The sequence below is a fragment of the Chroicocephalus ridibundus genome, chromosome 4, assembly GCF_963924245.1.
Source record: "Chroicocephalus ridibundus chromosome 4, bChrRid1.1, whole genome shotgun sequence".
In the NCBI taxonomy this organism is placed as follows: domain Eukaryota; kingdom Metazoa; phylum Chordata; class Aves; order Charadriiformes; family Laridae; genus Chroicocephalus; species Chroicocephalus ridibundus.
Window position 1 is genome coordinate 13,210,238 of NC_086287.1, and position 143,343 is coordinate 13,353,580.

The window sequence follows — 143,343 nt, forward strand, 5'->3', positions numbered from 1 at the left end:
TTTCAAACCTTACTGACAGGAAGGGACATGAAGAAAATCTTGTGAAAGCTAAAAAGAGTTTTCTTCCTTCCCAGGAAAGAGCAATCCGGCTCACCAGAAACAGCACAGTGAAGCTTTCTTCTCGAGAGGCACAAACCGGCTCCAAACACCTAAAAACCTAACCGTAAAAACCAAATGAGGTTTTCCCCTTTCCCCCAAAGCCCACTGCCGTTCCATCGCCCCGCCCCAGAGCCGCCCAGCGCGGCCCAACCGTCCCGGCCGCCCGCCGAGGGACTCCCACCTTCCGTTCTCACCCGTAAGGCCGCACCTCACACCGCTACCGAGGTAAAACGGACCCACAAACGGATTTTATCCTGCCCCCCACAGGCACCACCGGCCTTTATTTCCCGGCGGGGACGAGGAGGCCACCACACACGGCGCTGAGAGACACCCTACACCGCATTTACCCCTATTGAGCGTATTACACGCTACCGTATATACCCATACGGCGAGCAGCGCGTGAGTGACGTTCCGCTCCCCGAAAGGAGGCGTTACCGTATTTACCCGCCACTGACGCACCACCACATTTCGGGGCGCCAAGCCCAACACGTGCTCCCGTATATCACGGCGCAGAAGCGCAAAGACTCTCATACAAGCGGCGGCGCATGCGCTGTTGGGCGATGGGGGCGTGGAGCCGTGACCCGGTGGGGTGAGGAGGAGCGGCCGCGGTCCCGCCTTACTTCCCGCCGCTTTCGGTACCGGCGGAGGCCTTGCCCGGGGATCCGGTTTTGCCGGCCGGCCGGTGGGGAAGCATGGCGCAGCGGAGGGCGGCGGAGCGCGGGCCTTGCCACGGGGCGGCGGAGAGCGCCAGGCACCAGCGGCAGCTTCTAGAAGGTGCTGGGGGCGGGGGGGCGGCTGGGGCGGCGGGAGCGCGCGACCTCGCGACCTCGTCCTGCCAACGGCCGACCGTCAATCGCCCGCCCAACCGCCCGCGGGGGCCGGGGACGTTGCCCTCTGCGCCGCGGCGCAGAGGGCAACGTCCCCGGCCCCCGCGGGCGGTTGGGTGGGCGAACGGTCGCCTGAGGGGAGTCGGTGTCTGTGAGGGGGGCGAGGCGGGCTCCCGCCGCGGAGCCTGTCAGCCGCTACCCGCGGCAGGGCCCGGGGGGGTGGGGGCAGATATAGGGCAGCAACCCGCCCCACACGCACGGTAATGAGGGAACACGCGTGTCTGTGTGTGTCTGTGTGTTATTATTCCACTACCTGCGGTGCAAAAAGTGGCAGCGTCAGAAAGTGCTGTCAGAAAGTGTCAGTTTGCTGTATTGTTGTCCGCGAAGTTGTGGGGTGTTTTCTTATTTTTTTTTTTTCCCCCTCTGGAGAAGATGTCATTAACCGTGGGTGAGATACTCGTGTGTAAACTGCTACATGGACGCTGCCTTCGGCCTTAGCAGAGCCAGAGCACACCTGTGGGATCGCGCTGACCTTAAAGCGAGTAAAAATTGCCAGCTTGTCCAGCCAGCTTTGTTTTCAGTCTGTGGGTTTCATCATCCTTTTGCTGTGTTTCACAACAGTGAGGTGGCAGGGCAACCCGCTTGAAGGTTACGCGTTGGCATTGTAGTCATGCCACTGACATCTACGAATGAAAATACAGCCTTGGCCTTTTTTGTGTTCTTCAGGTGAACAAAACTGATGCTCCCTGCAAAGTTGTGCTGGCCTAGCAGTGTCTGAGGAGAGAGAGTGTTTTAATACATCCACGCATACACACCCTAGTGTGGATGCAGAGAGTTCTTAGTGTTTGTTTCTCTGTTTAAAATTCTTTGTGCTTATAGCTGTGTTTGTGCTAATCGGTGTATTCCTTATATATGACCATATTCCTTATATATGGTAAGAATCTAAAGTATGGAAGAGGCCTAAAATGCAATTGTGCCACTTACTGTACTCCCACTACTTCCTTTACACAAGAATTTAAAGGCTAATAAACCCACATAGATATATCCAAGAGAACTCTCTTATATGAGTGTAAAATATGTGTAATTCACAACTGTAATCCTTACATCCCAGGCTGGTGTGTATATTTACATATGTTTTCTCCTGATGAGTGTTTCTCACCTAACTGGCCAGTGGTTGTGCGTGGTGTTCTTTCATAGGAGGGAAAAAAAAAAATAATCTGTGAATGAGCCTGTCCAAAGTTGCATTGTACATACTGAAGATTTAACTTCAAGTTAAATCTCTAGTTAACTAGAGTGGCAGAAGATATCATAGGATGGTTTAGGTTGGTGGGGACCTTAAAGATCATCTAGTTCTGACCCCCCTTCCATGGGCAGGGACACCTCCCACTAGACCAGGTTGCTCAAAGCCAGGCAAAAAGGAAAAAATATTTATGGCTTACTGTGTTTTGCTCTGTTTTTTTCTTTACAAATGTATTTATTAATTGAGGCTTAAATTATTACAGGTCATAGAAGTTGACTTCTATGGGATGTTTGTCAGTGTAAGAACTTCAAATTTGTTTGAAAGCTCTCAGGAAATGCGAGCAATGTGTTGCATATGTTATAGAAGCATTAGTGGGAAGATTATGTCCACAGAGAGCTTACATTAACATTTTCTGAAAGTATAAGTTTGAAATCTGTTGTAAGATGTGAGAATTTTCTTTATGTTATTGTTGTTTTGGTTTGTTTTTTTTTTTAAACTTTTGTTTTTGTTCAATTTCAGGGAAAGCTCAGGCAGAAGGTGGATCAGCTCGGACATCGCTTCTTATTTTAGTGTCTATCTTCTTATCAGCTGCTTTCCTTATGTTCCTGGTATATAAAAATTTCCCACAACTTAGTGAGTAAGTATGTCAGGAAAGATTAATTTATTTGCTTTTCATTCAGTATCAAGTTTTAGAGGAGCCTACATGGGGTTAAGTGATTTTTTTAAACTGACGTAAGTTAATTATAGATATAACCTTATTTTTTTTAAAGGGAATTTGAGTTTATAACCTAGAATGTCAGGATACAAAGCTTATATATTGAAACACGAACTGTTAGGATCTGTCTAAACAGGGTTGTACTTGGCCTAGGGTTTCTGTTGCGCAGTTGAGATATCATGCTTTGAAAAGTTACCCCCTGTCACATTAGCAATGGTAACTTGCTATGTTATTAGCCCTCTGTAGTTAAGAGCCAAGATGTGCTTGGTTAGGGCTAGGTTTATTTTAAAATTTCTTGTGCGCTGATATAACATATAACTGGAGGCTGTCATTGGAAGGGGACATCTTTCTTCCTTCATATCTAAGCTTCATGTTCTCTTTCTCCTTTTTGTTGCATTTAGTGCTCATATTGGGAAGGTAGATAGCTTGACAAGATGGAAGCCTGCTTGCTGACAACTTTCTTTTTTTCTTTTAGTAGTTAATTTTCTGTCTGATTAACTTGCTCAACAAGTTCAGTTTGCAACAGTCCAATCACTAAGTCTGATACAGAGGAGGAGAGGACACTCAACTGTGCTGCCCAGGGTTGCACCAGATTAAGGTGTGACATGAGATTTTGCTCTTAAAGCTTTGTTTGTTTGTGAGGTAAAGCTCTGCTGCTCTTGCTGCACTTCAAATGTTATGACCCTAGTGATGAGGCAGTTACAGTTGGTTTTGGCTGAAATGTGGACTGCTGTTCAGTTGCCAAGGTTTGGTTTGAGTAATTCTTTCTTTTTGATCAGTAGTTGGTAAGAAAAAAAAACAACAAAAACAACTTAGAAATGAAGCAGATTATTGTCATGACATAAAAAAATGATTTCTCCATCTAAAATGGAGAATTTTCTCATGCAGAAAATGCTGTAAATATCAAGTGTTCCTGTGAGAACAGTATCACAACAATAATTGTAGTTTGTTTGCTGAGGTTGTAGTTTAGTGATGTAGTGTGTCTAATTATTTATATATTCAGTAAGTAATTTTACTATACTGTTGGATTATATTTACTACTATTCCTGCTTTTTTTTTTTTTTCCAGAGAAGAAAGAGAATGTATAAAGGTTCCTAGAGATATGGATGATGCAAAGGCCTTGGGAAAAGTCTTGTCCAAATACAAGGACACATATTACGTTCAAGTGTTAGTGGCTTATTTTACCACATATGTTTTGTATCCTTTTCATGATATAAAAGGCAGCTTTGATGTAGTCGTGTTTCTCTGTAAAAGAAATGACAAGTACAAACTTATAAATTCTTGATTATGGATGAAGAAGGCTAACGTTCCTATGTTTGTTTATAAATAGACACAAATATTCCAAAATCTTTGAAATTAAAAACATTTCTTGTGTGTTTCAGTATGCTTTTTGGACCAAAAGAAAGGATTGAGTTGAAGGAAATTGCTGCATGCATGTATAGTAGTAAATGCTGTTGGGATTTCTGTGCAGTTTCATCTTGGCTGTGTCTGTTATGGACAATATTTTTAGCTTTGATACTAGACTTTGTCTCATTTTGGTGTTATGCTGAATTTTTTTATTGCAAACTGAATTACCAGTTAGAAATTACTGTTGATTCTGAAGGAAAGCTGAGACTATTGCACTTTTCTTCCTTGAGACATTCAAAAGCGTCACATAAGGGTAATTTACAGCGTTTTTGAAGGAAAGCGTTTTGAGCCTTTTTTCATTTGTGCAGTGCCCACATTCAAAAAATGGATTTCTATTTCCTTTTAGAGAGAGCTAAACTTCTGAGGTACTTTCTGCCTAGGGAGATACAAAGGCTACCTGTGTTCTGTGTTAACTTCTTTTTCCTGAGTGCTGAATATATTAAGTAATCATTAAACACACTCTTAACTGGAACACTTAACTAAAGGTTAATAACTTTCAAAAGCTGTGTAAGTCTTTTTCATAGTTTAATGCAGGATGCTTTTGTAACTCAGAAAAATTGATGTTGAATGTGCCATTAGCATTTATTCTCTAGCTCATTCTTTTTAAGTGTAGTTCACAAATAATAGATTTATGAAGAAAATTATAATGTTTATATATTAACAAGAAGTAGAACGGAATTGACTGTTTATTGAACTACTATAGTAGCTGAAGTGACGACATTTATTGTCTCAGCAATAGACTGTGATCAGTTGACAAGCACGCTACAGTTATCTTGGAACCTTGACACTTGCTTAGAAAAGCTGTACTGGTTGTAATGGACTTTAATATTAAGGAAGATTATTTGTCATTTTGAAATTTTAGTCAATTCAGCTCAGATAAAATAGTGTGCAAATTTTGTTTCATAAGATTTCTATCCGAAGTGGGCAATACATCATAGTCTCAAGTATGCCTAGTGTCCTGGTTTGAGGTAAAACAGAACCAGTTTTCTGATTTGTAATTTAACTTTTTAGCTGGGCCTCTTCTAACTGACTAAAGTCTGAAATTAACAGCATATTGTTCAGAAACCGTTCACTCTCAGGGCGATAAGACCTGATTATACCAATGAATGGTATGCACAGAGGCTCTTGCTTATACTTATTGCTATAACAACCAAGGTCAGCTAACTTCGTTATTTGCCCCATCGGAGGGTCGGAAGCAGAGAAGCGTAGAGGGGTCCCACGTGCAGGGAGGAGCAGATGGGACAGGTGACCCAAAACTGACCGACAGGGTATTCCATCCCATGTGCATCACCCTCAGTGTAAAAGCTGAGGGATCAAAGGGGCAATGCTGCTCTGGCTCGCTCTTTCTTCAGTGGCCGACATCTGAGGAGGACCCTGTCTGTTTGTCTGCCTTTGATCCTGATCCGAGCATTCCTGACTCTAGTTCTGGAATTCAGCTCCTGTCCGTCACTGACTCCAGTCTGGGACTTTCCCTGTGTCTGCTGGTGACACAACTGTCATCCTGGGAGCTGGATACGGTTTTGTATGCATTGTATGCTTTTTTCCTTTAATTTTTATTATTCTATTATTATTTACTATTTTCTTATTTATTATTATTTTCATTAAAGTAGTTTAGTTCTTTTTCTAAACTCGTGAATCTCCTTGTCTCTTCCTCTCCTCTCTGAGGAGAGAGGGGGGGAGGGCCATCTGTCGTTCTGATTGGCCAGTCTGGCCAAAACCACAGCACCTAGAAAGGCTTAAGCTCAACAGCCTATTCACTTATGCTGTAGAAACTTAATTTTTGCCTTTTTTAAAAATTCTGACTGAAGTTAGTGATCATGTGTCCTAGTTACCTAGTGATTGCACCATGCCTGTTTGTAAGAAGGTAGTAGTTGCCTTCATGCGTGTCAGTCTCATGAAACTTGTAGTAGTTATGGGCTCGGACAGGAGTAGAGAATATCTGAAATCTATGTATTTTTAGTCAACAATATAAAATCAGAAGTATGTGTTTCCTGTAATGCCGCAATAAATCCCCGGTGTCAGTCATAGCACAGATAAAGAGAAAAATGTAGTGCAGCTTTTATTATTTAGTGACTTATTTTTGTACGTGTAATGATGAATCTACCCCTTGTTTCTCTATGCTTGGGCTTGTGCTACTCTGCAAATGTATTTTGAAGTAAAGAGGCTATGCCTATTTATATTTATGCTTTTTCAAATTGTAATGTGTATCCTGAATGCTTAGAAAATTAAGAATTGGGTAGCTTTTTTAAAATGTGTGGGTTTTTTTGGTTTTGGATCCTTAACAAAGATGCATCCAGCTTGCAAACATTTGCTATCCCTGGGTCTATATTTCTCAGTATCCTGTCAGGGTTTCTTTATCCCTTTCCGCTAGCCTTATTCCTTGTTTGTCTGGTAAGTATGGAAAATAGTTTGCAAGGGCATATATTTCTATCTATTTGGAATACAACCAAGCATCTAAATGGTTTCCTGTTTGAAATTATCAGGGTCTGAGTGAAATAGGGGTATCAATCAGTTCTCATTCAGCTCTGTTGTGAGCATGGCATTACCCACAAAATTCACTGTAGCATTGGGTGATGATCCAAAAAACTAAACTGTTTCTCCAAGTTTTCTTAATAATGGAGGCACCTGGGTGTGAATCAGCCAGAGTTTCCTTTACTTTAAATTTGTTTACACTCCACCAGAACATGATTCTAATTTCAGAACGTGATTACTGTGTTTTTGTTATCATACTGCAAAACATATCTGTTTTTAAATGGCTTAAATACCCAAGAAGCTTAATTTAAGGTAAGAAATGTGTGCTATTGGCAAGCTTCAAAAAATGTCATGTGCAAAAGATGCAGTCATAATGAGCCTAAGTACTTAAGAATGAGACAATTGAGTAGGCATGGAGGACCAAGTTGATGAATTTTGAAGTCTGAATCTCTTTAATGCCATTGTGCCCCTTAACTTGCAAAGATTTCATTGTTCAAAATCTTAAAACAAAACTGCAGAAGCACTCAATAGTAACTGATAAGTAATCAACGTTGTCTGCTTTGAATGTTAAGATTGCTCTAAATGCCTTGGGAATAAAGGAACTGTGTTGGGTCAGCAGTATTCTTAGGGAGTGTGTGTATACTGCCAAAGGAGAGCCCTTCAGCCTCAATGGGGGTCTGCATAGAAGCAGGCTTTATCCAGCCAGTGAGCCAGTGTAGTTAATAGGAATATAAGGATAAGATTAATTAGAATTTCTGCTCATTTGTTCTTTCTTTTTTTTTTTTCTTCCCCCCCCAGTGCTCAGGACTTGGAGCTTCATTCTGCTATATGCTTTCATACCTGGTGGGACGTCCTGTTGTATACAGATATTTAACAGAAAAAGCAGTAAAATGGTCAGAACAGGTAAAATTTCTAGAGATGCTGAAACTTATGATAGAAAATGTATGTTGGAATAGCATGGAAAACTAGGGTGTCTTGTGCTCATGTATCTAGTTACAAAGAAAGGATTCTGACTCTTTTCTGACACTATAGTTACTTTCTCTGAGTGTTTTTAAACAGTGGGGAGTATTCCTTGTTTTATGGTTTTCCTGTGAGGAAGCTGTTTTTACTTAGGAAGTGTTTGCAACTGATAACCCCCCTGGTCTAGCTAATGTCAATAGGAAACCTCCAGTTTCAATTGAAAGTAATAGCTCTCTAAGAATTGGAACTAATGAAAGCTAAGTTTATGTCTTTTATAGGGCAAGAAAACCCATAGCTGTATGTCTGATTGCAAAACCTGAATTTGAAGAGGTTATTGTGGTTGGAGCATTTAGAAACTTTCTCTTACAGTATTTGGTAACATTAGTTTCGGCAAGTATTAATACTTGATGATCAATACTTGATGAAGTTAAAGATTTTGCAATACAAAATCATAGTGTGATTAGTATTTTACCTCATGTCTCTTGCTTTGATACTCTGAAATGTTCAAACAGAATTTTTTTGCAAGTATGAAGCATAACTTACTACTGTACCCTGTTCAAGATTTTTGAATCATGTAAAAATATTTTAAACTTGTTCTTCATTAAGTAAGATGTGGAGTTGTCCTGCACAATTGACCTTATTAAATAATATAGTAGTGTTTTGACTCTTGACACAAGTAAATCTTAATATTGCAGTATAATCTTGGGGCTGTTCTTTGAGTGGCAATGGTAGAACTGGGTATGTGATTTAAAATTATGTAATTACACGTGCTGCTCATACTGCACTGTTTCCAGGTTAATTGGACTATACCATGCGTGCATTTTGAGGGCTAAGACATTTTATATGTAGGATTAATCAATGTTTAAATATTCGTCCTTTGCTAAGATTAAAAAAACCTACAGTGCTATTGCTGAACAATAGCAGGGCTACTGACTTCAGTTTTGTAGTTAAAGCTAAAGTTGGGGGGGGAAACCAGGGTTGTGACTGGTGTGAGTTGCTATGCGAGATGTCAGATGAAATTGCAATTAGACCAGGCTTGGTTTCAACTGTTTCGGGCCAAATGACCATGTGTAGGCTTAGGCTTAGTGACGGTCTGCCAGGATCCGACAGAAGTGATGGATGCTTTGCTATCCTTATAACTTGGTTTGAGGTTACAGTTCTTGTTTAAAAAGGATGATGTGCTAAAGCCAGGCTGGAAGGAGAAGAGGCTTTGGTGTAGTACTACTGTAGGGAGCTCGGCCAGACTTGAGAATATAATTAAGGCTGTAAATAAAGTTGGGGCTATTGTGGTTGTTTCTGGGTAACTGTTAATGCTAGATAGGTCTTGCAACTGTGTTGGCAGCAGCCACCTGAGGAACTTCAGAGCCATGACCTGGGTAAGTTTCCAAGTGAGGAATACAGCTGTGTTCCAAGTTTGATCGTGAGTTAGGGCAGAATGGGTTGAGGAACAAACTTCATTGCTAGTTCCTGCAACAGCTTTAGGAATAGGATGACAAACTGGCCATGTTGATTGGGCTGCTGTTAGACAGGCAGAGATTGCTGCGCTAAAGTTAGGGTTAGGCCTGCTGCTGCGATGAGTTACTTGTTTGCTGTTTAAGTTGGCTGATTCAGACACATCATCATCGTGCTCTACCACAGACTGGTATTTCCAGACTAACTTCAGTACTATTTAACAGGTGATTCACTGATGACTCTTCCTTGAGTCACTCATTGTTTAACTGATTTTTATGTTTCCAACTTGTACATTTCTACAAAAGATATGCAAAAAAACTACAAAACCCTAACAAACCTCTAGTAGTAAAATCATTGTGTATTTTCAAGGCACTGAAATGTACTGATTTTTTGTTTTTGTTTTGGCAGGTTGAAAGACACAGAGAACACCTCATTAACTACATAATATTTTTGAGAATAACACCTTTTCTTCCCAATTGGTTTATCAATATAACATCTCCTGTAATTAATGTGCCATTGAAAGTATTTTTCATTGGCACTTTTCTAGGTAAGAATGCTGGCTAATGATCTGCAGTTTGGTGGTAGCCATAAGAAGGGATATGATTTGCTCTCTGCATGCGTTGTTCAGCAGAGATCACCACCTACTGGACAGTTGAAAGACTGCTCAAGAATATTGTTTTGATGTGTGGAGTTTATAGCATCGAAAGATTTTAGTACTCAGGACTATTCTGATATACTGCATCAGAGGTAATGAGCCCAGGCTAATTACTTGCTTAAGGAAACATACATTATATGAACGCTTTATTAGTGACTTTTTGTTCCATAACTTTTGTTCCATTAACTTTTTGTTCTATAAGCTCCTGTTTTGAGCTCAGCATAATTGTGGGAGGATGTATGTGACTTCGATCTGAAGGAGTGTTTCTCCCCTTCTCACTCCATTTTGTTTATTGTAATATAACTTCCTAGGAGTGAATTAATAATTTAACTAAGGTATTGCTGAACACTTTAGCTTTGTAATTGGCATATTTTTGCAAATACTTTTTAATCTGGTTAGGAACAATCCATATTTTTCCTTTACGAACTTAAATAAAGTTCTTAAATAAATAAATCTGTTTGTAGAGAGACAGCTTGAAATCTGCCGAGTCTCTAGAGAGCCGAGATTATTTTCTTAGTCCTCTGTGTTTGAGTTGGTGTTAAAAAATATTAAAAATAGCATAAACCCAGTTCTTATGATAAGAGTTTTTTGTCTTTAAATTTTGTATTTACACCTTCTTTAGAAAAAAAAAAAGCACAAGGTAACAAAGTCTGAAATTTTTGGTGTTAAAAAGTTGGATGACTAATTTATGATACTCACCCTAATAATCTGTTTTTTCTTCCTTTGCCCTCCTACGCTTCTAATTCCCCGCTCCAGGTGTGGCACCACCGTCTTTTGTAGCCATTAAGGCAGGAACAACGCTGTACCAACTTACAACAGCAGGGGAAGCTGTTTCCTGGAACTCTGTTTTTGTTCTCATGATTCTAGCCATCCTCTCCATCCTACCAGCTGTCTTCCAGAAGAAACTGAAACAGAAGTTTGAATAAGGATCAAACTGGACCAGAATTTCTCATACTTCATCTCAGGATCAGCAACTTCTGATATTTGTATATTTGCTTTTCTAATGGATCTTAAGCAATTAAAGGGGAGGCTTGCAATTGATAAGAATGTCTTTAAATGAACACGTGGCCTAAAATTGAAAGAACTCTGTTCAGAAATGTACTGCATATAGTTTTGTACCCAAATCATCAGTGTTTTACTTTGGGAAGGTGGATGTGTGACCCTCAGGATGAGGGAAGCGAAAACACAGATGTAACATTTTGCTCTGATTACATGCAGAGCAAAAATTGTAATGTAGACATAAACTACAGATAATGCTTTCTACAACTTGCAGGAAAAAATCCTTAATTATTCAGTCCAATTTTGTAACATTCTCTGTAGGCTTGCATGTGATCTGGTCTGAGTACATTTCTCCTCAACAATATTTCTCTTCTCTTTTTGCCTTTGGGAGTTCCAAAATAATATCATAATATAATAACGGTGCTCACTCAGAAACAAAGGTTTTTTTGCAGTACGTTAACTACAGCGATATTCTCATCCTGATTGTTTACTTCTATTTATTAGTGCTGTGTGCATTTAAATACTTGAACCTACATCTGCTTTACTACCTGGATTAACAAAAGCAAAGTTTCACATCATTCCCGTTTGTCCTCTGTAAAATTTTATTCTGGGAGAGGATATAGGTAGGGAGAGAGCAGATTAGAATTTTTATCATGGGTGGCTGATGATTTTGAAGTTATATTTTTTTTAATGTTGATTGTTTTGCCAATATTTCACTTGTATAGATTTATCCTGCCAACTTAAGAAAATGATCATATGATTATATAAAACTTTCAGTTCTCACGTGATTTAAAAATGTTTTAAGCAGTGTAATATTACCATTTCTCAAGCAAGATGTAAAGTATAAAATTTTCCATTGTAGCTCAATTTGCTAGAAATGTCAGGTACACAAATTGGTGCAGCTCTTATTAAAGAGATGATTCTGAGTAACATTCAAAGCATCACGTAATGGAAGTCTTTTATGTCAGTGTATATACAATTGAATGGATGATTCCATTGTCTCATAAGTCAGTAATTGGCAATGGGCAGCCAGCTATGATTCACCTTTAAGTAGAATTATATATATTCACTTAATAAGGTATATGATACTTCCCCTTGTATGCTTACAGCTGTTGTTGTTTGTTGTATTGTCAGTGGAATCCCATAAAATGAGGCCCTGATCAGCAAGGAACTGGGGTGTGCATTTAAGTTTTATCCTACTGAAACCAGCGCTGCTCATATGCTTTAAATTGGTGCCCCTGAAGTATCTTGCTGAAATGGGAGTTGACACATTAGCATATGCTCCAATTCAAAGGTTTATTTGTCTGTATCCTCATGTTAACTCATCTTATAATAATAGATCATTGAGATGTAAGAAAACAGTTACATAAATGTGATAATGTGAAAGGTACTGGTACCTTTAAAGAGTTTTGTTCTTTTTGTAACATAATGTTAATGACTCCTTCATTTCATCACAGTATTACATGTAAATATATAGTAAATATTATTGATACACTATTTGTCTTTTATTTAAATCCGGGCTGCACAGTAAATGGTATTTTTTACATAGATAGATAAAGGAATTCATGTCACTTCTGTTTGCAAGTTTATTGTAAGATCATTTAGCTTCAGCAATTGTTTTATTTGTAACTTCTTCTAAAAGTGTACTTTATTGGCATTTAAAACTGAACAGTGATTATTTTTATTGCTGCAGCTCTCGTCTCTGAGGTCATCTACCCAGGGGATTTATTCCGTAGTAAACTTGAGTGTGAATTTAGCTGTTGTGAGCAAGGGTCCCCTGGACTATTGAGTGTGAAGTTGCTGTAGATTTACAGCCTCCTTTTTTGCATAGTTAACTTTTCATGCAGATGAACTCTCAGAATAAATTACCTACTACTTATTGTCTAGTGCTTTTCTCAAAATTTGTCTCAATTTCAGGTCAGTGACAGATGCTGTTGTAAAATCCCTTCTATATAAAATCTCTGTAAAAGCCAATATTTTGGTAGAACCTTGACACTAAAGAAGGAACTGAGCTATGTTTTAATTTAATGTGAATCGTGCTATCACTTGACATTTTCACTGAGTTACGTTTCACTGTGTACATGGGATCAGGCTGTTACTGAAAAACCTGTTTCAGCTTAGACTAGGTTCCATCACAGTGAGTAAAAGCCTTAAGACCTTAAAAAGGTTGAAAATAAGGTTCTTTCCTTTTGCAAAACCTTAAGGTTTGGTTTGTTTTTTTTTTTAACCTGTCCGTTCTGTGTTTATCTTCAGCTGCTAACGGCCTCAGTTTCCTACCCTATGAGGACTACTTCTGAGGGTTGGGAAGAGCAAGGAAGGCCTTGTGAAAAAGGCAAAAAAGCACTGGGCTGTGGAATACTGCACTAGCTTACATTTTCCTTTAGTGATCCCGCAAGTGATCCAAGAGACAGCCATAACATTTTGAAAGGAAAACTAGCTACCATGAAACAAACAGGGAAATCGGGAAGATGTAGCTTTGTTTTTTAATTGCAAGGAGTTTTGAGCTGTTAGGCTACCTGTTTATCTTCTGGATTTTTTTTGTGATACCTGCATGACATCATTACTAAATGTCTCTTGCCATTTGATAATAAAGCTATTATATAAAACATGAAACGTTGTATTTCTGAGTGCAATGAAGCATGCTGAACTTCCCACTAAACTTTATTTTTTATTAGCCTGTTTAAAAGGGATGCGTTCTTCTTAAATGGTATTTTTAATGACTGAGTAAAAATTAAACAGCTGATCACATCTGTAGATGAGATTCATTCTGTTTCTACCTTTATTTCAGCACATGTAGGTAAACTTGACTTCCTTTTCTGTCTGAAATTAATTTATTGCAAACAGTAATTTTGCAAAGTTTTTATATTTTTGCACTGGAATGCAATTTGTTTAATCTCAAATAGAACCATTTGCATAATTTGATCTTTTTTTTGCATGAATTCCTGATGGAAGGTTCATGTGCTAAAGTTGTAATAGCTTCGTTCACCTTCCCTTAATGTTCTGTTATGTCCAGTTTATGGAATTCTTTTTTTGCCTTGTATAGAAAACTGATGGTGAAAGCTTGCTGGCTGAAGGGTTGAGACAAAAGAAGTAACACTTAAAAAATGAGAAGTCTTTTGTCAAAATGCTGGTGAGCCTTGCTATTATGCAAAGTCAAAACATGGTTTTTGTTGCCAAGTAGCTTTGAAGATTTGTGTGTGTTGTTCCTGAGAGTATTCATCATCTGTAGTTTCTGTGATAACCTAGTTTTATGTCGGTAACTAAAATGCGGTGTGGATTGCGCTGCTTTGCGTTAGAACTGGAGTGTGCTGCCTGCCTCATGCCATGCAGTTTACTCTGGATTAAGCTGAACGACCATCAGGATCCACTCAGCCAGGTAGCTGAATAGGACCGAAACACCCAGCAGCTACTGCAGGTACAATTTTACAAAGCTGAGGACTAACTGAATTCGATGCCTCTGAGAACCGTTGCTACAGAAATGAAATTTATAGCTCTAGTGTTTTACACTAGAAATATATTAAAAAGGAACAAAACAGGAAGTGCATTTCCTCCTGTTTCTTAGTCATATATTTTTTTCTTTCTTTCTTGTATGTAATAACAGTGGAGTAATAACTCTGGGAGTTCTGTGGGAGCTAAAACACTAAGAATCATACCTCTAGTCAAATCCCTCCATTCAAAATTGGGTTCAGCACAGTGAAAAAATCCTGTCCCAGAAGTGCCTTGAGAGTGCCTGCGTGTTCCTTAGCACTCACTACCGTGCCAGTGCCAGAAAGGGAAGTCTAACTATCCCTCAAATATTTAATGAACTATTTTTCACAATGTGAGACAATCTCTTTTACAAAATAGGGGGATTTTTTCTTCCAGAAGGCTGGAAAGAATACAGGTGAAATCATAGAAAACTTTCCTTCTGTCATAAACAGTGTGAGGTTTGTGAACAATGTATTTTAGTATGACAGTGTTAAAAGGAAACAAAAGAAGTCTTGAGAGGAAAGCAGGATCCAGAGCGAGCTTTTCAAATTTCCCTTAAAGAAAAGTGAGTTATTCTGATTATTTTTATGACTAATTGGTGTCTTGCACTGACACACATTTCTATCCAACTCTCAGCTGGTGGCTTTATAGATCCAGGTCACCCAAACTGAAAGAAGTTATGGCCTTTTGATAATGGCAATTAATATGAATAAGAGCATAATATGTTTACTAACATACGATAAATCCCCTTCCTGTTCTTAAAAATATTCCACCTAGTGTAATAATTCACGTTTCATTGTTTTATAATACACAAGGAAGAATCTGTGTCTGGATTATGAGAGCTAAGATCAATGACTGGTGCGAGAGGTCTCATAAAAGCTCCTTTCCATAGATAATCTTCAAAACACAGAGAATTCTCCTTCTGCGCATCTTTAGGACTTCAATGATATCCTCATAGTCTTCAAAGGTTAGTAGACAAAAAGTTAGTAGGCTCTGGAGAGGAGTGGGATTGCCACAACGGGAATAGCTTTTAAAGTTCTGTATCGTAATTAAGATCTAATGTCATGGTCATAACTCCTGACTTTTTATTTTACAACCTAGCCCTTGAGCAGTTGTATCCAATAATCTGGAATTTACAATGTTTACTGTACTTGGAAGAATTCTATGCCATGAAAAAGTGTTTTGAGCAGATCACTAAATCATTCTTAGATTTCATCATAGAATCACAGAATGGTTCGGGTTGGAAGGGACCTTAAAGATCATCTAGTTCTGACCCCCTGCCATGGGCAGGGACACCTCCCACCAGACCAGGCTGCTCAAAGCCCCATCCAGCCTGGCCTTGAACACCTCCAGGGATGGGGCATCCACAACTTCTCTGGGCAACCTGTGCCAGCGTCTCACCAGCCTCATAGTAAAGAATTTCTTGCTAGTATCTAACTTAAATATCCCGTCTTTCAGTTTAAAACCGTTACCCCTCATCCTATCACTACTCTCCCTGATAAAGAGTCCTACTGCTTATTAAATAAACTCTTCCAATAATCATGACTGTGATTGTTGGCAAAATAAGCCTGAATTTAATAGTATGAGGCATAATCAAGATATGTTCACATTAAGTTATGTCTTCACTATTTTTAAAAGACTTTATTCTCTTTAAGGCTTGAGCTTGGAAATCCCAGTCGTTGCCACTGAAACAGCAGCTGAATCAACAGTGATAGTCTTGCCAAAGACAATGAATCTTTTAAATCACTTCCTATTTACAAATACAGCTTTATGATTCTCTGGCTAAGCAGTCGTAGTTTCCACCAATTTCACAATTCCACAGATTTTCTCAATGTCATAAAGAATACTTTAAAGAATTCATGATGTAGTTTAGAGTGTTGTTGCCTTACTCAAGTACATCTAAGCAATTTGCCAAGTTTACTGACAAAATTGCCATGTTTTAGGTGTTTTCTGTAATGGGAACATTGCTGAAGAAGACTAACAGATTAAAGCTCCTGGCCTTTGAATTAGACATCACAGATGTTGTTTGTGGCCACTATGCAAGAGTATTTCAGAAATGAAATAACGGGGGGGGAAGGGGTGGAAAGGGGAAAGATACAATGGAAAAGGGACAGTCATTGACAAGATGGGAGGGAGAAAGCTGTAGCTGGATGCCTAGATTTAAGAGAGGCCGGGCTGTAAACTGGCAGGGAAAGCAGTGAATTTGACAAAGCAGGAATGGGTTTTCACAGCAAAAATTGTGGTGACTCTTACCTTTCTGTATTAATTAACCTTTTGTTGATTCTAGTTCATGGAGTTCTTCCCTTCTTGTTCCTTTCTTGTAACAATTCAAAGTAAATCGAAGCCTGAGACTCTCCTTTTAACAAAAAATATTTCTTCTCCCTTACCCTGTTGCATAGCAAGGTGTGTGTGCACTTAAATATTGCTGCTCAACAGTATTTCTGGTAATCCTTTGCTTACTTACTGGCCCATCTAACTTTATTTGCTAAATCTTCTAAATACATGGTTATTGCCATAACAGTTAAAATGCAAGTAAGAACAATTTTTATTTCCCCATTTTATTCTTTATTTGACACCCACTGCCTGCCAGTGTCTGTGCTGTTTCCCTAGACTTTCTTGCAAGTCCTTCTGACTTTTGTTTATAAGGGTTAAACTACCGTTCAGGCTTACTCAAAAGAACTTTACCATGTGCTGAATACATTGTTCTTTGCCGCACTGAAAGCAGACTGAGAAGCAAAATGTGCAAAAAATGGCTAGAGAACGTAGCAGAATAAGAACAACCAGATTTAGCTAGTTCTGTTCTCTTGCCGTCTTCTCCAAAACGCCAGGCAGGCTCCACATAATCTAAATGTATGTGCTCACTGTAGAGTTAACTTGAAGACTTTCACTCTAATATTGCTCCTAATTATCCTGTGATCTTTATTGAAATCTCTCCCTCAGGTTCACTAGTGGTTTACAATTGAACTGTCAGAACTGTCAATCAAGCCTAAGCAATACTTTTATTCATTGATAACCCAGCTCTGGCCCATACAGTCTTAATCAAGTGATTACTAATAGCACCAATGCTTTTTCCTGTTTCCCAGAAAGATGGAAAAGCTCTTACACCATTTTGCTCACTGGGCAAAATGACGTAAGAGCTTAGTTATTGCACTGCAAAAAGCTGTAGACCATTGACAGCGAAGTCTTACACATGCTGCTGTCTCTAGTGCCTGCAAAGAACTCAGTATGTCTTGGCAACGTGAACTCAAATAGCTTCATGTGCTCGATAGCATGTTAAGTTAGATTGGTGTCTGATTAATTCAGCATTATCGATGCAAACTTAACTACTTGGGCAGACCTAGGTAATAGTCTGAGAAGCGCTAATTTCTCCTCTTATAAGCCCTACAAGATAGGGAAGAATTCTGATGCGAGAGCCACAAATAGAGAACTGAGTGCAGAGAGGAAGGGGAACTGCTTACAGAGCTAATTTTAGTCTAGTGAGGCTATCCCAGGTCCCTCTACGGCCGGTGGAAAGAAGCGCTCTCAATGCAGAGCATGGGTTTGCGTTACTGGTCCCTCAGTAACTTGGTTTGAGTCATTCTCGTTCTTCTTCCCCTTTTCCCCAGGGGTTCTTTTGCTTTCCATGCTGGGCCAGAGGAGTGGATTTCACTAAGCTGTGCAAGCCCAACTGTTAACAGAGTTGTCTGTGATGTTAATATAACAGAAAAACCAAACCTAAACACAATCAATGCCAAAAACACTTCCCCTGCACCCACTCTTCTCTCTGCCATGACCCGGGCTGGTTTCAGGGTATGGCTGCTCCACAAAGCTGTGAAATCACAACCACCATTGGAGCAGCCGCCTTCAGGGAGTGGGGATGAGAAGCCGTGGGTGCCAGGGGAAGACTTAAACCCATCACCAACACTAAACCGTGCTTTGAGCGAGTAGCCCCTGGCAGAGCCTCCTTGTCTGCTCTAACTGCAGAGCGGGGGCAAAGCCTCTCCCTGGCCGACCAGAGCCCCTGCGGGGAGCCCCTCAGCCACCGACCCCCCGAAGCTGAGGCCGGTGCTGTAACCACGCTCCCCTGGCCCGGAGGCACAGAGCAAGAGCTCCCGCTCTGCCCGCACCCCGCCACGGCCGCCGGCCCGCCTCACCGTCCCCTCACAGAGCGGAGGCGCCGCGGCCAACCGCGGCGCGCGCGACCACCCCCCACCAACGGCTCCTGCGCGCTCCCCGCCCCCCCGCAGCGGCTGGACCAGCAGCATCACGTCATCCCGCGGGCCCAGAGCGCAGGCGCAGCATTGCGGTTCCCGGGCCCCGGCCGCCCGCCCCCCCCGCGGGAACAGCTGGGGGCTGTACCCACAATGCCGTGCGGCGCTGCCCGCTCCGCTCCATCATGGAGGCGGCCGCCGCAGCTGGCGCAGCTGGCGCAGCCCTGCCGCCCGCCGCCGCCCGGCCTCGCACCCCCTGAGCCCCGCGCACCCCTCGGGCTCCAGCATGAGCGGCGGCAGCGGGGGCGGCTCCTCGGCACCCGGCCGCTTCGCCGACTACTTCGTGATCTGCGGGCTGGACACCGAGACAGGGCTGGAGCCGGACGAGCTCTCCGGTGAGTGGCCGCGGGGTCGGGCGAGGGGGCGGTGGCCGTTGGCGGTCGGCGGCCGTTGACGGTCAGCTCTGTGGTGGCGGCGGCGGGACGGGCAGCGCCGCAGGCGGGGTTCGGCCTCGCCGCCTCCCCGCTCGGCGGACCCCGGGCGGCTCCGGGGCGCCGTGGGGGGCCCCGGGGGGAACGGTCGGCCGCCCCCCGCCAGCCCCCACCCTTGGCAGCGGCGCTTGTGACCCGCTCCGCTGGCGCTTCGGGGTCTGCGGGGCTGCCCCGAGGGCTTAACGTGCAGAAATGCCCGGCTGTGCACTAACGGGTGTTTGTGGAAGTGCTCCTAACTTCTTAAACAACCCCAGCGAAGTACCTCGTTTAAACGGCCTCTTCAAAGTGAAGGTTGTGCGGTGGCGGTGGTATTATTTTAGACCGTCTCTGTCTTAACAGCGATCTGCTGCACTCTTTTTGGAGCTTGGTTGTATTTATCAACTTCTAGTCAGGCTCCTGGACGTTTGAAACACACAGGTAATCTTAGTGAATCAGATTTTGGAGAGAAAGCAAAGACTTTTTGCTTGTTCTGTAATATGTTTTGTTGTAGCATAGGATAAGAATTCTCTTCTATCAGTATCTGAAAAAAAAAATCGGGTTAGGAAGTAATTACTCTGCTATATGAGAATGTTCACACCAAATACAGCTAAACTGTATCCCATCACACTATGTCACATCTGTGTTTTTAAGGTTACAAATCTGTTCTTTGTTTTAACAGCACCTTGTTTCAGCTTTAGTTTCACTCTACTGGCTTCAGTTAAATTAGATTGCTGTTTAGCATCTTTAACTGTTCAGAAGGATATAGGAATGCAGTGGTGAAAACCTGACCTAAAATCAGTACTTATTTTGTGTACTTGACCTCAGAACTTGACCAATGTTATATTCTTTGGTGGCTGGTTGGTTTTTTTGTGTTTGGGTTTTTTTTTTTTTTGTTAAATTAGCTTGGTTTTATAAGATGTCGTGTGGGGTTTTTTTTTACATCATTGTATTTAAACCTCTCCCCCTTGGCCCCCCCCCCAATAAACACTTGTTTCTTGTAGGGTGAAACTTGTGCTATTGTAACTGACTTCTTACGTTGAACTCTTCTAAACTTTGGCTATGATGGAAACTTTCTTTTTTTCCTTTTCTTTTAATGACTTCAAACAAAATTTCTCAGCTGTCCCTCATGCTGAATGGTACCTTACCCTAAAAGAAGTCATGTTGGTCTAATGTTAAAATAACTGTAGACTGCAATTTGAGACTTGAAGAGTGAATACACCATAATGGTCTGCTCTATAATGGCACTTTAAATTACAGCATTGATTTAATTTAAGAAATCCAAGAGAACAAAATGCAATACCATTTCATTGAAGGATACATGAGGTTCCACAGATTTTTCTTGATTAAATCACAAGCGCACAAAGTTTCTAGGTTGAAACCAGTTTCTAATGTTAATTCATTTACTATGTGTATTCATTTACTATTTGTGTAACACAGTGCAAGGCACACTCAGTAATACTCCCTGATCTTGATAGAAACAGGAATAACTCTCCTCTCATAATTAAATTTAAAACCAGCAGTGTATTACTTTGAGTTAGATATCTAATAGTAAGCTGGAAGACATCAGCGCCTTTTTTAAAATATACTGTCTGAGTGCGCAAGTCTGAAAGCTGTAGCATGATGTTCTTTCTGTATTTGCTTTCCCTGTCAAGGACTGCATCTATAGTATGTAAAACTGTGGTGTGCAGTATGTCTTGTTCTCTGGTATTCCACCATGATACTGTAATGGTCTTGCTTGTGACAAGATGTGGGGATTGGGGGCAGAATAGGTTTTAGTATTTATGGGGGAAACTGATTTTTGTGTGATTTCAGGAAAGGGTTTAAAAAAAGAGGGGAGGAAACAAGGGGGAGGAGGATAAATTTATGATAATGTCACAGCATATGAGCTAGCTGGAATTCCAGTGCATGTTCTTGAGTTTGTTGTGTTATTAATAATGCATGATAGTGTGACTGATAATGCTTTCAAATTGTGTCTTAGGTTATAGCCTTCTGCAGTGTCCACTGATATAAACGGAAAGGGTCTCTATTGATTTCAGTGGGTTTTGGATAAAGATTTGAAACACTTTGCACTTCCTGGAAGGCTTTCTTGTTTGAATGAAAGGATTATTGTGCACTGTTTCCATCCCCACTCCCCCCCCCCCGCCCCCTTTCTTATTTCTGTGCTGAAAAATAGATTCTGAATCCTTGTACTGTTGAAACAATTTGCTTCATAAGTGCTCATTGTTGGAAGAGAGGCACTGGCACTTCAGCTGGTGGGTGCAGGAGTGGGGAGCGGGATGGTTCCCCAGCAGGGTGAAGCTGGGCACAGCGGGTCTCTCCAGGGCTTTCCTGCATCAGGGCTGCCGGAGCTCAACCGGGCATGATGTCATCGCCGCCCCACCGCTGCAGGGAACCGGCGGGCGCTGCCAGGGCCCCCGGGGATGCTGTCGGCAGACTTTGTTCTCACCAGGCTAATGAAATCGTGTATTGCAGGTATTCAACCTTAGTGTTGATGATACAGCATTTTCTGCAGACTTATAAATGAAGCATAAGATCATGAATTGATGCTCAGTCTAGTTACTTTGCAGGAAGAGACACCTCTAATAGCGTTTTTCCTTTGTATGTTGGAAGCTTAGTAAATAGCACAGCTGTAACACTTTTTCCTGAAAAAGTTGGCTGACTGATTGAAAATGCACTCTCTCTATATATATGTATGATTTTCTTTTAATATAGTGAGAAATACTGTATGTAGGGCTTTGTAGTTAGCACGGGTGAAAGACAGCATGTTCTCTATTGCTAGGGCTTTTTAATCCCCAAATTCAAGTGATCTGGTTATCTGACATCCTTTCTTATTTTGATAATTGTGTTCCCACTGAGTGACCTGTTAAAGCAGATAGGAAAAAAAATTACTAAGTGGTAGTAAAACAAAACAAACAACAAAAACCCCTGACAATTTGATCTTATTTAAACTTCATCCAGTGGTGGTTGCTGAGCTGGTCAAGAGAGGAGATGAGGCTTATTTACCCATTTCCAGGTAGTATTGATGTGCCAGAAGGAATGACAGAAATCTCTTAAGTACACTGCAAGGTCTGTAACAGATATATTTATTTCATAGAGAAAAATCGCAGAATGGTTGAGGTTGGAAGGGGCCTCTGGAGGGTGTTGGGTCCAACCCCCCTTGCGGAATCAGGGCCACCTAGAGCCAGTTGCCCAGGACTGTCTCCAGATAGTTTTTGAATATCTCCAAGGATGGAGACTCCAGAGCCTCTCTGGGCAAGCCATGCCAGTGCTCAGTCACCTTCACAGTGAAAAAGTGTTTCCTGATGTTCACATGGAACCTCCTGTGTTTCAGTTTGCGCCCATTGCCTCTGATCTTGTTACTGGGCGCCACTGAAAAGAGCCTGTCTCCGTCCTCTTTTCACCCTCCCTTCAAGTATTTATATACATTGATAAAATTCCTCCCTGAGCCTTCTCTTCTCCAGGCTGAACAGTCCCAGCTCTCTTAGCCTTTCCTTATATGAGAGATGCTCCAGTCACTTAAATCATCTTTGTGCTTGGACTCTCTGCTGTGTCCATGTCTGTCTGGAAGACAGAGGAGGAGCGCGGATCTGGGCACAGCACACCAGGTGTGGCCTCACCAGTGCTCAGTAGAGGGGAAGGATCACCTCCCTCGACCTGCTGGCAATGCTTTGACTAACACAGCCCAGGATGCCATTTGCCTTCTTTGCAGCAAAGGCACATTGCTGGCTCACGGTCGACTTAGTGTCCACCAGGAAATAATCATCAACTACCAAAAATCTTCTGTGTGTAATATAACTTACGTAATGCTGCAACATTATGATAGGGTTTCTTAATTTAGGTTGTATGACTGTACCCTGGAAAGGTAATGAGAATGAAGTCGTGCCTCATCTCATCTTTCAGCTGATAACATCTTTCCCCTATCTGTTGAATTAGTTAGATGTGATCTGAATGATGGTGGAAATACTTGCACTATATGGAGCTGTTGGAGTTTTTGTTCTATGTTCTTTTTTCACTAAAGATTTTCTTTTCCTGCTCTGAGATGTGTTAGTTTTTAGCAATCATTTGTCAGTAGAGTTTGTTTATTATGGAGTGGCAAAGCAAAGGATCAACTTGCCATTGCATTACACTTACATGTAATTGTAGTCTGGGAGTTGCTATTACAAAATACGTAACTCAGACCCAAATATCTGGACATCATATTCTAATCTTAGATTTTCTGTTGCATGTGCCTTAATAGTCTTGAGTGTCATGTCATGAAGATGATAACAGTTATTTCAGAAATAACAGTGTTACAAAGGAGAAATAGCGTTTAAAAAAAAAAAAAAAGAAAATGCTCGTAATTTGTGAAGAAAAGATTGATGATTAATAATAGGATTGTCTTTAAAAAAATCTTATTTTGGAAGACTAAGGCCAGTGACTAGTCTGTCATCCCTATTTCTTTCTGCCGTTCTTCCCAGTCTGAGCTGGTCTTTTAAGGTTTGGTCCAAAAATTAGTTTATTCAGTAGATGGGCTTGTGTTCCTTTTACCAAGGTCCTTATCGTGGTGCTATGAGTTGTCCGTCTGATCGAAAGCTTCATCCTTAAAGGAGGATGAAAATGAGTGTTAGGTGAAGCGTGTGTGTCCAGGAAATATCCTTCCTGTAAATACCCTTCGTGTGCTTTTTCAGAATCCGTATTATATCTCCTTTCACTGTAGTGTATGATGGTGTAATACGATTTTAGTTACTCTTCGTCTCTAATACCTTTTTTTTGTGTTTTGTTTTTAATGATGTTGAGGCAAGATCTGTGTGTGTGTAGATTATGTAGCATAACAGGACTGATAACATAACAGTAGCCACTTCGTTAGTGCTGGTGTGTGAAATTCTAAGGGAAGATGGTAAATGGTATATAGTATTCACCTAGCTCCACTCAAAATTAATGTGAGCAACTGGTATTAGAGCACGTGTTTCTCCTCACCGGTAAAATGGAAATGTTGTCTCACCTCACGCCTCTGTCTGTAATTGAACTGTCAGTATTTTTCTATTTTGTTGGCTTCAGATTTAAAATGACAACTTATCTTCATATGTTTCCTGTTGATAGGCTTTATTTTAACAGCATTCGTATCGATATAAACTTAAAAAAATATGGATGTGGTGAAATGATGGAAGGCATTTGTCACATAATAAATTGCTTAGTATTTCAGAATTGGGGTGGTAGTTTCCTTTGTGGTGGTCCATGTAGTAATGTTGTTACCAGCGCCTGTGTTAGTTTCCAGGTTCAACAGACTTAAATAGTTTTTATTTTGCCTCAAAGGTATTTGTAAGGTGTAGCTAAAGGGAAAGAGGATGAAGAAGAGCGGCAAGCTTAATTTAAATTAGCAGATATCCTTTTCTGACTGACATCTGACCCGTTCCATATTTTCTTCTTTTGGGCATTTTTATCTTGGAATTAAGACATGGCATTTGAAGTTGGAGCCAGCTGTGATTCTTGCAGTGAAGCTGTTCTGCAATACTGTTTATTCCTTGGGTAAATAGTGTGTGAGTAAATTTGTCTATTTTTGCTATGGTAGTAATACCAACACTTGCTGCAGAAGTAATTTGCATTGGTGGGAGCCATTGCTTGATTTTCCAAAGGCTGAAGTGTGTCTTTGGGGTTTTGGTGTTTTGTTTGTGGGTTTTTTTTTTGTTTTGTTTTTTTTTTGTTTGGTTCCCCCCCCCCCCACCTTCTTCCTCTCTTTGTCCATAGTATGGATAGTATTGGTGCAAGCTTCCCACAGTTCCCTAATGGTGTGCCTCTTCCCTTGCGGATTCACTCTGAGACTGAAAAGGAGGTTTTTCAGTTTCTTTGCTTCTCCGAGATTGATAACCAAGGTGTTGCCTCTGTGGGAGGCCTCTCCAGTAGCACCAAGGCTGAGACCACACACTGTTTTCACATAGGTCACTGTGGACGAGCAGTAGATAGCAACAACTTTTGGCTGGACTTACACTGGCACATGTGAAACGTTTTAATCCGGATAATAGTTTATTCCACTCCTCCCTGCCCCCTCTATCTTTTCTCAAGAAGCTGGAGCTGTTTGCTGTGTTTGAGTGCCAAAAAGATCTTTTGTCTCTTTGGGAACTGAGGCAGACGTGCTAGGGTAGCTGATATATAGAATAAAGAATGGGAGAGCTGATGTAAGGGGGAAGCAGCTGTACTTTACTGAACTACGTTTGAAGCCACTGTTTATTAGGTGATGTTTCTATAACGCCAATCTTGTGATTATTGTATTTGTATTTTAGGTTAAACTGAGCCGCGTGCTTTACAGAATCATCCCCTCAAAACTCTTCATTTTTCCACCCTTCAGTATTCAATTACAAATTCGACTTATTTGGAAGGCTCTTAGGTGAGGTGTGGGGGAGGAGGAAGGTTACAGGTTCTTGAGTTGAGAATAGACCAAAGATGCTGAAACAGTGTCTAAAGGATTAAAGTTTACAAGTCTAACTTTTGAAGCCCTTAAAAAAAAAAAAAAAAGCCATAGGAATTCCACCTTATTAAAGCAAGGGATACAAAGATGGGTTGATTTGTCATTTTGTTCCTTTAGGGTTTTTTGTGTTGTTTTGTTTTCTTTGCAATTTCTTCTGCAAGAGAGAAACTACACAAAGAGAACATCTTGAATGGATTGCATGGGAAATACTGCCATTTGCAAATAAAAAAAAGTGTTTAATTCTTTTCTCCTAAATCGTCAAATTATTTATCCTGTAGTTACAAAATACTACAACTGTTTTTCTCTGCAGTTTGACTTAGTGATGTCCTACTTGAGTGTTGTTGGTAATACTTCTCATACTTATCTTTTTGAATTCCCTCTAACCTGTGGGGCTCATGTAGCAGAAATAATGCACATGAAGTGACAATGTCAGAAGCAATTACTTACTGATGTATGTTGTGCAGTAGTTATTCTCTCTGAATTTCTTGACAACCCTTTCAGATTTGTGGTTTGTAGTCAAGTTTGCAGCAAACTGGAATGTTAACCATGGGTGGCTTAAATATTATTGCATAGAGAAATTACCAAGCACTCCAGCACAAACTGATGAATGATGAAGAATTTACTTGGAGTGCTTCTGCTCAAGGCTTGTTTTGTAGTCTTTCCAAGAAAATGCTACTTTGCTTATGGTTTGATGGGCAAGAGACCTTTAGCTTCAAACTCCTGTGTAGAAGTGTAAAGTATTGCCTTTTATATTTAGTTTTTTATTTTTTACTGGTTGTATGATCAACGACAATGAGGTACAGTATGTATTTTTGTATTGAGTCATTTATGTATCGATACTGAAGCATCTTGAGAAAGAAGCTATTGCATTGTGTGGGTAAGTGATCAACAGACAGATAACATAGCAGTCATAAGTAAAGATAACATGGCAGTCATAAGCAACATTTTTCAGATATAGCAACATTTCAGTGTTTGAGTGAGGAAAAAAGGTTGGTTTTACTGAAACAGATATTCTTCCAGCATGACTTCAGGTGAGTTTGGAAAAGTTTTTTTTAAATCGTAGTTGCTGCTGCTGGTGTCTACAGTTGCACTGTGTTGCAGAAATATGTGGTCAGAGATCTGGAGGCTGCTGCAGTCTACTGATCTTTGCATTGCTTCCATCTTCTACAAGCATAATTTTTTATGAGCTATTCTACTATTTGCATATATTACTTATTCCTCCTTAACTTGCTACTTTCAGCAAGCTCCCTGATTTTGCTCCCCAAGGCCAGCACTGTCCTACTGAACCGTTACCAGAATTACGTTGGGGAAGAGAAGTTTACAAGGTTAAGTTTACAAGGTCAGTGCGAGCTCTGACTAGCATAAGACTGTGGTATCCTTTTCTGGCTTTTTTATATGTGTGGTCTGGGAGCCTGAACTGTGAAATAACTCATTCAGAAGTTTTGCTGAAGGCTGGTAAAACTTCTATTTATCAGCATCTCAGTCACTTCTGAGAATGAATCTGTCAGAGATTTTATGTCAGCCCAGGCCAACCTAACTACAGGTTGTCGTGGTCTGCCTTTCCCCGTCCTTACTGCAGTCGTGTGCTCCTGTCTCCTTCCTTTGTATGAGATCTAGCACAGTCCCATTGGACGTGGTTCAGTGCAGCAGGTTCTGAGGAGCACCAGGCCTTGGTGTGAGGAGAGAGGCTGGTAACGCATAGCCATTCATTAAATTGGCATAGGTGCCCTGAAGCACAGCTCCATTGGGGGCCATATTCAAAAACATCTTTAGACTTCCATTTAGAAATCCATGTCAATGATTTGCAGAACACTGACCTGACTTCTGAGGGGTTTGTGGTCCAGAGGCTGCAAGTTACTTATGATCTGTGAGGTTGCTTTAGTGCTACAGGTAGTAAGCGTTGGATTGATGTCCCAGTGATCGTGTCGCCCCTGAAACTGTGCTCAGGATCTGTGAACTAACCTTCCCCACACAGAGATCTGCCCTTGCGTGTGTTAGTAGCCTTGAGAATGGCTACCATTTCACAGGGGAGGCCTAATCTTGGCTTGGAAAATGAAGGAATCTGGATGTATCCACTGAATGAGGTGAACTGATGGTTCTTTTGGTGGTTCATTCCGTGAATAGTCCTGAGTGTATTATGCGTGGGTGACAAAGTGGGCTCTGGGAAATACTTGTGTGGTGTGTATGTGTGTGTGGCGTATTTGGTGTTTTTTATTTGTGCATCTCTTTTTCCCTTTATTTCATATAAAGTCTTCCATGGTTAAAACTACATATAACGCAATATTTTGTTTTCATCAAGCTTGACCAGGGAAGGTATTTAACTCATAATCTTGGTTCTGTGGAACCACAAGCCACCATCTTGGTTTATGAATTTGAACAAAGAGGTGATATGCAGTTGTAAGTGGTTAACTTGGAGCTGTGGCTTGTGTTTTCAGGACTGAATAAAAGTACTGGACTTTGTTCTTCCTGTTCTAATCAGATTTTCATATTTGAAACACTTTTTTTTTTTTTTTTTTTTTACCTGACATGAATCAAGCCTTGTGAAGCAGAAAGGTGAGCTAGATATGGTACACATAAAAAGGAAGAAAACTCAGGAGAGGTGGTTGGTGAGATGATAAGGAAGGATATAGTCAGCTAAGATAAACTTCAGAGTTTGTCATATCCATTGACCAAACTGTCAGCACATCTGACTAATTTTCTGGTATTAGAAATAACTTCTATTTTAAAAATAATAAAAAAATAAAAATCAAGCAACTTGATGACTTTTCTTACAGGGCATTTTTTTTTGGGGGGGGTCAGTCTTTTTTCAGGCAGGTTACTGCAAAACACTATTTTTAAAGTATTTAGATAACAAAGTGAAACATACTGGACAGGACTCGTGTACTGAGATGGTTGTATAGCTGTATTTTGGTGATCTCTTGCTTGAAAGGCTTCACGTGCATTTTAAAATATGGCTTTCCTCTTCAATGCAAAACCTCTAGTATCCCAGAAGAATAGAAATAACTTGGTTAAAGGACTGGACGTTCAATAACATTTGGTCCTTGTGCTTTTACACAGATGTGTTTCCGTCAGTCCTCAGAGCTGGAGTTGTAGGGCAATGGGAGCACAAGAAGTAGGGACATTTAACTGGATGGGACATGTCACTGTAAAAGGAGATCCACAGCGGCCCAGGAGGGTTGCCTGAGCTGGTCCGTGCTTCTGTTTGCTCAGGCTTCCCTGGAGCAGCCTCACCGGGTCTGCCAATCTTAGGTGGGCGTGAGGAGAACAGCTGATTTCTATATTAAATATACTTAAAATATGCTTCTCTCCACTTCTGTTTTATATTTCTAGTACACGTAAAAGAATTGTGTTCTATTCTGAACATAAGCCACCCTTTTCCTTTCTTAGTGTCTTCTCTTGCATGTATTTCAGATCTGTTGTGTAATGGAAGTGGCGCACCCTCCTTCCCCAGCCCCCGTGGCTGAGAACACGCCTGTCATTGTAATTTTGAGTGCTGCTTCTGTTGTTTAGTTGGAAACAGACATAAATATCTTTCTGTAAGTCTTTTTGCTGTGGCTAAAGCAGAAAAGTAGTTTAGTAAAACAGTTCTGTTTTTAAGAACGCTTCCTTGAAAATTTCTGCCAGCCAGTCTTGATTAAAATACATTGTGTCCATCTGCCTTCCTGTGTTACATGCAAAGTAGTTAAAAAAAAAAACACAACAACCCAACCCCCCCCCCAAAAAAAAAACCCCAAAACAACAACCCAAAATGCTTAGGATGCTTTCAAAGATGAAAGCTGAGGACTTTCTGGGGAGTTTTCTTGCTTTGTTTTTAAAAAGCTGCCTTAGATTCTTGGTAGTTTCCTCTGCCACTTCCCTGTCCCACCTCTTCCCGCCTTCATTGAAACAGTACCAGGAAAACAAAAACAAAAGCTTTCTGTTTCCTGACCTTACAATCACAGAATGCAGATGTCCTCAGCTGTTTTTCTGTGCTTTAAATTCATTGTTGCAGCATTTGAAACTATTCCAGAGCGTGTGTGGCAATATGTTTTGTTATCAGCTTGATGAATGCTGAAACTTAGATGATGAATGGATATCTATTAATTCCTAAATTTTCATTTGCCATAGAGGGCTTGGAAGAATTTATGCCACCAAAGCATAAGATGGTCAAGAGATTATTTGTATCCAGTGGAGATAATACAAAATACCCAGTTAGTGAACTCTTTTTTTTATTTCAGTTCACAGTGAGGCGCTTCATGTTACAATTCTTGAAACATTGCAATTCTTGAATTCTGGAATGCAAAAGAAAACAGGAAAGCAACAGGATCTCTTACAGTTGACAAATCAGGGTTAACTTGTCTCTTTGTCCTTCTCATCTTTTTAGTGACCGGGGTAGGAAGAATTGTGTTGTCCATTGAACATTCAAATGTATGTTGTACGCTGAAAGGAATGTGCTCCTATGGGATTGGGATAAGGGATTGTTACAAGAAAGTTTGGGTTCCCTCGATGACAAAAAGGTTGAAAAATTTAGAGCCTTTCATCACTCTCATTATTTTCTTCTTCTCTCTACTTCCTCTAAAGAAAGTCCTTTAATGTTTACAGATCAAAAACGGCACCTCACCCAACATATATTTCTGTTGCACTTAAGACAGATACTTAAATAGAGGGCAGGGTGTCCATAAAGCATATTTGCACCTTTGATTCAGAAAGGCAGATGGTGGACTTCTTTGCCTTTGAGCTCTTTTGTCAGGGAAAGTGGAAGAGCAACTTGCATAAAGAAATCTTTAGAGGAAGTCCCTGATGTGAAAATTATAGCTTGTAAATCTGTTACAAATCCAGTGGAATGACAGCTGCTAGAGACAGTGATTGAAACCCCCGATTCATTTGAGACTATGAATGAAACCCCAGATTCTAGTTGCTTAAAAAGCAGTGCTACAAAAAAGTGAAGGTGATCCGTAAGACTTTCTCATACAGATAAACTGATCCATTTTAAAAACTGTTAAAGGCCCAATTCCAGTAACAAATTCACTGGTCTAACCGCCACTTCAGCTTGTGCTGTGCCAGGTGGTCTTGCCAACAGGGGGAAGGGGGGATAGAAGTGCAGGACAGAGGGTTTATGTGTTTCACGATAAAAGGGAAGGATTCTTTTTTGTGTATATCCGTGGAAGAGGTATGCTGGGGAGGGGAGTCCCCTCTAATGAGAAATACGTGCAGTTCTGCTTAAGGAAGAACTGGAAGGAAGGAAACAAGTCATAATCTGAAGGCATTTGTCCTTTGATGGAGTGTCTGTTTGCTTACAGATTTGGCAGCTGCAGCTTTTCTTGAATAACGGTTTTTATTACAAGAATTCTTGTTTAATAAATTTCTAACCTTAGTCTGCCAAACTTTGAATGTTTATTTCCTACATTATAGAGGTTGTTGTTTTTTTTTCAGTTATGTATGGTTTAATATTTATTAAGTATTAATAAATATTTAATTTATTAAATTAAATGGAATTGGAGAAACTTGGTGGTTTGTTTTGTTTTTAAAATAAACTTTGGCTTATTAGTAGTATATTAATAGCTCTCTAAGTATTTATTGAAAGGACTTTAATACTAGAATATGGGGTTCTGTGAAATGATTGGTCTCCAGAAGGCTAAGTCTGGGATTTTAGCTTTTTTTCTTCTTGTATGTTTTTTAAGGGCTAGAATGAACGAACAGATTGCCATCTCATTTCATATCTAATATAGTACAGGCCACATAATTTCAGTACTTGTTTGATTATCCCAATTTTGCTCGTAAGACTTGGAAATAGAATATTTAACTGTTTCCATTGGCAAGTGGAAATATGGCAAGTCTTATTTTTAGTGGAGCTCTTTTGCCTTTGATTTGAAGATACTGATTCTTGGCTTGACTGTCTTTTCATGCCTTCATGCATCTTAAGCACCTGTATGTGCTTTTACAGTGTAACTAGGTCAACTGTTGGTCATCTGTCAGTTTGACTAATCAAGAAGTCCTCAAATGTCTCAGTGTACATACCACCTCTTCCCCCCAGTGCTCCCCCCCCTGCCTAAAGTGCTCTTATTTGCTTGATACTTTCATCCTTTCTACAGCGTGGATTCCAGAAGTATGCACACTATCTGTTCTGCCAGACAACTATTTTTATTTAGACTTGGACCATAAATTTTAGACCTGGAGTAATTTTATGTTCTGTAAACATAATTATTTACCTTAATATCTATAGCCTTATTGTGTGTACTGAGAACGATTGCTGGCTGAACTGGGAGTCTTACTGCTATTTATAACATTAGCTGCTGGTTTTAGATTAACTTAATTCTAAACGTGTTGTGGACTGCTGCCGTTCTTGTATCTTTGGAAACAATTCAGACTTTTTTTTTCCGATGAGCTAGGCCCTTTGACAGGCATGTTGCTGCAGTTACTCCGTTTTCACCCAAAAACGAAGAATAAGAAAGATTGTTTTCAAAATGTCTTTTGAAGTCCTTTTTCACCTAAGTATGGCTTTGTGCTTTATTGTATTTTTTAACTGAAAGCTGGATAGAATTAGACTGTTCTCTGGACAGTGTTTATAGTTTATGCATTGTTCAAATCCCCTTGTTGACTGACTTCTGACTTACAGCCTGCACTTGAGAGAACCTTTACTCTGTCGTGGTCAGCCCCATCTCAAGCCCCCCACCCCTGCACAAGTTGGAATGACTCCCATCGTTGCAAGATTCTTTGAATCATGGTGTAGAAAGTGCGGATGTAGAGGGTGTGGTTATAGGGTTCTATAGGGTCTTCTGAATGCAAACTTCAGTTTCTCCAGCGTGCTGCATAGTTCAGGGAGGCTGCACTAAGTGTATGGCTCATAGTTTCTGTTGCTGGTATAGACTATCATTGTTCTTATTCATTTGTTTAATTACAGCAATATGGCTGTTTCATGTTGAAGCTGTTTTGTATTTACTTCATTAAAACATTCATTTTAGTGGCAGCAGGAATTGCATATACAGCCTTTGTATGCTAAAAGATTCCTGTAAGAGTGTCCTTATGAAGTTAAAGTTTTGATTGCATGTTGTCTAATATTTTTTTATTTGAAGATGTCTTGTATACAATAAAAATACACCCAAGACCAAATGAATTGAATTAGTAACAGGCTGTATCCCAAGAATTTAAGGAAAGAAGCTGCTTGGCAGGGTGAAAGCAACAAACCACTTAATCAGAACCAGTGGAGCTTTCTGGATGTCTTTTGTTTTGTAATTATTTTGAGCAGATCAGCAGACTCAGTGAACAAAAGAAGGTGGCAGTATTAATGATTCTTTAAAATCAGTGTTGCGTGACTGTTTAGTTCTGTTATCGGGCACTTTTTCTGGTAACTAGGGTAGCTTCTTCTGACTTGCTCTTTATTGTCATAGAGGGAAAACTAAGCTAGACTCTACCTCTGAAAAAGTAGCTCAAAGACTTTTTTTTCTAGCTAGTATGTAGGGAGAATTTCCTGTACAGTTCTTCATCTTGCATAATTTTTAGAGTTGCGCTTTCTAAGAACTAAAACCAAGTAGTGAATTGACACATGTACAAAAGGCTGTGATTCAGTTTTAAAAAGTTTTGCTTTGCAAAGTATCCCTGGCATTTTTTTGATCAAGTTTGCCCCTTCTGATTAAGGGCAACTTAAGCCACACGGTACTGTTCTGTACTAAACAGAACTTTATTACATGAATGGAAACTTTTCATGGCAGGGTGTGGGTTACAAAGAAGAATGATTAATGTATTGAAGAGAAAAAAAATAATCCAGGGTTAGAAGAATACTTGCAATAAACCAAACTACTCAGCAGGGAAAATCTAATTGTTACAATGGTGAAAGTTTTCTTGGGAATTTGCATTAGAAATTTGCAAGCAATCCATCTGGATATGTGTTGCTTCTGTTGCTATAAGCTACTTGAGAGGATGTATATGACTGGCAGGCATAGCTTGAATTTACAGTGAATGTGTTAAGACGTTTCAGTACAGGTCTAGCTTATTTCATGACTACACATGAAGGTTTGACAGGAAATATGTTACTACTTAGCATGGTTACATGCAGCTCATAATATTGATAGCAGCCATAAATGGCACTCTCCTGTAGTTCAGGTTGTAAACAGGACTGCAGATGGCATAGTCAAAAACCAGAAGGGAATGGAGTGAGAGGTGTGTGTGTCTGTGGTGGTAGGGTTTTTTAAGTCTGAATTTCCAGGCCTTTAAAAAGGTCTTGTATTCCTTTTTTGTTTTGTTGAGAATTCAAAATTTCATCTTTTTCATTTACAGTAAATCCACTTTTCAGTTGAAACTTGTAATTATTTATATATTAGTGGGGAGGTCATAAGTAATTCAAACTGCAAGTTGTACAACCTAACTGTTTTTCTTATTACTGTGTTGGGAAGACCTTCTTTCTTTCTTTTCTTTTTTTTCCTTTTTTTTCTTTTCCTGAAAATGAATATGGAAGGCAATGAATCAGATTTTTCTCTGGCTAAATCAGGAAACAGCTAAAATTAGACCTTCACAATTCACTCCTTTTATTTCCCCTCAAAGCTGAGGAAAGCTTGGTAGATAGCACTTTGCACGTTACTGAGTTGATGAATGCTGTTATTCATTCTAGTTTTTGTAACTTTTTTTGCTTTGTATAATCTTGTAGAAAAGTGTTGTACTACTATATTTATAATTCCATGCAGATACTTCCAAAGCAATGCTGTCCTGCACAGGTTGGAAGCTCCACGTAGTATCTCTGAGTTCGTAAGTCCTAATTCTCATCAGACCAAGACACAGACACAGCTGTCTTCTGCTCACAGGTTGAGCAGCAAGAAATGGGTAAGAGCAGGGAGGAGTATAAGAATGAGAGCCAGAGAAGTTGCCAGCATGCACTACAGATCTACATTGTGATACGGCTTACGGTCAGTATTAGGTGACTCAGTAAGATATCACCCAATAAAATGAGATGTAGTTGTTAGTTCAAATGCAGGATACTTGGAGCGTATGCATTAGCTGTCCTAATGTGCTTGTAATTAGGAAGTCCAAATACAGACACATAGGCCAGCATCATCTAAAGAGGTATAAATAAGCTGTGAAAAGGGGCTGGTTTTAACTGTGTGGTCCAACTAAATGTGTTTCAACTCTTTGGTCACCTTGAGCAGGTTTGTAGTTGCCTTTATGCATGCTATAGTCTATCAAGTTCAGTTTACTGAAGAGATGTGAGAGGGAGGAGTTGGAGAGTTACCTGCCTCTTATGTGAGACTTGGTCCAGTCGGTGCGGAGTGTACCTGGCTGCAGTGAGACTGCCGTGAGCTGAGCCCTGCCGACCGCAGGAGGAGCTGGGCTGAGCGGTCCATGTGCTGGACATTCCTCAGCCTTCGGAGGTTATACCTAGCTGGTGATGACCCTTTTGATAACAAGCTTACTCTAAGAACTTTGTCTTTTATGCATGTCTTTTTAAATTACATAGTAACAAATAAGGAGAAAGCAATATAGGGCGGTAATGAGGCTGACTGCCTACATAGCGTGACAGTGGGAATAGCTTGTTTTTGCCACAGTACAGATAAATAAAATCTTTGCAAATCACTGTAGCATCTTTGTTCCTTTTCCAACCGGCGGTGGAGTCTTAGAGGGTTGATGAAGTATGAAAGAAGGGAGAGGAAGGAAAGGGCGTAACCAAAGCCAGTTGGTGGTGTTGAAAAAAATCTATTGCCCAGGGTAGCAGAAGCCAGCAGGTGGGCAAGCTGGGCCTCAGGAGGAGGGGCAGCTTTAGGTGTTATTCAGTTACCCACGTGGGTTATTAAAACTCTACTATAGTCCCGTGTTTTCTTCAGTGCACTGGTTTAAGAACCTCTGGGTCTGTAGCTTACTCTTTGCTTCCTTCCTGTTTTGGGAGATCACTGTGAGCTAATTAAGGTGTGGACACGGGCTAAACTGGATTAGTGAACCATTAATCTTTGTTAACGCCTTCTTCATTCTCTATTTATTTTTATTTAAAATTGTTTTGCTGATCCTATTTTTAGGGGGATGCCACAGATAGCTTTTTTTTTTTTTTTTTTTTTTTTTTTTTTTCCAATGACAAAGAAATTCTGAGATCCTCTCCTTCACTGTTGTTCCTCTGCTGGGTGTAGCACCAGGTCTCATTCTAAACTGGTGTTTGTAGATTTGTACAGTGCCTAGTGAAATGACATTTCTCTATGCTTTTATGACATTGCTTATGTTACAAAATACAATGGGATTCTTGTTGTTTTGAAGGTTTGATGTTGAGAAGCATGTTGCCCTGAAACTTCCTGAAGTATTCCTTTTTTTTTTTTTCCTGGAATTTTGTATGTTTATGGATTTTATGTTGTATGACAGTTCCTGACAAATAATCTTACAGTTTTAGATATTTGATTACTGTTTCTGCTTTAAATCCAAGTTAGTTCCAAGTTTGTAGTCTTGTGGGGCATCTTCATTTTTGAAGAGCTTTTCTTATGCAATGACAAACAGCTGAGTGGTATTGTGTATGTGAGGACCATCAAGTGTGTTTGAAAGGCCTCCTTAGTCTTCAGTGGGTGACACCGTGTTCCATTTAAAAAAAATAAATAGAAGTCCCTTTTACATGGAACTTGCACAAAAGAAAGAAGCTTATTTTTAGAGAACTATTTATAGCTTCATGTTTGAAGACCTCTTTATTTTTACTCAGATCTAAGGAGAGTACTTTCTAGCCATCGCTTCTGCTAGAGGAGAGGAACCTTATGAAAAACATGATCTCCTGATAGCAGTTCTTTGATAGTCATTAAGTTTGAGAACTTATCCTCTGAAACTTGTGGGATACATCACATTTTTATCAGTTTATCTTCTCTTATGTCTTCATTTTTGTCCATTTTGCTGATGGTTTTGTCTCCTGCATTTGTTAAACCTGTTTTTGTCTTCAGTGTTTTGTAAAAACCATTTCAATTAGTACTGAATTAATCAGATGTTTAATTTATGCAGAGGCAGATCTTGAAACTGTGAGTTATTTTTGGCTGCTGGAGATGTGCTGCAATTGGTATTTTGCTGGAGCAGGGTGTTTGTGTTTGAGGCTTCTAACTGATCATAAATTTAGAAGTTTAGGGTTAATTGCTTTTTGATTCTGGGTATAAGCAAATATTGTTTGTGGATTATTTTCCCTCCCCCCTGTCTGTTGATGGCTGTCTAGGGACAACTACGAGCTGCTTAGTGACAGAAGCGTAGGGGGGAGCCTAGGCGATGGACTCGCTGGTGCTCAGGTTCTCATTAGTTGTAACGGCAAGAAAACAGGTTGGCCAGTGTTGGTGAGCTGTCTCTTGAGATTCCCTGCTCTGCCAGTATCTTTGGAAGTCAGCATTGTGCGATCTGAAGGTTCAGTGGTTTGCTGTATTACAACCATAAAGGTTCTTGCAAGAGATAGCTAAAGATGGAAGACTGTGGTGCTGTGAAAGAGAAAATGAGCATCACACTCAGGCGGAAGTCAACACAACAAATACGGTGTCAGAGCAGTATGGCTCTAGGAGAGAAGTGTAATATGGAGGCACCCTGGCAAGAGCAGTATCTGTGCAACAGCTGAATTGTTTGATGGAATTATAGGAGGGCATGTAAGTGTTGCCTTATGTTTCTGTCTGGATCAGGACTTTAAATAAATTTCAATACTTTCATTAAATTATAGACAGACTTCAGGTCTAAAAAATTTAAGTGTGTGTTGGAGATGTCTCTTGAGAGCAGATGGGGCAAGGCTTCTTAAAATATATAAGCATCCATCAGGTTGGTTTAGTGTACCTTTTTTTTTTTTTAATCAGAAGGGAAGAGCAGCATCATGTATTTTGCAATATTAATCATCAAAAAGTCACAGATGACACAAAAATCATCTCCAAGTCACAGATTTTCTTTTATTTCCCAAATATGCATGACCTTGCACATAGGTGAACCCAGTGATTGTGATGTATGGTTTCCAACTTCAGGAGAAAATTTGGCCTTCAGATATTTTCTCCCATACAGGTATGTGGAAGAAAAAAAAACAGGAACAGAACAGCTTAGTAAACGTCTGAGATTTTTCCTCAATTATCTAAAAGTTGACATTACATCATTTGCACAGATGTAAATATAGAAAATAGTAGGTGTGTTACATCTCCTGACTTATTTTTAAAACCTCTTTTATAGAGAACTCTCTTTACTTAAGTGTATATTTGTGTCAGTAAATAGAGATGTGACATTATGTCCATTTTTCTTTCTGGGAGATGGGAAGCTTCTTTAAATGCTTGTTTTCATCTTTTAAGATTGTTTTTAGCCTTTGTGGAAATGCTGTTATGTTTCTGTCATTGATTCTGCTCTTTCCCAAGAAGTTTATATTTCAGTTAAGTTGTGTTCTGTTTTTACATAACTATTCCTCTCTATACGCGTTTCAGATTTTCCCAAATACACGTTTTTTTTTTCTCTCTTAACAATGGTATTATTGAACAAAGTCGTAAATAATGTAGCTGAGTGGTTTTGTTGGTTTGAAAATCAGCTGAGCTGTTGTTTTTTCAGACAAACAATCCCTCCTTTAATTTCAGTGCTAAAACCCAGGGGATTAGCAAAATAGATGCAAGTATTTTCGGTGTTGAGACCTGTCCTAGGTCCTGATTCAGGGTAAGTTCCCTGTTTGAGGTAATATTTAAGACTTAGTTTAAACAAAATCCGGAGTTACATGACTTCTCAACTGTCCAAGGACTTTTTAAGCATTCCATGGAAATGAAGTTTTGTTTGGTGTAATGTGTTTGTTAGGTTCTTTATTGTCTATAGGCAGTGTTATAATTGTCTCTGTGTATTGCTACTTGTGGAAGTAAATGTTGTACAAATTAAAGATTTGAAGTTGGCTTAGAAATTGAACTTTAAATATTACTGTAAAAGTGCAGAACAAACCCAGCCAATTCTGAAATCAATTTCTATTGCCGTGTAATTGCTGCAAGTAAGAAAACAAGTGAGGAGTTGAACTGTGTTTTCTCTTTTGCAGGTGTTGCTGAACTAGTTTGATTTATTTAAAGCATATGATTTCATGCAATTGTGCCTGATTGTTAGTGCAGCTGTCAACAGCTGCATGCTCATTTAGCTAATTGCATTCTAGTAAGATAGCTAAGCTTATTTTAAGATACACAGTTGTGTGCGCTTTTTTTTTTTCATGCAACTACACACATTCAGAAGATTTACTGCAGAAAGCTCTGTGCTATCATAATGAACAATCATTACTCTAGAGGACATTTGAGAGCTTATAAACAAGAATATATCAGCCAGTCTAGTGCATGGATAGCGTCTGTGAAAAGCTGGACCGTGCCTGTTAAATTCATATAGTTCTAAAGGCCTTGAGGTGGTCTTATCATTGGGGTTAGTTTCATTGTCTGCTCTTTGCGGGTATTTTATAGTTTAACATGTAAAATTTTCATTTAACAAGAAACTTGATTTCTAGTGCTGCGTCAGCATTCTGGTTGTGTATGCAGGAACTAAGAGCTTCTGTTACATACTGATATAATCTTCAAGGAATGTGTAAGTGAAATGAGAAATTTGTATGAAATTGTATACATATAAAAAGCATGTTAGGAGAGTAGACTATATATTATGCATGTTAATTCTGTAGAAAATACTTGTATGTTTTTTACTGGTATGTGTTAGCTACGCTATTAGTCGACAGTATGAAATGGATAATGCAGTGTTGTTTTTATTTGTTATATAGCTTTATGCCAGTATATACAGGCCTCTAAAACCCGAGATGGTGCCAGCTGTTTCATTTCAAGTGCAACAGAAGGTAAAGGAAAAAGTGTGGGGAAAAAAAAGCACCATTTTTTGTTCATCTGATACCCTATCTCCCTGGGCATTTATGTGGTTCTTGATCTTTTAACATTCTAGAATCTCTTCACAGCTAACTTCTTGTAATAGATGGTGGATACCCTTTTTTCCTAAGTCTTGCAGAAGAAATTAAGTGATGCCACTTGTATGTCTATCTTAAACTTGCATCATCTTTGCATCTTGTCTATTTGTGCTTTTCTTCAGTAACAAAATTCCACTGAAATTGAAGCTTTAGCTATGCTTTAATAAGAATCTGAAATATCTGAAGAGAAGCTTAGAGAATTGCTGGCATGACCACGATCTTAAGACAGTGGCACTGAAGGAAAAGCACAGATACTTAACAACATAGAAATGTTACAATGCTAATCCTTGCTAATATCTGCAGTCTGATTTTATGCTAACTAACTGTCTTGTATTTTCTGTTTCTCTTAAGAGGAGTGTGTGCTTAATTCACTTATCCTCACATCTTCCTGCTGATGTTCTGCTTTTTGGCCTTGTTTGAGCTTAGAAAGAGAATGAAATACTTACTTCCATATTTTTCTTTCACCTGCAGGGGAAAACTTTGAACAGACGCCGTTAAGACGCACATTTAAATCCAAAGTTCTTGCTCGCTATCCTGAGAATGTTGAATGGAACCCTTTTGACCAGGATGCAGTGGGAATGGTCAGTATCACTTTAATGGCTTTAGGTTTTTGTCTTAAAAACAACCTTAACAATTGAAGGCATTAATCTGTGGGGTTTTTTGACAAAAAAATTGTGAAGTCTATTATGGATTAGAAATAATAACGAATTACTCTAAATTGTGCAGGCTCAAAAGAACCTTTCATTTAATTGGATATTTTTAAAGGAAATTAAGTTAAAACTTAGAAATGATAATTCCCTAGGAGAGTTTTATTTGTTCCTTTGCAACTTTTTTATTACATTCTAGGGAATTGGTAGAGAAATAAATTAGTCTTCAATTAATGAATCTTCTTTGTATGATTTTTCTGTTCAATGGAATGTGGTGTGGTTTCTTTATTTAGATAAAACAAAGTACTTTTCTCTGTCAGGTTTCTGGTGTTAGTGACCAAAATACTTTCGTTTATCTGAGTTTAAATTCTCTTATTTTGTTCCTGTTGAAGTTGGTAGCAAAATGCTTATGTGTTTCAATAGAAACTGCATGCAGCCCTTTTAATCTGTTACTTTAGTTTTCCTGTTTCTGTATTGTACAGAGATGTAACACTTAGCAGAATTTAAAGTGAAATGTGATGGCAGTCTGTGGATTCTAAATCCTATTTTCACCAATGCTTCTGGAGGCAGAGGGAGAGAAAAGTGTGTTTTAATTGATATTATCTCCCCTCCCTCCTTTTTTATAGCTGTGTATGCCTAAAGGGCTTGCTTTCAAGACACAAGCAGATTCCAGAGAACCTCAGTTCCACTCTTTTATTATTACTCGTGAAGATGGCTCACGGACATTTGGATTTTCTCTCACGTTTTTTGAGGAAGTTACTAGCAAACAGATCTGCAGTGCAATGCAGACGTTGTATCATATGCACAATGCTGAATATGACATTCTTCATACTCCACCCACAAATGACAAAGATAGCTGCAGCAGCACTGGAGACTGCAATGGCACTTCTGTTTCAAAGCTACAGCGTTTTAACTCCTATGACATCAGCAGAGACACACTCTATGTCTCAAAGTGCATTTGTCTGATTACTCCGATGTCTTTCATGAAAGCCTGTAAGAAAGTACTAGAACAACTTCACCAAGCAGTGACTTCACCTCAGCCGCCACCTCTACCTTTAGAAAGCTACATCTACAATATTCTCTATGAGGTTCCCCTTCCTCCAGCAGGAAGGTCATTAAAATTTTCAGGTGTTTATGGACCAATTATCTGCCAGAGGCCAAGCACCAGTGAACTACCATTGTTTGATTTTCCAGTTAAAGAAGTTTTTGAATTGCTTGGAGTAGAAAATGTGGTTCAACTGTTTACCTGTGCCCTCTTGGAATTTCAGATACTGCTTTATTCACAGCGTGAGTACTTGGTTTTTGTTTTCTTATCTTGTAGTTGTACTGGCACAAGGTCTTTTCATTTCTTGAATGTTAAAAAACACAGACAACAGAATAGCTGCATTAAAGTGGCATTAGCATGCTAATGCAGCCAGGCTGATCTATGTGCAGGTTTTAATGTAAATAAAAGAACTGAAGTTGTAAAGAGAGCGTTGCATTGGCTCTGGTTTTAGACACGTAAAAAAACTTTGGGCTTTGACATAATCTGCTCTATTCATGGACTGACTGTCCTCTTTATTGTTGTCTCTGGAAACGTTGTGCTGTTGGATAGAGTAGTATGCTGTCTCCCATGTTCCTCTCTAGCTGCTTAGCTGAATTCCCTTCTATTCTGCCAAACGATCCGTGTATTTTGAGAAGCTACATAGTTAATTATATATGGTTCTGAAGAAGAATTACTGGTGCAAATACAATTTTCTCTTTAACTAACCAAAGTCACATGTAAGTTGTTACTCTGAAGTAAAATTACTTGGAAAAAAGTTTTATGTGACTGAATTTAAATCCCGCATCTCTGTCGAGGCCTTGAAACAGTTATTGCTGAAATCATGTAGATGAAGCTTGCTTTGAAGAGGATAGGCAGCAACTAAGCTGAAGTAGCATCTGTTTATCAATTAATAAGTAATTTGGTATCTATTTTCTGTGTTAAAATTTGTGAATACTGGGTTTCTTACTCTGCAGCCTGTTACTCTAATACAGAGTATGTGGAGTTATGCCAAAAGATAATTTTTCTACTTCTAGTCGTCTTGAGCTGGCTAACATTAGTCCAGACCCACCCATCCATAATGGTGTGGTTTAAAGTAGACAGAATGCATTTTTAGCACTGGTTTGTAGTAATGGTAAAGAAGCCTGGAAGACCCCAAGACAAACCTAGGGATAATGCAGGGTATTACTGAAATCAGTTTTTGATATTTTTATTCCATTGAGCTGTCACTGAAATATGTAGAATACAAATGGTAACTATTTGTAAAATATATCCTGCAGTTATTAGCAACATTCTCCAAGCCTGAAGTACAGATGTTTGTGTGTTGAGAAGTGTGAGTAGACTAAAGCCGAAGATAGATTTTGTACGGATAGTCAAGGTGATTAAAAGTGTGTAAGAGCAGCTGGGTGATATGTTACAGTTGTTGCATTGTATAAATGCTGTTAACTATCAGAGAAAAAACATACAGTAATTTAAACACAACCAAAAAAATTTGCTGTACTCTCTCATAGTGGTTACTCTCTTGGACTTAAAAACCAAATTGCTTTGCTGCTTATTCACAGAAAATCTAGAAATAATTTCCTAGCAGACAAACTTCTTTTGTGGTTTCTCCAGAAATGGATTAGGCACTTATATGTTTTTGAGTTAGGGAGAGTTTGTTTATGTGGATATCTGTGTTATGTGGAAGATTCAACCATCAGCTCTTCCACCTGAAGAAGAATGCAGTCCAGTTGGCCTGTAGTTGTGCTTGAGACCTCCTGTGGCAGAAGGGCAAGTGCCTGGCCAGTTGGAAGCACCACAGGAAAAACAATGTGTGCGTTGCCATATCGGAACAGCGCTTCGTGGTCTCTTTTCAGGCCATCGTGTTATAAGTACTTTTTTCTCCTGGGCTGGAACTCAGCTCACTTCTGGACCAGTCTTGTGGGTTCTCTTTCCAAGTCATATTAATAGGTTTAGCTTTTTTCTTGGGTACTTTCCAAGTGTCTGATCAGTGGCTAATTAAAGAAGCTTAAAATAGCTCTGGAACACCTGAGTTTCTTGTTTGCACGCACAGACGTATGGAATTCAAAGGGATCCATGCAGCAGAAGGCCTGTGGGCCTGGATCTTTATGACCGTTTTTGACCACAGTTCCCCCGCCTCACTGTGAGCTTTGACCGAGTTGGGCTGTGTTGCACGTTATGGAAGTGTCTTGTCTCCCTCTATCAAGTTCTGACCTATAGTTTCTGGCTGAAAAGTCTTCTTTCAGTAGAAAAAGAATTTTAGTTATTTGTTTGCTGACTTCTGGCCCTCAGTTCTGATGGAACTAGTTGTGACAGTGCAGCCTTAGTAATAGTGAGGGCTTGCTCACATTGTTGCATGTGCAGTAATGTGAGGTCTACGTTGTCCTTCAGAATATAAATCTTAAAAATTTTTAATGTCCTTTGGGTTTGTTAAATCTCTTGGTGCTCAAACCTGTGATGGCTGAGGTGGTTGGGATTGTTTCTTGTTCTTCTAGGTCAGATGAGATCAAGGTACTCGTTGGGTGGATTTAGAGTTAGAACAGTGCACGTCAGAATCAGTGGGTTTGCTTTAAGACTTACTTATAAAAAAAAACAACAAACCAAAACCCCAAAAGTCTTGGAGGACTTCGCTGCCAGATGCAGTCCTTTTTGAAACAAATTATTTAGCATCTTAAGTTTCAGCCAGTCCTTGGAATAGGAGTAACTTCAGCTGGCAGTGAATGTATTTTGCTTTAAGATTCCTTTGCCATGTTTCTGACTTTATGCTTCTGGCAATTCTTCTTTTGTCCCACTGTATTGGCACAGCCTGTGTGGTTTTGATCAGTGTAAGCCAAATGTAGGGAATGATTTCCTTGATTCGACTGTCCTCTTGCGAGAGTTGTCTCCCATTTGGGAAGGTGTTAGAGGAGTGCGGGTGCTTTTAAGGCAGTGAAGAATCTGAAGCTGCTGCTAGTGCTGAGCCAGTGCCGAGGAACTCTGGCAAAGAGTCAGTGGTGCTGAAGGAGGCCTTCAGTGGTGCTGCTTTGCATTCCTGCAATTTATGTTGCCCTTGTATCTGTGAAATAGACTTACTCCTTATCTCCATACAGCACCTAGAGCTCTCTGAAAAGTGTTCACTGAGCTAAGACAGCTGTGAAATCTGCTTGGAGGAGATTTTCTGAACAGCTAAAAACAATAAAAGGAGAAATATAATGCACCACTGCCACAGACTGTGGAGCAGTTTTTATTTTCTGTGTGTTTGCTGTCTGCTGCCATTTTTAAGTACAAATAAAGGGGTTTTTTCTACTTTGTTTTGCTTTTGAATCACTTCTCTCTGTCTTTCTTTCATTTGCTTAAAATTATGTTCACTCTGGAGATTTAAAGTATTAGTTTTATTTCTTTGCAGTGTTAGTCCCGTGTTGTCCAACTCTAATCCTTTACATAGGACGCTTTCTTTTTATGCCTCCAGTGATTTAGGAAACTTGCTGCAGGCATCTTTAATCAGCCTGTCAGACACAGAAGTGAACACAAATAGGAAGTACTTTGACCCACTGCTTCTACTAACCACAATTCTCTCTTACTGCAGTTACAGGTTTTTTGAAGTAGAAGGCCCAATTAAAGAAATGTATGTTTTCTCTTAGGAGTTTGGCATACTGAATATGTGTGCTCAGAAAAATTTGTTGAAAAGTGTTTCTTTTACCACCATGCTTCCTGCTACGAACAGGCGTGCCTAAAGGGAATTCTCCAGGCAATGTCTTATTTCAGAGGCTCAACTGCATTGCATGCTACCTGTCTATAGGGATGACCTATATAATTTTTTCCCCTGCTGCTCTACTTCAGTTTAAAGAGAAGCTTGATCCTGGCAAGTAGCTCATCTTTTTCGTTTATCCATATACACTCTGAAGATCTCCAAACTCGTCTGTAGTAACGGGCCTCCACTGTATGGGCAACTCTCTGCCTTAAAGCAGCAATATGGGACTTGCATGTGGAATGGAAATTACTTGACAAATATAACAGTATTTCATTGGGATACATAAAGTAGAAAGATTAGAAGGAAAAAATACTCCAGAATGTGACCACGTAACAGTTTTAAATTTGACCAAGTCAGAGAATTTCTACAGGGACTTGATAGACTTCTCTCTGGTAGAGTATGAGAATGGAGGGGTGGAATAATGGTTATTACAGCTGCCACCATCTTCCCATCCTGCTCCTCTTTTTCCAGACCCAGGACCCCTCAATTCTTTTTTTTTCCTGGATTTACGTGCTTTTTACAAATCAACAAAAATTTCTACATATACTAGATACAGATAGATACTAGTGCAAATAACTTCTCACATGTACTTTAAGGGATAATGTATATTACCTACAGTAATTGGTTAGAAGAACAAATCAGCCTTTTTCTGTGTTCTTAAATGGCCATGTTAAAAAGTAGTGGATTTTGTTTTCCTTGCACAGTGAGAGTTAAATACTTATCAAACTAATAGCACACTAATGATATGCCATTTTTTCCCCTCCCAGTGCTCTTGTACAATACAAGGCCAAAAAACTCTGGTGTCATTTGCACCAGAATAAGCATATTCTGGCTTCAAAAACAAGAGCAAGACCACTTGAAATGCTACTTCCCTCTTTTAAAATTTTTGTAATTATTATTGTTATTTTTAAATCTCAGGCAATGCTTTGGTACTAGAAGCATACTGCTTCTTTTTTAAAGCAGAAGAAAAACTCCATACCCTCTCAGGATAGGTATAACTTCAACCAAAATAACTTAAATGTTTTCTTATATTTGCAGGCTTCTTTCCTTTGTCCTTGCCTCTTGCCAGCAGCTCCTGATGTGCATGAAGCCTGCGGAATGTAATCGTTCCTGCTTGCGAGCTGGCCAAATAGTTGGGAATGGCTTAAGCCATGTAGATGTCCAGGACCAGAGAGCTGCATTTGCAGATAACTCGGTTGCAGGAGGTAGCTGCTGAGTGGATAGGAATTCTGAATTATTGATGTTACTTTGTAATTAATTTGAAAGGCCAATACTAAAGTTAGCTTAATGACAGAGAGAGAAGTTGTATTTAAATTAGCCAGCAGGATCAGACAGGGGGGTTTTGTGTAGTAGGAAAACACTGTTTCTATTCTGAGACTTGTTCTTTCAAATAAACAAGCTGAATACCAACCAGCTGGAATGTTTGTGTATCTGTGGCTACATTTAAAGTTCCTTTTAAAGCTGAAGAAAATAGGGTATGGAATGGATTATTCTTCCCAAAGCTTATCATTAATTCATCACTTCTTTGCAGTCAGGCTGTGATTAAAGCTGCAAACCAGTAAGTAATTGTGTAGGCAGAAACTGGTGTCCAGGCAGACTAGGGGGGATGCTGCTGGTGATGTTCATTGATTCTTCCCTGATGTGTTTCAGTCCAAGTAAGCTTTTGGCAAAAACTTTAAACTGTTTAAGCTATTCCTGCTTGTTTTGATTGAAGGCTCCTTCAATCACAGTAGATCTACTGTGAGGCAGTGACAAGTAGCTTTGTGTAGGAACCTTTTTCACCAGCAGAGCTTGGTCTGAAAAGAAAAAGCAAAAGCCTAGATTGCAGAATTATGACTGATGTTAGCAAAACTTTTGCTGAGTTCCTCTTGGGTTGTAGGGCTCTTTGCAGACCCCAGAGTCGGCAACTTTGAGTTCACACAAAATTAATTGTGAATGCCAGGAACTGAGTTTCTTGGCCCATTGTCTTCTGCTATCTGAGGTCTGAGTGGAGGATAGTTAAAGGATAGAATTAAAGCCATAACCTTAGAAGTTAAGCTTAATTTTTCTCCAGAGTGCTTGTTTAGAACAAATGTTATTTTTGCAGTTTTCAGTGGCAGTGTGCAACAGCTTCAGAAACCTCAGCACCTGAACCTACGCGTTCAGGTGTCTCTTCCAATTTCACAGTGTCTGCAGTTTTATGAACATGCAGACGTGCATGAACATGCAGAGAAGACATGCATACCCCACACTCCAACACACATATGAAGGATACTCATTTTTTTTTTCCCTTCCTCCTACTGCCCCCAGCTTTCCTGGCTGGAATTGGATATTGTTGCTTGCTCATTATAGCTTGACCGAAGGTAGGATTTGTCGTAGTCTTGTGGACTTTTTTCATACTCTTTCCAGCCTGGCAACTTGAAGCATTCTGAATGTTTCAGCAGTTGTATTAGACCACATGTTCCGAGTTCATGTGGTGTTGCCACCTCCTTTACAGTGCATAGATATCAAAAACCATTAAGGATGATTCTGTAGTATAAAAGAGGAGGGCGAGCTTTTGGCCCAGCATACTGCACTGTTAACTAGTCTATGCACTGGCTGTGGAATAAAAATATTTTTTTGGAATGCATGTTGCATAGGTGCGTTTAGCACTGCTGTTAAATTCTAGGAGGAGATGAGGTGGTTTTACATTGAACTGAGACTTCAGTCATACATTGTAAAGGATAAACAAAGCTGATCCTTTTTATTTTCTACACAGTTATTTCAGTCGCACTGTTGAGTTGGCTACTATACAGCATGCTTTATAGACATTTAAACACTCTTATAAAAAATGTTTGTCTGAGAGATACCAGATGCCTTGGGTTTCATCCAAGGCTTCCATGGAAAGGCATAAGCACAGAGAAAAGAAATGATTTCCGATGTGTTCCTTAGCTGATTACAATACTGCTTCCGTACTCAAACTGGAGCTCCTGGTAACCCTGGTATAGGTAGCAGAGAGTGACTTAATGGATGCTAAGACTCAGTTTGCTCATTTCCATATGACTTGTAGAATGACCTACTTTGCGTTGAGCTCTCTTTGTTGTTTCAGCAAAATGTGCTTGGGTGTACAAGTCTGGGCTTTCATTTAGATGCTGCTCAGCTAGTACTGGGTTTTGTGGTTTCTCTTTTAAAGCAAGCTCTCATTTCTTTAACTTAGATGCATTTACTTAAAAATGTTTGTGAAAGAAATATATTTTTTTGTTTCTTGATCTTTTTCAGATTATCAGAGACTGATGACGGTAGCAGAGACCATCACAGCACTAATGTTTCCATTTCAGTGGCAGCATGTGTATGTTCCTATCCTTCCAGCATCCCTCCTTCATTTTCTAGATGCTCCTGTCCCTTACCTCATGGGCTTGCACTCTAATGGGCTGGATGACAGGTCTAAGCTGGAACTTCCTCAAGAGGTGAGAGGAGCTTGTCTCGATTGATTAAATATTGTACATGACTATAAGGGAAGTGAGAAATGAGCCAAAACACTAGTACTAACTGTAACAGCCATTTGAAGTTCTCGCTGGCTCTAGTTTGGGATAGCTCTTACTTTATTTTCTTGACATGCTGGAGAGAATCTGGTGAAATAGGTAAGTAGACCCCTCCTTTGGAAATTGTATGCTCTGATAAAATTATACTGTAATTTTACAGGTATTGATGCAGTGGGGTTACAGAAAGAACACTTTGGTGATGGAAAGCTTAGCCTTGTAGTGTAGGAAATGCAAGGAAGTGCAATGTGAATTCACCAGCTGTGGCCAAAAGACCATACAGCTGCTTCTGCGTGGTACCAAGTGACGAAAGCTGGACTGGCTTCAGCACTGTGCTGTGCTTGGGCTGGTTCCTGGGTTTCCCTGCACTGCATTTCTGATTTGGGGTTGGCTTACATGGACCCAGCCTGTCAGGTCTCTGCACCAAAAGTATTTAAAAATTTTTTTTCTAGAATGCATGCTTCAGTCGGCAGCAAAATGTCAGCATCTACTTAAGCAAACTGGTGCTAATTGGGATAGCGCTCAGAAGTCCTGCCTTGTAGTGAGTCTCTGTTAACACCAGCCACTGTATAAAGGAGAAGCAAATGGTCTGTAAGGGTCCTGCAACACATACACGGGGCTGGGACTATGTTCACACTGCGTAAAGGTTGCTTTTATTTACTTATCCCACCATGCACTTCACAAATACTCTTTTTAGAGATGTGCCAAGAGAGAGTTTAAGAGCTGGTTGTGAGGATCAGGGGACCAAGAGTAGTTGAACACTACCTGAGTTAGTAAAGGAAATGTCTGCAGGAGCCAGTAACCACCCATGGGAAGTATGTCAGGCGCCTCGCTGGCTTGTGCAGCAGTTCCATACGTCATCTGAATGACCGCTCTCATCGAGTGCCATTGAATGGTTTATTTACTCTTGTATGTAGAAAATGCTGGGTGTTACAATGTGGTCTGGCTGTTGTCAAGAAGCTGGACACCTCGATCAGGTAGCCCTGTGGAAAGCGAGTGCTCGTAGAGTTATTAGCTGTGGAACAACAGCTCTGGCCCCTGCCAGAGTCTGCTTACTTTGTAGGTGTAACTCTGCAGGGGTGGGACTAGGTAAACCATGGGAAACACCCTATTTACAGGCACTGGTAGGATTCTCTAATTTCTGCCATTTTTGCCATGTTTGTCCGTTTTCTTTTAGTATCATTTACATTACTGGGAAAGTAGAAGTATAGCAGGCAGAGGGTTTTGTGGTGGTGTTTTTTATTTTCATTATCAGGCAGTGCTGCAACATAGCTTGACACAAAAAAAACTTCTTAAAAAGCTGTGTGAAATTAAAGACAAGATATTTTTGTGAACCTCCAGTCTGGTCACCATGCCAACATTGCTCTTTTTCTCAAATCCATATGCTGATAGTTTTCATTTGTTTTTCCTGGCAAGTTCAAAGGAAAATTTCTCTTCAAACTGTTATTTTTTTTCTGTGAAAACTAAAGTATTTAATGTCTTGCTTTCTTTCTTTTTTCCCTCTCTTTTTTTTTTTTCCGCTGGCGTAATTAATAACAGAGTAATGTATGTTCTTGCCATGAAAACAGTCTATTGCTTCGGTTTACTACATATTTACAAAATTTTGGATGTACTGACAGGCCTAATTAATATGATTAGTATACATTTTAGAGAGCATAACTGGTGAAGTGAAATACATGTGTAGATATGCATGTCAATATGTGCCATGGATGGTTTCATTATTATAATAAGCTTCTAAAAGACTGCCCTCCTTTTGAAAAGAGTCTCCTTTTGAAGTCACTGTAATACTCCCAACTAAATAAACATATTTTAGTTTCAAAAAGATATTTCAATTATTTAAAATGTAAATGGTTTTGAAGAGCTTTATCACCTTACCTTGGAGGTTTAAAGTAAGGTAGTTGATCTATTTTTAGATGTTAAAAATATAATCTGGCACGTCAATTTACTTTTTGTTTTAAAACCAGCCTTTTATGAAGGTGGAGTGTTAGATTTTTGATAGTATCTTAGAGAGATCAGAATTGTCTGGGAGGGCGGGGAGGGGAGGACGCACAGGACTGAGATATCAGCGGCAACGTGCCCATGTGATGGAAGTTACTGCAGGACTTCAACTTGTCCTTCCGAAGCTTCAGCTTTTCTCTCTCTTATTTGAAGAGTGAGCTCCTTAAGGTTTGTACACAATGAGTATGTCTTAGTCTGAGAAATCCTCTTGGTAGTCACTGCTGAGTAAGGTTTCTTGTGAACTGTTGGAGTCCTCAGTACTGCAGGCTGTGAATGTTGCTATGGCATAGAAAGGACTTCAACATGTGCTGGAGACTTCAAAGATGACTAGGAAAATATCCTATACCAATGGATTTGCTTACCTGAGAGGCAAAGTAGACTGGGAAGAACAGGAGCTCACCATTGTTGAGATTTTCATTGAAGAATGGTTTACTTCCAATAAAAACTCCACCCAACAGCCCCACCACCACCACCCTGCAGCTGCCGTTGCAACAAGAAGTAAATGTAGCATTTTAAAATGTAAAGCAAAATTCAAAGCACACACTGGTGTAAGTGAAACTATTGGTCAGTATCAGTATTTCTGATATTAATAATATAATCACTCAGCTTTATTATATTTAGAACTGCAGATTACAGATTAATCTCCAAAATACTTTGCTTTATGATTAGGCTTTCAGATACCCTTCACTTAAAGAGCCAAAGAAGCTCTACACTTAATTCCTGACATGGAAACTGACAAGGAACATGCATAAAATGTCTTGTAGAACAGTAGAAGAGGGCATATGGATTCTATTATTTGTACTGCAGTAAAGACAAATTTATCATCAGTAACAAAAGGGATATTAATATTTAACATTGCTTATCTCTAAAGTTCGGAATGTATATGATCCTTTACGAAGTCATCAGGGTTGATTACATGAGCAATGTAATTTCTGAGTCCTGCTTCTGGGCTCCTGATTTATAGATATAGTAAGTATCAGAATTTTCCTCACTTATCACAAAGGATATATAAAGAGCCTTTCTACATTCTAATTTATTTTGATTTCTGAAAAAAAAACCTAATTTTTTTTCTTTGTCTTGAAACTGCATAAATTGCATCTGTGTTGCTAGCCTATATACATGGATGCATGGGACAGCTGCTGTTAAAGAAAGCAATGTGTAATTTAGACAAGGGCTGGAGAAGTGAGCTTGTTAGTGCTTCTCAGTTGAAGGGCATTGTGGAATAATGTAATATTGCTATCTAGCGTAGCATGGATGCCTCAGTGTTGCTGTAGGCTTCTTGGTTGTGGTTTTACAATGAAATTTTTAAAAGACTGATTTGTCTTGCTCAAAGCATTTTGGGCCAATATATGTGAAAATACTGTCTGTCCTAACTCGGTCTGGTTTGGTTTAAGTCTTGCACATATGTGCCATAAGGCTTGTTTTGGTTTGCTTGTGGTGGCAATCTCCCATATTTTGTCACATCTGGTGCTTTAAGGGAATGCTATACCATGGGAGCATGGAAACCCAGCTGTGTTCTGGAAGTTGGTGCTTTGTCAGATGATGATTAAAATCTTCAGCAAAGTAACTGCATAAGTACAAAATTCAAGTTTAGACTATCGCTTGGGTGCATCAGAAGACAGTACCTGATGGAGAATTCACTGAAGTTCACCAATGCCTTGAAGACCTGACTCTCTGTGGCCCAGTAAAATTGTAGAAAAGACTCAAGGCTTGCTGTAGGGTTGAGTTTCTTGTACATGTCAGTGATATAGTGCACTTAAAAGTTAAGCTTGTTCTTATATGTATTGCTGCTTTGCTAAGGGCTCTTTCTGTATGCCTGAGTGTTCTTGTGGTTTCACTGATCGCTGCATCAGAGGCTTGTAAGGAACCCAAAGAGAAGGAGGGGGGCATTGGGGAAGCGGTGCTAGAATAAGGTGCTGCAGAAATCAAAGGGGAAGGGATGAACATGTAGCTGTTTCAGATGTTGCTGGCAGAACTGTGGTTTGTTTATCAGTAAAATTGATCAAAAAAGTGGTTAAACTAGCTTTCTTGCAGAACATAAACCCAGCAACTACTAAAGTAAGATTGTTTTTTTTGATGTGTCTTTGAATTTCCTTTTAAAGAAACGTTTGCAGTGCTACAGTAGTATATTTTTAACAAGCAAGTTAATCTGGGCCATTTCATGTTTCTGGATTTGCATGTGCATCTCGCTGTAATGCAGGAGAATGGTGGAAATTTAAATTATTTTGAGTGAAAATAAGCAACACTGAGTCTTCCAGCGGTGGTTAAATCAAACAAAAGATTGTTTTTAATGGAGTGATCCCAAGGGTCTTGGGCAATAGCTTTTTCTTTCAGAAAAGTTGAAAGATTTTAAAAGCTAAGATCGAGTTCTCTGCTAATATAAGACAGATATGTATTCCTGGTATTTTTATTTCCACCATTAAAAAGGTGTTATTCAATACTAAATCTTAGTGAATTCTCTGGGTTTTTAATTTTGTATGTTGTTTTAGAAAATAAGGTCTCTTGAAAAGCCTTTTTTCGTCTTGATGCTGACACATTTAGACCAGACCGACCAAGATAATTGCTTTTGAAAGATAATCACTACTTTGTATGCATTTTCAGGCTTTCTGCTGGTGTGATAGATCCTTGATAATACTGCAAATTTATTGACAGACTTCAGTTTTATGTTTTCCTGTACTTCAGTGTTAAACAGCCACTTGAGGAGTTAAATTCATGTTTCTGAAAGCTGCAGCTGTAAGTTATTCTCAGTCGTAAATTCTGGGTTGACATGAAGAATAGTAGTGCTGAGAATAAATGCAGAAGTTCACCGTTTGCTTACAGGAATGGCACAGGAGCATCCGTTAAGAGTTTAAGACCACCGTAAACTGTATACACGCACCATACCGTGTGTGTATAAATTTGCATGTCCGTGTTTTCTGTGCGTTAAGTGAAGTGGGTGGTTATTTGTGAGGTTGGGACCTGGTGCACAGAGGTGATACATGCTGTAGATGAATGGGTTTTAGTTTTTCAAGGCTGTATTCAAGCAGAATCCTTAACTCAGAACCATGTTTCAATCTGACTGTCTAGGAGGGGATGTGAAAACCCGTATGTAACCTATAGTTTGAGCTCCTGTGCTGCACAGAGAATTCAAGTAGTGGTGATTGTGCCATCAGAACTGACTGTTCTACATTGTTGTAGGCGTCTATTTGCATACCATATAATTATGTATTAATGTGTCAAATAAAGCGTATTTTCTCTTTAGGATGTCAGTGGCGTAGGGACCTTACTCATTATTAGTCAATATTAGTTCCTCCTTAGACATCTTTTTGACAGAACCTAGATCATTTCCTTCTATGTTTTTGAGCAGAGCTGAGAGGAAGGATACAGGCTTGATGCAGATATTGCTAGATAAGTGTAGGGGTTTAGCCCTTGTTGTACTCGAGGTCAAACTAAAGAATTGCAGTTGTCCTCTGGGTTTGGAATTGGTGGGTGTAGTCCAGGCCTCACTGAGCCAATGGAAAGTTGTGCTGTTGACCTCAGGGGACCAGGCTTTGGCATCAGATGCATGAATATTCACTGACTTGCATACAGATTTCTAAGGTTTGTAAGACTTTCACCTGGACACCCCATTATTTGTGATGATAAAAGTTTATGGGAATGACAATTTTTTTAAATTAGGATGTTGACACCCTTGTTCCTTAGTGTAGCATCTCAGGAGAATAATTTTATTGTGTGATGATGTTATGTGTCCTTTCTTGTAACAATGTGCTATTAAAGTGGTGCGTAACTGTTTGAGGTTTTCTTTTGGTCAGAAAACTGATACCTTGGCAACAAATAAAAGAGTGACTGTTCTAGAGACCCGCAATACCAAGCGACTAACTTAAGGATGCTCTTTCAGTTGTACCCCTACTTACACAAGCTGCCATCTTGTCTTTATATAATTTTAATTTTGTACGTGTAAAATGATGATCAGTGTATCCGTAGAGGCTTACATACAGAGTTGTCAGCTATTCACAGCTCACTCAACTCTGTTGCCTCCAGAAACAAAATAACTAAAACTTGGGATTTAATTTTTACAGGAAAATGGTGTTTTGTTACCTCTTGAAGGGCTTGTGAAGTACGGTGTCTTTGCCATTTCTGTTCCCCGGGGAACATAGCCTTTTCGGAAGTGCTTATGCAGTTCTTGAGGATGACCTCAGTCTCCCTAAGTGAAGAGAGGCTAAAGCCACCTACTGAATCTTCTTTGCTTATGCTGCTCTGGGTAGTCCTTTAACTTACGGGTTATTAACCAGGCACTGAATTAGTGTAGAGTGTCCCCAAAAATACTTTTTACACTCCTTGCAGTATTGCTGCATACTAACATTTTTTTTTTTTTAATGCTTCTGTATAGGGTGAATTCTAAGAAATGTAATAGTAGGTTGCATGATAAGCAATCATCATTAGTGGCTTATAGTGTTTAAACTATGTGTATTGCTCTTTAAGAGAAGCTCTCCAGAAAGGATATTTAACTGTTGGAAGAATTAGCCAGATGAGCCTATATAATAAGTAATTTTAGCAAGCATTAAACTTGGCTTTTTCTTCATTGGCAAGGAGTTTATTTTCAGTGCGAAGACTAGAATCTCTACATTGTTAAGTTTAATGTTTGGTTACGTTTTGGCCAAGCACTTCTTAGGTACAGCTAAGCTTAACCAAGAGTGATGTGTTCTGCAGAATCTGTGCTAAGGTGGGATAGCCCAAAAAAGAGGGAAAGCTGAATGGTATAAATTAAAGAGAATTTAAAAAGGAAGAAATGCAATTAAACTGCTTGAAGAGTTTCTTAATGAATCTGTCTTGACATTTCTCAGACAGCTTATGAAGAACTAAATGTTTTTTGTTCTTCCCTCAGCACTGATTGGCAGGCATTGTGCCTAGTTTCAAAGCTTTATGTCTCTCGTCTTGAAGTGCTTGCAATCTTCCTGATAAATATTAGCTGACTTCTAATCATCACAGAACCATGTGTATAGTGGGGGTCTTGAAGTTCCTAAATTCAGGTGCTTACTTGAAACATGAGAGTTATTGTGTACATACTGTCCCTTTGTGCTGAATGTTTATTTGACCAGGAAGCAGATGCACTCTGTGTCCATCCCTGCCCGACCGCTGGAGCTGCCTTGCTGGGTGGGCATACGCAATACCTGCTGCGTTTGAGCAATGTTGATACTAGGGAAATCTGAACAAGGACGCCTCTCCTATTGAAAAAAGAAAAACTTTTTCTAGGATGCACCAGAAGCTGTTTCAGAATCAAGGTCTTAGTTCTATTTATTGACCTTGGATTCTTTTCAACATCTAATTCAATTTGTGATTTAATTTACAGTAAAGTATCTATACAAGAACTACTAAACTGTTTTATATGCATTCCTTTGAGCATAAGAAATAAATGCCAATATTAAAATGCTAAAACATCAAGAAATGGAGAACTGGAATTCTTCTACTTACCATTGTAACTGTGGGTAACATTGTAGCAGAGCATAAATTGGACTCTTTCATGAAAAGTTCTGTGCAAATCTAGTGTAATATGCCCAGTGGAGTTCTGCTTCAAGAATTAATATATTTTTTTTTAATTCTGATGTTGAAGTTCAAGAAATCAAACACAGCAGGTATTTGTGTTTTAAGAAGAATTGACACCTAACTCTGTTCTGTAGAAAAGCCGAGAGAGCTAAATCTGTCACAAGTATTAAATCTAAGTTCTCACACTAGTTTACTTAAATGAAGGGGTCTTGTCAGGCACAGCTTATCCTTAGTCTGTGATCAGTCCCACACCAAAATTCTACCAGAACTACTTTGTCCTTACTGATGCTTCACTGTTTGTGTTCATTGCTCTGATTTCTGGGATCATCCATTGTTCATTCGGTGTGAGGTTAATCTCTTCCAATTCTTTCTTTCCTATTACATTGTGAGAGTGCTTCTGTCCTGCACTTACTGAATCATAAGAAATAACTGGAGATATGTTAGCTCTCATGACTTGATCTGTATTTTTGTTGCAAAGCTGTAGTGAAACCTGAGTTTTGGTGTGCCTCTTAGAATGACGTGCTGAAGCTTGGTTGAAAGTACCCCATAATCTGGGTGAAGGGATTTTTTTTTATAGGGAAGGCTAAGTGACAGTCCATATTAATTCTGCAGTGAAGAAAAAATGAAATGCGTCCACAGAAAAGCAACATTTCTTCTGTATACTTAACTTTCCAAGCAGATTTCCCACATGAATGGGGTTCTTGCTGTGAGGTGTGTAGTTATGTAATGTTAGGAAACTATTTGTTACAGATTTTGCAATGTCGAAGCCAAAAGGGGAAACCCTCACACACCAAATATAGGGTGAGGTAAATCGTTGAAAGATGTAAAGCTTCTTTTGATGTTGCTGTGGAAGCCACATAGGTGGTTTTTATTTCTTTCTTTTTTTTTCCCCCCCTTGGTCTTTCTTGATGGTAAATGACATAGAGATTGGAATAGGAAAACAGAATTGAAACTAGTTTGATTCATTTTCCCCCTTGGAAGCAAACTTCTAAACTCCTTCAAGGAACTGCCTTAGTTCTCAAGTTGCTTACAAAAAAGAGAAGGTAACTTTATTGCAGCTTCTGCAATATCAGTACACCTTTTAGAATAGTATTTGCCAAATCTCTTAGAGGAGTGGACTGATAATCTGAGCAAGAGGCACTCACCTGCTTATTTATACATGTGTATAAAATAGTGTGGCAAGTATCTTGTAGTTAAAATCTAGCTGTATGTTTACGGAAAAAAGGCACACATCTGTACCTAATATATGCCACAATCTTTTTCGTACCTAGTAAAGAACTTTAGCGTCGTCTTCTTAGTTACCACCTTGAAAGACCTGGAAATGTAGACCTTGTGCTGCTCTCTTCAAAGCCAACCAATCATTTCAGTTGTGGTTGGGGCAAGTCTTTTTTGCAAAATAACCAAACAAATGCAAACGTATTTGAATCTTTTAGTAAACCCAAAACCCAAAGATGAATAAAACATGACCCTTGTGCTTAATGGCATTGTAATGGTATCCTGTTCTAAATTAAATCCCAGGCTAACCTGTGCTTTGTGGATGTAGACAACCATTTCATCGAGCTGCCAGAAGACCTACCCCAGTTCCCAAATAAACTTGAATTCATTCAGGAAATTTCAGAGATACTAATGGCTTTTGGAATTCCGCCTGAGGGAAACCTTCACTGCAGTGAAAGTGCCTCCAAGATGAAGAGCCTCAGAGCATGTGACCTGGTTTCTGATAAAAGAAATGGGAACATAGCGGGATCACCTTTGAATTCCTATGAGCTGCTAAAGGAAAATGAGACTATTGCAAGACTCCAAGCACTTGTTAAAAGAACAGGTGTGAGCCTAGAAAAGGTAAGCTATGAAATTAGCTGCACTCTCTCTCGACATGCACTAGCAGGTGGTCTGAAGTAACGGTCCGAAGACTCTGTTTGTCTGTCTTCACTAGAAATAACTTTATGTGAACATCTGTAGAGGCAAGGGCAAGTCTTAGGGGGTGAGATTTAACCCCACAACATCTAGGGAAACCTTTGACTATCCCCTGTTTCTTTGCCCAGATAATGTGTCTAAAAATACACCTTGCCTTGTTTATTCTTGGTTTTAAGATTTATTCTAAACTTACACCACTTTCTTGTGACTTACATGGCTAAAACTGATATCCAGGTATTTCTGAAGTCGGAATCCTTTCTTGGTTTCTATAGGTATCTTTCTCATTGTGTATAGAATATGTATAATTTTGCTTGTATATATATGCTTGCTGTAGGGATACTGTGATTTTTTTTTTCTTTTTTCCTGGCTGATGTTGTTAAGTGCACTAGTGTCTTATTCCCAGCAAGTGAATGTGTACAGCTCATGGTGTCCCTGATTGCATTTTTTTGGGCGATCAGAATTGGGAAAAAAAAGTTGTAGCCCTTTGTACAGAAAAGGTATTACCTGAAAGACCATTGTGAGTTTTTTTAGCCTTTGTGAAATGGAACAATTTTCTCAGCAAAGGTTTTATTTCTTTCATGATTAAATTATCTTGGCCAGCTTTTCATTGCTGAGTCCGATTCCTACCTGTGTGACTGTAGTTTTGGCTACAGGTTGGGCCAGACAGAGGTAGAAATTGTGGATCAGCTCTGTTCCTCTTTTTGGGTTTTTCTTTTGCATTGTTTTCTTGTTCAGGGGAATATTGGTAAGGAGCTTTTGTTCTTTTGCTGCATGGATTGGAAAGTGATGGCAGTAGTACAGGTCTGTCTTTTTTTTTTTTTTTTTTTTTAATCTCAGTTTCTTGTAAGTTTTTGCACACCTATGCCTTATCTAGGCTGTGCTCTCTTCCGTAGTAGTTAGTCCCATTTTACTAGCCTTTTATGTGATGATAGGAGTATATAGGTTATAACTGTCAAAACTTTCTCAATAGTTAAATAATTTAAAAAACTGCTTAATACCAAATACGGAATTAATGGAGAATGTATAGGTGCCAAGTGCTACTTATGGGCTGCAGTTAGAAGAAATGGCTGAAGAGCAGAGCTCTCTCTAGCAGAGAGCATGGCTGTAGGATGCTCTTCATAGCCAACCTTGGACTGCTGCAACCAAGGCGCTTTAAGAAGTGTGGGACAGCTGCAGCAACTGCATCATTGTGCAGATGTTGTAAGCTCTAGATATTATGTCTAATTATGTGTGGCAGTCTCTCATAGTAATTAACAAAGGTAGGGGTAGCAAATGTGTATTCAAACTGGTGCATGAATGCTTGTGGCTTTGATACTTTTTTTTTTCTAGATACCTAATTCCCGTCAAAGCTAATATCTGGATCTTGTATTGCTGTTTTCATAAATCTTAGCCCACGCATTAACTGAAAATGCATTTTATTTCATTAAAGATTGCTCTGGGCTGTGTAGTGATGAATTGTACATTATGCTGCTAAAGACTTAGGTTAAAGGAAACTGGCTACTAGATATGCCCAGCTTCTTTTTACTGTGCCTTTCTGTCTTCATTTGAAAGCTGGTATGTATTGAACTGTAACAGTATGAAACCTGGACTTGTATTACACCGGACAGAAGTAGGTGATTAAAGGGTAAAAGAAAGTAAATTAAGTATATGGCATATGTGGGCTTGTATATGGTTGTTATCTATCCCTTTTAAATCTAATGCATATCCTGTGCAACCAGTACTAAAGTAGGTTATAGTTTATTATTGAAATTAAACTTTTATAGATAAGTTTCTTTGTAGATTTTTTGATGTTGCTGTTTTATTACAGTGCTTGAAACTATAAGTATTTTTTTATTTTATTGAAATGTTGACTTGAGGAGTAGCAGCTGAATGGCAGATTAAGGTCTTGTATACCTAGAATATCTGACAAATCAACAACGCAAATTTTTTTTGTGTATTTGCTTACTTTCTCAGTTGGAGGTGCGAGAAGAGACCAGTAGCAAAAAGGATCTTAAAATTCAGTGTGATGAAGAAGAATTCAAGATTTACCAGCTGAACATTCAAATCCGTGAAGTTTTTGCCAACCGCTTTACACAAATGTTTGCAGATTATGAAGTATTTGTCATTCAACCCAGTCAGGACAAGGAATCTTGGTTTACAAACAGGGAACAGATGCAAAACTTTGATAAAGTAAGTTGTAATAAGAAGATATGTTAATATGAAAAGTAAAACAGTATTCAAACCTAAGACTTTTTTTATTGGGACATAAAACGGAAAACAGTACTGTCAAAATTGAAATTTTTTGCTTAAATTTCAGTGTTCCCCAAAAAAGTCACATCTTGTATATCATGTGGAAAAATATATACATACACACACTTAGATAAAGATACTCTTTTAAGGATACTGTAGAAAAACAACTTAGCCTCATTTTATGGCTAACCTCTGCATTAAAGTTAAATATTACTAGTGAAAGTAATTATTTTTTTTTTAACCACAATTGCTGAATATGTTAATAGATAAAGCCGTGACCCCACACGATACTTACGTACATGTGTACTAGATGTATCCCTAGCTCTTTTCTAGGGAAACACAAGATTCAGTTCTTCAGATTTTACTCCTGTCTTCTTTACCGGAGATCAGATATTTGTCAGCAGGATAGTTCACGTGGGTGAAGATTATGTTGCAGCACTGCCTGCTAAAACGCTAATCTGATTCCGTCAAATCATATGAGAAGATTGTCATCAACTTCATAAGCTTTGAGCCCAGCCAGAAGTACATAATATCCACATCTGTGGTACTGTCGTTGTGTTTTGCTGGGATTCTGTTGAAATTTTTAGAAAATTAAGGAAATTCTAGCAAATCACAGTTTAATAATTATTGTGCTATATAGTAGGTGTGATGGTCATGAAACTGAAGATACAGACCGCCTGTTTCAGAGATAGAATTGGTGTGTGTAATAAAACGAGGCTTTAAGTGGCACCAAACCACTCCAATACATCCTTGATTAGAAAAAATGGTGCTTTTGGTGGATGTATCTCTCTCTGCAGACTCTCAAACGCTCTTATCTCCTCTTCTCTGTTAGGCATCATTCTTGTCGGACCAGCCTGAACCTTATTTGCCTTTCCTCTCAAGATTCCTGGAGACCCAAATGTTTGCATCTTTTATTGACAATAAGATTATGTGCCATGACGAAGATGATAAAGACCCTATTTTGAGAGTATTTGATTCCAGAGTGGATAAAATCAGGCTGCTAAATGTTAGGACGCCAACTCTGCGCACATCTATGTATCAGAAGTGCACAACCATTGATGAGGCTGGTAAGAGTAATAAACCATTATCTTGAGACTTAAGAAAATTAAACTAGTCAGTGCTGTTTGTTATAGACATTAGGTTAAAGTTAAGTAACGATTCGTGCTTTGAAACCTCAAAAAAAAAAACCAACCCAAACCAACCAAAAAAGCTGAGGTGTAAAGCTTAAGTGGGGAAACAAATGTTACCTGGGAAGCCGAGATGTGAGATGAAACTCATGTAAAGTTTAATTGAACTCAGCTGTTTTCCTGCATGCCTTTGTATGAGAAATGTTTGAGCTTAAGAAGGTAAACATCTTTCTCCTTTTGGAGTTACTTCTTTGATATTTAAAAAATTCTTGTACTGGTGTACCTGTTGGTGTCAGTAAGAAACTCCCTCCTCTCTTAAATTTGAGATCGCTTTTAGTTGAGGAGGTGTGACTATAGCGACATGTCTGATGAAGACACCTTTTAAAAAACTGGACTTTCTTACTATTTCAGAGAAATCTATTGAATTAAGGCTAGCAAAAATAGATCACACTGCAGTCCACCCACACTTGCTGGACATGAAAATTGGACAAGGGAAATATGAGCTTGGATTTTTTCCCAAGCTTCAGTCTGATGTTTTATCCACTGGACCAGCAAGCAACAAGTGAGTAAGCTGTGACAAATGGATGATGGATCTTGGCGAGATTTATAGAATGGTACTAATGCAGAGATACTAGAAAGTAAATTCAGATCTTTTAAAGTGAGAAAAAATCAGATGATGCAGATGGGTTGTGTGTGGATTTTTTTTAATGTCTCTCTTCTTTTTTCTTTTCTTTTCTTTTTTTTTTTTAATCTGGACTTCCAGAAGCCAATTGACTTTAAGAAAGCCCTATTATGTTTGAGGTTATAGTTGTTATACTCTGAGTTACTCACAATTACTGTCAATATAAAAGCAGATCTCCTTATTGGATCTCAGTTAAGAGCTAGCAAACATTTTAGAATATCTTCTTATAAAAGCTTTGAAGGAAGAGGGAGACGGTGTAAATTGTACCTGGATATCATAAAAGAATGGAAAAATAAAAAGCAAGTGTATGTAACCTAATTTTCTGAAATCTTTTGGTTGCCCAGTGTTGCATTCTTCTACAGAAATTCTTTGTGTGTATTTGCAGCTGCACTTTATCTGATGTAATTGATGCCGATGTGTTCAATATACAATAAGATAGAAACTTATTTCCCCCATTGCTGCTCCCCTTCACCCAACTCTTGACATTTGCTTAATAATATTCCTCTATCTGTAGGTGGACAAAGAGAAATGCTCCTGCACAGTGGAGGCGAAAGGACAGACAGAAGCAACACACAGAGCACTTGCGTCTTGACAACGATCAGAGAGAGGTGAAAACTGTTCAACTATAGAGATCTGATTATTTTTTTTTCTGATTCCCTGAGTAATGCTCTGTAACCTTTATGAAATGTCCAGACAGTTACTTGCAGTCCATCTCTGCTCTCTTATTTGTATTTAACACGAATGAAGTTCCTGGTCCTTAGGAGATCAAAAATACTTAGCTTGCTTATTCTAAAAGTTATGCCATTTTTATCCCCTCTCAAGACAAAATTATTACATCCTATGTATAGGAGAGTTCCCTGAAAATGTCATCACTTGCTTTAAAGTTAAATTAAAAAAAAAAAGGCGGGGGGGAGAAAGGTGGGGGAAGGGAGGAATTAATTTTAACAGTTTTAGCCATGTATTTCCAGTCTCTAATTGACTTCATCACCCTATGCTTCTGCTGATGGAGGAAAGATAACCACCTCCAGAGAGTGATTAATTTCATCCTAAAATCAGAAGCATTGCCTCTTGGTGTTGCCTGTTTTTCTTCTGTAGACCATAAAAGAAGTCTTAAGGTGGGAAACTGACACACAACCTCATGGTAAGGTGGGATTGTGAACCCCACCCACACTGTCAAATTTGTGTCTACCTGTTTTTACACAGCACAGTCTGATGCTGATTTACCCACCTTCTGATCTGATAACTTTTCTCATCAGTGCTTCTACAGCTGACACAGTTGTTCTTTGTGGTGAAGGCATTTTGAAAGATCTGGGTGATGTGAACTAATTACAGTACAGTTTATGATTCATATGATACAGACTGCAAACTCTTACACCGGGTGTCATTTACAGGTGATTCCAAGAATAATCTGGTTTAAAATATCAGAATTTTTTTTTTGTTTACTAACCTCAGAGCTCTAGTTTTGTTTAAATATATGTTGTTCGTTAAGACAATATTCTCTTGCCTTGTTAAATATTTTCAGAAAAGCTTCACTTGGAATTCTAAAGTAGTCTCGTGTCTGTAAGGATAGTGTTGTCAAAATCAAGTATTTTTGTCTGTCCAGTTCATTCTTTTGTGGTAGTGATGAGTTTAATTGCCATTCCAGTGTACTCATTTCCAGAATTTTCTTACTGGTTTGTTAAAATTTTGTTGAAGTGTAGTGTCATCTATGTCATTCATAACCATGTAATAGAAGAATGTCTGCATAATAAAAAAAAAAAAGCTGCGAGTAGTTTCTGGCTTTGACATGTTCCATATACTCAGATAACTCTGAAGTACTTTTTACTTAGAAGTAACAGAAGTGAAGAGTAGTTGATTTATAGCCTCACTGTTGCTTTTAACAGTTATGATGTTTAGCTGTTATGATGTTTTATGATTTCGGTTGGGTAAAAGGCAAAAATCTACTTCTAGTGTCTGGGGGTTTTTTGGTTTTGTTTTTTTTAACTGACTCTTCACATGTTGATTATCCTGTAGGAGCTACTCTGTCACATGAGGCAAATAACTTCTGAGGAATAAAAATTACAAATACATGGTCTGGTGAGGGTACCAACTGCCAGGTTATTCTGTGCTGGTGTTGTAGGCTTTTATGCCATACCTTGTTGATGACATGACAGTGATTGGACATTGACCCCCTCTCCCAGTGAACCAGAAAGAATGGGGAGGGAGTTCCTTCTGAGATGAACACTGGGGACTGGGCCAAGCAGGAGGCAGTGGTTTCAAAGTGCAATGTTGAGACTTTTAGACAAAGTGAAGCTTTAGGACAGCCAACAAAAATGTGTGGAATTGAGAGTTAGTGGCTTTTAACTTACAAATATTTGTGCCCAGTGGAGGGCAGAGTTTACACCAATACAATAAACACCATCTTTTCTTTTTTCCTTTCAGCTTCATTAGTTATTAATTTATTTTTATGTTGAACGCTTGGGAGTTCTGCATTATGTTATGTCTTCACCCTTTTCCTTTTCTGTTTTGCATGCTTGCTTTTATTACTTCATATGTGCTTACCACTTTCACTTTACCTGGTCTCCTTGGCTTTTTGCTACCAACTTATCCTGCCAGCACCTGGATTTTTCCATGTCAGAGCTTCAGTTGCAGTTATGTTTAGACTGGGACCAGCATGATTGGCCCTTCGTGCCCTCTATAAAATCTGTGTCAGAGCGTTATCTGGTATGTCCAATGCACAATATGACTGTAATCGTAGTTCTGGATAAAGATGCATAATTAAGTGTATGTATCATAGCTCTTTAATGCATGATGGAGAAGGTGTGGTTTTCCCTCTTCTCAAAGATCATATCATGTTTGACAAATCTGTCTATTCACTGACTTTTCAGTCAGTCATTATATCAGCGTAAGCTAGAGAAGTTACCTATTAATCTGAAATATTTACTAATCCTGAGTATTCTGTCAGTGCCTGTAGAGGACTTTATCACTTATTTGCAGTTGGCTGTGCCCCAACCAATCTATCACCTGTCTTTCAAAACACTTGTTGTATTATTCTTGTCTCTGAGGTGAAAACAATGGCAACTCCTTGATGGCAGTAAGAGGAGCAGAAAAGCTCTTTGAAGCATAGTGAGTTCAGGAAAAGATTCTGCTCAAAAAATGCAGATGGTTCACAGCTGAGAGCTGTTAGTAGCATTTTGCATTGAAAGGCTGGGAGGGTGGGTGAGAAACAGGAGATCTGCAGGAATGCATAGCACAGATCTCACGTGTTGTCAACGTACTGACCAGTCTGCCATTTGAATAGTCTTCATCTGGATAATTATTACAAATTTTCATTTTTATGAAAAAATAACAATTCCTAGTGGTGGAGAGAGTAATTGAATCTCTATGCATCTAAATATCCTTGACAGTTTGTATTGTGTTTTTGTTATTCTGCAATGTATGTTCTAATACTAGATAGAAAATGTAAATGGAGATTTGACCTCCAGAGAAATAGTGCCTTAAATATCTCAGCCCAATATAATGCTGGATATAAAAAGGGGCCTTTTCTGAGAGAAGATGTGATCCTTTCCCCCTTATTGCACAGGGATGGGTTATAAAGACAAGTTTACCCTTTTCTCTTGGCAAAGTAGTCTCACTTGTACTTTTATCTGTGTTTGTCAATTTTCTACCCCGATGCAGAAGTATATCCAAGAAGCCAGGAATCTGGGCAGCACTATTCGGCAGCCCAAACTGTCTAACCTCTCTCCATCGGTAATTGCACAAACAAACTGGAAGTTTGTAGAAGGCTTGCTGAAGGAATGCCGAAATAAGGTAATATAGAGAATAATTCTGCTCTCTTGCACCTCATATCCATCCTTTATGGACCATTTTGTGGCCAATCTGTTTGAACCCCCCTCTTCTGCCATCTGTTTCTGCTTTATCCCTGTAAAGACTTTAGCATGGCATTCGTATAAAGATTTTTGCATGGTAGCAAGAAATTCATGAAGAGATAACTTAGAAATTCTGCAGAGAGTGGAAACTTTATTAAGCCGATTTATGATAGAGAATGTAAAATAACAGAAAGAGATTGAATATTCTGATGGGTCTTTGTCATCCTGCTGCCCATGTCTATTATAGCATATTTCAGTTATCACTGGGAGACTATACTATTTCAACAAGAGTCAATATTCCAAAAGCAGGGGTTGTGGTGAAAATGCAGGAGCTTTTATCATAACTAAAGAAGTGGGTTAACAAACTTCTGAAACGTATGTTTTCAAGCACTTAAAGATACTTGGCATTAGTTTGTAGACATGCTTCACCAGTATAGATTTGGCAATATATTTATCTGAATTAAATGTTAATGTTTATAGTAACACAGTAAAGAGAATCATTATCAAATAGACACGTTCTTGCCTTAAGTCAGTGGAGGTAATAAAGCAATTTCATACAACTTTTCGTAAAACTGTGTTTAGTACATGCATCTACTTCTGATTTCACATTTGTTTTCTACATGTTTGAAACTGTCCGAATAATTCCTTTCACTTAATAGAGACATACGATGGTGAAAATCCTCAGAGATAGACTTGACTCTTTCACTGTGGGTATGCATCTCTAGTGAATGTAGTGAGCTTGCTGTTAGCACAGAGAGAAAGTGCCAGGGTAGGTGAGGAGGAGAAGCTAGAGACTAACTTGGAGTTTTTTGTCTCAACTAAGACTGTGCATAGGTGTCTAAGGGAGTATTACTCATTTGAGAGCTACTCTAGAACAGCAAGATGAAAAAACGTGTACGAGATGAGCAGAAGTGATTCCCTAGTCATTTTTCCCTCCAGGTAGCTATACGATGAATATATTGTGACTGGGAGACTGTACTTTTAAGAGCTGGCGAGAGCTTTGTTGACCAGTATGAAATTGTGCATGATTTAGGAGAATGTGGCTCATTGGGAAACTCAGGAGATGCACTCCGGAATGGATTTGGTTTGAAAGCAAATGCCCTCCTGACAGAACAGGGTCTCACAGGAATGACATATCCTCCTGCTACTTGGAAGCAGTTGTGCACATTCATCTCCACTGGGAGGAGGTGGACATAGCGTACTGCCCCCAGTCCAGCACTCACTAGGCTTCAGAAACATCGAGCCTGCCTGGCAGGGCCTTGCCGCTTGACTTTCTACCTTGTCGATGTGTGACTTGCTGTTCCCTTTGTTGGGGTTACTCGGTGGAGTTTTACGTGCCCATTTGCAAGCTCCTTGTGAGAAAGACGGAAGAGGCTCTAAAGTGATCAACACTGGTGCTGCTATGGCTTGAAAAACAGGGATAAAAGAAACACAGTCCTGCACTAGCTTCAGAAATACCCCATACACCCAGTTATTCTGACAAATCTTTGCTATTGTTTGCTTCCTTGTTGGTTGTTTTAAAAAGCGTTAAGTGATCTTGGAAGTTCCTGCAGAAGGAATTAACTCTCTTTTGCCTTGTCCTTTTTGAGACCAAGAGAATGTTGGTTGAAAAAATGGGTCGAGAAGCTGTGGAGCTAGGTCATGGTGAAGTGAATATCACAGGTGTAGAAGAGAATACCCTGATAGCCAGTCTGTGTGACCTCTTAGAAAGGATATGGAGCCACGGTCTGCAGGTCAAACAGGTGAGAACAAATATTCCTGTGTGTTGCAGTGTACTTTCCTAAAGTCGTGTTATGCTCTTCCTCTCTCTGCTTTCAGAGGATACCTGTTGTGTGTATATAGATGTGTTAAATACTTGTGTCCCCCCAGTCTTTTTTGTGTCAGTTACTGCCCCCTTATCTGTCTCCACTTTACTCTGGGGTCATGCAAATGCATGTGTAGATGTGTCCCACCGATGACTTCTTGGAAGACTTTCTTTCTATTTAACCTGTTTGGGTTTTGTTTGTCTTGTTTTGTGTTTTTTGGTGGTTTTTTTAATAGTAAATATTATTTACTATTAAATAGTACATTGTAGTAAATTACTACAAATAAAAATATTTCTGTGTTCTCAGTTTTTTGTTACTGGAGTCGCATAGACTATCAGGCAGCATATGCTAAAGGTGCGGTCAACGGGATATGGTATGGGGAATTGTTTTTGTGAAGGATAATTTAGTTTTTAAGAGTAAAACCCTTGCTATTTGGCTCTTTCTGAATGGTGTAGAGATAGTTAAGTGACACTTAAAAGCTCACAAGTTAGAGGTGTTGCTTTTTGTATGAAATTAATAATTGTTTGCCAACTCTTTGGAGTTGCTTGTGGGTCTAGATGGATTTTGGAGGGCCTTCCTACCTTCTTCCTCCTTTGTATATAGGAATAGCAAGGACAGTGGGGATGATAACTTTTTTTTTTTTTTTTAAAAGAATGTGCCGAATAAATGTATATAATCCAGGCAACTGTAATTCATTCTCTCTGTTCCCAGCACCCAAGCGCCAGTGTTTAAATCTGCTCTCCTTCAAAGTATGTAGCAGTTCTCTATGTGAAGATTTATCATGTGATTCTCTCCCTTCCCTCTTGTATATCACTTAGGATAGAAGCTGTACTGCTTTCGTCTTAGAAGACAGAGCATCAGTATACTCTGCTTCAACTCAGATTTGGGCCTTTCAGACCACCAGACGGCCAACCCTCCATAAGGTTAATGCTTTGGATTGATTGCAGATGTTGGCAAACAGTGCTGAATGGTGGAATAAACAGAGTGGTAGAATATAATAGAGGCCTCATGGAGGAAGTGCAGTGCATATCATATTATGATCTACAGTTTAAAAAAAAAGAAAAACAAAAAACAAACACAAACAACAGACCACTAATTCTCTGTGTGCTCTGGCCTTTATTAAATATGCAAAAGCCTGCTGTTTTGTACACCGATTTTATTTTATTTTTCAATAATGAGCCAAGGAAGACTTTTCTTTCTCAATTGACCATAGTAATGAGGATGGCTTTCCTTCCACCAATCCCTGCTTTTACCTCTTCCCTGCTGATGAACCCTGATAATCCTATGTTAGCTACCTACTGATTCTTCCACGTGCAAAGTGAATCCACGCCTTCCTTTGCCCAGAGCAGTGCAGGAGAGTTGTCAGATGTAGGGTCTAATGACTGAAGTAGTCTGAACTTTCAGAAAGCCTTGGTTATTCCCTTGCCCTTTCTCTGTCCCACTGCTATCCTTAGGCTGTTCTCCTTTCCCTACAGCTTGCATCATCATTGCTATTTGTTGAAGTTAAAGGAGAGTAACATGGTGGTAAAGGAAGCGGGCAGATATATACTGCATGAGTTCTTACATTCACCATGATTGTTGACATCTATTTGCTGCAGGTTCCTTTGTTTGCTGCTTTATGCGATCTGTTGTGGTTCTCCTTGCCATGGCAGTTAGTTGCTGAACGCTAGACTGTGTGTGTATGTGTGTGTTTATTGAGAGAAATGCCATTTTGGATGTAACTGTTCCCTGGTTGATATTTTTCATGCTTTCTTTTTATGTTTTTTATAAGACTTGCAATTTTGGCTTTCTGGATTTCAATTTTGGATCTGTCAGGTACAGACATGAGGCATTGAGCGTCTCTGGATTTTTTTTTTTTTTTATACCTTCACCACTGAATGCATATTTTTAATAGATTTCTCTTAACACAGATGTTACAGACACTCTAGGCTTTATCTTGTGGAGGCGTGCCACTTCTGGAATAATCCCTCATGGTCATTAGCTTTTTATGTCAATGGTAGCTAACTTTAGGATTGAAGTGTTTAGAGATTTGTTTTTTTAAGAAAGCTTAAAAAAATTTAAAATGTTTCAGAGTTGAAGCATAATGACTGCACCTCCAGGAAGGCACTTACATGATTTTAGATGACATTTATAGTGCTAAATTGACAACTGTTCCTTTACAGTCATGGTTTCTTTCTGCACAAAGTTGTAAATAAAAATACGGCTTCATAATATAACTGCTTTTCTGAAACGCAGAATTGCTAAATCTTTACTGGGATTTCAAGTTAATATAATAATTTAGGAAGATCATAAGTAATACTAATTAATTTCCTCTGTAAGTACTTCCAATTAATGTGCTGGAGAGTCCCTGTTCAATTACTGCTGTCTTTCTGTGGCTTTGCAAGCTTTTGATTTGTCATGCAGAGTATTTTAGGATGAAGCCAAGAATCTTTTTAGTTTGCCAGCAAAAGATTTCCTCACACTCTGCTTTAAGCCACCAGAGGTTTAAGAAAGGAACATAATGAGCAAGGTGCACTTTTAAACATCATTTAATGGATTTATCTTGGCCTAAGTACTACATCCCTAATTTTAAATTGGTTTTATATTGTGTAGAACTGGAGTATTCTTGCTGATAAGCTTTCATTGTCCTGCTTGCATTCTGTGTTGTCTTTTCTTAATGTGTTTGTGATTATCCAAGTCCTTTCCTTGATGAAATTAAGGGGGATCTTTTGAGGTTCTGAAAATTGGCAGCGTGCACCTGTATCCCCGAATTACCATCCCATTCTGCCATCCCATGGTAAGCCATGCAGGTATAAGATGGTTTACTCAGGCTGGCTCTGTAACGCTTGTCATCTCGCTGCTGGAGAGGCAGGGAGGGAAAGCCACATGGTACGGGTTACAGCCTCAGCCGCAGACTTAAAACCCTGCTGGCAGATAGTGTTTTGCAATGTTTTCTTGTCAGGTTAATGAACTACGAGGAATGAAGTTCAATTGACTTTTTCCTGTTACCAGAATCATTAGATCTCAGCAGTTTGACTCTTGCTTTTCTTTCTCAACCTCTTTACAGCTCCTGAGCACCTCCAACTTGTGTCTCGTTTTTGTTTTTTACCAACGCTTCATAGGGAGAGACACATTTAAAGAAAGGTTTTGTTATGGCTGATACTTTCAATGATGATTTAAACTTTTTTTATTTTATTCAGCTGATAGTGATTTCTTTAATTAATATTATTTTTACTTTTAGGGAAAATCTGCTTTGTGGTCTCATCTGTTACACTACTTAGAAAACAGACAGAGAAAAACTACATCAGGCAGCTTCAGTACCTCAGGTAAGATCGGCTTCTGCTGGAAGAAGGTGATAAAAAACTATGAGTAAGAGCTATTTGCAGATTTGCATCACGCAGAGATTGTTTCCTTGGATATATCCTTCACTCAATATGACTGAATCAAGTATTGTATCCCCTACAGAATTAATGTGGACCTGGTGTATTGTCTCAGTATATTTTGTGGAAAATAAACTTGTTTGGATTGGGTCCACTTGTTTTGGTCTGGTATCTGACTACTGCAGTAGTCAGATACCAGAAGTATCTGATATTTCAAAGATAAACTTAAAAATGGATTGCTCCCATATACTATCCTCCATATGACACACAGTCACTGCCTGACTGGCAAAGCATGTTATGTTATGGATGGGGGTGGAAAACAAGTGTAAGCAAAGACAAAAAAGACATTAAGGCACTGGAGCGGGTCCAGAGAAGGGCAACGAAGCTGGTGAAGGGTCTGGAGAAACAAGTTTTATGAGGAGCGGCTGAGGGAGCTGGGGTTGTTTAGCCTGGGGGAGGCTGAGGGGAGACCTTCTCGCTCTCTACAACTACCTGAAAGGAGGTCGGAGAGAGGTGGGGGTCGGTCTCTTCTCCCAAGTAACGGGCTCAAGTTGCACCAGGGGAGGTTTAGACTGGATATTAGGAAACATTTTTACACTGAAAGGGTTATTAAGCATTGGAACAGGCTGCCCAGGGGAATGGTTGAGTCACCATCCCTGGGGGTATTTAAAAGATGGGTAGATATTAGGGAAACCATTAGGGATATGGTTTAGAGAGGGTTTTTGTCAGAGTTAAGTTGATGGTTGGACTAGATGATCTGAAAGGTCCCTTCCAACCTAGGCAAATCTATGATCCTATGATTCATATAAAATTGTGCTGTACATCCTGAAGTTTTACATTCTCTCTTGAAAAACAACTGAACAGTAGGCTTACTGTTTAAAAGGAAAAGACATATAAAAAAATACAACAAACATTGAAACGTATTTTAATTTTTTATACCAAGTGTTGTAGTAGAAGTAATATTGCACATTAGATCTACTGATAATATGTTTCTAAGGTTGCTAATGTAATTTTTTTAACACTGCTTCTTGTGTCAAATAGGGGCATAGTGTATAACTTTGCAGAGAACAATGGGGTTGGAGGAGGCGGTGGGTGCCTTTTGGGGTTTTTTGTTTTGTTTTGTTTTAAAGTTGCTATAGGCAAAGAGCTGAGCATTACTAACACGGACGAGGTCCTGTAAGCAATAAAAAATAAAGATTTAGAAAGCATTAAGGTCTCCTAAATGCCACTTGGTCCGTAGTGTTTCTGCATATCAGACTGAAGTTATAATTAGTTTTGTGCTTTCGAACTTGGTATTGAGGGCAGGGACTATATTTAACATACAACCTGATTCTACAGTGGAATTTGAAAGATAAGAGTAATAATATTGCTTAAAAAACCCCAAACGTGCAATTTTAAAAAGTAGTGGAGTTACAGGAGTCTGCAAAGTGATAGATTAGTTAAGCATATGGCGTGTGGTGTACTGAGTAAAACATGTTGAACACTGTTTTCTGGTGTCAACAATGCCAGTCAGTTTTACTACGTAGAAAGAAAATAGGGTAGTCTTTAGAAAATAATACTTGATTAGTATATGTCTTAAGCCATTTGATGTCATAGCAATTTCGGTTGACTCTAAGCTCATTAATGTGTTAATGCTCAGTGTGTGCTGATCTGCATAACCATCTATGTAGCATATTAGATTTTCATGTCACTTGAAGTGGAGATATGCCACAAATCTTCACAAAGCAGCGAGTCACCAATAGCGCAAAAGTGCAAGTTTATGTTAATTCACCTTGTTTTTTATATTGATTTTTAAATCTTTAGATGAATTTCTACTAACACGAAGTTCTGTTCTTCTGAATCTAGGAATACTTCTTGATTCAGAAAGGAGGAAGTCTGATACCAGTCCAGCCATGTCACCTCTTAGAATCTCTCTCATCCAGGATATGAGGTGAATTTAAACTATTAAAACCAACACAGAAAACCCATGAGATTTGCATATTTGTTTTCTGTGTGTAATGTATACCATACAGAAAAGTCTGTGTTTTATACATCAGGAGGAGGATGTGGGGAAGGAACGTGCTGAACTGTTTTAAAGTACATAGTGCAACTTTTTCATCGACCTTTACAGAAATGTTTCTTACTGAGCAGGTTTTATATTGTCACAGCTACTAGCTTATAGAAATTCCCCGACACGGTTTTCATCTTTTTGTAAGTATTCTGTATTTTATTTCCACAGAGATACGAGTGTAGCGTATGTATTTTCCCAGTCATTGCCAAGTTAGTTTTGTAGCTCTGAGCTCATTCTTGCTTCACAGTGAAGAAGGCAGTTTAAAGAACTTGTTTGATCTGAAGGATGGGTTTATTTAACATTGAGTACTGTAGTGTGAATAAAACTAACTTCTGCTCAATGCCCTCTTTTTAGCACATCAAAAACAATATGCAGAACTTCTAAATTATTTTGAAAGGATTTTTCTTTTCTCCTTTTACCTTACCAACATCTAATTTTTTTCAGTGAGGAGGAGTGAATTTAGGATTTTCAAGGGACATGCTTGTCCTTTAAAAATGTATCATTTGTGTCTTGTATGCAAGAAAAGCTACTACTGAGCATGCAAAGACAGTGTTTAATTTTCCAAAGCGCTCAGCCATAAATATTGCAGTGATAAGGTCCAGAATGATTCTTAAATCATGTGAGGCAATGGGCCTGGTTTAGAATTTAGTAAATAGGGCACTGCATTGCAGATATTTCCATTTCAAGCTCTTACTCTTTTTCAGCTAGATATGCAAGGAATTTCAATACTGCTGAATATTAAGGTCGTTGTGCCTCTTTCCAGTAGTTTGCCTGATATTTTACTTTATTAGCAAAATTCCTTCTTCAGCTTGGCTTGGTTCAAAAGAACTGTCACACTTTGAAAATACTGAGCAGGGTCTTTTTTTTTTTTTTTTTTTTTTTTCCCCCCCTCCCCCTTTTCAGGCATATCCAGAACATCAGTGAGATCAAAACAGATGTTGGCAAGGCCAGAGCCTGGGTTCGTCTCTCTATGGAAAAGAAGTTGCTCTCTAGGCATCTAAAACAGCTGCTTTCGGATCACGAACTCACAAAGTAAGATGGTTTATCTTGGGCAAAGCTTTTGAAAATTAAGCCTGTTTAGTTGTTTGACTTCAAAAACCCAGAAGTGCCTATTCTTCCATCTGCTTAGCACTGTGCAAAATTAATGGAACAAACGATCCTTCCAAGTGTGTCTATGTACCTGTGTATGAGCTATTTGGGAATTGTGATTCAATGTTGCGGTTCTTCAGATACAAAATCGGTTCTGTCAGTGTAGACTGTCTCCGACTTTGAGGTGAATCGGAAATCTTCAAAAATTACTAGAGACTAAATGAAACGGGGCATAAGTCCAAATGCCACTACTTTGCTGAGTCAAACTTTTTATCTTGGCCCCCTTTCTGTAACTGTGGGATATTTGGTTTCCTTGGATTATTTGTGCGTTTTGGCAATGAACGACAAAGTGCAGCTTAGGTCCATGTACGCAGTTCTGTCATGATATGAGGAGCGTAAAGTCACATCCAGATGTGCTTCTGTGGTTCACGTTAGTGTGACTCAAAGTGGGTGTTCCTTAGCTTCTCACCTCTGTTGCCAAATCTGGGACATTCTTGTGAATTCTTTCAGTGCCATGTAAAATGATGTAGATATCAACTTCTGGTGTGGTTTAAGAGAGCAGATAAAGGGTGTACATGCGGTACCTTGAAGGTGACTAGGAAGGCTGTGATGATCAGTTCTTGCATCTCATTTTGGGGCAATAAGCTCAAGGTCTGGTAATCTTTTGAAATTTTCTGTTTACATCTTTTAGAGCATGATTGTCCGCATCTCTAGATCAAACTGACAGTGTCTCAGCTTTAGTTGTCCTCTCCTACACAGTAAAGGTTTTGCATTTGTAGCCTCCTTAAGAACATAAGGTGAATTGCTTTTGTAATAGTGAAATATCTGCTATTATGATACCTTTTTTGGTTTTATTACTTATCCTAAACATTTCAAAATATGTGACTTTCAATTCATTGTATATGAAGTCATAAAAAAATTATGAAAAGACCCAACCATTGAGATGCAAAACAGTATCTAAAGAGTAATTGGATTTTAGGAAGAAAATGTGAGAAGTATATAAAGTATGGGGGGGAGAGGGATGTGAGTAAAAACTAAAGACTTGAACCTGGAGAGAGCTGCAAATACCGCTGGCTTAAACTCTGTCAAGAGTACTCTGTGGTAGTGCTTCTTACAAGTACACATCTTGAAGGGCAAAAGGAGAAATGCTCAGCACAAGGATCTATTTACTTGGTGATGTCCAGAGCACGTGTATATTATACTATCTTTGTAAACATAAACAATTATTTTGTAAATAGTTGCACAAATCAGAGTACAGGCCATATTTAATACTGATTGTTTTAGAAGTAACAATTTGAGGTTTATTTAGCGTGACCTGTGCAGAAGAAAAAAATTCTGTTGCTGATAAGGTTGAATATACTGTTTACTCTGTGGAAATTAAAGGTTCTCTTGTGTGGGCCCTAGTAATTATCATTAGCTTTAATTGAAGACTTCTTTCTGGAGACAGCTTAACCTATGCTGTCTTTTCTTCCTTCCTCTCCTCCCACTCACACTACCTTCCAAGAAATGTCTTCCCTCCCCCATTTCCCCTGAATCCTGACTGCTAATTATTTGAGATTTGCCTTGTATTGAATTATATTGGACTTTCTGATGAAGCTGCGGCCTTCCAACAGTGAGCAAGGAAAAGCTGAAGGGCAGAGTGAGGACAGCTAATAAATTACCTGTATCTTTAAATTAAGGTTAGGCCTTTCCAGTGAAGTCATCGGTCCAGATCAGGTTAAATTTAGCAGTGCTTGTCCCATGCAGAACAAGTGCTAGGAAAGGACTTTCCACATACCACCACACTCCACTGCCCAGCCCTCCCCCCGCAAAAAGAGGGAAAAAAGCCCCCAAACCCCAACTCTCTTAACACTGGCCAATGCACTGTTTGTCTATCAGACAGATTCGGATTCTCTAGAACAGAGTGAGACAGCAGCAAAAATATGTTTAAAATTAAAGTGACAAGCAAAGGAGCAACTTGCATAGGAGTGACATAAGTTCTTTGTAATCTTGTGTGCTTTGTGCTGCATATTTAGATAGCCTACTTAAAGAAAGGTGTTCTAGGCAGCATGGATTTAAAGTGTGCGCTGTTTGGTTTTTTTAGCAGAAGCAGTGCCAAGTTCAGTGAGGTACTAGAAGCAATTGTGCCCCTTCTGCCATTTTACAGTTAACACAATTGTGTGTTGTTTTTTGAAGCAACTGTTAGATATTTTAATTAACCCATTATCTTCACTTTGCATTTGCTAAAAAAATAAGAAAACTGAAACGTTCAGTTTCTTTCTAGTCTGCAAAAGCACTAGAGTTAGGGAACAGGAAATCGCATAGCTTCATTCCCCTGAGACCTTTATGTGTTCAAGTAAACTGAGAAATCTCACACTTGGAAAAGGCAGGACAGCAGATACCCTTGTGGACAGGCTGCCTAAACATGTGGTCCAGATTGTTCAAATGAAAGATGGACACAGACACCCATGAGACCTTTGTGGGTTTGCTACTCTTGTGGCTACAGGCAGGTTATGTTGATTTAAGGCTCGGTGTCTTTATTTCCATTGAACGTTTCCTGTTGGTCTCTAGTGTTATGTTTGTTATGTAAGTGAGAATGTGTGTGTGCTAATCATCATTGATTTGTTTTGCAAATCTCTGGCTTGTGAGTCACTTGCTCACTTTTTTGTAATTGATATCTGAAATTGAGGGGAATTGTCGGGATGCCCTCCTGGCAGGAGCAAGCTATCCATGGCCGTGTCAGCATTTCTAACGCCCAGCTTGTGCATTCATGATGTTGTAAATATTCCCCTGTTGTCAGTTGGATTTTGATGCATCTTGGCATGGTCTTTCTTTATGATTATTCACCAACACTGGAATTATTTATTGATTGCATAATTAACAGAAATTGTGTTGATTGCTATGTACAAGTGAGTAACTGTAAGAGTATTTTCCTATCGCTTGTCACCGTTCCTTGCACTTGAAAAGGTTGAGGTTGTAAATTCTTTTCAAGGTTTCTTAGTTGCATGTCTTGCAGTGTTAAATTCTCTAATGTGTTTTTCAGTAAGTGTATAGGATTGTTTCTCTTTACAGTGCATTCTTCTGCATAGGCATTAGTGTCTCCATTAGTGAGAGAAGGCTACTGAACTACATCTTTTGATATTTCCACTTAAAAGAAATTGCAGTTCTGTGCAGTGTTGCAGTTCTAGCAAAGAGTTTGCAACCCAGTAAAAGGGAACAGTAGGACTTTAGCCCACCTTTGCCATATTTATGATTTTGATTATGTCAGGAGCTGTGTACAGTCAATACTGAAGCTATTCCCTAGCTTAACGTGTGGGATGTTGTAGACCCTGGGTTATCACTTATAACCTAATACAAGCAGATATCCCCAGTGTTTGCCCTAGTGTCCTTGAAAGAGAGTCTTCTAGCTCTCTTACGTTGTGTGCTGGAGGACTCTCCCACGGCACCATCTGCTCAGAAGTCACTTATGAGAACTCTCTTTACTTCATTTCTGTCATTTTACATGGCCAAAAGAAGTCAGAGGATTTTTACCAAGAAAATACAAAAGTCCTCTTTCCATCTTTTGGGGTGGTTTTGGGTGGGAGAGGACCCTTAAACCACCCTAAACCTTGCTTTCAAGGGTTGGAAAATGGTGTGAAGTATTGGATTGATGCACTTGGGAAACTTCAGACTTGCAGAGTGTTGACATATCTTGGCACATTAAATCCTGTTGGCTGTACCAGTATCACTTGTCATTTGTAATCGCTTGCACATTCTATGTAGTTTACCTAATATATATGCATAATAGAAAACATTTCACTGAAAGCGTCTTGTTACTATGACAGATTATTTGTTTTGCTTTGTCAGAAAACTCTACAAGCGTTATGCATTCCTCCGCTGTGATGATGAGAAAGAGCAATTCTTATATCATCTCCTGTCATTCAATGCTGTTGATTACTTTTGCTTTACCAATGTTTTCACAACAATCTGTAAGTATTTGCTTTCCCTGGAATTCTGGTTGAGTCCTTACCCAAAATTCTAAACATCTCTGAGCAACATGCCACGATGTAGTTGTTCTGCTTTCTTCTTGGTACCCATCTGTGTATGCTGTATCGCTATTTCTGTGATCCTCTCAGGTGGGCAGTAGTGTCTCTCTCTGTGTCACTAAAGGCTTTTGTTTCAAACTTGGTAAAATATGGGCAGCTGTGATCCTCTTAATTGGGGGAGAATTCTCAACAGAAAATTTTGCGGTGGCTGTGTGTATTGTACTGAACAAGAATAACACATGCTAGGAATTGAAAAGAAAACAAAAAAACTTTTCATGCTCAGCCTACTTTGCAGCATGCCTGTCTCTGACTCTGGGATAATAATGAAATGCCCATTGAAGTTTTTTGTTGTGTGTTGGTTTTGTGTTGTGTTTTTTTTTTTTGTTTTTGTTTTTTTTTTTAAGATGCCCTAGAGAAACTTTTAACCTGTTGTTGCTGATGCTTAAATGTGTTACAGAGTTCTCATGCATTTGTGGACCTGCTGCCCCAGGACCTCACTAATAAGGCAGAATAAGGAAAGACTTTAGCAAGGCTTATAAAATTGGGGCTGGGGCGTGTGAAAGGACCCCGCTGGCCCCCTGGTAGGAGCTGCCCTTGATAGTGCATTATGATCCATATTGTGTGTATGAAAGACAAAGCAAGCAGACGTCTAAGCAAAATAGGTTTTGGTCTTGTGGGCGAGTTCTGGACGATGCTAAAATCTGGTCTGCTGGATGCAGTTAAATTGTCACTTTGAGACTATCATCACAGAAAATAAAAAGGGAAACATTTTAATCCATTCTTAAATGCTATGAGCATCAAGCTTTTAAGAAAATCCAACCACCAAGTGCTTTCTTGAGGGCACTGACAGCTGAGGAGACACTGAGGGAGAAATGTATTAAACGCCTCAGCTGAAAAGCCTGAACTGTAATCCATTTATGCACTATAAAAGAAGGGCATTTCGCCAAGAAATACAATGACCGTTCAGATAATTGGATTTTGTTATAGAATTTTGGTTAATAGGGGGCTGTGTATGCGATGCTAGGCGATTGAAAAGCATATGCATTTCCTCAGGAGCACATGCCTCCTGACTCGGAGAAAGGGGCTGTAACTCAGGTGGTACTGTGTTGAATTGGTCACTTGTAAACCAGGGGACCACAAAGCATTTGAGCATGTGTGTGGTGCCAGTTAGAGGGGAAAAAGTTGTTCTTTTTAAAATCAAGAAGTCTTACAGTTAGCATAACTAAAAGCAACATGATAGAGAGAAACTTGCAGCATTATAATGCATTTTCACTTGAATTTGTTCAGCCACAGTAGTGAATGCTGCTGCAAGCATGCCCTGCAAACAAAGGCTTTCGTTAGTAATTGAATGGGAATTGGTGTTAGTTGCGTAGTGTGCTTACACGCACACACAAAAGCAGGCAGTTAGGAGCTGAGCTACAAAATAGTCCTGGATGCCTGAATATTCTGTCTTTGCTTCCTTGTCTTTAAGCTGGGGACAAGTTCTTCATGACATGTTTTGAGGCTGGTAAATGAAAAATTATTGTACCCATATGAAGGCATTATTCCATCCATTTTTCTTGTTTCATTTGACAGAGTCTTGCTATCTGCTCTGCTTCTTAATGACTGCTATGTGTACACTTCCTGATTGTCAATCAGTGCTTAGTGTGCAAGTGTCAGCATGATTAAATAGCAGTTTTGATGCTGTTTTAACATTTCATGGTACTGCAGTATTATTTTATGACTTACCATTTCCCCCTCTCTTCGTTAAAGACGTTACATAATTATCATTCATTTTTGAAGTGTTATTTCTTCTTGTGTTTGCAGTGATACCATACCACATATTGATAGTTCCTAGCAAGAAACTTGGTGGCTCGATGTTTACAGCCAATCCTTGGATCTGTATCTCGGGAGAACTGGGTGAAACAGCAGTCCTGCAGATTCCCAGGAATGTATTAGAAATGACTTTTGAGGTTTGTATTGCTTGATACAAAACATGCTTTGGATGTTCTCTTTGTTCAAATTTAAGTTCTCCCCTTGCTGTACCATCTTGACATATGTTTAATTTCTTTAGTCTATGAGGTTAGTCGCAAATGCTTCCTGTGCCTGCACATAGCAAATTTAATCTGTATCTAATGACATGCAGAACAAAGTGACTGACAAATCTTTAGTGCAAGGATGGACAAGACTGTCTTTATATTACAGTTTTGTACTGTAGTGGTGGAAAGTGTCATATCCTCTTCTATTGGAAACAAAGAATTGATTCTGCTCTGATTTTTGTGTGTGTGCACACATTGGGTAAAATTTAATTGAAAAATCTAGTTCAGCTGATGTTTTCTCTGCTGATCAAAATAGTATTTAACAAAACAAAGCGAACAAACAAAACCAAATAAAGCAACCTACCCCTAAATAGCCCAGAATCAATCATGCAGTTAGAAGAGGAGAACCACACTTCTGATTCCCTGTCTGAGCATGTTCTCTAATAGTTTACTCCTCCAACATGCTGCTCTCTTTCAGTTTACTCTGACAAACTCTTTGTTTAATTTTCAGTGCCAGAACCTGGGAAAACTGACCACAGTGCAAATAGGACATGATAATTCGGGACTGTATGCCAAGTGGCTAGTGGAATATGTTATGGTCAGAAATGAAATAACAGGGCATACTTACAAGTAAGTATCATCCAGACATTTCATGTTGGGTAAGTAGAATTTCTGCAGGCGCTGGCACAATAGGGCTTGTTTGATTAGAAAGGTCTTATCTCCTGGGACTCTCTGTCTACAGTTGCCACTACCTGAAGGTGTAGAAAGGTCATTTGGCTTCTGGCATTAAACAAGTCATGATTCTTACAAAATTAAATGGAGTTTTCAGTTTGCAGATGCTCATGTCTGGCCTCACAACATTGGTGGAGAAGATGAGTTGACTGTTGTGCATCTTAAAAATAATCTGTTTGAGCCTGGGGATGAAATAGCAGATTAGAGCTTGCTGCTTACCAAATATGGGTGATATTTTATATTAAGGCTGAGTGCTTTAGATATTATAGAGGGACCTTTGGACACAAGCTGGAACACAAGGGCTTATGAGTGTTAGAAACCTCCATTTACGTAGTGAAAGTAAGGGAATGAGACTTAAATTTATTTGTGTGAGGTGCAGCATAGTTGGATGCTCTGTCCTTTGCTTAAACAAACTGCTCATGTTGATGACACATCGGTGGGTAAATCTACTCAGTTCTCCATGCCAGTTTGTTAGTAATTAAATGAGGAGACAAGATCCTATTTTTGGATGCTCTTCAGTTTTCCAGTTAAGCCGATTAAACTGACGTGAGCATTGATTCATAGAAAGTGATAATGAGCAAGTAAGCACGTGTGCTTTCTAGTGTGTGATTTAATATCCCAATTTCAATAGATGTATTGGTGTTTTGGCATTTAAGTGTATGTTCGGGGTGTTTATTTTGTGGCTGGCCTGCTGTGTAATGTACTCAGTGAAAGCATAGGTGTATTTCACCACCCATCTGTAGTGTGTAGTGGGTCTTCCCGTTCTACCTCTTCTTCCTCTGTAGTCGTCAAATCATGTGCTACACATAGGACAAGGACAAGGCAAAATCTGCCACTGTTTGCTTTGCAGGTCATCTAGGGTGACATTTAGCACAAACTGGAACTGAAAAGCTGTTTTACTTTTGCTCCCTCTGCTGGAAAAAGCCAAACCCAAGACTTTGTTTATTTGTTGCTAGATGAGTGAAGTATTTCTAATAACTATACTAGCAGAATTTGGGTTTTTTGCAACTGCAGTTGAAAGTCTTTGGCATGGAATTGAATCTGGGTTGAAGGACTTGATCCAAATATTTCCTTTATATTCTTAGGTTTCCCTGTGGAAGGTGGCTTGGAAAAGGAATGGATGATGGCAGCTTAGAGAGGATCCTGGTGGGAGAGTTGCTCACTTCCCACACTGAGGCTGATGAGCGACAGTGCCGAACGCCTCCTTTGCAGCAGTCACCAAGCATGATCAGAAGATTTGTCACTATATCACCAAACAATAAGCCAAGTGAGTGGTGGGGGATGTCTTGTTCTTCTCTTGTACTGTTCTGCATCATCGCCTGAGGAGTGCTGCTTGCAAACAGAACTGTAGGTTTTATTGTATTTTAGAACTGTAGCTTGGAGAGGACCTGTGAAACTCACTTAGCGCAACCCCCTGCTCAAAGTCCAGCTAACTTCCAAGTTACAATCCTGAGCAACCTGTTCTATCTATTCAGGTTTTGAAAGTCTCCAAGGATGGAAGGAAGATGTCTCTGGACTCCTGGTCCAGTGCTTTGCTACCCTGGTAGTGTTTTCTGTATTCTTGTCCTTCATCTGTGGAATGAATGCTATGGAGGAAGGTAGAAATTTGCTGTCCTGTCTCTATCTTCATGGATGAAAAACCTTGCTAGTGCTTTCTGTTCATGGACTTTAGTTTTGTATTGAGATCACTTTTCTGGGATTGTCTTATTCGTGATAAATCAGGTGGTTACTTTGCTCCCAAGCATGCTTGGATTTACAGTGGAACTATCACAGGAAGTATTTCCAGGATGCCCAGATTTGGTGGTCCTAATCAAAATACATCTCCTTTTCTTAGCTTTGGACCCTGGTCTGAAAATGCACATAATATGTAAAAACCTTTTCCACCTGTTGTTGTGTTGAAACACCACAGTGTTAACTTTGGTATAAAAACGAGCCATCTCCATTTCTACCTTCTCCACAGTAAATAAAAGTAGAATTGGATTTCGATTACCCACAGTCCAGCACCTTTTCACCAATAGTATAGGTTATACTGGTTCATGGCTCCTTCCCTTTCCTTCGCCCCCGCCCCTTTTTTTTTTTTTTTGGTGGTATGCCTTATCCATCATGCACAGGTACAATTTCTAAAGTTGCTACAGAGTGACTGGATGTATTTTTGTATTTTGCAGAGTTAAATACTGGTCAGATACAAGAAGCCATTGGTGAAGCTGTCAATGGTATTGTCAAGCATTTCCACAAGCCAGAGAAGGAGGTGAGGAGTTGTTGTCTGTGTAGTGGCACTCCTGTCTTAAAACTATTAGTAAGCATTGGAGAATATATATGACGGAAATAACTAAACTGAATGAACAGCCATGTGTTCGAAAATTCCTTAAGTGGAGTGAAAATGAAATACTGAGACTACACTGTTGAAATAGTACATCCTCAAGCACCTGTTTTGCTGCTAACCGGAGCATTCTGTTAACTGAAAATGATAACATGCTGGTATTTGAGACTGTGGTGTTAGTCAAATTCTGCCAAGGATTCTACCTGTACTATTGTCAAGGGTGTTGCCTCCTGTCTAGTGTGTTCTGGATTAACTGACATTTTACATCTACATTGAGTACTACGTAGGGTTTTTTTTAATCCCTTTTTTGCATTCTTTGCTACTTAAAACATGAAAACCCACGGGACACTTTAAAAAACCAAGAGAAACAAAAAAGATCCATCCCCCACCCCCCTGCAAGTGAAGAAGTGCTCTCAGAGACTCTGGTACACTCACTCTGGTATACTTCTACGTTATACATGTAATCATCTTAACTGACACAGCAGTTATTTCCTAAACAAACTTAAGAACCATGCTTCTGTCAAAGCATCATAATCCAGCCCTTGTGAGCAGGAGTGGTGTACAGCAGTGCTGGCTCTTTTTTTCCAAATAGGTCCTCCCATTCCTTCTGCACCTCTCTTTTCAGTATAGCATGGCAAATTCATATACAGTGTAATTCTGGTTGATGATTGCATTTACACAATAATCGCAAGTGGTCATGCACTGGTTTTGCAAAATAGAATTTACCATCATGTTCTAAAGAAGAGTTTGTTTTTTTTCTGATATTTAAAAATTGCGTTATATGTTGTTTTTGTTGATAAGCAAACGTTCTGAGGCACCTGCTACAATGGACCTGTGATCTTTATTGCTTAGTAAAAGAGAAAAATATTTTCTTAATTTTCTGTATAGTGGTCATTATTATAGGTAAAACCTGCTCATGATCTTTATCTTGGCCTTTGTGCCTTCATTTGGTGATGAAGAGGCTCTGAGACTGCTTTCTTCAGCCTTGATCTTAGAGAGGTCAAGATATTTTTGGATGCTTAAAACTTGTGAGAACTGGGCCATTTTGTCTAGGGCCACTGTTTGACAGTAGACTGTAAGTTTGGGCATCTATTTATTTAAAAACTGGTTTCAGTAATAGATGCATGAGACACTTTTGTGTCCCAGACTTTCTAACTGAGATAATAAGTGTGTATGTTTTCTGTTTGTGCTTGGCAGAGAGGCAGTCTGACGCTGTTGCTGTGTGGAGAAAATGGACTTGTTTCAGCTCTTGAACAAGTGTTTCAGCATGGATTTAAATCGCCGAGACTCTTCAAAAATGTATTTATTTGGGACTTCTTAGGTAAGTGGAAGGAAGACATACCAGAACCTGTTTGTGTCTTCGAAATATATCTGTGTTCCTTGTCATTGCCACCATGTCTTGGCTGATGTGAACAACATACTTCTTGCAGGCATCTTGGCAGCATCTCTTTGTATCGTCATTGCAGTAATGTAGCATCTCACAATTCATTAGGTATTAGAACATCTTTAGCACTGTTCAGAGGGAAGGAAGTGGAATCCCAGTTTCACACATGGAATCAAACAATAAAAAACAATACCTAGACATAATCATTCAGGAAATTCATGGATGAGCTTTGAATCCAGGCCTTTCAATTTTAACTGTTCCCACCATGATGCAGACACTTATGCTGATTTACTAATGGTCTAGTATAGATAGCCGTATGGATTTGTAAGCATGCTTATGGGAAAAGCTGAGGTGGTATTCAATTTAATTATCTAAATTTGAAGGTCATAGTGCCTAATTATTTTATTCCAAGCACAGAAGAATAATATTTCAGGTATTTTAGGACTGCTATATGGAATGATGAAACTTCGTTATCTCCCACCGTTCTTTTAAGAAAAAGCACAAACATACTATGAGACCCTGGAGCAGAATGAAATGGTCCCAGAAGAGAACTGGCAGACAAGGGCCAGGAATTTCTGTCGCTTTATTACTGCTATCAACAACACCCCTAGAAACATTGGGAAGGATGGCAAGTTTCAGATGCTGGTGTGTCTTGGAGCCAGGTATAAAGAAACTTCTTTATTATTATTGTTGTTGTTAATATTGATATTTTAATAAAATGAAAAAGATGTTGCATATTAGTAAGATAAAGACACACAACTGCTGGGTTGTGCGTTTTGACTATTACTTACACAGTTCTTCGATGTAACTAAAGAAGGATCAAGTGAACCTTGCCCTGACTGAGTTCTTAGGTGTGTGAAGTGTGGGAAATCTGAGACATAAAACTGAATATCCCAAAGAGCTGAGCAGCTGAATCAAGAAAGATAGTAGGCTGGTGTGAATAGCCTCCCTCTCATGTACAGCCAGCAAGGTCGGAAGATAGAAACAGAAAACCACACATCAGTGAGGCCCCTCCAGTTAATGGCTGGGTGAATTCCCCACCCTTCACCTACTCATTGTAGGAGGGAAGCTGGGACCATCTAGAAGCCTGTTGACGCAAAGGCAGTGGAGCAGGCTAGTGACTTGCAGGCCTCTTGGGAACGATATCTTTTGATGTGAGGGGTGGAAAGCCTAGAAATGCATCTCTCATGGATGCTTCCTGCTTAAACAAGTTCCACAGACAGTTACTCCCCTTTCCCTGCCTTATGAAAATATGTGGAGGAGATAGTAGGTCTGTTTAGAAGGCAAAGAATAAAAATCATGTCAGTGAAAATGAGAAATTAACTTGGCTTTATTTTTATTTCCAAATTGCAAATTGCCACTTTGTCAGAGACCACCTTTTGCATCACTGGATCGCCCTGCTCGCAGACTGCCCCATCACAGCACAGATGTATGAAGACATAGCACTGATTAAGGATCATACTCTTGTGAATTCTTTGATTCGAGTGCTGCAGACCTTGCAGGAGTTCAACATTACGCTGGAGGCATCTCTTGTCAAAGGAATCGATATTTGACCTCTTGTCCCACAGGAAAAACTATCTTTAAAAAAAAAAAAAAAAGCAACAAGGAGTGAATCTCGTTAGTATGCAAAAGTTCTGTCTGCCAGTACATTGTATCGCGAACTTGTTCAAGGCCCTAAAATGCAACTTTGACTTTTCTTGAAGGAAACTCCAAAAATAGTACAGGCAAATGGATAGAAGCTGTAAACTCAATGTAAAAAAGAGGATTTTGGTATAAATCTATTTTAGAGTTTATTTGCTGATTTGCTTTTTACACACTTTCATGTGAAAGAGATAGAGATGAGTATTGTGCAGCTTATTTTAAAGCTGCAGTATTTCCTTGCCATAGAAAATGTGCAGTGAGCCTTTCAGCATTCTGTGAACTTGCCTTCAGATATGCTGTATGTCATAGACCCCAATGTATACACTCCATTTCTGCTGAGAAGGTCATTCTATAGTTTTTAAACTAATATTTTATATATTAACATTATTACCAATGTTTGATTTTTAACGTATCGGGTCATGTTCTGCTGCAAGGGAACGACAAATCTGATGTGTGCTTCTTTTTTAATAGCTCCAAAGCACTGATTTGTCAACAAATCATTTTTTCCTTTATTTTTGTTGTCAGTATTATTTTTAGTGAAATCCAGGAGACTGAACCGTGAAAAGTGCAGAGATCAAAGTAATATTTTTCATATTGGTACGTAATTGCACAGAAGAAACCAAGCGTGTTTTTTTTAACTGATGTTTTTTATTTATTTAACCTATCATTGTGTTTTGTAAGTTTGTCTTAAAAAATATTCTATGATACAACTGGCTATATGACGTTACAATTCAGAATTTACAGTGCAGCCCACTTAAATCAAAAACCTGGAATAATTGTTCATAACACAAAAATGTTTCCACTTGAACCAGCCTTTTGAAGTTTGGTATATGGTTGCTGCTGGTAAATCTCTTAACTGCTAATAAAGAGGGACATGAGGTCCCCAAATGCCAGATGACTAAATAAAGATGTTTATGCCCTCACGAAATAATAATGGTATACCTACTACTAACAAATATAAGAATTTCTTATTTTTCTGAAAATACAGTGAGTGGTAAGGTTTTTTTTCTTTTCCTTTTGCATCAATATGTTTTGAGTCCTGTTGTCACAGTTTGCTTCATTTGGGATGCTTTTGTTTTTAGCAGAGAAAGCTTTAGTCCACTTCTACAATAAAATACAAACACTTTGAAAGCTTAATATGTTGGAGATCTGGAACTTGGCAAATGCCTAAAGGCATCTCTGTTCATTTGAATCCTCTGATAAAAATCTCTTTTAAATTAATATGTGACTTAAGAACAGGCTGATTTATCAGCATCACAAATTACTGTACAGAAATTCAGGGCTATGTATTTAAGAGGTCTCCACTGTATAAACTTATCTCAGTATTGCCTCTCTTTTGAAAAGCAGAGTCCAAGTTTTTTGGTTCATACAATGTTGTAGCACCTTTACTTTACCTACAGCTTAGTCACATCTTGTGATAGTTTTATTTCCATAATTTATAAGTATAGCACATGTATTAAATTTTTGACTGTTTTTACTTTTGTCCTATTTATTTCATTATTAAACTAAGAAGTTCCTTTGTCACTATTTATCAGAGCAAGATTCTTTTTTGATTTCACAGAAGCATTAGGAAGATACAAGGGCAATATCCAAGCCACTCCTCATGCTGGGTGGGTGTCAATTCTTTCACAGCCTGGAGCTTACAGGAGCATTTCACAGAAGTAGTTTGTGTATGCAGGTTTGGTTTTGTTGTTTTTTGGGTTTTTTTTCGTTTGTTTGGGTTTTTTTGGTTTGGTTTTTTTCCAGCTTTGGAAGGGCAAAAATAAAACAGATGTACTTTATACTAAGAATTTCATGTATTCAACTTAATATGTTGGGATAATCTTTATACACTTGCCCCAAATTGCTTATTCATGGATTAATCATAGAAAAAAAATGTAATAAATTTACAGTACTTCCAGCTATATTTAAGATGACTTTGCTAGGCCTGTGTATTTCACAGGGAATTTGCCTACGTAAGAAAGGAGGGTTGGACTAATTATTTTGACTTCAACATTAGTTGATCCTGTTAAAACCGTATCTCTCATAATATTAAATATTGATTAATTTTATTTTGCATGAGGTAATTAACCCTGAAATAAGTTTTTTTTTGTTTTTTTGTTTTTTTGTTTTTTTCCACTTAACACCAGTTCACCTAGTGTGGCATGATATCATTGGTTTAATGGCTTGTTTTGGTGTGGATCTTTTTGGCCTCGTTATGACAGTTAGCAGTGCCTGGGATGGACACAGGCTGGGGTTTGCTGGTTCCCAAGGGTGGGCTCTTTAGCACGTGAGGATGAAGCTGTCCATCAGTGACTGCGGCCTGTGTGCTAGCTGCCCAGATGCAAAAGGAGGATGCAGAGGTCATCTTCCCAGCTCCTCAGTTACTTTATTTTCACAGGAAGGACCACTTTGTGATAGACCCATCCTGCTTCTCTTGCAGGGGATCTATGCTTAATCCCATTAGGATTCAGAACACGTTTTGCTATGGACTTCCAAATCTGGAATGATTTGTTCCGCTGAAGGACCAGTAGAAGGTTCTGAAATGCATCAGAAAAAAGGTTGGTTTCATTGGATCCAGAGGCCACCAAGGAAGACCGAGATATTAAATATAGCTCTGTGGTAGCCTGTGCTGGGGCTTTGGGAAGAGATTTGGCTGGCGTATCTAAGAACAGTTCAGTCTGTAGTCGCAGCCATAATCCCTACCGCTCTTCAGTATTTCCCATGAACCAGCCTACTTCTGTGGTTGATGTAGCTAGCATCAGTCCCACAGAATAACGTTAGCATCCAGCATTTGCTCCTTCCATACCGTTTTGCTGAATTGGATGGCTCTGTAAAAGAGCAAATGGCGTAGTCAGTGTCTTTCGCTGCTCTTTAACTAGAACTTTGTAAAATCCATCTCCCTTTTTAAAACTTGCATTGCAATTTTTGTTCAGAAACGGGCTATAGAATAATGCAATTGTAACTCCCCCCCTCCCCCCCCCAGTTACTTTTCTAAAATGTGGGAGCAGGTTTGGTAGGTGCAGGTTAAAGTGGCTATGCTGCTTTGTTGTTTGGGTAACAGTTAATGGGAATAGATATTTTTTTCTTTAACAGCACACATGCGTTCTGTAGAAAGAAATGTAATGATAAAAAGTGAGTAGTTCATAATGCAGTAAATGTATAGTGCTAAACTGGCCAAACATATTCACAGGCTGATACGTGATTTCAGGAAAAAAAATCCCAGGCTATTCACCTATCAATTGTTTATGCTTGTTTGATTAATGCTGTCAAACTTGATACAATGATACTTTATACAAAAAGAAAATGCAAATTAATAAAGACTCAGTTTAAATGTAATCAAATACTATAATGATAAGTTTATACAAAAAAAAAAAACCTGCCATAAACTTAACCATCTGGCATTCTGTAGCTGAAAACATATTAATGAACTGAAGACTATTCCACGACATTTTTCCATTACGAAGATTATTTTTCAAATTGTTCAAATGGGACCTACTAGCTGGATGATCCATATTTTTTATGTGTTTTGAATTCATGAATATGTTAAGATTTCTGCAGTGAAACTATTCAGAGTTACCTTTTTCTGTATATTGTCATATGATTTTTGTCCATAGTGCAAGATACTAGAGGATACTTCAAAGTACTTGAAGATATTGTACATGTATTTCACATCTTTGTAGTTCTTTATTTTATACCTAGAGATTGGCTGTTAAACTAAGATAAAGCATCAATACCTTATAAACTATATATTTTACTACGTGGGGAAATCACTGGCTTGTTTTTTTTAAGGGCGGGTGTTGAAGTTTACATTAACTTACAAAACCAGGTACTGTTTTCCTTTTTTATTTTTCCTGTGACATTTCAATCCATTGGACGTTAAATGTGAATTGGATATACAAAACTGTTTTACAGGTGTAGCTCATTTGCTGAATTGCAATAAAATTTGTCTTCTAACATGAAAAATAGCATTAATGTGCTATTTTCAAAAGCCTCTTATTATAATTTGGCTAATCATCTTTTCTCCTTTGCCTGACTTTGCAGGTACGTATGACATTTTAGTGTCTGATTTCAGGAGACATTTTTTGTACAGTTTTGTATCTGATCTGTTCAACTAGATTCCTGCTTCCCTCCCAGCACCAGTGTAGCCTTCTCACAAGCAGTTGTCGGTCAGACTGCCATCAGTGGAAGATGCCTACTCAGTAATCAGGGAATGGGGAAAACAGGAAGGCAAAGGGACTAATGCAGATCTCGGAAAGTGTCTGTGAGTACACGCACACATACGTGTCACCGTTTGTGTTAGCTTTTTTCCTATCGTAGAACAACTTTTGATCCTAGTAGCCAAATTTGGTGGAGGTCTCCAAATTTTATGTTCTGGAAAATACGATTAGTCACCTGTATGTACGATGTACTCATCGTTTCCCTTTATGTAGGGGGATCCATACAGAGAAGCAGGAATTGTTGGAAATGTAACTATCTGATGCTTCAAATACAAAGTTAAGTGAGAAAATAGCACTGTCCTCCATCTCTGAGATTCGGACAGCATCTGTGGCACACATGTGCCCAGGCATTGTTGCCTAGATTGCCTGTTTCCTGCCTTCTTTTACCGTATCTTACCCCAGGGTAAGATCTAACTTGACGGATGGTCCCGGAGGAGGAATTACTGGGTGGAGGGACTGTACTGGCAGAGAGGCAAAAGCATGGTTACTTCCTTCTCCATTCGTTCATTTTCGAATGATTTGAAGTGCATACTGATGTAGTGGAGCCCTGTGTAATCTTGGTTCATTAGATACTGCTCTGCTTATCTCACCTTGAAACTGGTTCTGCCTGCCTTGCTGTACATTGAATCTAGTTTTTTAGATTTGAGTGGAGTAGTAAACAAATGTGAGCACAACTCATTTGTGGTTACGCTTCTGTAACTTTTCTGCTGCCTGTGTCCTGAAAGTTTTATATGTCAATTGTGTGAGAAGCAGGGAGACCGAGTCAGTTTTACTCGCTTTCGTCTCCTGCTTCATCCAAAATGCACTCTCCAGGACATCCCTGCTTGAGCAGGGGGGTTGGACAAGATGGACTTCCAAAGGTCCCTTCCAACCCCTGTCACTGATTCTGCAGTTCTTCCCCATGTACAATGACAGGAACAGGTAAGAAGGCTGAATGCCACTTCCCCCATGTTGTACGGTTTCTGACATTCCTTAGTAGCCCAGTGTCTGCAAAAAAGAGCTCATCCTTCAGGTGCACTTTTTTTCCTTTCTTTTAGGGAGCTACCCTCTCTTTTGTCAGCTATAGCCGGAGAGACTTGCTTATTCTTCTGACCTGCACGTTAGCAATGGCTGATCTCTGCTTTGACAGATTTCTGTTTGAAGCTGACAAATACAGAAGGTAATATTCTCAGCCTGGGAACAGTGGTTCAAGTTAGGGCTGTTCTGAAGTTGGTAGGGTTCACTCTGTGTCAAACTGTACAAGGTCATCATTGGATGTTTTATACCATCAAGGAAAACGAAGAAGGAAGGAGTTTGATCACTATTTGGGGGTACCTCTGCTTCGCCTCTCTTTGTTTCTACCCCCACATGCACCCTGGTCTGCGGTGGAGGCTTTTTTTAAGCAAAGCAAAATAAACTTTGCTTATAATAAAGCAAGTGTTAAGAACTTTCTGGAGGAACCACGTCAGTCTTCCTGAGCTGGTGGTGATTGTGCACTACTAAAACTGATGGTGTCATTCTGTGGACTCACTGGGGGAGATGCTGACAGGGTGAACTCAGGCTGCCCCATGCTCTGATGAGGTGGTGCTGGTGGCCTGAGCCTTGGAGAGGTTTGGGGGGATGCAGTCGTGAACTTGGTGCCTGCTGCCAGGCGTGCTGTGCTTGTATGAGATGCCAAACCTGCCTCTCTTGAAAACTATCTCAATTCCCTAAGCTTATTAGACCTGCTGCTTTTAATTCCTCCGCGGGACACTATGGGGAAGGACGTGGGGCAGGCCTGTATAGAGCTGTGAGGTAAGCACAGCTTCAGAAACACATTCACTTCATCGCAGGTGGCCTCAAACCTCTCAGACTTCCTGCAAGGGGAAGAAACAAAAAGAACAGTGGCCTTGGTGAGCAAAGTGTTGTGCAACTGCTGGATTCACAGTACTTTTGCAAATTCAGGTCTGAGGCGGTTTTATAGAAGGTGATGCTTATTGACATCTGTTGGAGAGGAGAGTTTGAGTGCCAGGCAATGATTGTCTGTTGGCTAACTGGTCCAAACACGTGGGTCTAGAAATGTTCTTGTGTTACAATTTGTTGTAGTGATGACTTGGGAAGTTCTCACAAAGAAATACAAATGTCTAAGAGGTGCACCAAGCAAGTCTTTGTCTAAAAGTTATTTCACATAGCAAGAAGTCTCCTTTTTTCCCTATTAACTCAAAAACTCAAAGATGTGTACTCATTAGTAGAACATACTGTATTCAGTCCTGGAATAAAACAGAAGTAGTGTTCTTCATTTCGGTGACAGTGGCATTTTAAGAGGCAGATCCTACAACTTTTAAAATATCACTGGTGGATCTGAAGTTTGTTTCAGGGAAGTTTTTCTACCAGTGGCATAAAAAGACTTAGACAAGGAGTATAAATGAACATGAGAGGGTCTTTTAGACTCCTTGTGACCAGAGGAACCCCAGATTTCCTCTCTTGTTTGAGATAAAGCATATGCAGGTCCTGCTCCCAAGGAAAGCCACTGCTAAATTGCAAAACTGAATCCTGATTACTGAAGATGTGTTATTTTACGTAGAACTCAACAACCTATTTGGTAGCTCGGAAACCCCTTGGATACTAAGATGGAAAGTGTAAGTGCAAGAGTTTGAGTGATTCATTTCAAAGGAAAACAGTTATTCAAAACCCAGTATACATATGGAGATGAGGAAGACTTGAAATTACATCTCTGATAAATAGACATCTCTGATGTGTGTGAAAATCTTTGGAATAATTATATATTTGAAAGTATTTCCTTGCTTGCCTCTCTGCCCCTTTCCCTCTTTCATTCTGGCATCTTCCTCCTCACCCCAGCTGTTTTCAGCTTGTCACAAGCTCTCATTATGTTTGCTCAGTCGTGTTAAATTTTGGGTCGATATGATGCACTGTTGCTCAGCCCAGCAGACCTACTACTTCTCACTACATTAAAGTACAAATGAAATGGCAATCTAGATGTCTTCAAACAATATTTGCTTATCATTAAATAGTAAAATTTAACAAGGATTATTAAGCATAAAGCAGGTTTTACCCCAAATTTTTCAGACAAAAGTATTCAGCTCTACTCAGGAGATCAGGTGCAGAATTTCTGGGGCAGTTTTTACGTCTGACTGCTCTGTGGCAGCTTAGTCTCAGTCTCACAGGTGAGGGGCGACTTTGAGTGGTACTTAAAGTGGAGGGCAGGGGGGATTGGGGATCTTGTCCGTGTGGAAGAGCTCCTTTGGAGCAGCATACGGTGTTGTGGCCCTGGTCGTCCAAAGAGATCCAACAGTGTTAGCGGGAAGAAGTTCCAGGTTTTGCAAGATCATAAGGTAGCACGCGCATTGGTACAATTGGAAAAAGCAGACAGGTTTTCTGATATGCAGCCTTTCTCCAAACATAAGCCAGCCAAACCTCTCTCCCCAAAGCATCTGTGAAACATAACTGAATGGGACTCTGGCCCAGAAAACGCTGGGAAAACGTAGTTCAAGACTAAAATGCTGTATAGTATCTAGATGAGCAAAAACTTTGCCGCTGGTTTTAGGATCAGTATGCGTAATGTATGAAAATGTGCTGTCTGCATACACTTCTTGCAGATATTTACCAGTAGCTGTTTTCCTCCTAAAGACTTTGTGATTTGATTTTTATTTTTGATTGATGAAAAAAACCCAAACAGTGCTATTTGGGGTCTCTTCCTGTTGAACTGCCCCTGCTATGTTTGTTTTTCTTTCATCGTACTTAACTTATTGCTGAAGTTGAGTCTTAAGAATTTTTCTAGTTTCTTTCTCCCAGTAAAGATCTTAGTACCCGGTGTGGTCATCTGTCACTGGGACTCTGTAGTTGAATAGAAATAGTTAAGGAGGCTACAGAAAGATGTCCGAGTTGAGGTCTGAACTTGTGTCTGTTTTGTGTCTTTAAAGAGATATTTTAATGGCAATTCTTCATCATAATCAAATGAGTATTATACGTGAAATAATAGCTAGGATCCTTTACAAGGCAATTTGAGATTTGCGTATAAGAAATGGTTTCATTAACTAAGATAAATTTAATATTGTTCCTGTTTGTTTTCCAGGCTGTGTTGAGATCTTTTGATCTAACTCAGGCATTAACAAATATTTATGTGTCACTTTATATTTTAGTTTATAGAAGTAAATTAGATGCTTTGCTTTTACTGTGTCTCAGAAAGCTTTGGTCGTTTGGGTATACGGCTCTTCTCTTCAGTGTCTCATACTGTTTTTTCTGATACACTCTTCACATATAGATTTTGTGTGTGTTGTCAAATCTTGTGATGAATTTTAAATTAACGTTGGTCAAGTTCATTGAGGAACCTTGACTGGAAAGTGCCTGAAATATGTAACAGCTTTTCTGTAAAGTCGCTTGTAGTCACGTGCATTTTGGAGAATTGTTTGTAGAGACACTTAACTGATATCTGCAGATGAGAGGTGTGTGGATGTGCGAATTCCCATCGTAAGTATGATTGTTTATTCATGACATCATGGAAACTGTCGAGAAAGTCTTCATTCATTTCTTACTTTCTGTTGGCAAGGGGAGGCTTGGGGTATGGTGTGGGGCTGGAGAATCCTTCGAGTGTTTAATGAGAAGCTTTATGCATTTATAGATGAGTTTGACTAAGACTGAAACCGTCCAGGAGAAACAATAGGTTGTTTCTCATTGGATTTTAAAAGAGAATAACTTTGATCATTTCAAAAGCAATGAAGCCTGATGCTCCAGTGAGACAGGGAAGTGGTAATTTATAGCTACCATTAGGGAAACAAAGACAAAGACTGAGGGAAAGCTTCGCTCTGAAGATTTACTAATGTGTATAAACCACCCTTACAACTAGAAATAGCTCGGTATTTCTCAAGGAACAAAACAAAAGAGAAAAGGCAGCGAAATAGGGATGGGAGGGAGGGAGGGCTGGAAAAGAATACTGCCTGCTTTCCCTTGCACCACGAAAGGTCAAACAACATTTAGGAAATTATAATTTCAGTGAATAAGGATAGGCCACTTTTAGCTGCCAAAGGAAGGACAGCTGTGAGAAATCCCTGGCTGGGAGAGGAGGTGTGATGGGGAGATGATGGGAGTGGTGGTGCGATGTTGTGGGTTCTGGTACAGCCTTCAGACGGGGACTTCATGCCCTGCAGTGGGGTGTAATTACTTGGTAAAAATTGTAATGGTGTATTTTTGAAGAACCGCAAGCCAGGCTGGAGTGAGTTGTGTTATGTATGGGCTGTGACAGGATGCAGGCACACGGGATCTTTGCATGGGCTTGTCTCTGCTGGAAGGAGACCGCTTTATGGGCCGCCCCAGCGTGGGGAGCACCGGTTCCAATACACTTACCTCACACGCAGAGGGTGGGTGCCAGCGGCATCTCAGGTACCTTCGGGAAGCACCGGCGCCCCGGCACATCTGTGTTTAGGGTGTCGTGCAGGTGTTCGAAGGCCGGTGCCGCGGGTGGGGGCACCGGTGCTGCCGATGGCGGGTTTTTCCCGTGGGGTGGGGGGTGGCGGTGCGCTCGTCGCCGCCGGCTGCCGCCGCGGGGCGGGCAGGGAGGCCTGGGCAGGGGAGGCCCGCCCAGCCCCCGCCACCCCGCAGACACCTCCCTCCTCCGCCGCCGCCGCCGCCTCCTCCCGCCCGGCGGCGGCAGCAGCAGCAGCAGCGCAGCCGCCGCCGCAGCGCCATCGATGGGGTCCGGCGGCCGCCCCGGCGCGGCGGGGGCGCGGGCGCTGCCGCTGCTGCTGCTGCTGCTGCCCGCGCCGGCCGCCCCCGCCGCCCTGCCGCTGCCCGGTGAGTGCCGCCCGCCCGCCCGCATTCAGCCCCGGACAGCGGCTGCCCCCGCCGGGCACCTGGCCGTGCCCGACCCCCGGGCGGCGGCGCTTCCCCGCGGGGCGCCCGGACGTGGCTGCCGGGGGGCAGCAGCCGGGGCGGGCGGTGGGGTAAGGGGCGCGGGGGGGTGGAGGGCGAAGGGAAGGGGAGCCGTGGGCGAGCGGCGGCCGTTCCCGAGGTGAGGTGGCGCGGGGGTGGTCGCTCCGGGCACCGGCGGTGGCTTTCACACGCCGGTGTCGCCCGGCAGCGGGGCTGGCCCCCGGGGGGTCCCGCACCTGGTCGGCGTCTCACCTTTGCCGAGGGAGCGGGGAAGCGAAGCCGGCGTTTGTGGCTGCTTCGGCTGCCCTCGGTCGCCGAGGAATAAACTCGGTAATTCTTCCTGCAGCCTCCTCCGCGCCCGCCTTACTGCCAACTTGAAGGCTGTGATGTTTGCTCAGTCTCCCTCCTCTAGGGTCTCTCTCCAGCTCAGGCTACTGTCACGTCATGAGGAAATCTTGCTCCCTGTGCCCAGTGATTTTTTTTTTTTTTTTTTTTATTTTCTAGCCCTCTTTTCCAGGCTTCTGTATGCATTAGTGCTGCGTTTTTTTACTGCCGTTCTTCCCTGTGCGCTGCAGACCGCAGAGGGTCAGTGTGAAAATAAAATAGCAGAACGGACGTTTTGCTGCTGGCATGGGGTCTGCTTGATGTCTCTGTGCCATAACTTTGAAAGAAGCCCCCTCTGTGGCGTGTGTTTTCTGAGACACCCCCCCACCCCAGCCTCCCTGGCCGGGGCTGGGAAGAGGGGAGCTTTCCGTGCAGGGGATACGCAGCCAGCACGTGTGGCTAACGCTTCTTTCTGCCTGCTGTCTTTCCTTCCTTACCCATCCTTTCCTCCTGCCCCATCTGCCTGAATCCCACTAGCTGGAGTCCCCTCAGCAATTCCCTGCGCCCCTCCTTGTGTGACTTGCTCCCTCAGTTCACTGCCTCCCCTATTTTTTAATGGCTTGACTTTTCCTCTTTGAGAGGAAGCCACTCTCTCTGGTTGTTTTCCACCTTCCCTTTGTTTTCTGGAGGTAGTATCTGAGGACTCCATCGCTGATACCGGTTCTGTGTGCACCTGAGAGCCAGGAGAGCGCTCCTGCTCTAGCAGTGGCTCTTTGCCTTGTCTCCTGCTGCCAAATGCATTAGGAGTTAAAACTACAGGAATACTTTCTGAGGTTGGCAACTACTGCAGTAGCTACAGGCATATTTTGTGATTGGGGGGAAAAAAAAAAAAGAAGAGATGAATGCTATAATTGTAAATGGGAGAGGTGCTCGTTGAAATTCCCCGTTAGAAAGTGATCCCCACTATAAAAAGTGGCTGACTGTTTGCCACCTTCTGCTGATATTCCTGCAATTCATCTTCTTGTTTTAGGAGTCATTTTTTATACCTATGTGGGGTGCTACTTTTGCAGTTCTTCTTTTTAACAGTTGCTGGAAACCTTCCTGTTTCTCTGTTTGAATTTTCCTCTGCTGTGTGAAAAACTTCTGCTGATGTCCGCTGCTGCCCGTAACTTTTCCTTCTCCTGTCTACATTTCTTCATCTCTAGGGCTTCCTCTTTCTCCTCATTTTTTCTGCTCTGAAGTTTCCACCTGGATATTTTGGTTCAGTATGCTGTGCTTTGTGATGGCTGGCCAGGTGATTTGGCAGTGTTGGTCAACAGATACCTGTCTTGTATTTTTAAAAAATGGCATTATTTATAAATTATGCATCCGTTTGATGGTAAGTCTGTCTTTTAATGTGTTCGTGGTGACTTTGAAAGTACATTTCTGTAAACGCCCCATCTTAGTTTAAAAATGACTGGGCTTCCTGAGGGTGATGTCAGGGATGTGATTGAGAACTCTTTCACTAACTGTTTATTGTTAGCCAGAAAGATTAACAGTCTCTAACGAGTCTCTGTAAAACTGTCAGCTAAATCTCATGGAGGACCTAGCCCATAATAGATTATTGTTGATGTATTTATAAGTGGGTAGAGAAGCTTAACACAAACTTATCTGAATTGCGTAGAAATAATCTATATGCAGGTAGAGCGTTATACAAATTTAAATTCCGATACGGCCTCTGCATATTTCTGTCCAGACTTACAAATACATATAATGTGCACGCACGTGCCCCAAACAGCTGCTCAACCTTACGTCATCTCGTCAGTGATGTGTACAGGAGACATGCTTTGGTCTCCAGCTTCTGACGTCCATTCTGAACCCTGTCTTTTCACAGATGTGGATGAGTGTGCCCTGGGGTTTGATGACTGCCACCCCGATGCTATTTGTCAAAACACCCCGAAGCTGTACAAGTGCACGTGCAAAGTGGGTTACACTGGCGAAGGGAAGAAATGTGAAGGTAAAGTGACCGAAGCATTTTGCTCTGCCTGTGTCAGCATGAGGTATTTCTAAGAAGGTGGAGCCGTTAAAAATAATGGCTTAGAGTATGGAGGATGATTTTAAATCAAAATAGTCATTGTTCCTGCACCTGATTTCCTTCTTGTTTACAAAATCAGAGGCAAACAGATTATATGGCTTTTCACCTAGTAATGCTACTTGGTCTAATAATTAGTTTGTTGTTTAACCAGCAGCCTTAAAAAATACAAGGTAAAGCTACATGGGAATCTCAGGGCATTTTGTCACTCTTCAGAAACATTCAGCAAGTAATACGTTAAGTATCGCCTATTTGCAAGACAATGATTATTTTGGACAGCAGTTGCTGCTCGCATCTATGCAGTCGCATCTCTGTCTGTAACACTCAGGGAAGCATCCGTCATATTGACTTTTGTTTTATTCCTTAGACATTGATGAATGTGATAATGACTTCAATGGAGGCTGTGTCCATGAGTGTTTCAACATTCCAGGAAATTACCGCTGTACTTGCTACGATGGCTTTATGTTGGCTCATGATGGCCACAACTGCCTAGGTAAGAAGCGCGTTCTGTGAGTGGTGATGCTAACGTAATCCTTTAATTGCATCCATGGGAAATGCATGGCGATCTGTTGGGCTGAATCAGCTCACCTGGAAAAGAGTATCACATATGGGACTAAGGAATTCCCAGTACTGATGCACCATCCCAGTGTGACTCTTTCCCGGCCTTTGTAGGAGAAAGGGAAATTGTGCTACGTTTCTGTTAAGTGCTTTGGGTTAAACTGTGCCATCACTTTTTTCTCGTACATCTGTCAGGTGTGGGCTTCTCACTCTTACTGTGTCTGAGTGCTTCCTGGCGTGCAAATTGTCAGGAAAGGACAATTAGGAGTGTGCAGTAGCTGTATATGATAGAGGCCATTGAAGTACAGAGGGACTAAGCCAAATGCTTGGAGTTTGCCTGGGTGGTTCGTGTGAAGCAGAATATGCAACTCTGGAAATACGTTCAGTCCTGACAACGCTCCCGTGACCCTGCATATGCACACACTCTCTCTCACCCTCCTTTTCTTTATTTAGCACCGAGATAGTTTCCTTGGCTTTTTTGTGTGCCAGCAGGTGGAAATCTTTAAAAATGGATAATGAGACCTTGTGGTTGTACTGTGGTGGTATTCTCCAGCACATGGTGCAGCAGTGTACAGAAATGCAGGAGTTCCCAGCCTGCTGGCAGTGTGGCATGGGGCTGGTGTTATTTCCCTGGGACAGAGCCTCATGTTGCTGAAGCTGTCCTGCTTCCAGCACCTACGCTGGGTACCCCGTGTGGCTCTGCCCGGCACTGTGGTACCTGTCCCATTTACTTTTTCAGAGATGGCTCAGTTTTTCCTCTTCTGCTGCACTGAGCATGGATGTGCCCAGGCAGGCTTCCGTGTCCATGTCTGTCAGAGGGAAACCTGCTCTCGCAGCATAATTCTAAGACTGTAGTTAGCTTGGCTGGGCTATTTCCCGCTAGTGTGTGGCATATCAGATCGGGGCTCGGACCATCCCTGGGCTGTATCTTCTGCTGGGACAAATCAGAAAAGATCTGGAGTCTTCAGTGGGATTGTGCTGGGTTTCACCTGCTGGGAACCTAGTGCATGTCCACATATTGATTTTATTACACTGTGAGTGGATGAGAGGATGAAGTCGCTAATTTCCAAGTATTTCACTAAAGAAAGTAGAGGGGGAAGCAAAATGTCAGCTGATCCTTTAAAATAACAGCAAGGCCATCTTATTTCTCTCTAGCGCGTTTGTGTAAGCACACAGTGGAGTTCAGCTGAGGTTACCATGAAGGGCTGAATGTGAAGGAACATGTTGCCTCCTAGAATGCCACCAAAGGGTGTATTCTCTTTGTATCCAGTAGCCCCTCTAAAGCATACTTCAGCTGGCTTGTTTGTGATCAGTAAGACCTAGACATAACTCTGACCAAAATCTACCACCTGCTATGTTACTGGGAAGATGGTCAGTATTGCGTGGCAGACTTTTTAAAGTAAAATAAAATGTCACTGATACACAATGAAGTTTTTACCACTGACCTGCCAATTTTGAGATGTGATGTAAATGTTAAATAAATATTTTGGCATGCAGCAAATTGGATCACATCTTCTCTTAATCTGTTTATTTACTTTGTTCACGCCAGGGTTGCCCTCCTCTCACCCTTATTTTTGAAGATCTCGTCTGTATGCCTGGGTTTAAGCCAAATAGACAATTACTTGTTGGAAAGAGATGATTTTTTGAAAGCTTTCCAAAGCCTGTGAGACAGAAACATCTGCTGGAGTTCAAATCTGTAGTACTAAAGACTCATGGTGGCTGTTTATTCATGATTGTTTGCATATTCACATCACTGCAGAACTCTAAAATACTCAGCTTCTCTGTGATGGAGATATGTCAGCCGCTGTCTTTGCTACAGCAGGTCACATTCTTTTGCATCCAATTGGCTTATTCATTGCCTTCAGCAGAAATTAAGTCTGTTGTAATACTATGTTATGCTTCTTACTAAAAGCCTTTCTCTCTCTCCTTTTTTAGAAGACAGATGGTTTATGCCAGAAATACTACAATGTTAAATTAAAAACATTGTACTGTTAGCTCAGGAACAATGAACAGAGCAGGGAGCAAACATGATGTTCCATCTAAATTTGCGCATGAGACCAGAGCTTTGCCTCAGCAACGTTTTGTCCTGTTTTTTTTTAAGGGACTGAGCATTTTTACTTCCTGTTCAAATTGGCATTTTGAAGATTAGGATAGGAAAATTCTTTGCTGGTAGTGGTTACAAGAACCTGCACTTACTAAGGGGTAAAATTCCAAAGAATCGGAGGTTGGGATGAGCATCCTGTTGTTTAGGAAGCTTAGCTGAAGTTTTTCTACTCTTTGTTTCTCTTGGTTATCTTGCAAGCAGAGCTTTTCTATATTCTCTGGTATTGTTGAAGTTCTGAATATTGCAAAATCAACATTAAAAGTATTTCCAGAACTTCTGCTGTGGTCCTTGACAGCAGTCAGTAAACACAGCAGCAGCCGTGATGGTAAGTGGTGGTGACTTAGAGTTGAGGGAGGAGGTTCATAAATCAAACTGAGTGTCAGAACAGATGTGGTGTGTGAGTTCTAGCTAGACTGAAAGTAAGGAGCAGGGGATAGGTTTTAAGCTTCAGTTTATTTTGAGGTTTGTATTTTTCTTGTTCCACCTTTGCTTCAGAGTGGGGAGCTTTCTGGAAAAACACCTTTTGTAGCATGCATGGGTTTGGAGCCAAAGATATGTCCTCCTGAGCAAGATAGAACCATGTACGGATGCTCAGCCTAGATGTAAATGTGCTGGGCTGCTGGGCGGCAGTGCTGTCCTGCTGCACCAAGAGGCAGGGTACCTGCGGGTAGGTGGAGTGTGGAGCCCTGCTTCTGGCTCCACCGAGGCGACTCTGCCTCAGTTATAACCAGCAATTCGGATTAGTTGGCCAGTGTTTCTTGGGGGCCCTGTGACTGATGGGGCAAACTGCAAACAGGGGAAGAGCAGCAGCAAAAATATACTTTCCCAAGGGTGACAGCACAACACCAACAACAAACAGGCTAGCCTGGGGTGTCAAACTGCCTGGGTGGTTACATGCCAAGCAGATGTCTGTACTGCGTATTGAGCGGCTGCTGCCAATATGAGTGCATTGGTCTTACTACAAAGCCGATCTCTCTCTTCTCTGTCTTTCAGATACGGATGAATGCATGTTCAACAACGGTGGTTGCCAGCATGTTTGTGTCAACACTGTGGGGAGCTATGAATGTCGCTGTAAGGAAGGGTTCTTTCTAAGTGATAACCAGCATACGTGCATCCACCGCTCAGAAGGTACTGTCTGCTTCCCTCCGGGCACCAAGCAGGAGTTTCTGACAGAAACTAACTGCAAAATCTCTAAAGCTGTTTCAAAAGTATTTTTAAGTTGAGTTTTTCAAAGCTGTGAAGGGTCTTGAAGTCCTCGCTCTTTTTAAAAGGAACAGTGTGCAAGAATCTTCTAAGTGACTTTGAAGACTCTTTACATCCCTTCTGCCCCTTTGATCCCACCTGTATGTCTGCAGCGTTGTGCTTGTTAAAGGCTGTGCTGCTGTACTCTTGCTGTACTTTATGCTCTCTTGTGCCACTAAGCTGTGTCCTGGTCCAGGGAACGGCAACAAATTGAAGGACAGTGAGTTCTGACCGTTTCCGTTGGCTTTAGTTACAGGGCAATACCTTTTAGTTATCTTCAGGTACCTTTTAGATTCCCCGTACAGTGTTTAGGTTTCAGTTTAAGAGATTTATTGTTTGTCAGCCCCAAAGGCATTTAAATCACGTTCTTTGTTTTGAGTGAAACCTTTATGAAGCAACCTTTGAGAGATCAGAGAGCCTTGGATATCTAATCAGACATCAGATTGAACAAAATTATTTTGGATGCCTTTAGGGAATGCTTTAAAGTGGTTGCTCAGATCAGGGAGTTGTCCATTGAACTGTACAGTGAATATCTTACGAAGAAGTATTTAAAGCTGCGAAGCTTTCTTTAATCTAAGGCTTATCGTTGGCATAAGTATAAGAGGAATCTGAGCATGAATAAACAAATCTCACTTTAAAAATCCCCATAGTGAAGAGATCAACATTTATAGACATATATGGCCATCCACAGATGAGTGTGCTGAGGTGGCTGTCATCTGACGTAGCTGAATTGATCTTTTGTTTGAATTAAGAATTTGTATTCTTAGCTTGGTGCTGGGCTTGGTCTCACGGGGTTCTGCTGGTGCATTGTGATCTCTCGGGCCGTTGCTCAGCTTGCCACCGGAGGAGCTGAGCCAGCGGTGGGGACAAGCAGGAAGGCTGCAGTGATGGGGCAGGGTGCTTTCCTTCATGTTGCCTTGATAGCACTGATGTGTCTCTGTGTGTGTGCATGGATGATGAATTTAAGGATAAAAATCCGTTGCCTGAACTCCTTGTCTCATCCGATGCCAAGGGAGGAAAAACTTCCACCTCTTTCTGTTGTTATTTACTGCTACTTGAGTACATTCTACTCTCCTGAACTAACAGCAGCAGCATTTCCTGTCATTCATATTTGCTCCCTAAATTGTACCTTTGGAATACTACCTTTGTTCTGTTCTTTTTAAAGATGCAATTAATTTCTTTCAATGTTTTCTGTAATACCAAATTTCCACTTAACTTAGTCTTTTTTTTTCTTTGAAAAAAGAAAAGCCGGAGGGGGGGGGAAAGTGTATTTTTCTCCTAAAAATCACTAAATTAAATATATTTTTATGTATACCAGTCTTAAGAAAAAAGCCCTTACTGTTTTTGCCTGAAATGCCTTTTTTTTTTTTTTTCTTCATACCAAAATACAGAATTGTTTGTTTTGGTTTTTTGAAAAGCCATTTTTTTTCAGGTTATCATGCTGTGACTGTTTCCCTTCCGCCTCCCCCTCATTACTGTGAAGATGTGCTCCACGGGATTCCCCACATTTTATTAATTATTTTTTTTCTTGGGTGGGCAGGTCTGTTGTAAGCCAAATCTCATTACGTTATCTTTCCCCTCACTTTGTTCTTCGCTTTTGTGCTCATTCCTAGGTCTTCGATCCATCCTCTGCCTTGTGTTTGCATCTCTCAGCATATACACTGTATTAGTTTTCTGTTGAGACCTCATAGGATTGATCTGAACAGCATTTGGTACCTACCACCTAGACCATCTGTTCAGTTTTGCTTCTTGTCTGCAGTATAAGGGAGTATTTCCTTCCCTGTCTCCCAGCTCAGACGGTACACACATTAATGCTTGAGAGACCTTCCTAGGTCTGGCCTTTCTGGCCTTTACATACACAGAAAAGAGTGACCTGGAGTTCAGGTAGGAGAGAGAGAGGCTTGGGGCTGTGGTAGTCCTCCTGACGACCAGTGTAACAGGGGAGCCCAAGAGTCATCTGCTCTTCCAAGCCTATCTGCAATTAATTTCTGTGTTCCCTGACACCTGCTGTGACACGGGACTTGAGATCTGGTAGCTTTGAGAGGGGTTTGACAATTAAAGTTGATTTTTTCATCTGATATGATTGTATTGGTTCGAAGCACAGGGGTGCTCTGAGGCGCTTGGTGGTTCTGCCTAGCCCCTGCTTAAACCACAGGAGCTCAGAGTGCGTCTTGGGAAGTTGTGCACAATCCTATTTTTTTTTTTTTTCTTGGCTGTCTTTATCTATATGTGGGAGAATGGATTTACTTTGGGAGGCTGTTACAGTGGCTGGCAGGACAGCTATGCACGTGTAGCTTGTTTCTGTGTTTAACTTGCTCCATATTACAGAATACAAAATTTTGAAGGAAAACAGAGTTTTTCATGAGTAAATATGTATTAAATCTTGTGGTTGCTCTTGCTATGGATGACAGATCTTGGTACTCTCCCTTGTGGTATTGCACAGCTGTAGCTATCTACTTGTTGGGTTGAATCAGTGGGAGTGAATTGGACCTGCAAGATGAAAGCCACATTTGAAATCACTGTGTGGACTGAAAACTCGTACGTAGGGCACCATCTCCGTTGTTGCTATTAAAGTCCTTCTGACTGTGGAGAACAGTGATAACTAGAAAAATTTTTGGCAAAAGTTGCCGTAACACAAGGGTGTAGAAAGCATGAAAAAAGCCTGACTTGTTCCTGTTCTGCTGGCTGTGCTGATGCTTCCCGCCATTTGGTTATTAGAGGGTGCTTCTGACAAGCTCTGGTAGTTCTTTGTACAATTACATCCTCTCCCTCTGTCCTATTGAGCGCTTGTTTGAATGTGCCCTAAATGGAGCCTTAATATTCTTAGCAGATTGGTGGTGACGTCTCTACATCTTCTGTGTAAAAGACAAAGATTTAAACACAACACGGAGGAGATTACTTCAACGTGACCTGCTAAAGAAATACCGTGCCAGGTTTTTGCCTGTCTTGCCAGTGATAGGAGTGCTCAGATCTCACTGAGGTTTCCTGGATAACTTCGTGAAGGTCCGGTCTTCAGAAGTGACTGATCTGGCTTGGGGGCAGGCACTGGATTCAGCTCTCTTGGCTGTGGTTGTGGCAATGAAGAGATGGATTCCATCCCCAGAAACTTGCATGTCAGTAGGGCAGGGTCTCCTGCAAGAGAAGTTGTGCGTCTGGGGAGCATGTGGTGGGATTTGACCAAAATTTGTTTGGTGTTTGGTTCTGGACCACAATCTGCCATTGCAACAGCTCTGGAACAATGTAACCTGGGAGACTTTGTGTCCATGAAGGTGTTTGCAGTCACACAGCGTTTATGGTTTTACAGACATTTCTTTAATACAACCTTATACAATGGAGCTGAGTAGAAATCTACTGCCTTTGGAAACAAGCAGCAGCTTCATAGTAATTGCTAGAATGTGTGGATGCACGTATCTTCTATGAAATGCTGCCTTCTGGGTCAGCTAGATTTTGGTGGATTTTGTCATGTACCTTGTTACACAATGGGTACTCTGTTATTAAAATATGCCCTGGTTTGGGAAGCGCAGTTTTACCCTTCTGTGGAGATCTGATTGAATTCTACTGACTTGGAACGGAGCAATCCCAAATTGGGCATTTAAACCAATTGTCTGATGTCAGTGAACTTTACCAAAGTACCTGCTTGAACAGTTTCCCCTTTGGTAGCTCAATAGAGACAAAAAACCCCAAACTTTGTTAACAGAAACTAAGCTGCTAATTCTCTTAATGCTTTCTAACGCCTCTGAGCTAACAGACCAAACCCTATTGCATGCTTAAGAACAGAAATGTCACAAAAACACAAGAGTTAATGAGGCTAATTTGTGGCCTCATAGGTTGTCCCCTTCCTTGGCTGACAGCACAATAATAGATGACAGCTTTCATGTGGGCTCCTTGGGCTGTGTCTGTGTGCCGCAGGATTTGAAGCGTCATTGTCTCGTTAGGCTTCTACGGACTTCTCACTGTGGGAAAGGAATCAAAAAGCCAGTAGAGCAGAATAATCTAGGCTCTGCGATATCCACTCTTTTGTTGCTTAAAGCTGCCTTAATAGAGAAAGGGTACGTAGCTTGTGCTTCAGATGGCGAGAACAGTCGTGTGCAGAGCAAGGACCTAATTGAAGTGTAATGGGATAATGGTGACAAAGCTGACCTCTGCTTGCGGATACAGTGTTTTTCTTTCGTTTAGTAATAAAGCTGCAAAAAGGGCTTTGTGAGTTTAAAAAATATATAGGGTGTGGAATTGTTCACGCAATCCCTTTTTAGCAGCACAGTCACCCTTTCGATTCTCTCTCTGACTGCACATCTGCTCAACTCAGTAAAAGTTCACTGAGGCAATGTGGGATAAGCCCTTGCAGCCAAAGTATGCTGCTCTTAGTCTTCTCAAATGAAGTGTTCTCACGAAGAAGAGCGAGCATTCTGGTGTAACATGTCTTTAAAAAGCTAAATGCACCAAGCCAGAGAATTTGATGGCGAAGGTGTGCTCTCTGTATACCTGAGGAGAGCATCGGGTCGTCTTCTCTCCCAATTTTGTAGCACTATAGAAGACTTCAGGAAAAAAATCTGTGGTGTACTGTTAGAAGAAAAACTATTCTTTTAATTTGGTTTAATGATCCCATTTGATAGCCAGCTGCTGTGTAGTTTTAAGTTGTGTGCGTACAAATTGTGTCACTGTCTTGCCAACAGCAAAGGCATTGATTTAGCTGAACCATGGGGCAAGGTGAAAGAAGTTTTTATGATAATTCTAGGAACAATTCCTCCCTGTTCAATCAACTTTTAACTTTTTGCAAAGGCCAGACAGACTGCCAGACTGGCAGTCATTGAGTGCTGGTGCATGAACAGCTTGTAACTGTCAGAGGCAAAAGTGACAGGATGTATTTAGGAGGTGCACTAAAAGGAAGAAAGTCACTAGTGTCACATTGCTTTTTCATTTGGCTAAAGCAGGCACTGGCACTAAATTCTGTCCAGCCATAAAGGTGTGTAGAAATATAGAACCCAGTGGGGCTATTTTGGGAGGTATTTATTGAAATCGGGGAAAAAAAACCCCAAAACCAGATCGGTTAACAAAAAAGAGAATTGACATACAGCGTATGTACAATATACATGACTGCCTGATCACTACTTGGTCACAGCTGAGGTGGGTTATGATGTTGGGAATCTGCCTTGTAGGCCAGTAATTGAAACAGGGATGACTTCTGTGACTGTCGGCCTAGGCATTCCTGTGTCTGGTGGCTGCTCTTCTAAGCAGAGAAATAAGAACTTTACTTTAGGCTTTGATCTTGCCAGGTATCAGCCACCTTGCAATTTTTATAAAAGAAATGAGGAGGTTTTATAAACACTGGTATAAAGTGAGAGCATTGGATGAGAATGCAGGTGCTGTACGAATTTAGAAATGTTGCTTTTTGACCTTGCAGTCAAAGAACATGAGCACAGAAAAGATCACAGGTGAAGAAACCTTGGGGCCATTGACTTTGCAGGATTGGACTTTCTGCCTTGCCTGTCTGTAAGCTTGTACTTCTTGTCCTAACACTGTGGAGTCTTCCCAGTAGTAGCAGGCTGTTGTCTCTGTGTGTATTGAACTGACTTTATCTGACTGTTGCCCTCACACAGAGGTGCTGAGGGTGCTGATGCTCTTGCACTTGTCCTGTTTTGCAGAAGGCATGAGCTGCATGAATAAAGATCATGGCTGTGCCCACATCTGTAGAGAAACGCCCAAAGGAGGAGTTGCCTGTGAATGCCGACCAGGATTTGAACTGTCCAAGAACCAGAGGAGCTGCATTTGTATGCAACATTCTGCATATGCTTATGGTTTCCCAAAGTGAACAAGTAGTGTTCTGTTTGCAGTGATGTGGGATTTGGTATGTTATAGCTAAACTGGGATGACACGCCTAAATTGTGTGCACTTGAATTAGACTAGATCAATGGCTTTGCTGGACACTGTCACACCAGTCTATTGGTTGCTACAGTATCTGTAGTTTGGGAGTTGTGCCGTCATTCATAATGACGGGAAGTTCAGCTGCACAAGAGAGCTCTGCAGTGTTTCGGTCTCACACAGTTCTTCAGGAAAGGGACACGTTAGGAAGGTGTATCGGATGGTCAAATGGAGACATCATTGCACACTGTCTTTCAAAGATGCTGGAAGTAATTGTGAGATGTAACATATACTTTCTTCCCAGTGACATGTAATCATGGAAATGGTGGCTGTCAACATACATGTGACGATGCTGATAATGGGCCTATTTGTGGATGTCACCCCAAGTACATCATGCATGTGGATGGGAAAACATGCCTGGGTCAGTATACAGGAGAGGGAAGTAGTTTCCTGTTGATGACTAACTCCAGAGTGGAGTGGCATTGCTGTTTGTGCATGATTATTGCTCCTCGTAATAGTATGGTTCGAATATGTCAAGGAATCCAAACCTAAGAAACCTGCTAGTGCCCGAATGAGGCAGTTGTGCCCAGGCAACCTGTGCTTCCCTATATGATTCCCTGCCTAATGCTACTGCAGTCTGTAATTATCACTGGTCCCTCTGAAGCATGAGGCCTGTCACTAACCGAAGAAGATTCCCTTCCCACTAGGATATTTTAGGTTCAGTTTCTCGTATAGCATGAGCCACAGAGTGTAACCAAGCAGTATGTGTGTTAAAACCAGAACTCTGAATTCAATTAAAGAACAATTTTTGCGAGGCTCTTATCCAGTAAAGAGAGCACTTAAGATTTATAAACTCCTCCAGTCTCTGGAAGAGTTTGTTGTCTGTTGATTGAAATCAAATGCTGAGGCTTAACTGGCTGGCCCTTGTATTAGTCCATGATAGATGATGGTAGTGTGCTCTTAACAGAGCGGTTCGTGACAGTTCAATTAGTTCTTTCATCTTCTTGCTGTTCGCCACATCTGTAGCACGCTTTCTGTTTTGTTAAGAATACTGAAGCAAACTTGAGTTGTAAGGAAGCAACAAAAGCAAAGTATTCTCATGGTTTTGACTAAAGGGTCTTTGTGGTTTTGTTTTTTTTTTTTACTACTTTCTTTTAAAAAAAAATTATATTTCTGCCTAGTCAGTTCAAACTGTCTCTGACAATTCAGCGCACAATGCAGCTGTTTGCATGTGTGTACGTACTGGATAGCAGATGAGGCTTCTGGTCAGGGCACCTTTACTTACTTGCTTTTTTCATGTTCCTGACAGAGAGGGAAGAGGCTGCTGTTGAAATATCTGAGGGAAACACTACAGCAGGAGCTGATGTGGACAAGAGGGTGAAGCGACGGTTGCTCATGGGTAAAAGTGCTTATCCAAAATAAATTTGCTGTTTGATGAAACCTCTTAGATTGAAGAATTGGGGTTTTTTTATGTAACCATCATAGCTCTGGGCTGAATTCTGCCTGAGATTCTCCACTCCCTTTTATGGAAATAATGTTGTTCCATAATGTATAAGAAACTATATACATTGTTTGTGATGATGGTCAGGAACTTGCCCTTGAAGCACTGTATGTTTCCATGGTTCTAATTCATCATGGGAATGTAGTACAGTCCCTTTTGTGCTGCAGCTTTAGCCAAGTGATTGTGGAGGAAGCAGTGTTTTACCTGCTTCTCTTCAGTGGGAGGTGTACTTCTGCATGGAGAAGAATTGGGCCCAGTGGTGGATTGCATCTAGAAGGGCTTGTTAGGGTACAAGGCCATCTTATTCTTCCTAGAGGTGTTCGCATCTGGCACAGAATGCCGGCCTGTGAGGGTCTGCCACTGCTGGGAAGGCACTGGCATGAGAAACAATCGCTGTGGTCTCAGGGCAGCTGGGTCTGTGAATGTCCGCCTCTCAAAAGCCTGGACTGCAGGCAGTCAGGATGACTTACTGTGTTTATTGGCATTTGCCACAGCAGTGGCATGGAGCATGGAGGCTGAGGAAGGAAACTACCAAAAGTATAGGGCTGAGCTCCTGAATCCATATTTAGACTAATAAGTGAATAGCCTCATTTAAAAAAAAAAAAAACAAAACCCAAACAAAACTCAAAAAAAACCCCCAACCAAACAAAACAAAAACAAAAAACAAAACAAAAAAACCCCAAACATTTCTTTGGAAAGAGGAAGAAAGAAGAGGCATTTTGTCTTTGCGTGGAAGTTGGACACAGCCACTCAATATTGAATGTGAGACAAGAGACTGGGAGGGAATGAACTGGTAAAGGTCTCAAAACTCGAGAATAAGTAGCGTATACTCAGTGCTGCAGCAAACTAGGAGACAGAACTAGGAAGAGGAGTTCAAAAAGCAGACAGAGAAAATGATTTTTGCAGCTCTCTGAATCAATATGTGCTGGATAAAATTGCATTTGTCCAGCCAGAGAAAAGGTTGTGAGCCTGACTGAGGCGGTTAGACCGACTACAAGAGGATGAGTGCCAGAGAGTGAGTTGTTTCTGTTTAGTTCGATGTGAAGAACTGTATTCTAGGGTTGTTCGCTAGAAAGTTTTGGTGAGATTTAGACGTCGTTTGCATAGGAGGAAGTTAGAGGAAATTAGGTTGAGATGGCAGCTGGGTCACGAGCCTGAAGGAACGCTTAGTGTGGGTGTAATCCACTGTGACTGGGAGCACAGGTAGCATGTGAAGGTGTGTTGGAAGGGATTTAAGAAAACTGGTTTAGTAGTGCTGAACATAACCAGGTGTCTGAGCATTGGTGGGAAGTGTCAGAGGATCAGCCAGGATTGTGTGTGGGCATAAGGAGACAGACTGACAGGAACAGATTTATCATCAAGGAGTGGGGATTTGTGTTTAAGGATGAGGATATCCAGAGGCAATATCTTAGTTCGTAGAGTCTCCGCAAAAAAAAACAGACAGAGCTGAGGCAGGGATTTTGCCAACACATGTATTAAGTAGTTGCTCATGTATACTAGACTAAATGTGGTTGAACAGCAGTGTGCTTGGAACCGTGCCTTGTATCACATGATGTTTTTTCTTACCGTTATAATATCCCTGAGCAAACTTCAGCTTTATCTTCTTGGCTAGAAACCTGCGCAGTAAATAACGGCGGCTGTGATCGTACGTGTAAAGATACATCAACGGGAGTTCACTGCAGCTGTCCTGTTGGATTCATGCTCCAGTTTGATGGGAAGACATGTAAAGGTGATTTCTATTACCTGCCCCCATTGTCTGTCCCCCCCCAGCTCGTGGACACGTGTACAAGCAGCTCGCTGTAAGGTATTCATCTCCAAATGAACGTAATCCAGTGTCCAGAGGAAAGCCAGTATGTGTAATCCAGCCTAAGAAAGGACTACGGCCAGGGGCAGAGGCACAGTTTCCATCGCATCAGGTGCATCGTGTGCGAAGAATCTCTGCGGCTCTGCCCTCCCCCTCACCACTTCCACCCCCACATCAAGATGGCCTCATTTTTTATGGATCAGGGTTGGTAGGAGATAATACAGGTCTGTGGTAAAGTAGAGGTCAGTACTGGGAGAGGACGGCGTGTAGGTTCTTATAGGCATACAGTCCAATAGTCTGCTACTTTACCCGTAGTCAGCTGGGTATTAGAGAAGTTTGTGAGTAAATATCAGTGTGTACACAGGGATATGTGAGTAGAATTATTTATACTGCTCCAAGTGGCTCTAAAGAGAGAACTGGAAAGGAGCAAAGGGACATTTATGTTGTATATTAGAATACATTTCGCAGTAATTAGATGTTAAGACTGTTCTCCAAGGCAAAAATGATGGAATCCTCATGCCTGAGTCAATTAATATTAGATAAAGAACTCATTCTAATATTAGCATGAAAAGGACAGGGTAGCTCAGGAAGTCTCCTCTGTCAGACTTCTGCAGGGCTTAGGAAGAGGAAATGGAGAGAATGTTTAGAAAGCTAAAGCCTGTTAGAGAGCATTTAAGTCAAAGTGTTTCCAAACAGAACTTAGGGAAACGGTCTTTTGTGAATACGTGTACCCAAAGGTAACTGACAACAATATGTTAAATGAAAACAAGTAACACTGTTGTGGGGCTGAATGGGCCACATCATTTTTAAGAGCTGGATCTGATCTTCCTTGAAATTTGTAGTAGTCTCACTAGATTTTGTTTCTGGGCTTCTCTAACCAATTGGACGTGACTGTTTTCTGGATCTGGCAGTGGAAGTATGTTGAATGTACTGTGTTGATTTGTTCATACACTTTTTTTTTGTTGTTACAGATATTGATGAATGCCAATCCAATAACGGAGGCTGTGATCATTTCTGTAAAAACACTGTTGGCAGTTTTGATTGCAGCTGCAGAAAAGGATTTAAATTATTAACAGATGAGAAGTCTTGTCAAGGTATGTGCGCTGGAGAGGCAATAGAAGTAGAACAAATCAGCGTGGCTTGGACATCTACTACAATGATGAAGTGATAATGGACTCCAGAATAATTTCCATGTCTCAGTTTCATTTTTTTTTTTCTTTCTGAAACAGCTGTTGAGTTAATACAGTTGGCTTGATACTATTCTAGGAGGTATGTTTGACGGCACAGTGAACTCTTATCTGGAAGCAACAGAGACAGCGTCATATTAAAATGCTCTTTATGAGGATAATGCTTCCCCCCTCTATTAATGATCGTAAAATAATTTACAGGGAAAAATAGACAATATCTCTCTGTCCATCTTACTGACTAGTTCACCATCGTGGTGAAATTATTTTTTCTTAATGGGACATTTAGATGCCACGAGTTCATTAATTAAAGAAATAGATGATGTAACATGTGATCTATGAAATTATAGGCCTGTACTCAGACATTCCCTAAAACGTCGTGGAGTGTTTAATTTTTAGGATGACAGGGATTTCTCCTGTGGGACTTACAAAGCATATTTGCTTTTCTGTATAATAGTTTATACGTATAGTTAGCAATCATGTTTAAGCTGCTTAAATACATTAAAAATGTAAAGATCAAAATGGTCTGCAGTTTTGGAAAAGCCACAGTATGAAACAATGTAAAGTCAATCAGCCAGCTGGGGAGGTGAATAATTGAGTTTCCTAGACAACCAGCTGACATTAATGATGAATTTCAGAAAGCTGAACGGACCAACAGATAATAACTTTCACCTAGGTTATCCTTTTTAAATCAAAGAAGGACAAATATTTATATGGAACAAAGTTACTGTAAAACCGTAAGATTTTCAAGATAGTTTGTTGGGGTTTTTTTATGGAATCTGTTTATGAATGTATTTTAAAGATTTGAATCTCCCTTTTGTCCCTGTCACTTCCGTTACCACTTTTGAAGCAATTTAGGGAAAGTATCTTGAAGCATGCCAAAGCCCAAGAAAAAAGAATGGTGTAATATGTCAGTGATGTTGATGTGAACTTTTTTGTATCTTGCAACATTCTTACATGGCATGCATGGTGTACTAGCGCAGAAGTTTTAGGTGCTTTTGATGGTGTGACAAACATTCAGGCCCCCAAAGTGATGGGAACGTTACCATTTTACCATTCAATTCGCTGAGGTCGTGATTAGGCGATTATACTAACTGTGCTTTACAAAGAAGATGTGTGCAAAGTGATTGTGATGCCAAGGAAAACTGTCACGGGAGAAAACAGATATCTCGGCAGCTTTTAGAGACAGACGTTGAAGTCTAAATGTACAGCATAATGGAAAAATTCCCCAAATTATTCCAGTCATCTGTCTTCAGGTGTACCTCGGAGAACATGGTGATTTTCAGCAGACTTAAATCAGACACTGCATATTCATATAGAGTTAAAAATGTGCCCTTTGCTTTCATTTAGGGGGAAAACCCTTCAAAAATACTTTCTTTTGTAAATCTATTTCTGCAGACCTTATGTAGACTTTTCTTAAGGAAATAAGAGTATTGTCAGCACTTTTTCTGCCATAGAAGAGATGTAATATATTTTAAACATAATTGTTAAAAATGTAGCAGCAGTTTCCGCGTTTGTCAGCAAAAAGCTTGTTTGGTGTACTAATTGTTCTTTTAAAAGTTGTCATTTCATCATGTTACATTATTTGCTTTGAAAGAATTTGCTTAGCGTACATAAATCTGCACAGCTCTGCCTCCAACTTTGTTACCTCATCAGTGCTCCCTTGTCAAGCTGAAGGATACTGATGTGTCCCTTTAAAACTTGCAGACATTGATGAATGCTCGTTTGAACGGACGTGTGACCACAAGTGCATCAATCATCCGGGCACCTTTGAGTGTACTTGTAACAAAGGGTACGCTCTCTATGGCTTCACGCATTGTGGAGGTGAGTTATAAAAAGACACGACAGGCCGTGCAGATGGAGCGCTGTTGCCACAGGTCTAATTCGTGTCTGTGCAAGACGCACATCTGTGTATATGCAATAGGCATATACAGTAATTTTTACTCCTTGCCATGATAAGGAGACACAGCAAAAGTAGAAACTAATCCTGTTCGCTTCTGTCTTTGCGCAAATGATTTTTCCCTTCCCACTCTGCATCCAGAAAGCACCTGTGACTATTAGAACAAACTGATGTGTTTTGCACCTGGATATTAAAGCCGTAATTTTATAGATTTTTCACAAGTCTCAGTGACTTCAATGAAAACTTAGTGGAATAGGCCTTAAAGAACAGGAAGCTCTGGATGATTTAGAAAATTACGGTTTTGCAGGTTGCCTTTGTGCATGTGTCAGATCCTTACGTGATGTAGATTGGAATTTAGCTGATGTAGTACCACTGATTCCCATTGGCCAAGATTAATACTCATAAATCTTTTACATCATTCCTACAATAAAAGTTCAAGGAAAGAGAGAAAGATTTTCACAGAACCTCAATGTGTGTCCAGTGTGAATATTTCTGTGACAAATTCCCGGAATTAACATGAGGAAACATGAATAACTGGACACTAAATGGAATTAAACCTGTTTTATATAAGCTCTAAGCAAGACCTTACTGATTCCATATGCTTGCTTAATTCTGAGTAAGACCTATTTATTTCTGAGGCGGAATGAGAACACTTGAACTTGGAGGTAGCAATACAGAGGTCTCTGTGTGTCTGATCTGTTCTAACCTCTGCCTCTGTAAAGTCTGCAAAGATTACAGGGCTTCAACATCAATGTTTTTTATCCTGATGAACAGGGAAACCTGTTTGGGTGGGGAGTAACGCTGTTCGTGTGTTCTGCTTGCTGAAAGAAGTCTGTTCTCAAGATTTCCTCTGCATTAATTCCATTTCTTTCGGCCACCAATGAGGGAAAGGAGCTGTAATGTCGCTGTTGGCTGCTAGTTGTCCTCTTCGTATCATATTCCTGTGTAGAAGATGTTAATCCTTATACCATAGTAAGTCCTTAATTTACTGGCAATCATAGGCTGTGTCAAAGCAAAGCTGGTAGGGATACTGAGTATATATATGGAAGAAGCCAATAAGCGCTGGAGATAAAAGGTTGCCATTGCATGCAGCATCCTAACAACAGGTCAATGAAAACCAAAGATTTGGTCTGATTTTGTGGTATCTTAGGCAGCAGTACCAATTTAAGGTGTTCCCTTCTTGCTCCGTTATTCCTTTGCTGCTTGTTCCTACCGCTGTTGTCTCAGTTCTGTTAGTAGCGTGTTTTTCCCCTGTAATCAGCTCAGTTTTGTAATCTGTTTCACAGTGTTTTCTACCAAATTGTTACTTGTCTAGAGGTTGGGGGAACAAGTGGTTGGGGAGAGCAGTGACAAGAACTTGTTATTACCATTGAGAAGAGTATATGTAGAAGTGGGTACCCTAAGTTGTACAAACTTTCTGGGACTCGCAAGAGATTTCTTGGTGGCAGCTTTCTAGGTTTGTGTATAATTGCCATAAAGCTCCTGGAGACAACCGAAGCAGTCATCAGGGTGGATCTAAGCAGCAGGATGCAGAATTTTGCATTTCCCTTTGTTGAAATTCATGAGATTCCTGTCGGCCCATTTCTCCAGCCACTCAAGGTCCCTCTGAATAGTGACACAACCATCTGGTGTATCAGCCACTCCTCCCAGTTTTGTATCATCTACGAACTTGCTGAGGGTGAACTCTTGTCCCATCATCCAGGTTTAATGAAGAGGATAAATAGTATTGGCCCCAGTATTGACCCCTGGGACACACCACTGTGAATGGTATATTCTGCATCAGCAAGCAAGTTTGCACCAAAGGCAGTATGTTGCGTTGTCAGTAGTTTCTCCTCCTATTGGCATTTATTGGGCAGAGCAAGGCCCCAAAATTGGATAATTGGCCAAAAGGAACAATGGTGATACAATGGTGCTATTTGTCCCCATGGAGTCCAGCAGTGTGTTCCACAGCAGTTGTATCTATCTGACCACTTTGGAGGATTGATCTGTATGAATCCTGTCCATGTCATCTGTCTTTATTCCAAATTAAAAATATTAATTAACCAGACACAGTGCAATGCAGACTTGATTTGGTCTCCTTTTCTTTGAGTTAATTTGTTATCGTATTGCTGAGGCTGGATATGTTTTTGATTATGTGGTTTAAGGACATACATAACATCTCCCCTCCAGCAACATTTGATCTATTTTGACATTTATCAAAGGATTACCATGAAAACAAAACTGTTTCAAGGTGGGTGTCCAGAAAGCATTCCTAAAATCTTCTCCAAACCCTACTAAGCAGTATTTGTGTATGTGTTTACCTAGTGGAGTTGCAGTACAGAACTTTGGCGAGGGTAACTTTTAAAAAGTATTTTTGCCTTTCCTCTCCAGATATTAATGAATGTAGCGTCAACAATGGTGGTTGCCAACAGCTGTGTGTGAACACACCGGGAGACTATGAATGCCTGTGTCACTCTAACTACAAATTACACTGGAATAAAAAGGATTGTGTTGGTAAGGTGCCTAGTAAATAAGTTTCTACTCCTGATGTGTCTGATGGCCATGTGGTTATAGTCAAATCTGAAAATATTGATCTGTCCAGTTCGGTGGTATGAGTCATCGTTCCCAGTATTCTGCATTATTTTTCAGTCAGGCAGGATGGTACTGATGTTGAAACTGGTAAAAACAAGTAAAAAAAACCCCAACCCCAAAAACAGGAGATACTTTGAGGGATTTTGATGCTTTCTTTCCTGTGCTTTTATCTAGCTCATTCTTCTATCTCCTTTTGTTTCCCTGCATGAGAAGGTTTGCTGATGATAGCTTTACCTAAAAGGAAATTACTTCGGTTGTGTGATCCTCCAGTGTTTTTATTTTGCTTTAATTTTCTGTCTAAACAGCATATTAATTGCATTGGTGCTGTCAGGTACCAGCTACAAAAGCAACTGCATGCCGATTTATTAGGAGGGTGTACATAGATGTTTTACTTCTCTTGTGAGCATTTGCTTTATCCTATTTAGAGATAAAGGGTCCCTTGCCTGATAATATGTCATCCAAGGTATTGCTGCACTGCATTAAGAGTGGTGGGAGCGATAGATGCTTCTTAAGCTGCTCTTCGGATGTCCAGGTATTTTCTGGTAAGTCAAAACCGACAAAACCAAGTATATGATTCTGTAGAGAGCGTAAGAGTAGCAAACCTCCTCGTGGAAGTCCCAAGAAGTAGACAATCAACAGGGACCTTTCCTCTTTCACTACAGATAAAGGGCTATATCCCTGCCAGTGTCCCAGGAAAGCCCCCCTTTCCTTGTCTTTTATAACCACTCTACCCTCAGATTCCCTTCTCATGACAACTGTCTTTTTGAAGCTGGGGAGGACAGGGCAGAATTCTCCGTGCTCCCTGGGCCATTCCTTAATTGGCCCTGAGAGCCGCTGCTGAATGGGGCGAAGGCATTCCAGCCCTGCGTGGGGTCTGAGATTTTGCCTGCGCAGCCCCTCCGCCCCACAGGACACAGCACGCAGACTCCACCAGCGCTTACGGGACGGACAGATGCTGATTTCCTTCCAGAACCCTTTAAATTGCTTAGGAAGGGACAAGCTCTAATGTGGAGTATTTTATGAACAAAGTTGTTGAAAAAGGTGAAGATGATGGTGCCGATCAACAAATGAAAAATGTCTTTTATGCTGCAGGAGTCTAGTCTGTGCACAGCGCCTGTGTCTTTACTGTCTGTCTGTATGGTCTGTCTGTTAGGAACACAAGATGCCTACACCCTCACCTGTGGCAGGTCATCTCAGCTTAAGAAAAAGCAGCAACATACAAACGCATCCAGCTGTCTGGGTAATCACTAGATTTACTATTGCATGATTTCATTGATTTCTTTTAGTAGATAACTGTGAAATAAGGGTGTTTCTGTTGACTTTCTATTTTCCCTCTCCATTATACTCCTCTGTTTTTTCTTCTTCTTCTTCCTTGTGATTGCAGTTCGTGCTTACAGCAGGAGATTCCCTTTGTACTGCTTCATCAGCATCACTCAAACTAAAACTTAAAAATAAGGCAAGAGAAAAAGATCAGTAGTGCAGTAAACAGCTAGGCCGGGAGTGAGACGCCTCTCTTTAGACATCCGAACTGGACAGTCCTGACAACCTATAATATGTTCAGGTTGAGCTGTTCAACAGTAAAGTTTAGAAAGCATTTAAAGCTAAACAGATAAGAGATGCTATTTTATAACAGACATAAACTACTTTCTGAACTGGTTTGGAGTATCTCCTTTGATTTCAGCGAACCTTTATTTGATTTACCCATTAGCAGATCTGGATTTGATCATCTTTTTTTATTTTTATTTAAATAAAATCTGTCGCACTTTGTTCCAATTGTAGTTGCAAACCGGCTTCACAGCAGGAGAAAGCTGGCATGTCTTTAATTTTTTTCTGTGATGACCTCTTTTTCACTTTATATCGGCATATTTTTGATGTCATCATTATGATGTAATGTTAGGGTTATCTAAATTTTGTATTCCTTTTTTAAAATAACATGTCATTGTTTCTTCCTGAAGATACTTCATCCATCAAGATAAGCATAACCTTTAAATTAAATGAAGGAAAATGTAGTTTGAAAAAGACTGAGATGTTTCAAGAAGGTCTGGAACAGATGATACCAGGTATGAATATAAAAATACAGGTAAGCAGGTTAGAGTCATAGCTTAGGGGTTATCAAGTGCTTTCCAGACGTGAAGTACACCATAAGCAAAGCATAAAGGACTGCAAATTTTCTGCTCTTCACTGACCTCGGGAATCATACTCCTTCCCAGCCATGATTCTTGGAATAGTTACTTGAGATCACAGGACTTGCCTGTGACAACCTTCGTCTTGCCAGGAAAGCCCTTCTCCTTTTTCGTTTGTACTACTACTAGTAAATTCTCAGTAAAATCAACCATACTTTTCATTCTTTTGATTTCTTCCTTTCCTTTCTCTCTCTATCCCTTCCTTCTGTTCTTCCCTTTCCCACCTGCTCCTTACTGTCTGACGCCTCAGTGAAGTATCTCCTGGCCTTTTATGCTGACTCTGTTGCCAAAGGGTTATTCCTCTTTTCTCTTGTCTACCTTTTATACTGCAGCAGCCCCAGATGGACACAGTGAGGTCAGCTCTTCCATCTGTTCCAAGGCAGAAAGCATAGTCTGGGAGTTTACAGTTAGCAGAAAATGAGGGGGGAAAAAAAAGGGAGATCAGGGAAGAAGTCGCTAAAAAATATGATGAATTGGCATGTCAGTTTGTTTGTCCTTAGAAGAGTAACAGAAAATGACAGAAACTACACAAGATGCTCAGTGAAGAGTTACATACTCCAGAACCAAAGGTTATTCCATGTGTTTTCTTTAACTAAATCTTATTTCCCCATTGAAACCTTGAAAATAGTCTCTGAATGTCCTGTGTACACAGTCACTACTTAATTTTAACACCATTACAAGCTAACACGTTTTTCACGTGCTTCATACAAGTGCAAAATTCTTCAGTCGAGTAGCCTGCCTGGTGCAGGCAGTGTCATGGTTTTAAGATGCTTTGCGTAGTGCAAAGGCAGTTCGTTAGAACCGGCTAGCCAAACCCAGGGGAAGCGGGCTGAAAGCTGCATCCTGGCAGTGAGTTGTGCCTCAGACCCACTGCGGTGCCAGAGTCTCAGCCCGGCAGTACACCTGTCTGTAGGTGCACTGGTTCTATGTGCGGGTGCATCGGTTGAGAAACTGGCCAGACTGTTTGGTTACTGGCATGTGGAGTTGATCGTTTGCTCCCCTTCAACTCTTCATGACAACCTATGCACAGAGTGCTAGTGAACGTTCAATAACGTAGCCAGCCAAGCTTTTGCTTCCTTTAATTTCGTTCATACAGAGAGACATAATTCAGTAATGGAGAGCTTCCACTATGTAAACCTAACATGCAGTTCTGGCAAGAAAGTTCATGGAGCCCTCAGTAGACTGCCAGCGAATAGAGAAATTTTTATCACTGCGGACTTTGAGCTTGAAACAAGCCGAAAGGAGGTGACAGGTTGGTTGGAAAATAGTCCAAGGTGCGGTTTGAAGCTTCTTGCTGTTTGCTCCTTAATTTCTGTATTTTTCACTTCTGTCTGTATGCAAAATGATAATAAAAAGTATCTCCTGTTTTGAAAATGAATTTTACTGCTTTAAAGAGAGTGAGGGATGGGGATAGTTTCAAAGATCAAAGAGCTGCCCATAGATTAAAGTCTTGTGCTCTGATTAATTTTCTTTTAGCCTGGTGGTGTAGTCCTTAATGATTTCAGACTTGTCCATAGAAGTTGCTTTTTCATTGGTTGGTCTTTTGAATTGGGTGGATTTTTGTGCATGGTCACTTATAGCTGCTTTCACCCTTGATGCTTCTCAGACACCTGTGATGTGCGCTGTGCTCGGAAAAAGACTGAAAAGAGGTTCCGTAAAACCATTCGAACCTTACGGAAGACGGTCAACAGGGACCAGTTCCGTGTTCGTGTCTCTGGCATGGACCACGAAGTGGCCAGAAAGTCTCTCAAGCTTTCAGAGCCGCAGCAGTCTTGTGGTGTAGGACAGATGCATGTTGGTAACAGATGTGGTAAGTAAGTGTAAACTAGGAACAAGCCATCATGTGTGTGTTACTGTTTTGCTCAGGTCTAGTGATCTTGGGGGGATCATGGGATGCTTCTCCAGGAGAGAGGAGGCCTGTGTGTAAAGAAGTAGGGGTTACTGTTTGTGCTACTGAGATGTGCCCCTCTATGTATTTATTATTGGCAATTGCTGTGTTACGGAGTAGAATAAGGGCTCAGTGCTTTGTGCTTCGTTACAGTTGGTGCACAGCCTACAGTAAGCTCGAAGGTAAAAAACCATGGAAGTAGTATCAGGCACCAATGGCCTTGACATCACCAGTATTATTTTTAAGACTACATTTAATATCCGGTGTAACACTGTGTTTCTGAACTTGTGAGAATTTCATCTCTCCCTTGTTCCAAAGAAAAGGCTGAGCAGAATTTGATACACATTCTCTTTGCTGATTAAGCTCCGATTCCCAGAGAATCTTCATGACAGAGTTATAAATCCATGGAAAATAGGGGCTTTATAAGCTAGTACTGAGAAAAACCTTAATTATCGTGACACTGGAGGGCACCGCCATAATGCAGCCCGTAATAAGTGCTTCCAAAGCACAAAAGTTAAGGAGAGGGGTCAGATGTTATTTTAACAGGGGCCTAACAACCATGACGGCTAATTCAGGCTGCATAGGGTAGGCAGCATGTAGGTGGTTTTGTGAATCAGCAAGCCTTTAAAATGCGTGTCAAATTTAATTAATACGTCTTCCAGCAGCAACCTATTTGGCCTCAGAATAGATTTTCCAATCTAGTTTTGCTAACTCTGAAAAAATTTGGATTCATAGAGTAGAAAAATGAATTAGTGTTGTTTAAAACATCTGTGCAAGCAAGCAGACTAGCGAATTAGTCAGGAATTCTCTTGGAAAAAGCTGTAAGTTTGTTGGTTTTTTTTTTTTTCTTTTGGTAATGTAATAAGTCTGAAAAACTTTGGAAACTTCCACCAGGATGAGTTTACATGGATGTTTTCAAGCTGTTGTGTTGGATGCTGGAGGAAGGCTTTGAAAAACTCTCAGTGCATTGTACAAAGCACAGTATGGTTTTCCAGATGACAATGGCTTGAAAAAATCCCAGTGAGTAATCTGAAAACACTGCAGGTAGAGAAGGGAATGTGAGTTACAGTTGGGAATTTGAACAACAAAGAAGCAAATTTATTTTTTTTTAGGTAGCTGCAGAACCATTTTAATTTCTCATTACAAGTGAGAATCTTAATGGTATTTCTGTGCTAGTTCAGAGAGAAGGGGAGCTTTTGGAGAGTGCCTGGAAAACTCTTTGGTATGGTGAGCACAAATAGCCTGTCCGTGGTTAAAACAGAGACACTGAGCACATGAAGACAAATGTTTTGAAGAACAGCTTGTAGAAGTCAAGTCTCTTGTGCCTGCTCTGGACACCTTAAGAGGTACTGCTCTGAGCAGTGAACAAGCAACACCTGATTCCCTGTGAGGCTCATGCCTAAGAAGGTGGAATCACCAACTGAATCTTCCTTTCTTCAGCTGAAGTATCCATATCCTTGTGTAGATCTGCTGTGATCAAACAGGAGATGGAACTTGCACCAGCCTTTTCCTTGCGTGGATGCTAAGAAGGTCTCTCCTCCACTTTCACATTCCCCATTTATTTACATTAAATGCACAGAAACTTAGTGTCTTTGAAACCTCTCTGCATCCTTTGTGAAATTGCTGGAAGTTGGACAGAAAGTTCCGTAGTTGCTGAGGGGATATAAAAGTGCGCACAGAGGCAGTGTTGTTACATACGCCTCATTTCCTTAGAAAAAGCTGATTGTCCCAGTGTGCGTGGTAAAGGCAGCGCTGGGCGGCTGCTGTGGCTGCCAGTCAGGAGGAGGTAGGAAATAATCTGGGGAGAAGAGAATGGAGTGGGAACGGTGTGGAAGAAGCTAGCTCAGGGATGTGCGTGGGAGGGTCAGGGGGTTTGGTTTTGTTTTGATCCGATTATTTTGCAGAGCTGCTGAGAACTCTGGGACAGGGCTGGGGCCCTGCTTATCTAGACGTGCTAATGATTCCAGGGAGAAAGTGACTCCATGGCAAGAGATACCAGGTCAGCAGATGGATTCAGTGCAGGTGGTGGCTGTGGCCTCTGGATGGGCAGAGAACTTTGGCAAAGGGATTTTGCTCAGTCTGACCAGAGGAGCAGGAAGTAGTGAGGGGAAAAAAGTAAGTCCAAGGACTTACAAGTCTTCTGTGATGCAGACAGTGAGTGAAGTGCAGGGTTTCAGTTCGTTGTTCTCAAATACATTTTTTAAAACAAAATACTTGGAGTATGTCTGAATTAGGTACAGTTTTATTGATTCGGACAGTCTTGTACTGATCCTATTCCAGTGGTAGACTTCTGCTGGCACAGCACTGTCTGAAACATTCGTTGTGTCTGAACAGTGCAAGAGGAAAAGCCCAGCTCCTGTCCTGACACCTTTTGTCTTTGGTAACTGGCCTGTGGTTGCAGCAGTAAGTTAAGCTTCATTTGGTTTCATGCTTTTGGTGAGGGAGTACTTCTCCTGATTTTCCCATCTTAACTCCTGCTGCCCTACTATTCTGTGGGGCACAGCAGAGAAAGGCACCAGGAACAGATTAGCTGTGATTTCTGAGGTATTTCATCATTCTTACTATGCTGAATGGTTGCATGTGTATGTCTGCTGTTCTTAAAACAGCTGTTGATGGTAAAAGGGAATTCACTGCTGATTGCAGTGGGTAGTGTATTTTAATTCAAGTTTAGTGTTTGACGTACAGTTCTGTCTGGGATTTTCTGATGCTTTACAGGTTCAAGTGTTGCATTTGTCCACCACGTTATGTGCGAGCACTGTACCATTGAGTAAGAATAGTTAGCTCACGTTTGATTAATTCCATGAAGTCCCGTGAATGGCTTCCAAGGAGCAACCAGTGGTAGGTCTCTACTAATGTATATCACAGGAAATGGATGTAGCAAAGTGGGACCTTTACTACATCTCAGCCTTCCCAGAGAACTGGGTTTTCATAGCAGGAGGATGATCTTTCCCCACTGAAATAAATCTTACGGTAAAAAAACATGCATATTTGAATGACAGTGTTTCGAGACCAGATGAACCATCTGAGGATGCTGGAAATGCTGCCTACTTTGAGAGGAGATTTGTCCTGGGGAGGATGCAGTGTCATTCACTGAGCTGGCTACAAGTATTCATTCTCCAGTATGAGCTAAGCTTTAGGCAGATTTAACAGCCAGAGACCAGATGTTTAAATATCAGCAATTCCTTATCAGAAACTGATTTACTAGAAACCTTTGTCTTGAAAGAGAAGTAGTTGATATCTACTGGGACCCCTTTGTCCTCAGGCACTTTCCACTGAGGGAGAAAAAACAAGCAATTTAGCTGCTTTTCCATTCCTTAAAATTCTGTCATACCTTGACCACATCCCATGGAGTTGAAAGTACGCTTTGCCTGTTCCATTTGGTATTTTTTGTGTTGGATACACAAATACTTTAAAAGATGGGAGAAGGCAACGAAAAGTATCATTCTCTGGAATTGCTGTGTAAAAGGACATTTGAGCATGCCCTTGCTGCACGGTAGTCGCAGGTGGGTTCATCCAAAGAGCTGTCGCTTCAGAGAAGAGCGAGCATGAGCAGTATTGGTATAGGCACCGTGCTGATGTAAATGCTGAGCAGCTTTATCTTACGTGGGAGGTGTTGATGCATTTCATTGCTCAGCATTCAGCGGTTTTGTCCCCTTAGTTTGGAGGATGCAAATAAAATATTAACATTTCATACAAAATGATGAACCGCGTCTCAAAGTTTAGATGTGGTATGATATTGGCACTATAAAAGTATGAGAGAGATATTTAAAGAGAAAAGCAAAGTGCTGCCTGCCTTTGCAGTTGTTCCAATTAATAGTTGTGTTACACAACAAAGAACTCCATGTTGCCTTTTTTTTTTTTTTTTTTTTTTTTTTACAATTTTATAAAAATCTGACAAGAAGAAAGGAATTATCAAATAGGAGAAAACCTGCTTGCTCTGACAATCATAGATTTAAGACATAAATCCTTAGGATGCATAAGCATCTCATGTGACCTAAATGTGTGAACTGCTAAAACACAATAACTTAAAGGATGCCGCTTCAGAATCAATTTGCATCAGTTGCTGGTGATTTTCCTTATAAGTGAAGGCATCTTTCTTAAGAAAATGGTGAATTGGTGGATCATGACCTCCTTTATGAGGTTCACCTTCTCAGCCACTGAGATAGTACAGCATTTGTCTATGGGAGCAAATGCTCAAAGGCTAACATGGTGAAAAGAGGGGAAGAGCCTTTAAATGTCTTTGTAACTGTTAATCCTGGTTCCCTGTGGGCCCCTCTCTCCCCCCTGGCCACCTTCTTGTTTTTGCATCAGAAAGGCTTTCACATATTTTTTTTTTTTTCTCTCTTTCAAACAGCTGCATGAGATTCAAGACCGGGTTTTTAATGGGTATTGAAGACAAACAAAGACAGTGGCTGCAGAAATGAAGTCTACTAGAGGCAATTGGTTCTTTTGTTCATTTGGAGAAAAACAATCAGGTTTCTGAAAAAAGAGCAAAGCCAGCCAGTGGAATTCTGATTTAATGTCATTATTTGCAAATCTTCAGATCTTGTTTCGACTGGGTATTTCCCATGTGTCAGGTGGGACCATGCAGTTTCTAGTTTTGTGAAATCAAGCTCATAAACTTTGTTTGGTTTCATGTAAACAAATGACAGGAAAAGTTTGAACTCTTAGAGATGTTTCTTGGGGTTTTTTGTTGTTGGGTTGTTTGTTTGTTGTTTTTTTTTGTTTTTTTTTTTTTTTTTTTTTTTAGAGAGGGTTCATTTGTGTCATCCTAATTTCATGCACAGTCCTATGGATTTCCATGGAATGATTTCATGATTTCTGTGTTGACGTAACGTCCCTATAATTAATGTTACTGTAATTGAACCTAACACCAAGTCTGTTTGTTGTGCTAAATTGGGCCCTGGTGAATGCTGTGAGCATCTAAACAGGCTTTCCTCATTACCCCTGCTCTGTGCTTCAGTGAGCTTAGATGAGCGGCCTGTGTGTGGAATATTTCTAAGTGGAAGATGGGGAGGAACTGGAAGCAGTTTACAGGGAATGTGTTTGTGGATCAAATTGCCTGGACACTTTGAAAAGCTTGGTTTGATATAGTCATGTGAAGAAACTGATATATTTTAAGAGCTTGAGGCATGAAAGCTTGGGCATCACTCGAAGGACTTTTAATATTTGCATTGAATAATGAGTATTCATTAGACCATAAATAGCTAAATCTGTATCTGGATGTATTAACCTCTTTTCTCATAAACACATAGGATCTATTAGGGATTGAAGTGTTTGACGTATCTCAGAAGCCATAGAGGGGAAAGACAGGGTTTTGCATTTTTCTAGGCAGTGCACTATTTAAAACTTAGTTTTCTCAGTCTCTGTATTTTACATAATTAAACTTAATCCAGAGTTGCCTGCTTTTTTCAAGTGTCACTGACTTCTGATTGAGCACGGGTGCTTAACACCCTTGAGAATAAGGTTCATTATTGCATGTTGTAATGTCAGATACAAATACATGTGGAGTACCCTCGTAGGCCTGGTCTCTCCAGTTCCAGGAGGCAATGCCACGTGCGCTGCTTCATAAACCGAGACACGCACGCAATGCAAAAAAACCCCAAACAACCCCAAACTTAACGTGTGATTAAAATGGAGGGGAAAAGACATGTCAAGGGGAGACAGCAAAGGGCAGACAGCCTCTAGTGAGGCCACTCAGAGCATTGATTTCTCATAGAGCCATAGAATTTTTTGAGGGAAGGAAATTTGCACTGGTATTTCCTTTGCTTCTGGGTTTCTGAACTTTAGAACTGGGTTTCTGAAGTTTAGCCACTTCTCAAAATCACCTTTACTAACCTTGATTGTCTTTCCTTGTCACAGAATTGTAAATAGTGCTCTTCCCTTATTAGGAGCGCTGCAATGAAAGCCTTAATTCATTCATGTTTGGTGAATTGCACAAAGAGTACAGAGATGAGCGTTCTGTAGGAATGTTTACAAAAATGAAGAAAGGCCTGAAAAATGTGGGAGCAAATGAATGTGTGTCCTTATGAGAGCAGAAGTGATGTGTGGTGGAAAAAGTTAGAACCAAGAGCTATGACTTCCTTACTAGGTTTCATTGACAAGTGACTGAGCATTGCTTAACCTGCTGTGTTTTATTTTTGAGCTAAGGAGGACCACTCACTATTCCACTCGGTATCAGCCATAAACAAAATTCTTCATCATTGATCATGACCGGTAGTTAATGCACTGCTTGTTGTTAGTCATATATCCTGAAATGAAGCCAAGGCCAATTTAACTTCCTAACAAAACGGCTATTCACCAAGTGATTTATTTGAGCTATAAACTAAAACTAACAGTTTATTATCGTAACAGGTCTTTAAAAGGACAGAATTTTTCCGCACAGCTGAACAACTGCAACAGTATTTTGTGCCTTTCCAGAGCAGGGTAATTATTAAATAGTGGCACTGAAGCCAGTTCTTTTGTGAAAAGTTTGAAAAACAGAATCTTTCAAAGATACCCACAAATATTGCTGGGCTTGTTAGATAATATCGAGGTGTGTATTTAAGTAAAATCAGTCGATTGAGTTAGTGCTGTCTATGTACCATACAGACACAGCATTCCAGTGTACAGTGATAATCGCTATCCGAGATGGAGCATCAGAGGAATGGCAAGAATATTTCTGCTTTAAAAGTCTTTGAGGCACGTATAATGTTTAGTTTAGTGACTTTGCACAACTGCTGGTTGTGCTTGGTGTTACTGAATTGTGTGAAAACCTCAATGGTTATGAAGTATGAATATTCAGTAATTATTAAGATTAAAATTCTTACAGAAATATTGAAGTCCATTTTTGGCATTTTAGGTTGAGTACTAGATTATTTCATTTGGGAGGGGTCCAAGAGTTCTTTAGCTAGAAAGAGTTGATAATCACTACATAATTGCCCTGTACAGATTAACAGAGAGTACTGGACAGGCCTGGTGTCCAGTGTAGCCTTGCAACAAAGCGTGATATCCATTCCAGCTCACAGAAGAGCTCACCAGCACCAGAGTTAATCAGTGTCTCTTTCAGTTTTGCAGGGTAAATTGTATGTGTTAAGTTCTGTCTGTCACTAGCATTCAGTTCTGAAACCCTGGCTCCCACTTCCCAAGTAAAGAGAACAGTTTCACTGTGGGGTTTCAGGTCCTGTGCAAGGTCACTAACATACCTTCACCTGCAACGTACAGCTTGAAGCAAGTGTGTTCTTCCTCTTCTAGATCAGTGCTCACCAGGTGAATATTCTCCTGACGGCTTCAAACCCTGTCTGCCATGTCCCCTTGGAACATACCAGCCTGAAGCTGGGAGAGTATCCTGCTTTCCCTGCGGAGGAGGTCTAACAACAAGGCATAGCGGTGCATCCTTGTTTCAGGACTGTGAGACCAAAGGTAAGGACAAGATTTATTCAATGAACTGCATTGCTCTAAGGCAAAAGTAACTGCTGCTGCTACACGTGGGACGTTCAAAGAAGGGTCATTCTCCTTTCAAGGGTCTCTCCTTCCAGGGGTCTCATAGTTGGCTGTCCTGGCCTGGCTGCAAGAAACTCAATAAAGCCTCAGTTCTTTTTATAACCGATTTTTATACAGGACTCGAGAAGGGGCTGGGAGATACGTGGGAGTTGGTCAGTGAAGTCATTGACTCCAAAGTTATAGAACTCTGTGAAGAGTCATATAAAGGAACAGCAGGGAGAAAAAAGTCACAGGAAAAAAAAAATCCAGACCAATATGCCTTATTGACATTGTGGGTTTGAGCACAGCAGCAATGTGAAAACGTGAGGGTGGGAGGGAAATGTGAAGGAAATGTGAAGGAGGGAATTGCAGTCCTGGAGGATAAGTAAGAAAATAGTTTCTTCATGTCCGTAAGGAGAAACTGGCTTGGATGCCTTGGCTATATACCTAAAAAGTTAGCATTCAGCTTAACCCTGCAGTACCTCAGACACCCCTCTAAGCTTGATCACAGGGGAGCTGACATGCAATCAGCTACCAAGGTTTTCCTCACGAGAGTGAAAACCAGGTGGGGATCATATCTTTAAAAATGAAGGAACTTCATTAGCATCTTAGCTAAAATACAAAAAGCTGAGAGACAACTGTGAATTTGTCTTTGAAAATGCTGATAAAAATACGTGTCCATGGAGAGTGATGAAATGTTAATCAATATAATGGTTTGTCCAATGTCTTAAAGCATGGGTAAAAGAACACCGCTTGTAAAAGAACACCTGAAGAAAAAGTGTTAACAGAAAAGCTACTGCTGTAGAGTAGAAATAAGGGATAGAAACACGGTCCTGATACAAACATTTGGTAGTGGTTTGGATTAAGAGATGTCTCTAGTGTCAGTTAAGATATGTTTACTATTGAGAATTGCAACATAATAGAAGAATTTTGCAGTATGGTTGAAAAATTAATATTGCTGGTAATAATATGATAGCTAATAGATTTCCTCAGTAAAGAATCTCAGAATCCACAAATGCTGTTGTTTCATATTTAATTTTGTGAAGTTAAAACATTAAAAAAGCCCCACATTAAAAACGTTGGATCAACATAAGAGGCACTGATTTCAGTTTTATTTAACATAAACAAAACCACGTCTATAAATGAGGTTCAGTTTTCAAATTAGAGTGGAGATTAAAGGAATTTTTCTGTATTAACTGGAATGAAGAGCTCGGGGATTTGCATGTGGAAGAGGCCACATGAGACATGGAATCACAGATGCGAGAACTATTTGGATCTTGTATCTGAAGCATTTGGATTCGGGGGTGGAGCATGTAGGGAAGGACTCCAGGCTGAGCTATCTGAATACAAAGCTCAACAAGGCTAGAGTTATTTGAGAGTAAGCAGAGCTTAAAAGGAATAGAAAAAAGGGACTGGCAGCACAGAAAACTACATTTGAAAGGCAAGGTAGTAAATGATTTTGATGTTGAGCTGAGAGGGGTAAACTTGCCAAATGAGGTAAAAGGAATTGGAAAATATTTTATTTTGATTTTTTTTTTTTTATTTTTAGTCCCTCAAAGAAGAAGGGCAAGGAAAGAGGAGCAAGGCAAAGATAATATATGGCTGATGTTCTTGAGTGATTTCTGTGAGATTTCAGATCGTGATGGGCATAGATGCAGAATAGCTAAGCAAAATGAAATTAAAAGAAGCATATTAGAGATGTAAGCAAAGATCTTTGGGGTCCTGTATTCTCAGATTGCAATGAGAGAAGAAAATCTTCCCGTCTGCATGCAGATCTGCTAGAAAGGATTTTTTTCCCTTCTGTCTGTCTATCTCATGTCTAAAACTTCCATAAAATGTGTTACGTTTATGAAAGAGTTTGTGTGTCGGAATGGGGTCTCGCTTTGGTGATGCGGGAGATACTCTCAGCAAGCCCTGCGAGGGCTATGGCACACGTGTCTAGCTAACACGGTGATTTGCGTGATGTGCTGAAATAAAGTAGTAGCAGATCTGGTGGAGGTGGCTGTACCCTGAGTCACGGCGTGTTGCTGGAAGACGTGTGCGTGTGATCATGAGAGACGAAGGTGACGTACCTGTTTAGTCACTAATATTGATGCAATGTGCCACTTGCAGAGGGCCAAAGTCTTTCACCCCTGCTTGTGGTGAGCTGATCAGAGGGGTATACTAGGATGCAGCAGGGTGCACGTGCTGCTTGGCATAACTGGCAAGAAAGAAAGGTTTAGTTCGTATTGCCACATACGGTTCATCTTCCATGTTGAATGTCAGTGGGTAGATGGTTTGGTAACGATCCTGCTTACAAAATCATGGTGGTTGTACTCACTCCCCCATGCCTTTTATTACTGCTTCCACACAGAACTGCTCTATAGTGTTGCATTTGGGATTTTTGAACTTTGTACAAAGTGACCTGATAAACTAAAATCTGTTCAATTACCTCTGCTTTATTACCCTCAGAGTTTATGAATGTGGCATTTCAGTTATTGAAATTATAATAAGCCCTATAAAAATGCATAAAGATACATTCTAATGTGCTACCGCCACTTTTAACCATGCTGCATATTTAATTACTCTCCAGTTCAGTGTTCTCCTGGCCATTTTTATAATACCACAACTCATCGGTGTATTCGCTGCACAGTTGGGACATACCAGCCTGAGTTTGGACAAAATTACTGTATTTCATGTCCTGGAAACACCACTACTGATTTTGATGGGTCAACAAACGTAACACAGTGCAAAAGTAAGTACAGCTAGACGGTTTTGATGATCTGTTACAAATTAAATGACTGGGCCATTAATATTCAGAGGGGCCCTAAGGGCAAAACTTAGGTTTGTTCCAGGGAGCTTGGAGACACGGCAGTGATGTTGCTCCTCTTTTGCTGCCTGCATGTGTCTTGTCCCATGTGGCTTACTGAGGTCCGTGAGAGACCATTTCTGCACACTAGTTCCATCATTCTTGTTAAACTGATGATTGTGTCTTGCCAGTTGGTGCTGGGCCACTCTGGGTCTTGCTGTTAAATCTTTTCTCTATGATATAGCAGACAGAGTTTATGATCTCGGCACTCTGATTTCTTTTCCTTCTATTAAAAGGAATGGAAGTTTGCTCACAAAATTTAGTAGCTCTAGTAACCATTTCTTCCTAATAGCAACCTTTGCAAGAGGAAATTACAAAGAGACCCACTGTTCTAGATTATGGTAGCTGTAATGTGGGAAGCTGAGGGTAAATTAAAGAGGGAAAATAGCAGGCAGGGAGGCAACTCCTCAGAAGAACCCCTGGAGACACTTATACACACAGATGTATATACACATACATACATAGAAATATGTTTCTAGGAACTGCATGTTTCTATAAAAACGTTCTCTCTGGTACAAGCAAGTGGAGTATCCTCATGTGACCATATTTATGTCTTCTCTTACAACTGCCTTGCCACTTGGCTGTGGCTTGGTCAATAGCACCTGCTGTGTTAATGGGGATTAGTCTGTATTTTTATGTCTCAACATTAATTAAAACAGAAAGGCAGGCAGCAGCGTGAAGCGAAGCTGGCAGAGAACTGTACCTGATTCAGACGCAAACAGAAAAGTTTGTGTGTCTGTCACCCGTGTGCTGTTTCTGACAGTGACTGCAGAGAGAGCTGTAGGATGACCTCGCTGTGCCGAGCCCTGCATACTGTATTGCTTTTTCAGATAGGCAGTGTGGAGGTGAACTGGGAGATTACACTGGATATATTGAATCACCCAACTATCCTGGGGACTATCCTGCAAACACTGAGTGCACTTGGAATATTAACCCACCGCCAAAGCGCCGTATTCTGATTGTGGTTCCAGAAATATTTCTACCGATAGAAGATGAGTGTGGAGACTACCTGGTGATGCGGAAAAGCTGTAAGTCTGAAATATCTACTGAGGCATGTGGTATCTGTCTCGGTGCGCAGCACAGGTTTCTCACATGCATTGCTGTTTACATAAACTAAATGTAGCCTGGCCGGCCTCTACTTATGAATAAAAAATATCTTTAAATGACAAATCCTATTTGGTAATGCTGCTCCCTAGCTTCAGGTGAAACAAGGGTGCAAGGCTATGATGTGTCAGTGAAATCTGAGAGAAATATTGTTAAGAAGGTGTGGATGGTTCAAGCTAACTAGCCATGAGGTAGGCTAAGTAATTCTAGCCTAGGTTAGGAAAGAGGAGATGCGTGCTAGTCCCCACAGGTGCCTGATGTGTGAATAAACAGCTTCAGTTTCTAGTATAGGCACAATCATTCAAACAATAGACTGTTTTTTAGGAAAAGGAAAAATATTCCTTGACCAAGAAGTCACTCATTGATGGCCTGCTTTCTGCTGGTGGCCTGACACATTTTGAGGAGTTTTCTTAACACCAGCAAGCATTTCTTGTCATGGTAGTTTAACCTATTTTCTAATTGCTTGTTAGTATGAAGCATTGTCAGATAACTGGCTATTGTGTGTTTTCTTTGAAAGCTTCTTCCAACTCAGTGACCACATATGAAACCTGTCAAACCTACGAACGCCCTATAGCTTTCACTTCCAGGTCTAAGAAACTGTGGATCCAGTTCAAGTCAAACGAAGGGAACAGTGCCAAAGGATTCCAAGTTCCTTATGTAACGTATGATGGTAAGCGGGTGTGCGCAGCTGAGCCTACGTGGGCTAGTGCAGCTGCAGCAGTGCAGAACTCCTTGTGGGCTCCTTGACCCCGCTAAGCAGCAGGGTAACCCAGCGCTCTCAGCAGTGTCACTGTGAGACTACTTCCAGTAGCTGGTTTAATCTAAAGCTAGTTTAAGGAACTCTGCGTTGCTCTGCAGTCTTAAGTGCCACCGTATTTCCAGTCTTCCACAGACCTAACAGCTGGGATTCTGGGCCCTGACACGCAAAATGCAGAGCTGAAAGCCAGAATCTGGGTTTTGTGCATTTTTGTGACTTCACAGTTCTGGGTTGCTTCAGGTGGCAGCACAGTGCCCCCAGTTAGGAGTTGGGCAGAGCCCAAGTGCCTCTGCTTTATCGTGTTGCTGCTACCATCTGTAATCTAGTACCAGATAGTAAAATATCTATATCGAAAAGAAGCTTGAGGGGCAAGAGTTTCACCCTATGCTTGTCAGAGTCACCGGGAATGAAACTGGAGCTGAGGCTTTGCACTTCAGCATAAAGTGTATGAAAATGATGTGGCATGTTTCTGTTCACGTTGGGTTAACTGTGAAGGAGTCATCCTTGCTGTGGCCTCCAGAGTTTCATCAACAGTGGATAATTAATTTTTCAGGGGAGAAGCGTTCAAAGCATTTGAAGCGTTTAAAGTTTTGATTGACCAGGGGGTTTGCCTTTTAAGACAGCTTCCTCTTACCTCCCTTTTTTTACCCCTTCTTGCTGAAGAAAGAAGTCAATAATGGGTTGTGGGTATTTAGAGATAAGTTTCTGCAGTGCAGTTGGTTTGATGCACGCTGCTTGGTTACATCATGCACTACAATCCTTGATGTGTTATCATTTCTTTTGCTTTTGACAGATTGATGCTGGGCAGCTCAGCAGAGTACGCTGTTTTCATAGTGAACAGTATTTGTAGTTTCTTTACAGAAGAGCATCTGGAATATTTTCTGACTGCTAATTTGAGGGCCAAATACCACCGGTTCTTTTGGGGGTAGGGCTTACATGTGTAACCAAGGGAGGTATTGAGTATGTAAGTGAAGCGAACTTGCAAATGACTCTCTTGTGCATTCCCCATAGAGGATTACCAAGAACTAATCGAAGACATTGTCCGGGATGGTAGACTTTATGCATCTGAAAATCATCAAGAAATACTTAAGGTATATTGCTTCTGCTGAACCTCTTGGTTTTGATTGAAAATTACAGTATTTTTTGCTAATGAGGTTCCTTCCTGCCCTGCATCAGATCTGCTCCTTGGAGCACTAGACACATGCTACTTCAGGGAAGTTGGGGTAAATCAGCACATCCTGACTGTGCAGAGCAATAGATATGAGACCCTTTGTCCAGGAAGATTAAAGGTGGATCAGACCTACTGTGGGGGAAATCTGTGGTGAGGATAGCCTCTTGAGCCTCACGTAGGCTGTGCTGGAAGGAATCAATGGAGCAAACTGAGGGACCACGGGATTTCATCTATTGGAGAAGCACTTGGTGCTGCTACTTGTAGCCTGTAGATGGGCATGGGCATCTTGCATGGGCAAGCTGAGTGGATGTCATTCCAAGTAAACCTTTCTTTTGCTGGTTATCAATCCAGTGTTGTTTTGTGGGTTTTGTTGTGTTTTTTTTTTTCTTTTGTTTGCCGTTCTTGGAAGTATATGAGGAGGGAGAAATCCTGGTGCCACTAATGATAAATGTGAAACTCCAGTAACTTCCCTGGGGCCTGAATGTCAGCCTTGCTCCACTAGCTTCTGAGCCCCTGAAACATTAGTATTTGAAAAGTAAAATGCCCATAATATTTTATGAGTTAATCAGTCATTAAGCATTGGTGATACTGACCCTACTTCTTCTGTGGAATTACTGTAAAATCTGCTTTCCTTTTTCTAGGACAAGAAACTGATAAAAGCATTGTTTGATGTGTTGGCGCATCCACAGAACTACTTCAAGTACACAGCCCAGGAGTCAAGAGAGATGTTCCCAAGATCCTTCATTCGGCTGCTGCGCTCAAAAGTTTCCAGATTTCTGAGGCCTTACAAATAGTTGGCACTATACTTAAAAAAACTAACCAGCCCTGGGCATGCACAGAGGGGTTGTGGTAGGTGGGGCTGTTTCTGTGTTTTACACACCGGCAGAGAAACTCCAGGGAAGCTTGCCAGCTCCGTTCTTGGCAGAGTTTGGCTTTCTCAGCTAGTATAAATATTTTGATGAACAGAATTTTGATTCCTTTCCAGATAATATCTTTTGGGTACCAAGGATACTTCATGGGTCTCTGAATTAGAGACTGCCCATAATTTCTGTAACTGAATGGTGCCAAGCAGAAGTTTGTAGAGCTCTGCCCTGTTGCTTCATCAGTAACTCTAAAAGCTAATGAGGACAGACAGGCTCAGTAGTGTGGTTTGGGATGAACTCTGGGCTGCCGTTAATGCATGTTACCTCAACAAAACTGGGTTCATGTTTGGTCTCGCTGAAAGTGAGAACTAGATTGATGTCTCTCTTAACTTTTGCTACGCAGGAAATTCAGAGCTAAGATTGAAATAGTTTTAGTCCAAACCAGTGAGTCCAAGAATTGCACGAGGTGTAATTTTTCTGTGAACTATGTGTTGTATGAGGCATACGGAGGAATAAGCAAAGGGTTGAATATCAGTTTGAATGCTCTGGGTCTGGATCACTCTGTGTTCATGCTAACGACCTGTTGGTTTAAATTGAGTGATACCAGCATAAAACCAGGGCATGACAGTAATGGAAAACAAACCCCGATCTGCTGGACACTTCCATTTTGGGCTGACTGCAAATATTACAACAGAACAGGTTCTTTGCTGAACCCCAGTGTGCTCTCCCTGTGCGTAGGCCTGGACAGCATGAGGCACTGGCGCTCCCAAGTAGTATAAAATTCTGTCCTCTGAGCACCTCAGTTGAACACAGAAACCCCATTTTAAATGCAGGCTTTGCATAGATTATGCTCTTGTACATCACCGTTTAAACCTGTATAAGGTTCTTATACGAACCTCAATCGTTATATTCCTTATCTTGTCAGAGCACCTTGCAACGACTTGTTGAGCAGAGAAGGGCTGCTTTCCCTGTCTTGCTGGGGAGAAGTAGATGTACAAAGATATTCCTCAACCAGGCTGTGGCTGCAAAAGTCGCCTATGGCACAATGCTGTTTCAAGATTCCCAAACTGTGTCCTTTTCCTCAGGTTGTGTTTCTTATGTGAGAGCAGGCTATTCTGAAAGGGCCTGTAGGGAGAACTATGTTGATAAAAATGTTTTTGTTGTCTCGGTGCGTCTCTGTCCACACTGATGTTATATCACCGTCCTCTGGCCGTGCAAACCATTTCCTCACTGTAATGTACCTTCTGGGCATGCTATCTTGAAGGCAGTTGGCTGCCGTCCTGCTCGTTTAGACATCAAGTTATGACCTCAGTCTGTCGGTCACTGGCAGTGGTGAGTGGTGCAGTGGGCACCAGCCTTCCTCTGAGTGCCCACTTAGGGAAGACATGGATGTTTCGCAGTCTGGCCAGGACGAATGCTCCCTATCCTAGGGTGTGGAGTCAGATCTCCCTGGGTTTCATTGCATTGATATGTGGTATTTAACTGTTGTATGTGAATAATGCCACATCCACAGTGTCACAGATGAAACTCTCATCGAGAGCCAGGGTCTGAATCTCTTCCCAACATTGTTAGGAGCAAATGAATACGACCAAATACCGCATTGCTGAGCTGTTGTGCCATGGCAGTGCAGCCTGTTTTGTGTTAAGGACACGTCTTGGTCATGGTGTGATGGGAAGGGACAGTGGCCTTAGGCCATGGCTGGGGAGCAGAGCCTCTCAGGAGGGGGTGATGTGAGGCTGTGTTCCTCTTGCTGCCCAGAGAGCATTGCCATGGTCTAAGCAGAGGAGGGAAACGTCTTGTGTTGCTGCCAAGAGGGAGAACTGTCCCCTAGCTGGCTGCACGGGGGCTCCAGCTCAAGATCTGCTTGTGGGTTCCTGTGGCAGGGTGGTGAGCGTCCATTCCAGGAATGGGCTGCCAGACCTGCAGCAAAGGGGAGCAAACAGGCTTGGGGGGAGGAGGGAAGCAGGGGGTGAATTAGCAAAACAGAAGAGAAGGAAGCCAGGTCTTCGTGCATTCCTGGCTGGTGTGCTTCATCCTGAACAGGGTCCCTGATGCCTCGGTGGGGAGGGAGGACAGAGGTTATCTGGAAGAAGATAAGAGGCAGCATAACTTGTGAGAGGAATGGCTAAGAGATGCCAAAACAAGAGGAAGGGTGGGGAGGAAGGCTTGCTACATCTAAGGTAAAGTGTACTGTTGTGGTGAGACCCCGGGAAGGTATTTCAAGATAGTTTCCCTCTTGCTGCACAGCCCCTACCTCTCTACTGTTCATGGCTTCCCATGCCAGATGCAGTGTGTCAGTGAGTCTCAGTGACCCACCAGCTATCTCTGCCTGGCAATGGAGCACTTGGAAATGGTTGAGATGCTGCAGTTCTGCTCCAAGTGCATGGGTGGGTTAGAGAGCTGGTGATGGGGCACTGGGAGGAGAGAACCATGGTGTGCCAGCTTCTGGGCCAAGCCCAGCGGAGTGGCTTTGTGGTGGTCTGTGGGCTCTCTGACAAGGGAGAAAAGCCAGTTCTTGCTCTGTTTCCTCCAAAGGCTACAGATCTGAACAGTTCTGCTTCGTGTTGCTGAGTGACACACAAATCGGAGTGATTGGTTTCAACAAGGGTTCAAGAAAACAAAAGTTGTGGAACATCCGAATATTTTTAATTGGTGAAACTGGGCTTTCCTGCTCTGTGCACGAGTTACTGACTTGAGCCCTGGGTTTGTCGCACTGCACCTCATCTCGGAGGGCTCTGCATGGCTGCTCTGGGACCAGCATCTCCCCTTTGTCCTGTGCAGTGGATCTCAAATTTGCCTCTCTGTTGCCCCCGCGTGTGCAGGCCATTTCCACTGTTGTCTGGAAGAAGAGTGTATCAGTGTGGTGTATGGTCTGAGCCTGAGGAGAGAGAAAAACCTGCCCTTTCTTGAAGAAGAATCCACAGCCCTATTCGTTTTCTACATGAAAAGTAAATGACTTGGAAGCGCTTCTGTTACCCTTGATCTGACATTATGAATTAAAATTTCCCCTTTTACTGTAGATCTTGTGTTCAGTAAAAAGCGAAGAGGGAATTTTTGCCATCTTAAATATTGGAAGAAGTGATAACTGTTGCAGAATGTTGTAACACTTGGCATTGTATCTTCATAGCGATGGTAGTGGCTCTGTAGAAATTTTAATTTCTACTTTCTGTGTGGTTGTAGACTTGTGTTATTTTTTGGCAACAAATGATTCAAAAAATGTTTAACCTTATAAAACAGGACTTAACTTTGTAAATAATAAATAGTGTTAACTGGATGACTTAATGTCACCTACATGAGATAAGCATAAGGATCCTTTTGATGATTGTAAATTAATGTAAAATGTTTCGGACTGTTGCTCTTTACAAGAGAAATAAACCAGTGAACTTCTAGTTGCATGAAAACCTTTGGTAATATTTTTAGTTGTCTTTGCTGTGTTAAATAATAGTTCTGTGACAAAATTAATGGTTGCGTAGGAAGTTATCGCAAATCAGATAGGCTATCCTGGAAATACCTGCTTACCTTAGCATTCTGTTTCACGGAATATATTATTAGCCTGCATCTATACCCATAAAGATACAATTCTTCATATATTTAGTGGTGCACATATTTCTGGCTAGTATAATATCAGAATTGTCCTGGTATTAATTCTAATAATTAATGCTAAAAAGGTCTCCTATATGATGAGCTGGCGTCAGTTGGCCTCTCGTACCCAGCTGTATGAAGATGGAATAAACTACTTAAAGTAGTTCGAAAGTATTTTATTACTTTATAGATTAATCTGATTTTTTTATAAACAAAAAAACCCCAACCCCCGTGTTTAAACTTAAAAATTATTTTAAAAAAACCCCAACCAAAACAACAAAGTGAAAACCTGCGTTAAGGCACAAGTTCCCAGAATATTTTTAAAATTACACCACAGTTTCATCGGAGCTTTTCATTAAATCCACTGACTTCATTTCTTAGAATTAAAAAATAGAGTTAGGTCATAGGAAATTATAAATGAGTTGATATATAATATTTTTAATACTGTTTTTCTATATTTGTTTCTGTGATATTATGTTGAGATTATTGGTTGTAGCCAATCTATAAAACTTTTATGAAAATAATCTCAATACCTACTCCTTAATTTATTCAGTTGTTTGTTTGACCCTTAGCTTCCTTTGATCACAGCGACAAGGACTGATTTGTATTAAACTGAAGGTAGCCATCCAGGTTCATTTAGTGCAGTTTTGGAAGACACAAATGTATAATTAATCTGTTAGCTGTAGAAAGCTGACATTGGTTTATATGGAAAAGACAGCAAAGTAAATGACATACAGGAATACAGAAATTATGGAAAAGTATGATGACTACAGGCTAATCATAGCAGAAAACTGGGTTATTCAAATATTCTTCCGGATATTGTGAATGCTGCCCCCTGCGAGATTGCAGTGATGGACACGTGAGTGCTCAGATACCCTCTGGGATAGGGAATGTTGTTATGAACTGTCTTGTGACCTCCCAGAACAGTGGAAGCTGAAATTCTGACTGGGCCTTTGGGTGTTTACATAATAGGAATAAGTAATAGCGGAATATAGAGAGCAAGAGTTGAAGCTTATTTAAATCAAAAGAGGTCTGATGCGGGTGAGAAGGAAGGAATGGTATTACAATAATCCTTGGAAACAGAATGCAAGGATAGCAGTCCGCAAATATTTCTGAATTAAATAAACTTAAATGCAAATGCTTTTTCTATCGTGCATATAGATGACATCCTGTAAATGCAATAGGTACATTTTCTTCTTTTTAGTGCTGCTCCTTTCAAATGTTGCCTGTGCAAGGCTGCTGCTAGAGGAGACGGGCAAGTACTTCTTAAAGAGCTTGAGCCAAATTCAGAGTGGGTACAAGTAGGTTTGTCTCTAGGCATCCCTGGAACCAACCTGCCCGCAACACATCTTGCTACTGCCCATTTAGTTTGAGCTATTCTTTTGCTCACAGGCAGATTTTCACTCTCTGTTGTGGAGCTCTGCTTTCCACAACATGTGTTCTGCTGTCCCTGTAGAACACCCATGAGCAGTGATGCAAATATAGCACCTGTGGGGAAAACGGGGCGCTGGAGTATTCAAGGGACAAATTCCACTCTCAGAAGGTAAGTTTATGTAGTTTTTCTCCAAGTCAGTGCAAACTACGTATGACTTTCTGCATGTTCCTCTTCTAACCTACGTATTAAACCACTTTCAATGTTGAAAAAAGAAAAAAAAAACTTTCTCTGTTTAAATATATGTTAGTGCAGTTGTTGCTCTGATTAAACAAATTTTGAATAGTAGTAAAGTTTTTTGAAGTCCATCTAGTAAAGCCTGTTTAGTATACAATGAAAAAAATAGGTCAGAAAAAATGACCTTGAAATCTTTTTCCTTATTGAATGTGTCTATAAATATAGAGTTCATTAAGGAAACTGTCGCACTGGCTAGCTGCTGAACTTGATCTAATGCATCTGAAGCCTGCTTTCTTCACTGGGAAGTTTATTCAATAGGCAATGTAGACTTACAGACCTGGATATTAATCACGTGCCATGAAATTTCCCATCTGTGATGATTCTGGTGATCAAGAAAGTGAGGGGTTCATAGTTTTAAGGAGAGAAATAGTTGCATTGGAAGCTGAAATATTCTGAAGTGGTCACTTAAGATGAAATTTTTTTGTTTAGTAGTTCTTAGTTCAAGTGTTTCATGTTATACCAAGAACTCTACAAACATCCACAAAACACTTAGGTACAGAGCCAAGTTTACGCTTAACTAGGTTTACAGAAAGCTTCGTCTTCTGTGCCTGAATCCCATATAGCAGGGGTAGCCTGAATGTGGGTTTTGTGCATTTTTTTCCCCGCTTGCTGTGCGAGAAGAAATGGAACAAAATACTAAGCATGGACAGGAGCCTTGATGGGAGCTAGATGGAAGCTCAGAAGATCGAGAAGTTTAGAGGTATGTTAAATAAACACCTGTATGTGTGTATGTGTCTATATATTATGTATGTATGAATGTATTTAACAAGGATAGCCATGTGTGCAATGGCTGTCATGAAAGGAGAATGCAAAAAATACAGTTCGTGCATGGAAAAATGAGTGAAAGTTTAAAAAAAAAAAAGTAGTAAGCTGGCCCAGGATGCAGACTTGGGAGGAGCGGGATGCTGGGTAGGGTGGGTGCAGTGGGCTCTATGTGTGGGTGCCTGGTGGGACGCTGCGCTGGCTGCAGGTTCCTTCTGTGTTCCTCCTGTGCCTGCCCAGGCCTCCCCTCGCCCTTTGCAGGGGCAACCACCCGCAGTGAGGTGACAAGGGGCTTGGCTTCCCGCAGCCCTCCCAGACCCCTGGTGCCCTGCCCTGGCAGCGGGGCTGCTGCCTTGGGGTGACCCGGGGGAGCCTGTGTGAGCGTGGGCAGGGCTGGCTGGGCTGGAAGGGCTCCACAGGGACCCTGTGCTTGGTGCGGGGTGTGTGTGTCGACTGCAGGCATAGACAGATACGTGAAAAACATGAGAAAAGGAAGGCTCTGGATCTGGGGAGCCTTAGAGGTGCGTAAAAGGGTGGGCAGGGCAGGGAGCAGGCAGCATAGGGCTAGGACAACGTGGGGCACTCCAGGCTGGCCAGCATTACAGCTGAGGAGCCTGCTGGCTCGGTGTTGGTGTGCTGGCCGCCCTCAGGGCTGCTCTAGGGCCTACAAAGCTGGGCATGCGGTATTTGCAGCTTTCTGTGTTCATCTACATACCCCGAGAAGAGCAGGAAAGAATTGGGGTTACGCAAAACAGCAAATGAGGCTTCAAACACACCTCACGTTTGCATTTGGAGATACCAAAAGTCCTTTAGTTGTGCAGTATTTGCTGTCGGTGTGGTGCAGCAGGGAGCCACAGTTTGCTCTGGATTTAGAGCCGGAGGTTCGGTGTTGCTTGTCCCTGCGTTAGCACTAGCTGCTGCCTCACACCCTCTTTGTGACCAGGCTCTGTAGCTACACAAGTCCCGTCATCAGTTGGAAGACCTGCTGCAAAATGCCAGCTCAGCTGGCTCCTGGAGGTGCTGCCTGGATTAAACCCCAGCCATGGATAGCAGTTTAGGGTAAGAGAGGGGATCACAATTTTTCTGGGGTTTAATGTGGAAATTAAGAAAGCACTCCCGAAAACTGGGAATTCAGCATCTGTGTGTCCAGCAGAGAAGCCTGTCTGTGACACAGCCCTGCTCGTGAGTTTGGGTGGCCCCCAGTTTGCTGTTACTGATGTAGTGCTGGTGTGAGGGACTGTGTAGAAAAGCTGAGAGGTACCAGTTATTAAAAACAGGACTGGCAGAAAAGTGCTCAGGGGGCCTGTCTGGCTTACATAGCATAACTATTGCGCCCCGGCTCCCGTAGGTGCTAATTCTCTCAGCAAACTTACAAAAATAAAACCCTGAAAAGGCTCATCCATGCTGAGAACAAGCACCTTCATTCAGTGGAAGAAGGAAGCTTAGCTCTAGCAACTGAACGCTCAACACTGCAGGCATTGCTGTCTTCCTCGGCTGCTGCAGAAAGCTCCTCGGCCAGTGCCTGTGGTGTGAGGTGGATGCAGCACTGCTGAAATAAGCACATTATAAATATGTGTCCCAGATCTGCACAGGACATGTGTACAACTTGACTCTTGGAGTGGATAACAGAGGCCCACAGCTCTCTGTCTGCACAGGATGTGTTTCCACATGCAGTAATGGAGAAGTAAAATGTGATGCGGAAGGTGGTCTGTCCTGGGGGTGCTGTGGAACCACCTTCATATAAGAGGCTAGAGCCTCGTCCCTCCCTCAGATACCTCTCGGCATCCATTCTTGCCTGGCATAATGGAGAGGGGCTCAAATAAGGATATTTTTTTAGGATCTGGGGAGCTGTGATAATGAGGCATAGGCTGTGGTGGCCTACATGAAGCGGCTGTTCCTGCAGGTGCTGGGAGACCTCAGCTCCCTGAGATACCTGCCCTGTTTGTGCTGTCTGCTCCGTGGGGCTGAGGGCTGTACCCAGGCAGTGGGGTACCATCCACAGGGCTCCCCACGAGAGGGCAGCATGTGGCC

At 40.6% G+C, this 143,343-nt stretch overlaps 3 protein-coding genes across 8 annotated transcripts; all 3 read left to right on the top strand.

The window, feature by feature from the left end:
- The first annotated feature begins 660 nt into the window (after positions 1-660).
- Positions 661-13,587, top strand: TMEM41B (transmembrane protein 41B). The gene is made up of 7 exons (XM_063331961.1): positions 661-873; positions 2,686-2,803; positions 3,950-4,078; positions 6,586-6,679; positions 7,559-7,663; positions 9,581-9,719; positions 10,584-13,587. Exons 1-7 carry the CDS (start codon positions 792-794, stop codon positions 10,751-10,753), a joined length of 837 nt encoding a protein of 278 aa, XP_063188031.1. The 5' UTR covers positions 661-791; the 3' UTR covers positions 10,754-13,587.
- Positions 13,588-18,582: 4,995 nt separating this feature from the next.
- On the top strand, positions 18,583-87,390 carry DENND5A (DENN domain containing 5A). 4 transcript variants are annotated; one of them, XM_063331954.1, is made up of 24 exons: positions 18,584-18,879; positions 39,054-39,125; positions 39,720-39,829; positions 40,522-41,182; positions 47,884-48,071; positions 57,183-57,500; positions 59,529-59,744; positions 60,637-60,871; positions 61,343-61,493; positions 62,128-62,221; positions 65,271-65,402; positions 67,051-67,203; positions 68,085-68,189; positions 70,487-70,571; positions 72,471-72,555; positions 73,579-73,707; positions 77,590-77,711; positions 79,575-79,720; positions 80,298-80,416; positions 81,604-81,785; positions 82,684-82,766; positions 84,036-84,159; positions 84,716-84,884; positions 85,592-87,390. In XM_063331954.1, exons 1-24 carry the CDS (start codon positions 18,771-18,773, stop codon positions 85,773-85,775), a joined length of 3,972 nt encoding a protein of 1,323 aa, XP_063188024.1. In that variant the 5' UTR covers positions 18,584-18,770; the 3' UTR covers positions 85,776-87,390. The 4 variants fall into 4 exon arrangements, with proteins under 4 accessions (XP_063188023.1, XP_063188024.1, XP_063188021.1 ...); XM_063331951.1 differs by lacking the exon at positions 68,085-68,189 and having other exon boundaries at positions 18,585-18,879; XM_063331953.1 differs by lacking the exons at positions 68,085-68,189; positions 85,592-87,390 and having other exon boundaries at positions 18,583-18,879; positions 84,656-84,766.
- Positions 87,391-95,710: 8,320 nt separating this feature from the next.
- SCUBE2 (signal peptide, CUB domain and EGF like domain containing 2) lies at positions 95,711-139,017 on the top strand. Of its 3 annotated transcripts, XM_063332412.1 has the most exons (22): positions 95,711-95,828; positions 98,104-98,226; positions 98,669-98,794; positions 101,957-102,091; positions 107,848-107,973; positions 108,369-108,485; positions 109,374-109,463; positions 111,178-111,294; positions 112,341-112,463; positions 114,261-114,377; positions 116,824-116,946; positions 117,450-117,566; positions 118,178-118,264; positions 118,980-119,084; positions 120,304-120,459; positions 120,814-121,017; positions 128,329-128,496; positions 131,129-131,290; positions 132,235-132,432; positions 133,026-133,178; positions 134,277-134,356; positions 135,078-139,017. In XM_063332412.1, the coding sequence occupies exons 1-22, from the start codon at positions 95,726-95,728 to the stop codon at positions 135,228-135,230; spliced, it is 2,883 nt and encodes a 960-aa protein (XP_063188482.1). In that variant the 5' UTR covers positions 95,711-95,725; the 3' UTR covers positions 135,231-139,017. The 3 variants fall into 3 exon arrangements, with proteins under 3 accessions (XP_063188482.1, XP_063188481.1, XP_063188480.1); XM_063332410.1 differs by lacking the exon at positions 95,711-95,828 and having other exon boundaries at positions 97,905-98,226; XM_063332411.1 differs by lacking the exons at positions 95,711-95,828; positions 117,450-117,566; positions 118,178-118,264; positions 118,980-119,084; positions 120,304-120,459 and adding an exon at positions 97,295-97,608.
- The last annotated feature ends 4,326 nt before the right edge of the window (positions 139,018-143,343 follow it).

Coding starts and splice junctions, on each gene's coding strand:
- TMEM41B (XM_063331961.1), top strand. CDS start 792: ATGGCGCAGCGGAGGGCGGCGGAGCGCGGGCCTTGCCACGGGGCGGCG. Junction 874..2,685: donor CCAGCGGCAGCTTCTAGAAG/GTGCTGGGGGCG, acceptor GTTCAATTTCAG/GGAAAGCTCAGGCAGAAGGT. Junction 9,720..10,583: donor TTTCATTGGCACTTTTCTAG/GTAAGAATGCTG, acceptor TCCCCGCTCCAG/GTGTGGCACCACCGTCTTTT.
- DENND5A (XM_063331954.1), top strand. CDS start 18,771: ATGAGCGGCGGCAGCGGGGGCGGCTCCTCGGCACCCGGCCGCTTCGCC. Junction 57,501..59,528: donor CAGGTGTGAGCCTAGAAAAG/GTAAGCTATGAA, acceptor TTACTTTCTCAG/TTGGAGGTGCGAGAAGAGAC. Junction 72,556..73,578: donor TCTCTCATCCAGGATATGAG/GTGAATTTAAAC, acceptor CCCCCTTTTCAG/GCATATCCAGAACATCAGTG.
- SCUBE2 (XM_063332410.1), top strand. CDS start 97,905: ATGCAGGTAGAGCGTTATACAAATTTAAATTCCGATACGGCCTCTGCA. Junction 114,378..116,823: donor TGGCTTCACGCATTGTGGAG/GTGAGTTATAAA, acceptor TTTCCTCTCCAG/ATATTAATGAATGTAGCGTC. Junction 133,179..134,276: donor TCCTTATGTAACGTATGATG/GTAAGCGGGTGT, acceptor CATTCCCCATAG/AGGATTACCAAGAACTAATC.